This window comes from Gambusia affinis, linkage group LG02 (assembly GCF_019740435.1).
Source record: "Gambusia affinis linkage group LG02, SWU_Gaff_1.0, whole genome shotgun sequence".
Taxonomy (NCBI): Eukaryota; Metazoa; Chordata; class Actinopteri; order Cyprinodontiformes; family Poeciliidae; genus Gambusia; species Gambusia affinis.
The window spans coordinates 13,245,361-13,359,976 of NC_057869.1; the positions used below are offsets into that span (position 1 = coordinate 13,245,361).

The following is a 114,616-nucleotide window of genomic DNA, read 5'->3' on the forward strand; positions in this document are numbered from 1 at the left end:
ATGCCAATTTTACAGGGTAAGTCAAGAGGCTCCCCACACCCGCAGCTGCAGGGATGTTGTCAAAAGAACACAATTTAATAAACCTGGCCATGACACCTGCACATGCTTCTATTCTTTCTTTCGCTCCTTCAATATCTCACAGTGCTTTCTCTCTGTCTCTGTCTCCCACACCTGCCAAAGTGAAGGATTTGCGTGTATTACACATAGCACATTGAACATGCCAATCACCTCGCAGCGCAGGTGTCTGTGTGTCGTCTGCATTCCTTTGGCAATTAACCATGCGCCAAAAATACTCTCAGACTTGCAGCTTCCGGATGCTAAAGTGGGGACAAACGTCATGATGGGCTGTTCCATCATTTACATGCCAGAATCACTTAGTTTTCAATTAACATGAGCAAATGACTAATGCAAGGCCTTTTAAAAATCATTTAAAATTTATACCTCAATGATTCATCATTCAGAGCAGATGAACGCAGAGCGCCTTACCTTCCACAAATTAATTCCAAGAAGAACAATGAGATGTCATACTTTATGAGCTAAAACACACAGTGACAAACAGTCGATGTGATCTCTGTTTCAAAATGTTCACGCTGCAAGGCTGTGAACCTGTAAAGCTAAGGCAAAGTCAAACATTCTTTCACTCAAAATGATTTAGACTGAAAGTGCAGAAAGAGGGAGAACGACCAAGGTAGAGAGAGGTGTTGACATGAAGTCTGTTTCCTTCTTGGTGTCCCATCTGTAAAGATTCTGTCCACGGAGACCTCATACAGGGTGAGGGGACCCCTATTCATCTCCTCCCAAATGGGATAGCATCCTCCAGGGGAGAGGGGTGACGCAGTTGCTGCCAAGCCGATGGGGAAGTCCTTTTGCTGATAATAGCAGTCGACGGGGGGAACAACCTCAGCAGGCACGGGGCCAGACAACTGTCAATCACAGTACCTCTCTTCTCTTTTTTTCACTTTTTAGTCACCGCTGCTCCTCCTCTGTAGCCCTCTCTCTCCCTGTCTTCCAACTCTTTCCCCCCAGTCACAGTGTGCTCACTGAAAAAATAATTCTGGACCAAATCAGCAGCCTGGAGATCCTCACAGTGAACATAATAGGCTCAATGTTCTGGCACGGGCTCGTCAAACAAACCGAAGACGAGCATCACTTCCAGATGTGGAGAGGTGAACAATAGGAGGGTGTTTACAGGGTAATCGTATTGTGCATCAGTATGGACAACAAAGAATAAACCTAAATAATAATTTGAAATTCTTCTTTGAAAGTGTGCACTTGACAGAAAAAATTAACAATTGCTGATCCAGGTTTAATTACTTGAGCAGTAATTAGCATGCTGATAATTACTCAAATGTGGAATAGCATGAAACATTGCTATGAGCATCTCTCCCTTTTCAGTTTGTTTAATTTGTACCCATTGTTCAGCTGCAAATGGCAAAAATATAACAAACAAAACGGTGTGGAGGAAATAAATCGACAGTGTAAGCGCTCAAGTGAACCATGTTTTTTTAACAAGTTGAAAAAAGGTACTAAGAAGAACCTCACACTGTGTGAAAATATAATTACTGATTGTGCTAACTCACCTACGCTGGAGCATTTTCAAACATGATTTGGCCATTTAGGTCATGCTACAGACTCTCAGTTGGATTTAGGTCTGGACATTGACTAGGCCACTTCAAAACTTAAAATTCTTTTGTTTGTTGGAGCATTGGATCACCGTGATCCAATTCTCCACTTCTGTAAAGATCTTCATGATCTTTACAGATCATCAAGTAAAGATTGAACATATTTTTTTTTTTTAAAGAAGTTGGTATGTGTACGCTGACCTTAATTCTTAAAGCATCTTGCTGCTTCCCTCACCACTGTCTGCTGGTCAGTCAATTAGCCTGTGAGTCAGTGTGCTACTGAGTCAGTGAGATTAAGGTACAGTGTGTGTGTTATTTTTCACTGTGAGCTTTCCTGTCTGCATATGTGGCCCCCCTGGCATGTCCTGGATCCCCGTAGCGGGATGCGCAGCCATTTCTGCCTGGTTAGCTGATGGGGGCTGTTCTGCTTCCAGACAATTTAGCAAAGAAAACTCCTGCAACAAACATAAACAGACAGAGACTGATCCAGGGAATAACAGCCAGTACGTACACAAAGAAATCCCATAAACACAGACAGGAGTGGCAAATGTGTGGAATGAAAAGCTTGTCTACAATTCCGGGGAGATTATTCACAAGTTTTTTGTTTTGTTGAGTCTTCCTCCATTAAAGTCGCTCTTTGTGACTCTAGACATTTACCAAAGTCTGGAAACCATCTGCAAACAGAAGGTTCCTACGGCTGGATTAGGGCTTGCAGTCTCTTTCTCTCTGTTTCTGTGACAAGAAGTCCATTTGCCCCAAAGGTAAAGGATAGAAGGGTCAAATAAAAGGAGGACAGAAGCGGAGAAAAAAAGACAGCCAGAATGGATAACAACTTAGATCCTTGGAGCGAGGCATGGACCCGAGTGGAGATGGAGAACTGGCATGGGGAATCAGAGCATTGCGTGCGTGTGTGTTTGTGTTCCTCTTTGGTCAGTCTAGTTCAAAAGCTGAACTGCGTCCAAGCCGTGGTAATGATGCAGGCAGCCACATCAGACCACAATAACCAACAGTCTATCGCTGGCCAATTACTGTCTGCCACAATTATATTTCCAATTCAGAGGTAACAAGGGAAAGTGGCCCAACTCAACTAATCATTTCAAGCAATTACTTTTAAAACTAATTAGAATGTCAGGTTTGGCTGTGCGTGCTGTAGCTTGGGGGGGAGCTTTTTGTTTGTGTTTTTGTTGCTGTTTTCACTTTGTCAAATGGATGGACTTGAAAGGAGAGACCAAAGGGACGGTGCAATATCAGCGAAAGTGCAAGCCAAACATCGTTCACAGCCACAGTCTGAGCGACTTGGTCATTATGGGAGTTTTAGTTGGTTTGGGGGAATCTATTGTACAGAAGAAAAATGGTGTGTTGGTTTTGTTGATGCAAGGCACTTTGTAAAATGAGTTCTTGGTAGTGTCAGCTGAAGTGCTGTGAGAAAGCAAACTGACCACATTTCTCTTGGGCCCCTGAACTGATTAAAGAAGACTACAACAGAGACCGAACAAAAGGCAATTCAGGAGGGTTGCAGCAAAAGTAATTTACACTTTATATACAAAGAATGATAATGCAATGTTTTTGCCTACGTATTTCAGTTTGTTTAAAAAATATTTGGGGCTGCAAATAATTGTACAAAATTAATGGGATGCACAAATTTTATGACATTTAAAGCAACATTACCAATGAAGCTGTGGTGTAAGACTGTGATTCTTATTGTAATTAGTTTTTCATTTCAAAAAGGCGCAGAGTGTATTTGCATGCTTTGTAGCTTCCAACTATATGTGTAGAAGCTTGTCGTTCTCTCATTCAGCAAGCATAAAATATAAAACTGAGAGAGAAATAAGAGGTTTTAAAAACCATAAGGGAGATGTTCCTTAGGTAGATGGAGACGCTGATGGTGTCTACCAGTGATAGGATATTTGAACAGTCCCGGTGCACATCATAAGTTCAATGTTTCAGAATTAGTCAGTTGAGAAAGCAGCAACAAATTTAACCACTGTCTTGTGAAACTAATCCTAAACATAATCTGACATTTAATCTGTAAATACAACATTTCTGGTGTAATCCATGGCAGTGCTGTCCAGGTCATGCTGCAGCAAAACATAGCAATGACAATTTCACCTTCTTGCATAACTTTTGGGAGATGGTCCTTTTTCCGGAATTTCCCCAAAGATGTCCACTGTTCTGGTGTGAATCTAATTACATTTTGCACTCAGAACACCATTCCAGAAATTCTGGCCTTTGTCTACAATTGTCTGGCAACATTTAGCCCAGCCGTGGTGTTTTTGTTAGAAATCAGAGTGAACACTGTTTTTATAGAGTTGATGGTTTACCTTGGTGAAGAGATTTATTCAATCATGCATTGAAATTATGGCAAAATGATCTATCTTTAAAAATCGAGGAGCTCAGATGCTTATCCTGTGGGATGTACACAGTTTTCTTGGGGTTTGTGTAAGCCGTCACTTCATAATGCAGTAATTATTCTTCTCTACTTCTTGCCGTTAATATTTCCATGTCCATCACATCAATTGCACTTTAGGCTAAACAATTAAAACATATCTTACAAATTTGCATGTTTCAGAGTTGGCTTTGGGTCACAAGTACTCAGACACTCACTCACACACAAACACACAGGAAGATGGCACAGGAATAAACAAAAACACACTAAAACGCCTCTAGTAGTTGTCATAACCGAACGCCCCTGATGGAGTGATGCCTCATTAATAGACAGCTTGCAGCAACAGCATGGCGTTACCTCTCCCACTTTTACAGAACAATTGTGACAGCTCAGATTTTATCAACAAACTCAGTGGACATAAAATAAGTCAGTAAGTTTATGGAAAGTATCAGGACATAAAATATGCTTGTAACATTTTTCTAAATCTCTCTGAGTAAGTAAGTACTCGTTTACTCTTTTTGTGAAAAGCTTTAGTGATCTGAAAAATGCAAAAATATAAATTCAAGTATGCTGTTTTTTAACCCTTGTCTCTGAATCTGCTTAGTTAATATTCCTGAAGGCATGATGTTGACAATCAACATTTGTTAAACCGCTCCAGAAATGAGAGCAATATCTATCTACTGGCCTGAAATAAGCATGTTTCTGAACTACAACCTAAATAAAAATAAATATTGATCTCTTATTTAACACAGTTCAGTCCATTTATATCGATCTATTTACTTTCCACCAAGAAGAGAATCTATTTGGAGCGGGACCTTAAAAACAGTCTACAAGATAGTAATAGAAATAGGGATATTAAAAGCCCTGAAACAACAGAATTCACCCTATTATTACATTGCTGTGAAGATGTATTTGTCCACTTCCAGATTTCTTGTGTTTTGATGCTGCAGATCATCAAGTAAATTTTTGGACCAAACTGAAGTAACCTGACTAAACACAAAATCTAGTTTTCAATTGATGAATTTATATATTAAAACACATAAAAACACCTGACAACAATGATTAGGTGCAAAGATACGAAACAGCAATTCATCATGCCTCAATCTAAAGCACATTAGAAGCAAATAAGTCATTTCTAAGGTTTTAGGACTCCACGCTATAGTGAATTGTTCTATGAATGGCCAGGCTTCCAAAATTATTCGAGTTTGTCAACAGCTCATCCTAGAGGTCGCAGGAGATCCCAGCAGAACACTGAAAACAATTCAGGCCTCACTTGTTTTATTAAATTCAGCAACAAAGAGAACAAAAACTTTGCATTGACAAGACAAAAGTAGACATTTTAAAAGGTTTGCAACCTATTCCACTTGGCATTAAGCTAAAACAAAATTTCAAATTAAGAAAATCCTACTAACAATCAAATACTGTGATAATAGCGGGATGGTCAGTTAGCCTTCAGGACCTGGAAGGCTAACTGTAAATGATGAACTGTGCTCTCTGCCAGAAAATCTTTACAGACAACATTACACTCAAACAGACTTGGATTATGCAGCAGGACATTGACATTGAGTGTATATTATTTACATTACTATATTATTAATATTAAACTGAGACAGCAGAATGTAAGAAGTAGAGAGATACAATAGATACAGCTGAAGGCTATAAAATTATTTCCTGTAGCGAAACAACATCTTCATGTGCAATGAAGGTGGAGATAATAACAGATTTTTTTTTAATTTTTTTACCCCTCCATGGGGTCTTTTGTGGGCTCTAGTGTCCCTTATATGAAAGTAGGCTGACAGGAAAGGGGGAAAGACATGAGGCAATTATCGCTGGGTCCGGGAATCAAACCCGCGACAGCCGTGTCGAGGACTCAAGGCCTCCAAACGTGAGTCGCGCTATCCCCTACGCCACCACAGCACGCCCAAGGACAGCTTTTAAGAGTCCACCCAGCTGCAATTTATAATTTTTTGTGACTTTTGCATTTTAATATTTCTGTCTTTATTTATTAAGAAAAAAGCTATACTTTCTACTTTACCACTCTATACAGATATTGTCTTTTCCATAAATGATAAGAAACAAGCAGCTAATTGCATAAGAAAAAATGCACAATATTTCTGTCTGTCTAGTTCTGCTTTTTCATAACTACCAAATATTTCAGATCATCAAGCACATTTCAATATTGGACAAGGATAACCTCAGTATATACAAATAAACTATGAATTTATTAAGAAAAAGCAGATATTCAAACTTGTATGAGAAAATGTCATGAATGGTTCTTGTTAAATTGTGATTTAACCATATTTCTTGATTGAACTTCTCCAGGCACCAAAATCGGATTTCTGCAAAACCAATAAAAAGCCACTTAGATTGAACCTTTCTAGGAACATATGAGGTTCCCAGAAATATCACAAATAGTACCATCTAGATCTAAAGATATCTAGAATATTTTCCCTACCTCTACATTTTTACCAAATACTTTTTTACTCTTACTTTGCTATTTTTTGCTTCTAATTAAGTAGAAATATATTGCAGTGATGCTACTCTTAGTTGAGATTTTGTAAAGTATTCTATCACTAACAGTGCTTTTTGTGTCCCCTTCTTTCAACATTGTTTTTCGCCTGAGGACAGAGTTCCCAAAGCTTTCCTTCTAAATTCACAGTAAGTGTACTGTAAGCACAGAGAAGCCATCTTTACCATACCAACTCAGATCCTGCTGAGCCTTAATATTGAGGACTGTGGTAGCAAACCAAAGCCAAAGATAGCCTAATGTTGAACCTTCAGTCCTGGCATAAGCAAGGCAAAAACAACAGTGTAACTTTTACTGTTTTGAAGTTTGGAGTCTCACTTCCTAAATGAAAACCTGCCAAGTTTACGTTTCTAAAGAGTCTTTGTGTTCTGTTTTTTTTTTTACTCTTTGATTAGTAGACTGTGAGTATCGACAGCCTGGTGTGTGTGATCATCAGAACAAACTGACAGTAGGGAGCTCGATAGCCATCCCACCCAGCCTCCAATACCATCTGTCTGGTATGGATCTCTGGAGGTTGACGCCTGTTGGTTTGGGAAAAGTACACACCGCAAGCCTCAAGGGCTGGCAGAGAAAAGTCGGAGGAGGTGTATCTGCTACAATTGAAGCTGTTCAGTCATCTTCACACACAGAAATCTGCGACCGGTAGGGTATATGGGCTCCTTTTCATGATCTCTTTCACTGTCTTTCTCCCTCCCTCCTCTCAGAGAGGAGCGCGAGTGATCAAACACGACTGTGATGTCTTAATTAAGAAGTACTAACAGGCTTGATTAAAAGGGGAGAATGAAAGGATCCATCAGTGAAAGGAGCAATTCCCCATTGGCCACAGGCAACATAAGTGGATGGGAGACGAGAGCCTGTAAAGATGAAGTGATGGAAGAAAGCTGAGCGCAACATCAGAACAGAAATAAGGAAAGAGTCCATGTAGAAAAGTGACATGACTTTAGCTAAATAAATAATTTTACAAGTCACAGTTGTTGCCATAAAAGTGAAACAGTTTGCCATTAGTACCCTCTATATGATGGCATATATTTAGATTTGAGATATTTTTGATTTGGAGGTAGCACAAGAAAGATTAGGATGTCAGAACAATGCTGCTGCATCTGACCAAAGTTTGCTTTTGGGTCACATTCTCCAACAAAGATATAAAAACAAACAAACCTGCCTATTACTAGTGACAGCCCTCTCTTTGCCCTTACCTCCTGTTCTTATTTTTTTGTGTGTCTTTGCGCTATTAAAGCATCCAGTTAACCTGAAATAAACACATGCTGTCTGTCTACACACTGTTCTTCACAGTCCTTATTTCTTGTCCTGTTTGCCCACTTTGTACAATCTTTACTATTCCGTCTCTTATTGGGCCCGCAGTTTGAAAATATGTTAAACAGTGAAAATTGAGGGGAAAAAAATATGAAAATCCAAATTTGGGATTTTTAAAAAATATTAAAAGTGCTAAACAGATAACAATTTAGAACCATTTCTAATTAGCTTTCACTCACAAAAGCACTGATTCTTGTCCTGAAAAAAAAAAAATCCTTCAGCAGCAAATCTTTGTTATACTGTAAACAGTTGATGCTCTCTATGAAATTGTCCCTGGGTCTGAGTTTTTCTGCGTTGCCTCATAATGGACTGGTGACTTGTCCAGGGTGTGTTTATGTATTGTGAAATGGAGCATCTATTTGTAGAAAGAGGAGATTTAAAGCTAAAGGAAAAACTTCTAAAACACAACAAAGACAAGCTTCCTGTTTGAATTTGTAGCTTTGTAAAGTGCAAACATGCAATTCGTCAGACAAACATTGTAGCACCGAAAAATTCTGAAGACGGCAAAATCAGTTTTTGAATATTATTCTGTTTGCATTACAAACACCTAAAAAGTTTATTAGTGAACTTCAGGCTCTTGTTTAATTTTTTAAATATCCCCTGATTGTAGGTAAATTAAGGCCCTACCAGATGAAGTTGACAGGTCAGATATATCAGGTTCTTATCCTGGGACTTGATCAAACAAAACCAAGCAGTACGTTTTGAATTAAACGTACCGCTTGTATTGTTTTGCCACCACTTAAATATACCCACAGGACGTAGGAATGCACCACTTCCACTGTTAAATTACGTAACTCACCTTCTAATTGAGTGCTGTCATAAGAAAACTAAGAATTTGTAGCAGAATTTAATTAACTAGACTGTATTATTGTATAGCAAAAAAAATCAGCATGATGTTTTCCCTTTGCTGATCACTCCAAAAATGAGTTATGGAACTTTGGACAAATAAAAACAAAACAAAACAAAACATAATTTGCACAGTTGATGAAAAGGATGAAACAGTCAACATTTTTGAGCCAAAAAACACAAAACAAAACAAAAAAAACAGGGCTACTGGTCTGATTGAAGTTGGCTACAGTAAGTAAGTGAATGCCAAAAATCCACAACCAAACATGCACAGGCACATTAAAACACACTGGGACCACCGCCGATCAACCCTGGCCTCACCAAACATTCCTGACCACCACTGTCAAAATAGGAAAAAACAAAGATAACCACATGTAAAATAAAAATACGCACACTATTGTCTGGAAGGCAATAGATCTTAATTAATGAGTGGTAACTGGTGTGATCTTGCTATCTTGCAATTTTAGTGATTAAATGATTAAGTAGTCTTTATTTTCTGTGGATATACTTGTTAGGTAAAAGAAAACAAAAAGACTATAAAAACTAAAAGTGAATACTACCATCATGTATGATATACAGGAATGTCCTTTTAATCTCTTTTTTTTTTGTTTTGTTTTTACTGTAAACAAAGTAAAAACCTTTGTAAAGTACCTTTACTTGTATTTACAGGGCATATCCATAATGTGAAATGACACGGGTTTGGTACACCTTTCTTCTGTCCCTGTTGTCTCCTATGTAGGGAGCAGACACACCTCAGCCTCACTGACAGCCCACAGCCTGACTGTGCAGTGCTGCATAGCTCAGCACAGCTGTCTGTTGTCTGGTTCTTTCGATGTCTACCTCCTCCAGCCTCACTCCCTGCTTGGTGCCCACTCAGCATCAGAGTGATCTGCACCTCTGTCATTTCCTTGGAACTTTGGTTCAACTCATAGTATTGTGACGTTATAACGCAAAATATATGTGGCTTTGATTACAACTTAACAGTTTACATTATTATTCTTCACTCTAATACAGTCAAACTCTCCCCAGGGTAAGGCTCTGTCCCGGGGGAAAGAATGACAAACATATCCTATTCGACCAATGGTGGTCTGAATCCCCAGCCTTATCTTTCCTTGAACTCCACTAGGAGTTACAACAGTAAACAGCCATCGCTCCCTCCCTCTATAGGGAAGTATATTTAAGGGGCACATGCTGAGATTGCTTGTGTCAGCATTTCAGCTAAACAGCAGAACAGTGTTGACACGCAACAGATGAATGTAAAACCTTGAGAACGAAGATGTGCTGGAAGCAAATCCCTGAAAAAAATGTTTTTTTATAAGCACACACTCATATTATCTTGAGTGTCTCTCCCAGCAGGCACAATCACACTCGGGCAGATAATTCAGTGTCACAGAGAGCCTTGTCTGTGACCCTCTGGTCCCCTCCAGACAGATGAAGCAGCTGGACAGGGACCCACGGCTGCCCAGAACTCACTTCCCTCGGGGAGCTCAAAGAGAAGAGTCCCCTCTCTGCCTCGGAGGATGACCAGCTGAGCTCAGTATGTGAAAGCTCTGTGTCCCCATGCCCAGGAAGGTCTGAGCAGGCGAAGCAAGACTTGCAAGTGTGCAGTAGTGAAGTTATTTTTTTCTCTCTCTCTCTCAACCAGGATTGTTTTCAAAGTTGATATTTAATGTCTTAGGATATTAAAAAGCATAGAATTTAATGGTGGTGGTCACTTTAAGATTTTAAGGGATAAAGTCAACATATTTATTTACAAAAATGCTTCATGTAAACGTTTTTAGAAAATTACTGTCCCTTAATGAGGATGTAATTATGCCTTTTTAAATCTATGGCCTGCATATTCAGTGAAAAATCCCATAAATATGAACAATTTCAAAAGTGGCTTTGTCTTGGCTATGCCTTCAACAAATAGGCAACGAGGAATTACATCTATAAAGCTACATATCTCCAGACATATAAAAAAGGTCTGGAGATATTTTACTAAGTTCAACACTAAATTTATTCAATAACAAGACAGGATTTACTAAGTACATATTAATATTGCATAGTTAAATTTTCCAACTGCTTTTTCTGCCTTAATGAAATATTAAGGCAGATCTGTGGGTTTCATCATAATGCCAAGACAGGATAAGCATGATAGCATGACATTAATTTTTTGACTGACATTGTTTTTTGAAACTTTTAGATTTGTGGTGTAGTTCTCTATTTGTGAGGCATATCGATTGCGTGACTCAGGTTTACCTGTGTAAATTCTCGCATATGTTATTCCACAGGAACTCAGTTACACACATTGCTCACACGCTCATAAGTACACTGAAAGCCCCAGATGACAAAGGGCTCTGGCACTTCTAAAGCATAACTATTCAAGTATGTATGAACACTTAAGTGTTTTGCCATTTGCCAAAAAGAAAAGAAAACTTGAGTTTAAAATATGTCTGACCATAATAAAGCAACTATCACAACAAGAAAATTGGCTACGTAACCATTTTATTAAAAAGAGGTTTTAAACTAAGCACAGAAAAATAAACAATTGAGTGTGTCAATCCGAGTTTGAGTCTCTCTGAGCTTTAATGATGCGTTTCATCGGGCTTTCACTCAGAGTGCCAAAACTATGCAGCGGCCAGAGCTGTGAAGGGGAAAAAAAGGAGAATAACAAGGAGTTAAAGGAGAAATAAAATTTGATTAATACAAAAAATAAAGCCATTATAGGGGAAAAAAACACTTTATTTCACATCTTGGACACACGCCCTAACGCAGCTTTTAATGACGCATTTGACCTCATTAAAAATCCTGTTATTTCATCAGCTGTCGTAGCAGGGCCTCCAGTGGAGTGCTGCCATCCAATCAGATGGACAGAAGGTTGCCTGACCTATTTCCAGGGTTATGGTTGCGATGACATCCGGTGACATGACAACATAGCAGAATGGAAAGCTAGACAATATGCTGTCCAGGCTTTGGCCAATCAGACACACTTGTTTCAAACTTCCAACTGACTATAATCTCTGATTAGTACTCGGCCATAATGGAGGGATTTATTGGAGAACAATAAGTGCAAAGTGACTCAACTCCAAACACTTTGCTAATTTTCAACCCAAGATAAGAAAATGGACCATCAAGGCTTTATGCATGTTTTACAAACCACGATAATTTTAAAGTTGAATTTGTGTGTTACCTTCCAGCAAACACGACCTCGGATCAGGGCATATGGAATTGGGCCATAGTTCCTTGAGTCAGTGGAATTCCTAAGGTTATCCCCTTCCAGCCATACATGGCCCATTGGAACCTAAAATCATTGTTACACACACAATATTGACAAAATGATTAACATGTACACTTGTCCAAAGTAAAACATGATTTAAATCCCCCCCCACCCAGCTACAAGACTGCATAAACGTAAATTATTCTTACGATGTAGTGCAACTCTGTGTAAACCTCACCCCGTTCACCACACAGTCCCCTCAGCTGTCCCTCCCTCCTCACGTATCTTAACGTCAACTTGCCGCTCCCTCTTTATCACCGCACTGTCGTAGGAGAGGGGTCATGGGTAACAAACTCGGTTGGGAGATGGAGACTTAGGAGAACTTCAAACAGGGTCATTAGGCTGTTGGCTGAGATCTACGCCCCTCGTACCCAGGGAGGGCAAAGCCAGAGAGGGGCCTGAGATAGCTGGACAGAGGGAGAAAGAGGGAGCGAACTAAGCTGCGGCTAGCAGCAGCGTCCAAGGGTCTCCACCGCGGTCCGACCTGCCAGTGGGGCAGTCATCCAAGCAGGCTCTAACTCACAGTGACACCAATTATGATTAATCTCATCACTTTAGGAGAGTAGGCTTGTCAAGGCCCTAATTAAGTGTGCTGTCCCCCTATATGTGCAGACAGGATCAACAACACATTATATTGTCATAATGGGCATCACAATCCACGAGTCTATTTTTGTGTTGCCCAACTTTTTTAACGGCAAAAGTCCTCTGGAAGAAAGAGAACAACGTGAAGAAGGAAACGGGAAACTAGCAGTGGAGTGATGTCATGCCTTTTCCTGCTCTCAAGCTCCTTCCTCCTATCACTCTGGTCTCTGATTGCTCCCCAGTCATAATGCGGGACGCTGCATTTCATTTCATATTTGATAATTGAGACAGATGATGTGACATAATCACAAGCCAGTGACACGTTGACCTAACATGAGGTAAACAACTCGCTGACTAACAACGACACAAATGAATATCATTAAAGGAGTCATCTGAGAACCATATGTCAACATGCTGGATTCTCACCATTACACCTCATTAACATGGTAACATATGCTGGCTCCCAAGCACAGAAAAAAGAAACACTACTGTTTGTCATCTGCCAAACCATCATCTGCCAAATCATAACTTGGCTTTTTTATTTATTTATTTTTTAGAAAACTCTCTCTTGATTCTGTTCATCTATAAAAACATAGCTTTTTTAGTCAACAAATGTCAAGGAGAGCACTTATTTTTTAATTTTTCGGTGCATTTATGTTAAATATAAAGGCTTGCTTGTATCGACAAAGTTAGTGCACAACAATGTGTGAGGTGAATTTGTGAGTTCTCAAGATTTGTTTCCAAAATCAGATACAAAAATATATTTAACAGTAGTGACCAAAGTGTGACCATTTTCAGCCTCAACATAACACCAAGAGCAAATACACATCCGGTGTACCAGCACAGGTCTTTGATGAAGACAGGCATTTTATTTAAATGTTCTATTGTGTTATCGCATTTTAAATTTTCTTTTTACTGTGTAGTTTTTTTTTTTTAAGTTTTCATAACCTTATGTAAGGCTGTGAATACACAAGTATTCACAGGTACTTATGTAGGTATCCAAATCAGCAAAGATAGATACCTTGCTGATCCACCCTTAGAAGCAACTACAGCCTCAAGCTTTTCTTGAATATGATGTCACAAACTTCATTTGTCCATCTTTAGACAGTTTTGCCCATTCTTCTTTGCAGTTCTTCTCATGCTTCTTCAGGTTGGAGGATTTTTGGCCATTTACAAATATCACGAGAAATGTTCAATGATATTCAAATCTGGACTCCCAGACTGGTGCTCAAGTCACTGTTTTTGACCTCTTGGCAGTGTGCTTTGGGTCCTTGTGCTGATGTAAAATGAACCGTCACCTCTGTCTGAGGTCAAGAGTGCGGTGGAGCAGGTTTTCATCCAGGATGTCTTTGTACATTGCTGAATTCATCTTTTTTCTAACCTCACTAGTCCTACTGCTGCAAACCATCCCCATAACATGATGCCGCCACCATCATGCCTCACTGCAAGGATGGTATAGGCCTGATGATGATGTTTTGTTTCTCATGATCTGCAAGTCCATCAATATTTTCACAACATCCATATTGTAATATTCAGTATGAGGAAAGAGATAAATTTAATTCAATTTTGAATAAGGCTGTAGTGTAACAAAATATGGAAAAGGTGAAGCGGTGTGAATAATTGTATCCCATGTGGTTTTCTATTTAATCTAGATAAGTAAGATCAATCATTGTAATTTCTCTCGATTTATTTACTAGCCAATTAGTATTATTTAAACAAAGGATCTCATCTATAAAACTATTAATTACCAACACTTTCCCATCTAAGCAAATATGTATAAACAAGGATACTTGGAAGATGAACCAGGCAGTAATTTAAAAAGTGACTGAACAGAAATCTTTGAAACTTGGCCTTTCAGATCATGGCAAATTGAGACTAAAGCTAGAAACTATCTTCATGCAAGTCACAAAAAAAGAAAAAAGAATGTCAGAGGAAAACTTCCCCATTAAAAACACAGCTGCAGCCAAATTCTTATTTTTGTATTTTCTTTCAGAAATTGATACACAAAACCCTATTATTTGGGAGTTTATCTGAAGACAGATGAGATCAGTAAGTACTTTGTCATCTATCTTCAATGAACATCAATGTCTGTTTTTGACTTAGAACAGATTTCGACAAGCCTTTTTAAATATCACGTTCAACACAGGCTTAAAGTATTTATACATGGAGTTCCTTTAATCCGCCGGTGGACTGCCGGTCAGAATGGATGGGAAAGACAGCAGCAGTCTTGCGGTAGCAGGTTGGGTCCATGCCAGGCATTGTGTGCTTGTCAGAGATGGGTCGAGTAGAGCTGAAGCCATAGCTCTCATCACTGTGGAGGACGGCTGTTTAACAACCTTGCCATTACACTGTTCATTATTTTAACATGATTGGGGTGAGGGATTACTTTTCATTAATACAGTGTGTATGAATATTCAGCTCATCTCCAACCATATCTCTCTGTCTAACTTTACAGCAGGGAACAGAAAGTATGGCCGACGTTTCGTCTCACATGTCTTTCTCTGTCCCCTGGTGTAACATTAGAGATCAACCGGTATTGTTTTGACACAATAGAAATGATTCTGAAAAGGTGAGAGAGCAATTAGTACATTGCTGGATCTCTGGGGGTGGAGGAGACACGTCTGTCTATCTGTCTGAACAAGAAAAGAGGTGATGACAGGGTCTAACACCGTCTTACAAAAATCATCTTTACAGGCCTACATATTATGTTTCACACCATCATAATAACCACACACAGGGACATATATTCTCTGCACTAGAGGGAAAAACTATATTAGGGGACATTTATATGAAAAGGTATTTTCTCAGACTAGATGCTGGCAAACAATATTAATATACTCTTAGGAGTTGAAATACATAATTCATGACACCACATATTTGATGATAAATTACATTAAAATGCTTTAAGTATCTATTATGCTATTACTAAGATGCATAATACATGTAAAAAAGCAGTGAGCTAGGACATGCTTTAACGTGTTTTTTGTCTCCATAGTGAGCTGAGCTTGCATCCTTTTGAAATCAGAGACTATCAACACAGACTTGAACCTCTAAACACAAACAGAGTCTTCCCATACACAGCTGACAGAAGATGCACCAGTCATACCCCTGATAAATTTAAGTATTTTCAAGTTCAGAGTATGGTTTCAGCCCATTAATCCACAATGGAGGAATCAATAGAAAATTTCACCAGGAAACATATAGCTTGTACATAAAGTATTATGTACAAGCTATATTAAATACATACAGCAAAGGAAAATTTTCCATTTATCATACTTGATTTGAATTTATTCATTTAGTGAAACAATTCACTAAGCATTCTTGCAAAGCAGTGATTCCATATTGTTTGCCAGGGGATGTATTTTTAAAATAATTTTTAAGCTAATTTATGTTTTAAAAAAATACAATGCTCTGTTATAGTGTTATAAAACTGAAAGGTAATGAGAGAGAAGCTCATGGCAGACTTCACAAATCAGAGGGAGGATACCTTCTGGCGCTATAGCGTGAACAGAGGCTCCTGCATTTGCTGAATGACCCAGCAGCTTAACTCATCCATACTTTCACATAAGATTCATAAGATACTACCATAAGATTATACACTTAACAATTCTAGCTGTTTGTGCTATATAAAATGACAGGAATAAAAAATATCAGCTAAAACTAACACTTTTGTGGTAGCTTCTCCTGCAGCACAGTTAGTTTCTGAAGGAAGTTAGAAAAGTAGCAGCTTTAAGCCGCCACAAAAACGTTTTAAAAATCACAAATTAATTAGACAGTTTTGGGATGTGAAAAAACATCAGGGTTATAAAAGTGAGTGTGTTCAATAATATGTTGAGGATGTTGGGTTAATTTTGCCCATTATTACCCACAATGACAAAATTTGCTTCACCAACAAATACAGCTTATAGATGTTTGTTTTATTCATACCTACAGACAGTGTTCAAATGAATAATTAGCTACTTCTGTGGTATACGTGTAAATCAATTTTATTGTGGTAGTTCAAGGGGACTTGTCTAGTCTTCAGCTACATATAAGTTTCTAATGAATACATCAGAGTCCCATTTCTGTTTGAAACTGGTCTATCACTTAAAGACTGAATAGAAAGAATGAGATCAGTATCAGAGTGTGTTCAAAGTGTTCAAAGAAGAAAATTACCTGAACCCAAATAAATTACCGGTAGTTCAAAGTTTTAAAATGACTTAAAGTGAAAAAATTTTTCACTGCAATATGATACACCTTTTCAATCGGTTCTATGTGGAGGTAAAGATAGTAGAAGTAAGCATTTACTTTGTCATTTGATGAATGTCACTCGCAGACCTGCCCTTGTGCTATATTTTTCTGAACTTATTCAGGCGTTTGCCCATAGTCTATAAAATACAAAGTAAATTCAAAGAGATGCAACATAAACACAACCTTTGGTTTGTGGACTGTCATACACTCATTCTCACACACATACACACCCACACACACGCCAACACACACACTCAGATAACCCTCCTCCCACCCATCAGTCTGTCCATTCGGCTGGCACTAACTCTAACAGGCTTCAGAGAGATTGCGGGCCTGAGCTGTGGGTGTTGGGGGGGGGAGCAGTAATAGAAAAGCAATGACAGTGGTTTTGGCAGCAGAAACCCTGTTCATTCTCTGGTTTTATCACCATTCTTAGGAAATATAGGTGTTGTCAAAAGCTGATATTTTGACCACTGACATAAAATGGATGTGCATGGTCTAAAATGTAAACAACTCTGAAAGCCTATAGACTGCAATAGTCACACAAAGAACAACTCAGACACAGTTTTGCATTATGCATAAGCATTCATTTTAGGGTGAGAGAAGCTATCAAGTGTTTTGTACTAAACACATTTTTCATTCACTCTCTATTTAACTGTACCTTTTCCTCATTTTTGGGCAACACTCTGAACTGTGGCTGTTTGCGGGAAGACAGTGTCTAAAACATAAATAAAGATACTCACATATGTGTGGGTCTTGAACAAATCTGAGGGAGAACTGGTGCAGATCTTATCACCCTCCAATCCAATAACCCTTTTACAAATGTTCATTTGTGGGTCAAATGGACTTTTTGCAATTACTATGTCACCCCTGAAAACAAATAAATACAAATATTTATGTAATGACACACAATGACTCGAATATTATCAATTATATTTGCAAAACCAGCTGTAGCAGATATGTGCAAATTTCAATGAAACAAACCAGAAACAAAACAATCTCACTAGTTATCAAATTCAAATGAGCAAAATAGCTTATCAATAAAGTTGACTCATCAGAAAATCAATTATTGAGCCATCCAAGGTGTTAGAAACGGCACTCATAGACAAAGAAGAGATAATCTCTTAGAATTTTATAATAAATATGAAAGAGCAAGTATGGAGTATCTAACCAATCAAAGGAAGTCACATTTAATATTAATCCAGCAGTCTGTACTTATCAACAGGCTAAAGAAAGATAACAAATCAAGATTAATTAAGTGTAATTAACTAATAAACAAGGCAAATAAACAAGACAAATAATTAATTGTAAGTTTTACTGTTTGTTGACTAAAGGTTTAATGGACCAGGAGCTTGTTTCTTATAAAATAAAGTGAATTAAAACCCTAAAACTTATCAATTATATGTTTACTTCTCAAAAGTAAAGAGGAAAATCTTATTGAAGGTCTAATTTGGAAATTTAAACGCTCCCACATACTTAACCCGAAGCCAACCAGTCGACGCACAGTCACATGATTGTGGACTGTACACAAATTTCACACGACAATGCGGGACACTTTGAGGACGTCTCTACCGCTTCAGTATACGTCACCCTTCAACCCTCTGGGGTTCCTACAGTCACAGCCACTGTGGACAACGACGGTGCAATTTCCATACAGAGTTTTTATCCATTTAATAATCTTTACTGAAGAACTGTGCAAATGTACCTATTTCCTCCCTGTGTCAGATAAACGTACCTCAAACGTTTATCTGACACAGCAAGATGCAGATGCAAAAGCCATATAGTGGAAGTGGACTATTTGAAAAGAAATATCAACATTGATGTCCAAGAACTGCGAAGGTAATGTCTATCTTGGAGTTTATTAACTTTTTTGGAACCACTTCCTCTCAAGCTTCATGGTTCTGCCACCTCATTTCCTTCCTTTTCTTGGTTAGAGAAATCTAAGAGTCAAATACAGTGGTAGATAGCCTTCAGATAAACAATGGTAACATTATAATATCAAGGTACATAAAACACATTCTTTTGAGAAACTTGCATATTTTTTTAATAAAAAAAATGTTATTTTAGTTAGATCACAAAATTCCACTGGTTAGCTGAAATAGGAACAAGAGCAAACAGTCTTTCGAGATGGGAGGTTAGAGACCCAAACCTTTTAGTGCAGCAAACAGAATCCTACTTACTTTTCTATTTTAAAAAGATGACGACTCATACGTTCAGAGAACACAACATCATGGCTTACAATTGTGGGCTCCATAGAAGGACCAGAACACTGAATGAAGACAACAAAAAAAAAAAAAATGTTATTATTTTGCGTAGAAAAACGTGTGAAAAAGGGGCATCAGTGATGTAATCTTGTAAATACGAACCACCACAAATTCGCCAATGTATTCAAAGGCACAGTGTGCAATGCAACCATACTGGATGGTGTAACCCAAGAGGCCCAGGGTTTTCCCCAACGTATGACGGAACATCTCCACCTAAAGAAGAGAACAGCCAAAAATTATAAAATTTCTTAAAAAAAAAAAATACTAAACCTGTGAGGAGTTTCATTTCTGGAGGTGTGGACAAGGTTGTCACAGTTGGCCTACCGCTAAGATGGCACATTCTTTAGTGTTTCATTCTCAGGGGCTGAGTGGCCAGTTCACACCAGAAAACTGTCCTGCACTTTGACCCTGTGGACGATGGACCTATCAACACCTCGAGTTCAGGTGATGGACAAACACAGAAACTGTGACATATCCAGCCAGGCAGCCTTGCCCCGTCTACAGCTACATCCCTGACTGTGCTGCCATGGTCATTAGAGCTGTTATCAGCTTCTGTCGGCACCATAGAAACACAAAAACACCCGGGCACACTTACAACAGCCCTGTAAACACTGTCATTTAAACACACAAGGAATAGGTCTTCTGAGCAAACATCACAACCACTTTTGGGTTATTGACTTTTACTCAACCTGCGGGATGAACTGAAGAAAGCAAGCCAGTATTTACACACTGTCCAGCAGGTTCTGTATGTAGAAAAGCTCTTGCGCACCTGCACATATACAAACAGCAACTGTATACGGCTGGGCTTAGATGTTAGTACTTGCTCCAGACACTTTCTTTTTTCTCAGGCTGCTGTCCTGCTAGCCCTCCACAGGGTAAAGAAATCTTTTTTTCATCTCTTCTATTCCTTCTGTCTCTTTCCTTCTTTCTCTCGCCATGTCTCCTCTCCCTCCCAGGGTATTATTAACCAAAGCAAGCAGAGCGGAAACCAAAGTCCCAAATCCTCAGAGCTCTGGGAATGACTTCCCAAAGATGGACAAGGATTAGGACCCCCAATTTCTCCCTTACCCCACCACCTCCACCCCCTGTTTCTCCCCAGGTTCCCAACAGACCGGGTGTCAGGTGGCTCTGTGAGTCCTGCCAAAGGTGTTACCCCTAATCCCATTACCCCCGCCACTCTTCTCTCTCACTCTTATACGTGCAGGTCCCTCTCATTCATTCCAACTGCATTTCAACTATTAAACTCTCCATCTTTCCTATCATGTGTTTCTTTGGCCTATTCGCCATCCTTTTTGATCCCAAAAAGATAGACTCCGTCCTCTCACTTCCCCACAACTTCTTCCCTGTGTTCCACAGTCACCCCTGACAACCCCGCGCTTTCCAGAAAACACTGTGTATATATATATATATATATATATATATATATATATATATATATATATATATATATATATACATACACACCCTGCATGGAACCCAAAAGAAAGGCCCCTTTGCAGTTCAAGCATACTCCTATTTCTTCTGCAAACTCAGTACTTCCCCAGCTGGTACAATAACACCTCTGGCCCTCTAATTCCTCTGTTGGCAAGAAAGTGGACTGAAGGTTAATGTGAATCTCTGTTCTGCGCTATAAGGCAGCATGTTCATGCCTCTTCCTCTTACTCTCAGCTTGCTTCACCTGAATTTTCATCTCCATGGTACTGTAATGCACTCTTAGACATGATCTCCAGTGTTCACCTCCTTCTGCTAGACCAGGGATCAGGAATCTTTGTTAGCACTCATTCACAGAGCACAGTGGACAGCCTCCCATACAGCTGCCCTCATATCTCTACTTCATCACATCCCCTCCCCTCCATTCCAGAATGCATTCATCATAGGTAGGGATTAGGAGACTTTGCATAACCAGATCACACGGCCACTGACTGATATCAAGAGTCCATATGCAGCCGCCTGGTTTTCAGAGTCCCCCTCTGTCACTGATAGTGTGTGTTTGTGTGTGTTCATATGCACGGACAAAAGCATCACCTGTATGTTACATAGAAAGCGTAGCATATGAGCTGAAGTTACTCTTGGGACTCAGAATGAGCTGGACCTACACAGAGACTTCTAATTAAATATCTATTAGATTGAATTTCCCTGAGGCAAAGAATCAAGCAACCAATACTATCTTTCAGCTCGAATAACCCCTGCATGTGTATGTGTGCTGCTGGATGGGCAAAGGGTATTAATCCCATGTTGTATTACAGCTGTAAACTAACACAAAATCTCTCTGCTAATCCTGGATTACAGGGCAAACATGTTCATGAGAAAACAACAACAGGAAAAAAAGTCAAAGGACCCTTCCCTGCAGAACCATCTGTGACCGCTGGCCTCCTGCTGACACCTCGCAGTGCTACAGTCAGGATAAGAGGGTCATTTCAAATGAGTAGTTGCAGATGGAATTATATCATTGTGTGTTTGACTTTGTGATTGAGGGAACCCAAATTCATTCATTCAAGCAATCAAAACTAGACGACTCATCAGAATGTTTTTAATGTCCAATGTTATATGCCCATTTTGTGAAAATGCAGGTAAATAATTTGCTCCATTAAGAGGGGTTAAAAACATTTGAGGATAGAAAATAATAGTTTGGTGGAGGGTTTTTTCTGTAATTTGGGTTAAGGTGAGTAAAGAGATATCTATATATAGAAATACAGGAAGGTGAAACAATTGAGCAGTTTGGGAGTTGCTGCCGCTAAGCTTAAATTGTGAGTTAATTGGAAATGTTTGATATCATTATATGAGAGTCCAGTACTCCGATATTTATAAGGAAAATGGCTTCATCTTATGACTGGAATTGGTGAATATTAGATCCACACAAGGAAGTCTTAACAATTTTACTCATTTATCAATTGCTGGTTTTGTTTGAGGTTTGAAATGCCTGTTGTTGAGATTGTTGAGATTTTATCTAACCAACATTACCTACAAAGCAAAAACATGCACTGGAGAGTTAATAGTTTTACATCCAGTGGAATAAAATTGGAAGAAAAATAATGACGGTCAAATTAAATAATTCTAACCCCTGTCTAAGGTTTACTCGTTCTCTTGCATAATGAATGCTAGAGATCGGTTTCCTGAACTTTGTTTGAGGTTCATCAGACTTAATATAACTGATGGGAGGTGGGAACTCAAAAAGTCTGGATGCTGAAATTGAATCAAAAGTTGTTCCAAAACAGTACTATTCTATGGTTGTGCACACACCTGTGCAATCATGTTAATGTACTTTTATTTTTTGGTGTTTTACTTTTCTGACCCAAACTGATATACATTTCTTCAGCTGAATTGTACAGAATAAATGTCACATTACATGTTGAAAATGTTTTGAAATATTGTTGGTCAAATTTTTTACATAAAAACTTGGCATTTAAACAGGATGACTGAAACAAATGAAAACAATAATAAGTTCTTAGCTTTGATTAAATTGATGAACAGGCAACAAAACCTGAATTTTCACTAATGGATTAGCCAATCAAACACCAGAGATGATGAACGGACAATCTACAGGCCAACTGATTGGAGTCAACTGTATTTTCCAGTGCAATTCTTTGTAAAGCTAAAACAAAAACTACTGCAGGAACTTAAAATGAAACATAGTCAGTTACCCACCAAAAGCGATACCTAATTAAATGCACATCATTGATGCCATAAGGAAATAGTCAGAAAGGAATTACCTCTACTGGTCTCAAGAGGTTTGACCCTGCCATGAGTGAGAAGTGTTAATTGATATACATGACCAGTCTATTAGGACCACAAAGCGAATTTCAATCCAAACAGCACACAAGGGCCTTGCAGCGGACTTCTTACACAACTAAATTAGGAAAACATGGGCTGAGAGAGAACTGGGCAACAGGGGGGCTAAGAGGCTTATGAGCCCCTTGTCAGATATTCTTCTTCTCCCCGAGGATCACAGATGGAAGGGAGTCTGGAGAAGCAGCCACACCAGAGTGGGGACGAATCCCACCTCTGATGTCTTTCTCTGGACAGCAGAAGGCAGAGGAGGGTGGGGAGTGAGTCCTGTTGCGCATGGCTTGATTTCATCTTGATGCGAGATATAAAAAGGAGGAGCTTTGGCAATAAGGGGTGTGTGGGGGGTGAAGGGGAGTTGTTTCAACTATCAGTGCATTCACAGTTAATCTTGAAGATTTAAACACAGACACCTGGCTGGATGGGGAGTGACAGATGTAAAAGTCCCAGGACGGTGTCTGTACAAAATCCCTATCCCTCCGGATCCTGCCTTCTATCAAAGGTTTAATTGAAAAGACTGATCTCCATATTGCTCTTTGTATTGTTGCTAACAGCAACGCAGCCGTGAAACAGCTGAGCGAGGTTGCTATTTGAGGAGCTCAGGGTTTATACCTACAATCAAAGGGTCAGTCAGAGCAAATAATAGCCAAGTGATATGAATACAACTGCTGCGAAGTGAAAGGAAGTGCGGGCTGACACAGTCCCCAGCCAATTACATTCAGTGGAAAGTCAGTCACTAAGCCTTATTGTATTGACCACAAGAGATTGTGTGGTGCTGGCTCTGTGTTGAAAGAATTCAGAGATCTTATCTGTGCTTGTATCAGATTTACAAAGGCGTTTGGGTTATCCGTGGCCCCGAGCTCAACACAAGCTGCTATTTTTTAATACTGACTAGTGAAAGACATCTTAGCTCACCCCCAATTTTTAGACTGCAATTTTTTTCAATTCTACAAGAGAACATGTTTTGTATTTTGATTGTTTCTGAATGTGTTTGAATATGTCAAAACATCATATGACTCAAACAAAAACATCTGAGAAAACCACAATGAAGGAATTCAAACTATGGGACCCAGAATAAGTGAAAAAAGGGGAAAAATCGTTTGATAAAATTAACTGCAAACAAAACCTGCCCTGTGCTTATTGTGCCAGCCCTTTTAGACTATTGCTTTTCTTTCAGTGTTAACAAAACAAATTTGGTGCATGCTGATAATAATCTGGCATCCTCTGGACGCAAAAAGTTAGGACTCCTTACAGCAATTCCATACTGATGGCAGAGGAACATTGCAGAAAGCAAAACAGTCAAACCAGGAAAAGGTCTGACATGTTATGACTGCTGCTATTATTTAGCTCAATCAGATACAGCAGCTGACATAATAAGAGTAGAAAACACACCTCCCCGCTAGATCCTGATTTGAAAAGGTGTGTTATTTTTGTACAATTACTCAAACCTGTTGTAGAGACACTAAAAATATTTCTGCACAGTAAAAGTCCAGCAGAGATTTGTTAATCAATCTCAATGCTATGCAGATTAGCAGAAATCCCCGCACTTATTGTTCTGTTGAAGCCAAATCTCCTTTTCAAAAATACAGGTCGGTTAGAGCACCTTATTGACTCGTATAGTCTCTCCACAATGCCCGGCATTGTCAGTCATGATATATTCCCTTGGCCTCCTGTCAACATGCATAAGTCTCAACAGTGCTGTCAAAACAGCAGGACTGTCTCTGCTGAGAGCGTTTGTAAAGTGAGCAGTTGGGCGTTTGCTTCCTCGGGAGAATCACAGCATCCTGCGATCCTACATGGCCTCTGGCCTCTCTGCTACACAAAGCTTTTTACAGCTGTCTTAAGGATGTCACTGATCAGTCTTGACTCCAAAAGAAATGTTAGTGGACTATGTAATGTTCAAATTAAACTGTGGTTGTCCTAAATAGTATATTTTGAAGGTCTAAGAATAAATAAAAGTAATTTTATGCATAATAATCTTTGTGGCTTTTTGTTTTTGGGTACTACTGTACAAATAGATCCAAGATCTGTTCATTGTCTTACACTAAGTAATACCTACATTGAATTTCAAAGACATTAAGCCATTATCTTTAGCTCGCTGATTGGATCATGATGGTAACAGGTCCAACATGCAATTAAATACTCTCCATCTCAGCTTGAGCATGTCCAGGCCAGAAGAGATACGTAGCCTCTCCAGTGAGTTCTGCCCCTACCAATTTTTAGCTCAGGTGCCTTAAAAGACCTCCAAAGTGAATCACCCAACAGACATCTTGACTGGATGCCTAAACAACCTCTGCGGACTCCTTTTGATGCAAAAGAACAGCAGCTCTATTCCAAGCTCTCCCCCAGAAGACAGAGCTGCTCACCCCATCTCTAAGGGTGAGCCCAGCCACCCAACGGAGAAAGCTTATTTCAGCTGCTTGTATCCGGGACTTTGTTCTCTTTCTCAAGATCCATTTTACCATCTGTGAGGTCAAGGACAGAGATGAACCAGTAAATTGGGAGCTTTGCATGTTGCTCAGCAGACTGGAACAGCACCCACCTTACCGCAGACGAGGTCTCAGTCTGTCTTCCCATTTTCTTATTTCCTTTTTCATTCTACCATCACTCAAGGATAAGACACCAAGATACTCTCATCTCAGGCACTTTGCACTCGGCTGAAAACTACTCCAGAGAACAGTAAAGACAGTCACAATCTAAACATGCCAACAGAACCACATCATCTGCCAAAATCAAAGATGAGACCCTGAAGTTCCAAAACCTGAGGCCCTCCTCTCCAAAACTATGTCCTTGGAATCTGTCTAAGAAAACCAAAAACACAAGTGGAATATTAGAAGTGTTCTAATATATTTCACCAAGAGGTTGATGAGTGAAGTTTTGATGCTTAACATAAATGCATACCTCATTATCAGCTCAGTAGCTCAGTAGTTGTCTTCTGTTTTTGCTTGTTACACTTAAATGTTTCAGCTCCTCAAACTAAATTTCCTATCAAACAGGGTATAAATACAAAAAAAGACTGTCACTTGTGTAAAACATAAACTGAATGTGATTAAATATGTTTTTGAGGACTTAAGTTAGGCCTGTTGACTGTCAGATCTGGGGAAACAAAAATTCTCTTTAAAAAACTGTTCAACAACATTAAATAGACTAATAGATCTAAAAAAAATGTGATACTGCTCTTTTCTTAACAAATTAAAGAACAAATGAGAAACTATAATTGACAAGCTCCTTGAATGACAGCAAACCACAGTATCAGCTGTGATCCACAGGAGACTAAAATCTATTTTTTGTCCATTGATGTGAAAGAGGGGTGCAGATTTTATGGAAGACGTGAGTCGCAGTACATTTGGGGTACAACTAATTACATTTCAGAAAAAGAACATCATTCTGACTGTAAAATATGGAGGTGTCAAGTGTGTTGGTGATTACTTTAGGACCTGAGTGACATGCCTAAGCGGATGACTCATACATTCTGTTCTTTACAAGGACATTACGGACAACAATGTCTGGACATGACCTGACCTTGGCCTCAAGCTCAAAGAAACTTGGGCTACTCCTAATGATCCAAAGCACACCATAAAGTCTACCTGTGAATCTCTCCATATTTAATATTTTCTTGTTTTCTAAAAATTCCTGTTTTAAAATAGGCATATTTTAGTTTAAAACCAAGGTATTTGGTATCAATATTTATTTATTTTTTTCAGTGCCTACTTTACCGACTTCATTAAAAATAATTTACTACAAACAACAACAATAATAAAACATTTTCTGGGCAAATATCCCAAATCAAAACGGTTTTTTCTTAAATCGAATTGTTCTGAAATCCTCTAAAACATTTTTTGAATTTTCCGTTTCTTTTACCTATTAATGAACTCTTTATAAAATAAAAACAGATTACAGAAATGTTTTAAGCACTAACCGAAAAATGACTATTTTCTGTACAAAACCTGAAGTGAGAAGCCGCTTTTAAGCCTTGATTAGTTTCCAGGAATTGCCTCGAACGCATAAACTCAACATTATTTAAAGCAAATATCGATAAACTTACAGCAGCAGCTGTTAACTTACATATATCTGTGGATCTTTTCTGATTACAGCTCAACGCTTAGTGTGTCCATGCACTCACAATAACAAGTCCAGCCTCCCATTGACAGCTTCCTGAAACAGCAAAGTAACAAACAAGATTGTCATTGGTCGACCTGCCCCGGACTTTTCTTTGATTGGATAATACGCTCCACAACATTGACGTCATCAGTAGCAAGATGGCAGCTCCCGTGAACAGTGTGGGTAAAACCTCAGCTGACCGTTTACAGGCTAATTGTACGAGCTTTCAGAAGAAAACAAGGAGTAAATTAATCTCCATACCCGGGACGAGACCTTCGGTCCAAAACGGACAACTCTTAGTTTCAACCGGTGTCACTTCGCTGGACTACCTGCTCGGTCAGTGTCCGGCTGCTGCACAGGCTAAGAGCCATTTTAATGTAACGTTGAACAGAGTGGATATAGTCAGCTGTAAACAAACCCACACCTTCACATTTTCAACACATCACCAGTTAAAAGGATTAAGATGGAGATTTGCCAGAACCAAAAGTGCTCGCATTGCATTATCATTATCTATTGCAGGTCTTTTTTTTATTTTATAAAAAAAGGTTTAATTGAAGTGTTCCTCTCGCCATACTAGTGTCAAGAAATATCCTTTAAAACCCTTGCATATGGAAGTCTGTATACTGTTGAATATTATAATCAAGACGCCGTCCAGTTCCTTACTTTTGTTTAAATATGATTTTTTTGCGACAATAATATTCGTACAAATCAGAATTTAATGTGATGTGATTTTTCTGATTATGTCTGTATATATATAAAGAAAGAAATTAATAATTATAATATATTTTACTTCCCTACAGGTGGTGGATTAGCAGTAGGTACAGTGCTTCTGATTGGTGAGTCTTTCTCTTTACATTTTTCAAATAGACAATTTGTTGTCTACAATCTACCATTGTTTCTTCTTCCTTTTTTGTAGAATCAAACCTGAAAACAATGTGTATTTTTTAACCTGTTGTAGAGTTAAAAAAAAAAACATTTTCGCTTTATTCAAGGCATTTAAAAGGAAAAAAACCTTCTCTTAGCCCTTCAAATAAACATGAGCTATAAATGTGTTTGTCTTTAGACTGTTAAGTGTTTGCAATAATTTGTATGAATTTTTTATACAAAAAAAAAATCCATAGAAGGAACAAAGTAGAAATAATAATATCCTTTATTGTCCAATAGTTGGGAAATTTGTTCTCTTTCCTCCCATCAAATGTTAAAAATGACATGTATATGCTTTAATTTATATCTTAATTAATTTTATATGGTAGACCAACACAGTAAAGGACATAATTAAAAGTAAAGTGGGGAAATATACATGGTTTTAATTTTTTAACCAGGGGAACGTAGAAAGTACTGCTTGCATTTGTTTTGAAGTCCACTGAATAAACGTTTTGTAGAACTTAATCTCACCGTAGTGTAAATTGTAAGACTTTTGTATCTACAGACTGAAATTTTTAATGTCAACTCTCCAGTTTGCAGGTATTAACACATATTTTAGTATTAATATCAAAGGAAATTAGGTCTGGGCCTTGGGCTATTCTAAATTTTGGAATTAGTTGAATGAATGTGTTATCATTGCAAAGAATGCCATTTCACTGCTTACACATTATTCAAGTAAACCAGTTCTCAGGTGACAATATCCTCCATGTTTTTGTTCTTTTTCTGTTTCCAATCAAATGGTGGTTCACTAGCAGAACCTCTACAGAATTTTAAAATGTTGAGGAGAGGGTTAGACCATTTGACTCAGGTGTGTTTGTGCAGAGACACACCAGCAAGTCCACCTCTTTGTTTCTCAAAAAAAGATAATAGGATAAAAAATAGGTTTTGGAATGATTTAGTCAAAAATATCATGACGATGCTCTTGGATCCTCTTAAACAGAATGTTCAGGCCCAAAACCCTCCATTGTCATCGACAATACCAAAAAACGGGCCAAAACATTTCCACCTGTTATTGCAAATGCTTGATGGCAGATGTTGATCCAAGAGTGGCACAACATGCTATAAGGGTTAGGGGTCAATTACTTTTTTCATATTGTTTGAATTGGTTTCTACTCTCTTTTTTGTAGTCCCTTATAGCTTTCTATGCGATGATACTTTGATAAAGATTCATTTTCACAAAAGTCTTTAAAACCTCAGCAGCACATTGGCTCAATTCCTACAACCTAAATTGGCAACTATTCAGAAATCATCCACAGGCTCTGCGGTAAGTGTGTTGCTCTCAAGCAGACTGAGAAAATGGACTAATAAGCTGAAGGTCTCCTGTTAGAATCCCAGGTGTTCACACTTTCCGGTTGCTTCTTCATTAATATGCTCCTCTGCAGATGTTTTATAGAAGTTTTCAGAATAACATAAATCGCAAGTGGGTTTTCTAGAGGCTTAAATGTCTTCCACTGTGTTATTATTATTATTATTATCATCATTCATTGTAGGCTAGGCTATATGCACTGGTGGACAGTGAGGTTAAGGTAGTCATGTTTCCCCTTGAAGCTGTAATTTGTGTGTAGCCAAGGCCTATACCAACTGATGATATTGCTTTGCCCTTTAATTCATCCCCCCAATCGATGCAGGAGTCAGTGATTACACACTAATGCGTTCTTCCCTTCCATTTTGTGAATCAATGTACGGTTGGTTTCATCTGGTAATGAGAGACACAGTAAAGGTGAAATGCGTGTGTGTGTTGAGCACTCTCTTGTGTTTGTCTCTGAAAGAGTGGCATATGTGCACGATGTGTGTGATTTTTTTTTTTTTTTTTTCCTGGGTGGAGTGGGGCAGAGTGTGGGGAGTTTGGAGTGTGCGTTTGTTTGTGTTGTGTCGTCTGCTGCAGTCTGCCCCTTTAGCCGTGACGGCCTGTTTGTGAGACGCAGACATAAAATTATCAGACTGGTCATTGTCTGCCTTTGAAGTGTCTTGAGCTGTCTGTCCTGATTTGTCACCCAGAGGGGGGATCTCTTCAGTATGGCTACTGTCTAAGGATCTCTTGTGTTTCTGCAAGCAGAGAAACAAAGCTGCAGAGTCTGTATTATGTTGACCATTTATGGTTTTGTTCCTTTGTTAGATTAATGCTTCTTATTCAGTGACTTCAAGGTGTTTTACATTATTTTATTTCAGTACTATGAGCAACACAGAGATGGCTTACAGGTTGTTTAGCAGTGTACGAACATAAACAAAATAATTTGCAATTGTTTTTTAAAAGAAATTAAATGTTAGTTTTAATCAGAAATTCACCAATCAGGTGTTTTCTAATCTAATTTTCCGATTCTGATTTAGACATATTGCTATTTTTTCCTAAGGGTTAAAATGCATAAAAAAAAGAAGAAATTCAGAATATTTGGTAGAACCAGTAGCTTTGAATCCCTCAATAAATGAAGGAATTATAGCATTAGATGCATATATGCACCAAAGCATATTTCTCAAATATTTGACTTAATTTGCAAAGGGCATCAAAATTACTCTTTTGTTCTTTTGATGCAGTTTTTTGATGCCTTTGTGATTTTATGTTTTGATGCATTTATTTGAAAAGAAAAATAGAAATTCAGTTTTCTGTAACCTGTTGATTTCCAAACACATCTGATCCTGGGAATCTGTCAAATCTTTGTTTAATGCTGTAACTGCGATTGATGTCTCAATATGAAAACAACATAATTTTACAGGGATGTGACAGTGAGCGCAGGTAGAGGGTGTAGTAACTAAAGGAACTGCTCAGAATTGCAGTCAGCGTATAAAATATTGGTTCATCTCAAAACATCTTTATTTTTGCTTTACAGAAGAGTAGTCCATAGCAAGCTGCTGTTATTAAGTATTGGGAGGTCCAATTTGAATAATTGACTTCCACTTTATGAAATCCCTCATTTGTATTGAGATGGTTTGTATATTGTACTAAACTGAACCATCTGGGTGACTTTTGTTGAGAATTAAGTCTATTGAAATAAACATTACTGAATTGAAACTAAATTAGCAGACTTTATAGTTGGAACATGTTGTAGACTTTATTTCTAATTGTTTTTTATTCACTTCACCTTTTTATACTGTAATTTAAAGACAACATTTCAAGGGCCTAAGACATATAAGAGGAAAACATCTGACCTAGATCTTTTGTCTCTTTGCCCTGCAGCTGTAGCAGATATGATTCATGAGATTTGCACTCCCACTTCCTTAACTGAAGGCAAATGAAGCACAGACATCCTGCTTTTATGCAACCTTAGTCAGAAAAGAGCAAAAAAAGAAGCAAAAAAGTGAAGGGAATCATCCTATGACTGTCCAGAGTGACCGATCTACCTCAAAGACACAACTGCCCCCCACCCCCTGTTGCTCCTACACCCCACCACCTCCAGCCCCCTCCTCATACCCCCTGCCTCAACAGCCTAATGACTCCTGGAGGTTTCATTTGTAAGGCTCCCATAGAAACACAACCACAATAGGCCCCATCTTGAGAGGGCCCATCTGGGAGTCTTTGTGGGGCCTGCTGAAAGCCACAAAGGCCTGCTGACCTAAAAACCCATCAATAAGAGAACAGGGAGCCCCGCCGACAACAAATTGAAGAGCCGTGGAATTTCCTGGGCCATCCGAAGTCCGTAGGTGAGGACGCGGATCGGGGAACGTGGGAGGGAGGTTGGAGAAATTCTCCAAATGTCCGAGGATGACACATCAGGATGTCATTCCCAAGCTGTCAGCTGTATGCCCATTACCTCAGCTGTCACTGCTGTCTTTGTCCGTGTGCCCACTGTTTACCATTGTGAGGAAAGGCCTATGGAATCTTAACAAACTAGTGACGGTGACAGGAAACAGCAGTGGCATACTGGGTAGAGCTATGTGCCCTCTGTTGACTATAATAATGATGATGCTGACGAGGGGGTAGGGAGATTGTCATGTTGAAAGCCTGCAATATACAAAGACTACCTTTGTGTGGGCAGTTTTTACATTTAGAGGATTTTACCTCTCCTTTTAATGGCTCAGACACACTTCTTTCATGTTGTCATGTGATTTCTTCTGGGATTTGCCTTCTAAAAATATAACTTTCTCTGCAGTTCAAAACAAGTTTATGCGAATGGCCCTCATAGTACAGAGGGGAAAAGGATGCCACTGCCATTAGAGTCCAACCAAAAATGGAGAGAATCAAAGCAACCAGGTGTCAGGAACTGTTTTGATGACAACTACCATCTTCCTCACACTCTTTCTCTTCTTGGCAGTTGTCTTGACCACCAAGGTATCTTTCTGTTGTGTGGGTATAGCCAGGTAAATGCTTAAGGCAGGTGTCTTCCACTTGCCTTTACTCCTGTGCTACCAGTTTGGGACATGATTGGTGAAAGTGGACAGGAATACTGTAATATGTTGGCATAAGGGGTGAATATGTGAATTTTTACATTGACAGTAAAATCTCAGTGTAAAAACTACACCCGTGTGCCATGTTGATTGCTACGTCATGTGTTGCCTGCAGAAGGCAGGTAGAAGGTGTCCTTACATCGATTACAGTTAGGAGGGGTGATGTGGGCATGAACTGCTGGACTTAGGGTGAGGTGTTCAAAATAATAAAGAGGAAGACTATGTGACCCGATTAAGCTATTTATGTTTTTCTTTGACTTTGTTTGCTTTGTCATTCTCGTGTGATAATCTGATGGTTCTCGTCTTTGTTTCTGTCAGAGGAGGACCGATTTGACAGCTACTCCCGCATGATCTTGAAGTACTTTCTGGCAGAGGGAGTGGTGTGTCGGCATGAACTCTTTGTGGCAACAGCTCAAGATAACCCTGATGAAATCCTACAGGTAGGAGATGAGACACCATGCTTTTAAAATGAGGAAGTTTCTGACCCTGCAAAGTTTTTCTGTAAGATGCAAGAGTAGCTGTTTTTTTAATAATAGTACAACTTGCAAAATCTGCATTGTTTAACGTTTACTCAAGTAAAGATCTTGGAATCTACTTCTTGAGTATTTTCTTTCAGAGCTGCGGCTCTTTCCAACATGTGTCAGGGTCAGCAGGGGTATCCGAGAGGTCGAGAGTGGCATGGTTCTGGCATTGTTGAAATGTTTCCCGGCATATCAATCCATGAACAGGACCATAGTTCGCAGAAGCTGCCTGCCAAACAGCAAAGAGGAGGAGTGCTTCTCTCCCTCTGATTGATAGTGGGAGGGTTCATCGGCTCACCCTCTCTTTGTATATCAAAGACTTATTAAGAGAGGGGTAGTCCCACTGGGGACATATCAAATTATTTTGTATTTTCCACTGTTGTATTTGTGGCATAGTAATCTCCAGATGCTATACTTGCACTATGTGTTACATTAGCATGAACAAAGATGTAAAGTTGCAGAAAGAAAAGCACTGTGGCAGTTTCGTGTGGCATTTGCTCAAAGACCAGATTTTCTGTAAATTTCTTAAGAGCTTTTATGTTTTCAACTTTATTTTGTTTATTATACAGACAAGGGAAACATTATTTACTCATCCTCTCAACAGATTTACGTAAAGTTTTAGGAGAAAAGAAACATACACACCATACACTTTAAACATACACTTTAAAGAAGTAAATGTGTACTTCTTTTAGAGAAGTAAGTGTATATATAATTCCTAACAAATTCAACTTGTTTTGGGTTAGAAATATTTGATCCACTTTGTGTGTAGTTTTCATGTCCTTCAGTACAACAGTACACATTTTATAGTTGAAGTGGAAATCTAGGCTAAGTCTTTTAGAAATGTGGTTTAAAAATGGAATTTCTTTTTTTTTTACTAGATTGTAGATCTGATTGTAGATCTGACTTTGTAATTTAACTCCTTGAAATTTGGCCTTTGTCTCTTTAAAGGGGACGTATTAAGTGTTTTCCTGACACATAGTGCCATTGAATGTAATTGAACCATTCAATCTGATCCAGTTCTCTATTTACAGAACTATTCATTGGAATGTGTCTCTGTGCTTGGATAATATATAAATCCAGGATTGTACAAGTGTGTATTTCATGTTTTATTATTGTTTCAAAGCCATTTTTTACCATTCTTTTGATGCAAAATAACTCGGTTTTTCACCTGTGCAATCAAAATTCTAAACAAAAATAGCAAGATTTAAAAAAATTATATGGAGTAAATTAAATAGCAAAATGTTTTTTGTGACCTAGAGTTGCTGTCTTTATCATGCAACTGTCAAAACAGTTTGTTTTTTGGGTCCGTCTGTTGTTTAAAAAGTTTAAATTAAACTTTCAAACTGTTTTATGTTTGCCAATGTTGTATTCTGATTAGACATCATTTTTCATGTACATAATTTGTTTAGGAGCTTCCAGCCCCTATCTTGGATGATGTTGCTGTTCCCAAACCTGTGGAGCAGCCCAGACTGACTGGTGAACCTCAGGACACTTTGGATGCCATGAAGATTGCCTGGCGCTATCAGAATCTGCCTAAAGTGCAGGTGATCGATCAGTGTGTCCTCTTTAATACAAATATTTTTCCCCATACAGTCGATCAGAGGCAATTTTTAAATTTTTATTTAGTGAAAGTTCACCATGTGTCTCTTTTAATGATAGGATGAGATTACCCAGTACTGGATCGCTGCTTTTAGTCCTTTGACAATGGTCTCGACCACTAAATCCATCCACCTCTAAACTCCTTTGTGAAGTGAATGAGGCCTCGGCCTCTCTTTTCAGAGCCGCAGCAGATTACTCACACTTAGCTGGCAATAGGTAGGCTTTTCACTGTTCCCCCTGCTAACATATACACACACATACACACCCGCTTGCACCCCTGCTTAGCCTGGGAAACAAGAGTACTATGCAGGCAGTGCATTGACATGTCTGCTCGCTCAACTCTACGACCCAGACCTGCGCCTCCGTCTTCCCCCAAATCCTTGCCATTCCCCCTGCTAGGGTCGGCAGCTCTACACTCTTTCTTCCGCTTTAAGGAGAGGAGACCCTCCCCTTCTTCTTCTTCTCTGCAGTCCACCCCCGTCGGTCTATAATCCATATCGCTATGTGGATTAGCAGAACACAGTGTGTCCCTAGGGATCCTCTCCCTCTTTCTCTCTCCCTGGAAACTTCTTTATATCTGTGTCCTTTCCTCACCTCTCCCCCCCTTCCCCTGTAAAATTGTCTTTACAAACCGCTAGTAAGCCCCACCAGAGGATTTGCATCCCAAATTCACCCCTAGAGTCAACGCTTACTTTCCCCTTACACACACCTCTCCTGGCACGGCCCACTGTGTCGTTCTCTTGATGAAGACATCAGATCAAAGGTGAGGCCGTCAGGGCGGGGATGGAACGCTAAGCGGGTTGCCTGGTTCACAAAGAGAAGATGAGCCCCTGACCCCCCCCACTGGCCCTTCTGACCCCCTCGTTCTGACGGGAGAGGAACACACCGGGGGCCCTAATCCAGATTAGGAGTAGATTAAGGGCCCCTCTCACAATGGAGTCCATGGTTTTACTGAGAAAGAAGAGCTAAAACTCTCTCTTTCAGCTGCAGGAAAACATCCGCCTTCCCCTGCTTCCCTGACATGTTCGCTTTCACAGCCAGAAGTGGACATTTATGTGAAGAAATGATTAAGAGGCTGGTCATAGTGCTTATTTAACTTCTTCGCTGTAGAAAAGTTGAGGAATGACCCATAAACAATGCAATTGCATTGCCATAGTATTGCATTTTTAGAAAAACAAATAAGGTTGTTATGCTATATGTATTGTTAGTTTTAAATATTAAAGTCATACATGCTGTTTAAAAGAATTTGAGCAAGCAGTGATGTTAGAAAAAAAATTACAATCCTTATCTTTGTATATTACAGAGTGCTTTGGCATCTTCCTCTCGATTCGGACACTACTATGATGTCTCAAAGACGATGGAGGCAGAGATTCGCCAAGCAGCCAAGTGCCACCGCTTCTACCTTCCAGATCACATCACCCCGTCATCAGCAGCACACAGGTAGAACAGCAAGACATCGTCCTCAAAATGCAGGCAAAACCAATGAGACACGACCCAACGAACACAGGCACATAAACACGACATCATCCACATAACAGGGCTGTACAAATACGACTTCCTCCGCAGAACGCATGTGAGTAAACATGGCAATGTTCGTGGAGGAACAGGTGAACCAATAATGCAGCGAGACAGCTGCAGAACTTAAAAAGCACATCTTGTATAAATAATCCCAGTAAACAACATGACCAGGCTGAGAAGACTAGGCTTCATTAGATGAGATTGTTTTATTCTAGTTGAATTCGTTCAAGTTCCTTGTTCACATTATGATGGGGAAATGTTTCAAAATTGAACAGAAACTAAAATCCATTTGAATTGTGTCTGAGACATGGATATTGAATAGATGCTAAAATTATAGATGCTTGAATAAGTTGATATTTGTTTTGCCTGAAATTAAATGTATCAGTTAAATTTATGATGTAGATGCCACTAATCATTATTCTGGAAATCATCAAACTAATCAAACAATTGTTTCAGCTCCAATAAAATGTTTTTTCTTTGACTTCAGAAAACAAAGCAACATAACTGACTCTGTTCTATCATAATAACATTCACTTAGTTGATTCAAAGTAGGAACTAATGTCATAACAATTTGCATGATCACGCATCATTAATTATTTTTTTCTTCTATTCATTTTCTTTAAACATTTAATTAATTACAGTTTTTTTATTGAGTTCAAATAAAACAGTTATTCAAAAATGCTTCATTTATGAATAAATAATAATTACAATCAAGAACAACACTATAATCACTATTTTTGCAACTCATACAAATCAGCTAAATATCAGCCTGCTTCGTCTCCTGTTTTGCGTTGTTTGCCACTGGCCGGGTCATTCAGCCTCTTGGAAAAAGGTTGCATATGTCTATTCAAATAAGGGTCTTGTTTGCTCAGCATCTGTTTGATTTCTCCTGCCTTGAGTGTACTTAGGGTTCAGAGGTCGCACAGGCTCTTTACCCAGAGAGTGCTGCTGAACACACACGGGCACACGCAGACACACTCGGTTGAACTGGGTAAATACAGCAATCTGGAGTGCAGTGGATGCTGGAGGAGGCTGTAGAGAATCCCTCATTCTTTCTGCCAGCAAACAGAAATGGTAAACATGCTGCCCGTACAAACACATTAAATGTTGCAGGTATTCAGGTTAAAATGTACATTTTTCACGAGTGAGGTGCTTTGAGGTAGAAAGAGTATAGTTAGATATCATTTCACAACATAATGATGATTAATGTGAAGAATGTAGGAGGAAAAATCTCCCTGGTTTGTGCAGTTTTGAGTGAAGGTGACATAGTGGTGCTGTTGTAGAGTGTGAATGGGTTATAGATCCTACAGGCATTTTGACAGCTGGAAGCTACACCTGCACAGCACCATTGTGCCACAAGGCCCGCCCAAGTACTGACAAGAATACAGGCACACACACTCGGTGCATATCTTGCACGCTCATATAACACACAAACTCGAAAGCAAGCTACACCCCCTTGCACGTGTCCGCTGCCCCATGTTGATACCCTAGCTGTTAAATTGCTCCGTTTCACTTGAAGGCATAATTGGCACAAATTGCTCTCTAGGTGATACAGATCCTGTTGTTTAAGACCAAGCATCCCCCTTCGCTCACTCTTTCTTCCCTTGCTGAAAGAGGAACGCTGAGATAAAGACGCTTCCTGGTGCATGATCCTAATTAGCTGACGTGCTAGCCCCTGTAGCTACGCACCTAGACCTCTTTGGGTACCTGAATGAGCCGTGCTCAGTAGGGGTAGCTAAAGCACAATGCTGGTCTCCACAATGGCTGCCAACCAGTGGCAACCTCCTGCATGCAACTGAGCGTCAGACCGTCCCAGCCCCCCACCACCTCAGAGCTGGGGCATGGGCAGAGAGGCCGTGGAGGGTAGGTGTCCCTCTTTCACCAGTGCGGCTCTATCATTAGCCACAGCAGGGTCAGGAGGCACCATTGTTGAGCTGACTAACTGAAATAGAGTTCATTGATATACTTGGCCAAGTGTAATCAACACAAGTGTGTGCTTCTCTTCTTTATGTGGGGGTTTGGCGTGTGACCAACCTATGTGTATCAGCTTTTGTGGCTCTCAGGTTGAACTGACAGCTGACGTAGCAGCCTACTGTGAGCTGCCACAGAGTGGTCATTACAATAGTGAGGTGTTTCTAAGTGGAGGGTCCTGTGTTAAAAGATGGGGTTAACATTATTATTGGTGAGCCATAAACTCATAAAGGGCTCAGCAGTGATCCATCCCTTGACTGTTGCTGAATGTTGCTCGATGGTACTGCATGGCCCCTGTCAGTGGTGCACATCTTACCCTTGATTAAACACCAAAATGCTGTTCTCTGTTAGTTTTAGCCATCAGCCCATTAATCCCTCATCTCTTCTCCGTTGTGCGCACGTTTGTGCATATGTGCACCTCATCTGTCTGTCTGTCTCGGCACAATCAGATCCTCGGGGAGCTGACAGTGAACCAGTCATGTTGTAATTTAATCAACCAAATAAATTAATTGGATCTCTTGATATGGATCATCTGTCTGCTTCGGTGGCTCCAGAAAAGCACAGTCAGGAGTAGCAGACTGCAGTCATTGAGGATTAGGCTTCTGTAGTGATCAGCTTGGCCCCGATTTATCAAGACACTATTGGCGATGGATTGCACATTTTAGGTATCCCCTTGTGTGTTCTGATGCAAGTTCTCTGCTGTACTGTGTCAAATGTGTCTCATTCTTTCTCCAATGCCAGGGTTGAGTCCTACTCTGCCTTACTGAAGTCACTGCAAGAGGTCATACACAGAGAGGGCTTTGATTTGGCGACCCCCATGGTAAGAACCAAACAACTGTTCTGGTTTTTGTTTCATTCAAATTATAACACTTTATTTTTTCTCAAAAATGTTATTCACCACAAACCAATTCACATTTTGTTAGAAGGCATTAAAAGTCACTCTGGAGCTCGGAGCACAATAATCTTATTTCTTAGTCACATAGACACACATCTGTTGCTTAACAGCAAGAAATAGTGAGGCGCAGTTTGGAATCAGGTCATTTTCTGGTTATTGAATCAAATCATGCAAAATACTTTTTATAGTCAAATACATCAATGCAAAGAACATCTGCAATTTTCAATCTATAAACACATCAGTCAACAGTGCCTTAATGCACTATTTTGAGTTCAAATAGGGGTTATGGGTACATTCTATTTAACTTTGAATTTAAACTTACTACTGCTACTAAAAACATGCAGAATTTTCTTTTCTTTTACACATTATTGTCCTCAGTTTGGTTGCTAGCATTAAAATTTCCCATTTTATTCTGATACTTAAAAGGCTCAATAAATAAAAAAGAGGCACTAGATTTTTATTAAAGTGTGTGAAACATATATAGTGAGTAATTTGGAGTCTTGTCACTTATCTCTTCATTATCCTGTGCCTTACTAATTTTGGTCTTGTTCTTCCCCTTACAGTCATCTCTGACCTTGCATTGATTCATGGCTATAGGAGAATAGAGCAGTAATGGGCCTACTAGCAAGTTGCTAACATTTAAACTGATAATAAGAGGTTGTTCTGTCCAGCATATAAAATAATTTGCCATTGCAGATGCATCAATGTTGATAATCAAGATTGCATAAAAATGTTTATTCTTTTATCAATCTTAGTTTTTTGAAAACACTGAAATGCCAGTCAGATGTCAAAGAAAACATCAAATGAAAAGGAAGGTCATCAGTTTCTTCAAGCTAAATTTGATCATCTTTTAATATATTTACATAGACAGAGTTTACATGACTGTTTTCAAATCTCAAAACTGGCATATGTCTAGCTTTTTGAGGCCAGCCATCACAATGCAGTTACAAAATACAGTTTTTGCATAATGATTTGACAAATAAAAGACTGTAAAATAAATGTTTTTTGTTTTTTTTGTGGTTCTCTGCATAAACAGTATCTATGCCTTGTTCACCTACTTTCTGTGAACCCTGTGCCCGTCACCTGGAGCCACCTCTCCTCCTGTCACTCACACATGGGATTTTCTCCCCCCAGAGCTGTCATTCAAACACCAGATTAACTGCTGACATCATTAAAGCAGCAGGACCACCTGACACACTGTTGGCACAGTCCAGGAATGCAAACCGGCACAGAGCGACATGGGCGCTGGCACAGAATATGCCCAGTATGGACAACAGTGTGGATTGGATGATTTGCTTCTTCTTGTTGTTTTCTCAGACATTGTCAAGTATTTCAAGATTGAAAGTTATTAATAATAGGAAAGATTTTTTTCTGAAGAATGAGTCTGGAGTCTTTCAGAGTTTCATTAGACTCCTCTCTGATTGGGTTGTGATCCCAGACTAGTTGTAGTCTATATGGCTGGCCTCTGGTCTTTGGCTGGACCTTACTGGCAATGTTCCCTGATTTTTCTATAGGCTAAGCTATAGGAGTTAAGTTTGTCGTTGCATCCTGATGTTGCCACAGCAACAGTCGTGTTACCGCAGTGACCTCCTGTGGGGCGTCAGACACAGAAACAGATTTCTGATTCTGCTGCTCTCAAAACCTGTGTAGGAAAACATCACTAAACAAAGGAAGGGCATGTCTTATTGTGGCTACACCACTCTTGCAGAATGCTAATTCTACAGCAGGCTGAGATACAGACTGAGAGTATGCTGTGGAGAGAAAAGAGTCTTATTGGAAACTATGAGGCAGCTTTGAAAAACCATTTTAGACAATGGCGTTTATTTTTCTTAGATCTGTTCAATGCTGATCCTGATCCGTAAAAAAGTTTAGGTCATGCAGTTGGGTGAAGAAGTCACGAGAAATTGGGCTGAGGAGATCTTAGAAGAGTTGGAGGAGGTTTAAATTATGAAAAAGATTGAATAAAAAGTGAGACGATTTTAAAGCAGGCCTTTGTTTGTTGATGTTGGGTCTCACCTCAATAATCCTGAACCGTCCTATAAGAAAGGCCCAGTGAAAGGCAGTTGTATGTAAGAGTAAAACTCCCTCACAGTTTGGACAGGTTTCTCCGTTTTCTGTGGTGCAGTGATATATATTCTACCACAGTTTGGCCCACTTTTTTTTTTTTAACAAAGTTGGTTTCAGTTGATCCCTTGGGGTGGGCTGGGATGGGATGGAGTTGGGAGGGTGGGAGGTGTGGGGGTTTAAGGCAAGGCACTCCACCCTTACCCAGGCCCCCCTTGGCTGCGGAGCATCACCGCTGTGCCAAGAATGTGCTGGGGTTTCCTGGGTGGCGGCCATATTGGAAGCCTGTCTGACAGGTCCATTGTGCATGTGTCAGATGGCTTCTGTGATTGGGCGGTTGTGTCCAGTCACGTTTGGGCTCCGTGTTCCAATCGTCTGTGCTGCTGAGCAGTCTGTCCAGTTACTCTCACCCAACGTTTGGAAGCATGGCCCACAACAGCAGCACCCAAGTTTTCAGATTAAACTGAGATTCGTGCCCTCCACTGACTTTCTGTAGTTTACATTTTCTTCTGCAACATTTGATACATTTTCATGTTTTTTTTTTTATGTTTACATAACTGCATTCCTCACCCTCTTTGCATTTTTCAGTCAAAATCACGTAACATCCTGCGTGTGGGGCTTCATTCTCTGGGTTCAGCTCTGTGGGGGGACGACCTGTGTTGCCATGACAAACCTAGGCACAGCCACGCCCTGACTACCTTTCTGTATGGACTCCGTGCGTTGTTGAGGTCATCACTTTTGGTTGCTGTAGTAACCTTACCTTCACATCTCATCCAGGTAATATGGTGTTTGACACATACTGTCTTGTTTGTGTTACGTGCTTCTGAACTTTCACTCAGTGTTGGTGTCTTAAACCATTTGGGATTTCAGCCAGATTAAACTGTTGGGGTTAATATTGAAGTTCAATCAATGTGCTCCTTCTTTATTGCTTATGATTGACTCAGGTGCAATGAAGGTTGATTTTTTTTATATGAGCAATTTTGCTCCCCTCCACATTGCTCATATATGGAGGGGATAGGGTGTTATTCTATCAGGAGTGACAAGAGCAATGAAAAACCAAAGTTATTAGCCACCTTCGCTCCAAAGCTGTTTATTCTCTTAGAAACGGAGCTCCAAATTCCTTTGTCCTGCAACTTTTTTATTTATGAGAGGTTCATCACACCTGAATCAAATGGCTGGATTGCTCTCTTTACCTGGAGTCAAGTTTCTACAGAGTCCTGCTAATGACATGATTATTTGATTCTGGTATATTAAACAGGGATATATATGACACTGGCCCTCAAAGACCTGAGTTTCTGATTGCGGTCTAAGGTTGTTAATAGGAATGGAGTAAGAAAAAATGACAGCATGCCATCTCTCACTGATGAAGTTTATATATATATATATATATATATATATATATATATATATATATCTATATATATATATATATATATATATATATATATATATATATATATATATATATATATATATATATATATATATTTTAACAAAGTTGGTTTCAGTTGCAAAACTTGCATTTCAAATTGTATTTCAGATTCCTGTGGTTCAAAATCTTAAAAGTCTAGCTTGGCCAATCATTAACTTAATAATTCTGAGTTGAAAAAAGATTATTTTAAACACAGCATGGGATTTTTAAACCTGTGCTTTATTTATGAAATCAACATAATATTTTTGGGCCAATTTGTGGCAATCTTTAATTGAGACAAACCCAAAAACTGAGATTTTTCAATGATTACTTAAACTACTGTTTGAATTTGTGAATTATTTGAAAACATGGTATTCTTGCATTTCTTTTGTTTAAGCTTCTGGTTTTATTCTTATTAAGCTAATATTGTGCATTGTGCACCAGGCGATAAAAGGGTGGGATCACCCACTGCAGTGTTCATACAATCATCTCTACTGATTGTATGAACTTCGGCCCTCTCCCTATTTATATCAGTCTGTTGTCAACCTGTGGTTCAGAATTCATTCAGTCTTCAAACTTTTCGATTTGCTATTATGAAATTCAACTTACTTTAAAGTGAATAACATCAAATATTTGTAGAGAAATGTATTCCCCTTTTCAATCCAATCTCACAAAAAAAATTCCACTTAAAGTTACACAAAGAGTTTAAACCTCTTCATGGCCTTATATGCAATGCTTGTTAAAGTTGTATATTGGTGGGGCGGGGGCTGCATGGTGGGCTATGAGTCTGTGTCCAGTCTGGCCTCTCAGTGTGAAGGTGGAGTCATCTGCTGAGGCATATGGCAAACCACCACCCTTCTCTAGACCATCAACCATAGAGGGACACTTGCCTCCAAAACCATCTTTATACCAAAGTAGCCTGACCACTCTTGAGTCTCTCTAGAAGAGACTCATCCTGAAGAGCACTGACTCTGTGTTGTTTGTGATCTCCTTATTCAAAGATATAGGTCAGGGCCTAGCTCAGAGAACAGCTGTGTTGTCACAACACGCTCTGGCTCCAGGCCTGTACGCACTGTGCAAGGCGGCTTGGCCTAGTCAAAAAAAGGTAGAGTGGCTAACTAGCAGATGTCAGCTGTGGTGGGAGCGGTCCTCCTGTCCCACTCTGGCCAGGCTTCGCAACCCTTAATCTGTCCCCTCCCCCTTCTCCACCCTGGGGAGAGAAGTGAATGAGTTGGAAAAGAGGAGAGAGGGGGAAATTTTGGACTGAATCAGGTGTTTGGTGATGAAGCCAACATGGAGGTAATTAGCGGCTGTTATGTTATGACCATGTGATTAACTTACCATTTCAAATCTCACTTTGCGCTGTGGTCTTAAGAATATAAGTGTCATCAAAGTGTGAAGACTGTTCTCACTGAAACAGTTAATAGACCTAATTTCTGCCATTGCGTTGCGTAGATGGATAGTTTAGATGAGAGAGCACGGCCTTTCGAAGACAGTCTAGACTAACATCAGTGGTTTTACTGACTGAAACATTGTGGTCTCAGACAGTTAGCCTACTGTTTCTAGTCTACAATACTTAATCTATTATTGAGCAGCTTAGGAAGCTGAGCAACTCACTGAAAGCCTCCCCACAGCAGCCCAGTGCGACAGTCCATCTGAAACATTAATTAGACTCCCCTCCATCATACAATATCCTGAAACCACACCCAGTCCTCACACATACAAAATATAGGTCCCCAAAAATGCCTGTGTACATTTTAAATTTAAATATAAATCCCTACATATATGTTTTTTTCTTTAAAACCCTCTTAAGTCCAAATTATTTAAGAACCCATGTGGTTATACTTACAAATAATTACAAAGGACAGAATATCTGTGTTTAAAACACACAGATAAGATTTTTTAAATAATTCAATAATTACAATCCTTCTGAAAGTTTATGTTGTGCACAACAAGAAATAGTTGAATAGGATTAGACTAGGAATGTCAATCCACAGCTGTTCTCAGATCTTTCCAGAGGTCTATTTAATTATCAGATAAATGGACCTTTTTTCTAAGTTGAAAAAAGATTATTTTAATCTTTTATTGGGACTTCCCAATGAACATTTTCTGTGTTCTTGAGCATTAATATTTGGGAAGACGACTTTTCTCAGCTTCGCTATATATTTCTCTGTTCTCATTTTTCTGTGTCCTAATTGCTTTCCCTGTTTGCTTGATGAACACATTTCTCCATTTGACAATGTTGAATCTTTCGATATTATTATATATTCTGTTACTGGGTGCAAGACATCTTAATAGTTTGGCATTTCTGCTATTGAAATAAAGGCAAGATGGTTAGGAACGTAATTGCTTTGGGGTTTTTAAAGAAAAGTCAATATTGATCTTAATAATTTTTTTTATCTTATTGGAAAACAAAATCAATACAAAATAAAACCACCAATAGCTAAAACTTAGTGGTGTTTCAAAATATGAAAAATATTTTGGCTCGGTTTTACACTGAAATGTTTATTTTAGCTTATAAAAATGCTCCATAGAGTTTTATTAGACTCTTGGTTTTTCATTTTTTACTTTTTCTTAATGGTAGTTATACACCATGTGAAATCAAATATTTTTATAGCATAACTCGTCTCTAAGCTTATTCAGCAGTTATAAACAGTAATGAAGAGCCATATAAATCATTGTTGGAGCTATTTGTTGTATTTGAATAAGGTTTAAAAATTTATATGCATTTGAGATGACTTGACCGCCTTTATAAAAACCAAGAGCTGTTGACTTCCCTCCCTTCTTAGTGACCTCATTCTGCCCTGTTGCGACTGTACTGAGCTGCTTCCAGTGAACACTGTCATTACTCTGACATTAAAATATTTAAATCAGGTGAAGTTGCTCAATTTCAATCACTTACATTCGCTTTCCAGGGAAAGAATATACAGTATTTTATCTGCTATTGTTAGTTGCTCTGTATCTTTTAATTTTTAGAACAATTGGTTTCATCCAGACTGTTAAGATCCCAACCACTACTGCACATAAAGCCAACTAAGGTACTTCCATTGTGCAGCAGTGGTGCCGACTGGTCGGATATGCATACTTTAAAAGTAGGACAAAAACGAAAAGGAGGAAGAAAGAGCGGGGAAAAGACATGAAGGCATGAAAACTGCATTAGGCGGTGGCAGCCAACACAGAGAGAAGGATGTGAATGATTCAGGAGGGAAAGGGATTAATAATGCAGGACTCCCCCTCTCCCTGTGTCCCAATGTCCCTCTCTTTCTCTCCCTCTGTTCCTTTCTCCATCTAACCTTCTGGATATTTTTTCCCTGCATTCCCTTTACCGTCTTCTGTCTTCACCTCTTATCTGTCACTGTCCTAACCAGTAGGGGGAGCTCTCCTCATCAAACCTGCCTAACAATTTTTTTTCTACCCTGCCCTGCTTTTCACAGCTTTTGGTTTATGCAGCAGCCATTACCTTGTTTCTCAAGCATATTTTATGAATTGAAATAGTGACAAATTGTTGCTTGTTTGAACTTCATCCCATTTTATATATGTGGATAGATGACTGATGTCAGGTGCCTGCCCTCGGGTCAACCGTGTGACTCCAATCAACACTTTTACCCTCTCCAGCTCATTGCACCGAGATAAGTCATGGTCAGAGAGGGGCTGGTCACAGGCAGGAAATGACGACCTAATTTAATTGCAACTCGGTGACATCCCGTCAGGAGGCTTTTAATTACCTACTTGTGTTGTTCTTCACTCTGGATCCCTTTCCATCCTACAGGACAGAGCTCTAATGGGCAACATAACCCGGCTGTGCGACAATGCCATCGCCCTGGAATCCTTCAAAGGCTCTGAGAGAGAGACCAACCCTCTCTACAAAGACTACCACGGTACAAACACACACTCGCTTATCTTTCAGTCTCTTTTCTATCGGATACACACACATGTACAGAGGCAGTGCATTAAAGCCGGAGTTAGGCTGTGGATGGAGGCAGGGCAGCCCCCTTGCAGGCCAGGCTGTCAGTGTGCGTTAGCGTGCTGCTGCTCAATCAGACGTGCTCCTCAGTAGACAGGCCGGGGGGGATTCAGCTGCCACGCCGTACCCCCTCTCTCTCTCGCACCCTCACCTCCCTCCATTCCTGCCTCACCGCCTCCCTCTTCCCCCCCTCCACCTCCAGCAGAGGCTCTCTCCCTCTCGCCTCGCCCATTCTCCATCCCCGGTCCCATACCCCTGAGGCTGTGGAGCAGCACAGACCGACACTGGGGAATCGATATTCTCACCATCACTCTCTCTTCCTCTCTGCCTGCATCTCTCCATCCCTCGCTCAATGTCTCCGTGGCCAGCATGCTCTGCTAATAAATGGAGGGCAAAGCTTTCAGTGGAGAGACAGGACACCGGTAAGGAGACGTGTGGAGAGAAAGAAACCAAGGCAGGGGAGGGGAGGGCAGAGCAGAGTTTGTTTCTGCTCTCCCGGTCCTCACCATCACTTTTTTTTTCAGCACAGTTTTATCATTTCTCTCCTTCTCTTCTTCGCTTTTCTCTTTTCTATCACTCTCCACACATAAAGGTCAGTATAAGTGAGGCCGGTATTTTTAGCAGTTCTTCCAAACTCTCCCACTCACTCTTTTGCTTTTCCTCACATTTGGCCACCATCCCTCAACACTTTAGATTGTGGCACATAAAAACATTCAGTTTTAGATTTTACATCCTTCTCCAGAACATTTCCTAGATCCTTTACCGTTTTTAAACGGTACCGTTTTTGATCCTAGCCGTTTTTAAGTGCATTGTGCAGTGGTAAACAAGTTTTAGAAATCCAGAACTTGTTTTTGTGAGTTTTGCATTGCATCACTTTCTTAACTGCCTTTGAGTTGCGAAAGTGTCTGTTGGAGTTGATATTGTTTGAAATCCTTTTTAAAATCCTATACTTTTCCTACTTAACTAATTCAGGTGCGGGCTTCTAAAACACATTTATGTGTATGATTGTTTTGATGTGTGTTGATGAGTGCCAACGCATCTGGTGCGAGTAGGAGAGTGCGTGTAGCTGTTGCGTGCATGCGTGTGTATGCGTGTTTGCAGCAGCAGTTCAGGGCTGCTCAAAGCATGCTGGGAAGCCTGTCACTGCAAATCAGGCAGAGGGAAATCACCCAAGTGCACAGAGGAGAGAACCCACCATCCCCCACTTTCTCTGTCTGCCTTTCTTTCTCCATTACTCCCTCGATCTTTTGCTTTTCTGTGTCACGCTTGTTTGTACCATCCCACTTCTACAGTGCTGTACAGTTTTATGGAAATGTCACTGTGCTGGAATGAAATAAAAAGGGGAGTTCAAAGTATGAAAAAAATCCCACACTTCTTCCTCATGTTATTACATGAGCCTGTCTTTAAATTACTACAGTAATCGTTGGAGAAAATCCCAACTCTTTTAAAGAAACAAGAGGAGAAAAGCAATGGGAACAATTTGATGTGAATGACTTATTTCATCCATCCATCCATTTTCTGTTCACCTTTGTCCATAATGGGGTTGGGAGGGTTGCTGGTGTCTATCTCCGGCTACGTTCCCGGCGAGAGGCGGGGTTCACCCTGGACAGGTCGCCAGTCTGTCGCAGGACAACACAGAAACAGACAGGACAAACAACCATTCACACCTAGGGAGAATTTAGAGAGCCCAATTAACCTGACAGTCATGTTTTTGGACTGTGGGAGGAAGCTGGAGAACCCAGAGAGAACCCATGCATGCACAGGGAGAACATGCAAACTCCATGCAGAAAGACCCCGGGCCAGGAATCGAACCCAGGACCTTCTTGCTGCAAGGCAACAGTGCTACCAACTGCGCCACTGTGCAGCCGAATGACTTATTTCAATAGTACATTTTCTTGTTCATCACAATCACGTTTGAGCAAGTTCTGTTAATTTCATGTTTCTACTATGCTTTGTGCATTTGTGTAAAAGTCCTCATTTTTGTTTATGGAACTGCCAGTTAAATAACATTAAAATAAAACTAATAAAGAATTTTTTTATTTTCACTTATTGTTCACTTAAAATCATCATTAATATTCTGCTAAAAGACCAATTTTGTAACATGTTAATTTAAAGCGAATTTTGGATATTCCATGTATTTGTGTAAAACAAATTCAGATTTTAATAATCAAAGTGGAGCAAACTTGTTTATTGCAGATATGTTATTTTACATATATGCCAGGAGCAACTTCTTTAAACTTTGCTTGCTATTTATATGTATTATTCTGTTTCACAAAATTGAGTTCACACCTAATGTACTGTACACCTCCAGTACATGCTGCAGCATGGTCGCTGCTTAATTTTCAGTGATTTAGATAAATGATGGTAAACTTTTTCTGTTTGTTTTTATTTTGTTTTTATCAGGGATACATAGTAGAATCAATTTAGGGATTAATTTACACTTTATAACAAGTGTACAACAATTAAACACAAATAAATGTAATTTTTGTTGAGGAGTGTGCTTTTGATTATTTATTCATTTCTTTTGACTTTTTGTCACATTTAGTCTGGTTCTCCTGTCCTTCATAGGCCTGCTGTACGTGCGCCAGGTTCCTCACCTGAACTCTCTGGCGAGGCAACTCCCTGACCACAAGGATCTGGCCTTTAAGCTCAAGAGAAAACAGTTTACAATTGAGGTATGTTTCCAGCTTTAATCTTTGGCTCTCTTATTTATTTTATTAAGTATATCTATCAGTTGATATTTGTTTGTACTTTATGACTTAGCTTTAACCCGACTGTAATGCAAAGTATCCATACAGCTTGATGTTTTTCATAGCTTGCCATGTTAAAGCTACAAACTTCAGTGGCTTATATTGGAATTTCAACAAAAAGTAATGCTGAATAGTCAAGTTGAAGGAAGAAATATATGTGTATCTTGTCATTTCACCACAAAAATCTGAAAATCTTACCATGCATATCTTTTTAGCCCCCTTCACTCAATATTTTTGTAGATGCACATTTTAATAAAATTGCAGCTGAAACTCTTGGGGTTAGGGTCTGACGTTTGGCCCACTGACTTTTCAAAACAGATCAAGTTCAGTCTAGATGAAATGTCTTCCCAAAAAAATATACATTTGATTTAGGTCTGGATTTTGACTGAACCTTTCTAGCACATAATTATCCTCAAAGCATTCCAAGGAAAATTTTGGTTTCCTGCCACACATGCATTTGCATGAAAGCCAGAAAGTTCAGTTTTGATTTGATCTCACCAGAACTCAAACGATTCCAGTGTCCCCTGCACATCCTGTGGCAAACTTTAAGATGTGAAGCTCTGCAGCACTGACTGACCAACCAACCATTGCCACTGGATGATATTTAGGGTTATTGGAGTAAAGGTGACTTTTCATCACTTAATTTTCCAATTTTTATTTAAAAAAATAAATCAAATAAATTTTCCTCCTGTTGACCATGATGGACTTCAGTTTCTGGTAGTAATGTGTCAAAACCTGAAAATTCCCAGAATTTTTTTTTTTTAATGCACTCTAATGTGCAAATGTATCTTTTTTTTTATCAGTATTTTTTATGGTGGCATTTGTTTTCCTGTATTGAAACAGTAAGTAAAGAGATGTTTCACCTATGAGCAAAACTCCACCAAGCTCTGTTTACTGTGCTTTTCTATTGGGTGACTGAAGGATGGTGAAACTATTGATCATGCACACTTCCTGGCACAGTTTCTTCAGTGTTAAGTCAAGAGGCAACAGAGTGAGAAAAATATCTATTTCCATAAATATGACAGTTGAAACACAGATAGAAGTTCAGGTAAGTGGTGTGTCTCACATCTTGATGCGTGTGATTCTTATTAAGTCTCCAGGTGCCCTTATATATTCTTCCGTGTAGTTACTTGTCAAATGTTGAGTCACTTGGACTGTGAAGTGGTACAACAAAAAACAAGCTGTGATAGCTTTGATGGAAGTAAGTAATGTAATGTTAGTGTGGCTTCACCTTAAACTGCGCACTGTAAGCATTCACCAGTGGAAATCCAGTTTCATTGCCAGACACAGAGGAGTGATATGGAAACAAAAAGTTAGTAAACATCATCCTTCTTATAAGCTTAGCATTTTCTATATTTTTTGAAAAGTTATTTTAGAAATTCAAATATAGTTTAACTTATGTGCACTTCGGATGCCTATTTTGGACTCACCTTTTCAACATACATTTAGATTTTTGATTTCTCATCCTCATTCACACTGTTCCTCTCTCCAAAAGATACAAATCTGACTCTCAACTGCTACTCTGGAGACAAATTAGGAGGCCCTGCACTTAGCTCAGGCTCATGATTGGTCCTCATTACATTATCATTACCTTATCACACCCTCTGCTCCTCGGCTCTTTAGTGAGTCCTATTGTCTCAGCCAGGATTTTAAGGGGAGGAGCGGAATGCCATCCCTACCCCCAAATTTCCACGGTCACTGTCTTCTCATTTTGTGCCACCTTTGATGATATTTCTAATCCTTTCTTCTGTCTTAATTAACCCTCTCTCTTCATTTCATTGAATCCCCTAATGTGCTTCTATTGCACAGATTATGAGGTCTGTAAAAGTCAATGATTTTGTTTATTTCTTTATTTTTAGACCAGAGCTTATCTTTCAAGACAAATGTCAAGATCAGTTTAATCTTGGATCTTCTCTTCACCAAATGTTGCATTTTTTAGTAGCTTTGTGTTTTTGATGAGACAGTTATTGATGGGTATGCTTGAAAGAAACAAGGAACAACATTCTCGGAGTAGGCAGAAATCTGCATGTTGCAAGAAAATCTTTGCTGTATGCTTTGTGAATTCCTATTATTACACAGTGGAATTTTTAAGGAACAATTCACTGACTGTCCTCCGTGCAATGAATAATCCAAAATACAAAATCAGTATAACAATGTTTTAATGTTCGTGAATGGTAGAATTTTAAATGGCTGGATAAATTTAAATATTATTAGCTTTAAGGACCCTAGGGAGACAGTGTTTAGGAAGCCAATTACCAGTATATATGTTTAAGCAATATTTTATCCAATGCTGAAAGATTGGACTTTCCTTTCCATTCCCTTTCTCAACATTTCTCAAGACAAATTATTCAAGGCTCAGAGTTGGATTATCAAGATTGGTAATGATAATAAAGTTTTTGAGTTTTCCTTTTTCTGTCAGAAAGTAGAATTACATTGATATTGAATTATGCTATTTACAGTACAGACCAAAAGTTTGGACACACCTTCTAATTGAGTTCAGTTAGAAGGTGTGTCCAAACTATTGGTCTGTACTGTATATATTAACAAGTTTGGTAAGTCTAATGTAAAGATCATATTCTTGCCAATGAATCAATCAGTTGGTTCATTGATCTTTAAACATAAAGCCCCCTTAATAACAGTCATATACATAGAATGAAAAACCTATGAGGAAAATAAGGCTACACATGGAAAATAAAATACATTTTCAGCCAAAAAATGTGATATTGATTTAAGACTAAAGAAATGTGATTGTGCTATTGATTATCAGTAGCCACAAAAATCTTACAAAGCACGAGTCTTGAAAATATGTTAAAACTAAGATCACAAAAAGAAGAATAAATGAATAAAATGCTGTTTGAGGGCCTTAGCATTAGATGGCTTTATGGCAGCATGCCACTCACTGTTCCTAATGTACAATATATTTCACGTGTACTGGATTTTTTTCATATTTCTGTGATATTGATTTCTTAAGTCAATACTGAAGCCTGTAAGCTCCAATATCCACCAGCACTTAAACTTCAATTCATATTGTTTCCATCCGCTTGTACAGATGTAATACTTTTTACCTAGAGTGTCCCTTACAAAAAAATCCCATGAAAATCACATGTGACTTTCACATGTGATCATATGTGGTTCACACAAATTTTTAAATGTGAATGATGTGAATCACATGTGAATCACACATTTCCACGTGATCACATGAAAATCACTTGTGAAAACGTGTTTATTTGGTGGATTATGTGATCACATGAAAATCACATGTAAATACATGTGATTTTCATGGGATTTTTTTTGTAAGGGGTCTAAATCCCGACTGCAGTTTAAATGGTCATATCTGGATATGATGTCGTACATCTCTACATTGAGACCTTTACTAACAAAAATATTTGATCATTCTTTAAGGATATATTTATTGACTAAGTGAGAATCATATTCTGGCTCTGCTTTGACAAAGAAAATTAGTTCTACCAACATGAGACGACAACCCCAAAATAGTTGCCATTGTTGACTCTGCACGCCGCACTTAATCAAACCTGTCAATCATAATCCCTGGCTATGACACATTCTTACCTGTCTGGGAATTTCCCACAGAGTGTTGTATCCATAGTCACGCATCAAATTAGCTATAACATAGGTTTATCATTGTGATATCCTATCATGTTCTTCCGTGTTGGTTGTTGCTATTGATTTGTGCATCAACTGGGAAATAAACATTAAAAGGTTACAGAGTCATATGTGACTGTTAGATCACAGGCTGGACTTAACAGCCATATTGCTGGTCATCTCACTATGTGGACAGCTGATTGACATATGAGATGACAGTTGAATTTGTTTGACAAGTCACTGCAGTGGTCATCATCTCATTTACTCAGGCTATAAGACTCTTTTCCCCTGAAGCCACAAGAGCCAGCATTCCCTCCACTGTGCTTCATGTCCTGCTGAGATGGATGTAGGTTCAACTTTTTGTAGATTTGTTCTGTTTTAATATTAGCAAATCTGATAGCTCTCAACATTTGTTCTATGAGGAATAATATGTGGGTGGTGGTGGTGCTGAGTGACAGCTGATTGACAGGAACAGTTTCTTACCAGCTGGTTCAGGCAGCTGCATGCCATCCTAGCTACGTGTGGTTTTGTGCAAGTAACTAATATCTTAACTGCTGCTTGACTCATCCTTCGATTGTCAAGCACTTCAGGAATGAAGAGACAGAACATAGGATTTATTTGATTTAAATTAAACTATCTACTTTTTTAAAAGGTTATTAGGACTTGCTGCAATCCCACACTTGGCTCATCAATGCTTTACTTTCTTGGTGTAGAGGTTGCCCCAGCAACACTTGACTTACTGAGAGTTCAAGCTACGGTTGATGAGCAGTTATTAGCCATGACGCCTGAGGCCAGAATTAACCCATGGCCCTGTCTGAGCAGGTAGGGGAGTGTTAGGTGTTTGGACAGGATTAACACACAGTCATTCATATATGCAAACATTTCTTGCTCCCACACATCGATATATTGACATTGATGCAACAACACATCCAAATTGCTTATGTGAAAACAATTCTGTGTAACTCACTCTGTGCGTGAGAGTTGTTCTAGTCACTCATTTTGCGCCACCCAAGCTCTTGTCACACGTTTCACAAAGCAAGATGCTTGAGGATGAAGCGCTGAAGAATGCAGATGGTACGCAATTACATTCTCCTTACCTTTGCTTGACCCTTTAAACTGACAGGCAATGTGCCTTTGGGGTACCGGGGTGCCAGAAGCAGGTCAAAAGGTCAACTACAGTGTAAGAAAGGGATTTGTGTCAAATTAGTCCTCTAATAAAGAACCTATTTGGAGGTGTTTTTAGTTGTACATGTAGGACATGTCACTGAAGCTGTGTATGCTGTACATAGGAATTGTTCAGCTCCCTCTAATTATAGGCTGGTCCCAGTGTCAAGGTATACCAAGTTTAAATTTTTTTATGGTTTTAAAACCTTTACAATTCATTCATACCTTTTTATTGAGATGCTGATGAAAGTGCTAGAGACCTGCACACAGTATTCAGCTGGCTGAAAGAAGTTCCATACTCTTGACTTCAGCCAACAACAAAGACAAAATTTCTATCTGGAGACCAAACCGAAAGTTTGACAAATTATCCAGCCAATATTTGCTTGATTTATTCCCAGTGTTACTGAACTGGAGAGCTCCTCCAGTGTCAGACTGCTGCACCAAGTGCCCAAAGGAGAATTATCAATAGTCCTGCTGCTATTATCACATCCCTGTTATTTGCACAGTTTTATTTTCATTTGTGGTAAATTGTCTGTTGTTATTGTTAAGCACAATTTGTACATTTTTAAAAATTCCCCTGCTCTGATGCATATTTGTGGGATCCCCTGAAGCTATTTTTGTTAATGAATAGTAATTTTTTTCTTATGAAACAAATTTGCCTATACTTAACAGTTTGTTATTCTTGCTGCTTTCATATCTGTCATATATACTTGCCTGTCACTTCACTGCTGAACACCTGAATTTCCCCGCTGACGAACATTAAAAGTTATTTCTATTCTTCTAAAACAGGCATGAGCAAGGTTTCCCCCAGAAAACTTGCTAAGCTCGGTGGTTGGGTGCTAGTACAGTCATTCATCCAGCGGCCCGTCATGTTTTTGAGTTAAAAAATGTTTAAATTTGACAGAAAATTTGAAATATCACTTGATAACTATGTGTTATTGAAATATTGGAAAATTAATACCTGAACACCAACTATAAAGTCTTAAAAAATGCAAACATAAAAAATAAAAAAAACTTAAATAAATAAGTAATGCTAGCCTGGTGGGGGCACAAGTAAAGCCTGGTGGCCCGCCAGGGTTGTAATATACTAAGGGAAATTCTGCATAAGACAGAAATAGGGTATGGACTTGAGCCTTGAGATTTTTATGTACATTAATCTTAACTTTAAATACAAAATGCAATAAATACTTATATCACAGTCTTAAATTTTAACCCAATATCAGCTGAGAAACTAATATACTTAGTCATTTGTATTTCGATACGTAACATGCACGAGCAGTAACATTAAATAAACACCAAGTGTAGTCATATAGTAGACATGTTTAAATTCTTCTTTCACAGATTATTCTCCCTATTTTGGCATTCTACCTTAAATAAAACTACACAGTTATAGCAAGATGATATTTGCTGGTTAATTTGTGTGGTTAATTGGCTTGATTAATCAGCCTACCGTTTTTTAATTGTGTACCGTTGGATGTTTAATAAACATGCTTCTCTCAGATTGTCTCATAAAAAGGTGCTACCTTTATATAAATGATATTCAGATGTGTCATCTGCAGTGATGTCTGGCTCTCCATTAGTATTTAGCTGACTAACAGTGTGCAGCAACAAATGGGGAGGGGCAACCTTACCGATACTGATGACAAGTCTATACCCTAATGGTGTACTAATGCTTGCTTTACAAAAGTTTATTTGAAAACTACATCAAACATGATCTTCAGTCATGTGCAAAATATGCATGCAGCAAAATGTGTCATCTGAATTTTGCTCTAGTAGTTGAACTTTATATTGAACTGGATTCTATTGGTGTAATGTTTACTCTGAAGATTATCTGGAACGATTGTGAACAAATGTAAGCATTCGATCCAATGTTAAGGCTAAATGTGCAGAGTTAGGTATTGAAGTTTTAATATACTCTTAAATTTGAGGATTTGGTACATTAAGCTGAATCTTTGAAACAAAACAATGGCTGAGCATTTCAATGCAGTATCTTTGGTCTGGGTGATCACCTATAAATGGTTCTTAAACAGGCTCATTCTAATGTGTCTGGAAGTGTGATTTTAAAGAAAAGGCACCTGTAACCAAGAACATGTTGGTGTTTCAGATCCAACAACCAGATTTTCACTCCTACAAACATCTCAAGTTGTTCCTCTCACTTCTACATGAGTCTAATAGTTGAGTAGTTTTGTACCAATGTGAGTAAAGGTGAAACAAATATGAAACACAAATACAGATGGAGATGCTGAAGAGAAGAGGACTCAAGAGAAAGAGGAAACTAACTGAAAGAGTCCGAAGGAGGTGTATAGAGTAGTTTAATGTTTCTTGGCATGTCCTCAAAACGTCTTTAAGACAACGCCTGTGTCTGCCCCCTGTTGAAGCCTGTGGGTGCCAAGGGAAGGGTGTTAATGGACCTATGTGAGGAACAGAGCGAGAGGCTTGGAGAGGAGGGAGGGGGTGGAATAAGCGGAGAGGAGCAGTTAAGTGATTCTCAGGTCAGGTCTAATTAAAATGAGGGCTTCTCCTCAGAGGCACCAAACCGTCTTATTGAGAGAGAAATGAAAAGGGGAGGAAGGAGGAGTTGCAAAATGCAGAACGAGTCAGACAGGGACAGACTCCTAAGGGCTTGTTTTTTTGCATTTGTTTTAATGTTTGTTTGCTTTACATGCCTGTTTCTCTCTCTTTCTCTCTGCATCCAATAATGTTTGGCACAGAAGATCAGGGAGAGGCGAATGCTGAAAAGAACTCATTTGAAGAAAGTTGCTGACTATTTGAATTCATTTAGAGATAATGGCAACTATTTTCTGGGAAATGAAATACATTTAAGATTATGCCTTTGTTTGACTGTCCTGAATTGAGGAAGTCATTTAGCCTTTTACAAAACCTTACTTTGATTTGTACTTTGCCAATAAAGTCACAATCAGTTGGGAATGGACCTTTTGGCATAATATTCTAATTAAATAATTCATGCTTCCTCCCTGGGTGCACAGCAACCTCGGTTGCAGTTTGTGTTCAGGTGTGCATATGGTTTGTGTGTGCATGGCAAAAGAGAGTGAGAGAGGGTTCTGTTCAGGCCAGTCCATGGGACTCTATCAAACTTTTCAGCTAAACAATTCTCTACATATATCAGGTTTGCATCCATTATTGAACAGGCATTTTATCTACTCTGGAAATGTGCATGTGTATTTTTTAAGACGAGCGTGCATGCTTTGGTGCTGACTCCTGAACATGTTGGGTGATGTCTGCATCTGCTGGGGTACTTGCAAGATCCTTAAGTGATTCAGGTCAAAAGCAGAAATGCATGTTTTTAATTCTTCTGAATTGTCCTAAAGCAGATACAGTCTAAGATATCCAGAACAGAAAATGCAACCATAACCTTCCATAATGGCACAAGTCACTAATTTAAGCTCAGGGTTGGCTGGTTCAAGTTAATGTTCACCAAATAACGACGCCAGTTTTTAAAAATCAATGTAAACATTGACCACAGTTTTAAGAATGTCCATTTACTTACTAATATTCTGGATGGAGAAGCAGTGTGGCTTTGTTTGTGGTAGTTGAGTCAAAGTTGGGCAAAAGAATGTTTGTGGCAACCAAATGCACTGCCGTCCGCGCTATATGAACAAAACGCCCAAATGTTTGTTTCAAGCAGACAGTCTTAAAGCTAAACAAAACAGGGCATATTTGCTCCTCCTGCCAGACTGTGTAACAGCGTGGTTTGCCTGAACTCACCCTGAAAGTGAAACTGTTTCATCAGTGAGCAGTGAACCCTTAACGCAGCCCATGCACCACTCAGCTCCCATCAGACTAGACTGGCCACATTGGACTCAGACCTGATTAAAGTAGCCCCAGTTGTCTTCAGCTCCCATTAGGGAAAAGAAAAGAGGCAATAACGTGCAAGCCATCCTACATCTGTGGGGTCTTGTGGCACTAAAGGGTACGTGTAATTCTGCTCAGAGAAGGCGTCTATTAGCATATTGATAGTGACTGGAGAACCATAGGTCCCCTGGTACTTATAAATTGTGCCTCAGATGTATTTCTCTTGATATTTACTAGATTTTTGTAAAAGTTGTGTATAATTTTGCCTTGGGTTTATGCAGTCTCTGTTCATGTGTTACAAACTGTGAGTGACACTGTAAACCTTGGGCAGAACTTCTTTTGCTTAGAGGTTGAGATATACAATTGAAAACAGATATTTACATACACAGTATACAAAGACAGAACCACTTTAAGCATGTCTTGTTTTTTCTGCAGTCAGGAGTACCAGAAGATTCAACTTGTAAGAGAAAGTCATTTGACTTTTGACTCTACTTTCTGTAGAGTCAAAAGTTTATATTGGTTTATATAACTGTGCCTTTAAACAATTTGCAGAAGCCTGGGTGATGATTCACGCATGTGGATGTTACAGCACACATCAAACACTGTAGTCACTGTGTGACATCATGGGGAAATCAGAGACTCGTGGACGTTCACAACCTGGCTTCATCCATGGGTGCAATTTCCAGATTCCTGAATGTTTTATATTCATATTTTTAAATGTGAATATAATGTACTCCAATAATATACGTCATTATCATTGGAGTATAAACTTTATTGGACTCCATTTAGGGAGGCCATAATTTTAGTGCATTAAAAAACTATTAGCAGAGCTAAAAGATGTGCACCTACACACCTGACTCCATGTAAGCTATGTTAGGAGGAATGGGCAAAAATTCCAGCAAGCGACTGTGAAAAACCCTGTGAAATAGTGGCTTAAAAAATCACCACAGTTCTAAATTTTAAAGAACATTTTGTTCAAATATGTTTTGTTGTGTTTGACGTTTTATCGATTCTTCAAAATTTTAAATGTTCAACTCTTATCTGCAATAAATGTCAACAGTGTAACAATTTTGTCATTGCTGTTGACTCACAACAAAAGTAAAAATTGCCATCCTCGGCACAAACAGCTCCGCGGTCGGAGCGCTTCAAAGGTGGAATGTTGATCCCGAACAGGAGCATCCAACTCAGGAAGGCTCTCTGCATGGTTCCTAAAAATAACTTTCCCACACTCTCTCTGCTCAGTGTCCTAAGGGGGGGTCAGGAAGAGGAGTATGTGTTTGTATTTTTTGTCTTGTTTTTCATTGTTCCAATGTGTTGTATTATTGTTGTGAATATAAATGTTCATTTCGGCTACAAAGATTTAGTTAGTTTACCTGAGGTTTAGATTCCCATTGCAAAAATAATCTTTAGATAATTGCTTGTTTTATTGAGGGAAAATTATATACCATATATTTTTTCTCAGATTCTCTTTGTGACATTCAGCCCTCTCTTGCATACTCAGTGATTTGACTGCATTACCTCAGCTGCTTGTTCAAAGACTCAACAACATTGCTCCATCTTTCATCTGTATGCTTCACAGAGCAGTGTTCCTGAATAGAGTCACTGCAGTCTGTCTTTGACTGGACTCTCTAAAACGTGAGAATCGTAAAAGCAGAAAGATAGCTTCTCATTCATCTCTCTGTAAATATTAACATTTAAACATCAACATCTTCAAATAGGGTTCCTTCACAAGTATTGATTTAGGTATTTTCCTGTTTTGGATAAGTATTGCATAAAAATCAAAAGGTGCAGTGTTATTATTTTTTATTTCCATGCTTTATTCCCTGCTCCTTTTTATATTCATTGGATGTGATTGTTGGATCATCTATCCATCATCTATCCATCTTCTGCAAATACTTTTCATTCCTCCTTTCTCCCAGGAAGGAATGCAGATTGTCTCTTTCATTCCTCTCACAACGTAAAGACACTTGTTTCATGGGCTATTGAAACCTGACATCAGTCTACATAGCTGCATTTAAGGATTCACCCAACTGTTAACACACAGTTGTTTAAAGCGGAGTTGGCCATTGAGGGAAGTTAGCCAGCAACTGAATGATTTGGTGGTCATGAATTTTATGGGGGTTGCGGTACATGTGTCCCTTCCCTTCACAGTTCACAGGTGGCTATTGAAAGGCCCGGCCAGATGATGATGATGGAGGATAGCGAGGACACATATAGAGCTCTGAATAGGCTTTAATTACACACAGTTGATGAACCAAAAGGCCATTCACAGGCCAAGCTTGCACTTCAAAAAAAAAAAGTTAGAGGGCAAGGTGATGCAAAGTTTGCGACCCCATGTCTGAGTCAAGAAGCACCTCTGACTCATCGGTTTGTGTTTATGCGGCAAAGATTTATAATGCATGTCTGCACTGTCCGTACGGAAATGTGTGAAGGTAGAGGGTAGTGGCCGTGGGGGTGACCAGGGTGGGAGAATTCTTCACTGTGTAGCTTAACCAAACTTTGCTTTTGTCCCTAACAATGATGAGTGATGATGAGTGACAGGGGTGTTAGCGGTGGGATCTGCTGAACAGAATGTGCCTAAGCAGTGCTCACCAGACTTACACAAAAGCCAGCAAAAGGTCAAATCTGAGGCAAGCTCCTTATCTGCCAGCGAACTCTATTTCACTCTGAAACATATCACATAATATACTACAATATTTTGTTTGTCTTTGGGTTCACAGTATCATGATGGTATGTTTTTTTTAATTCATAATTTATTGTCTAAAAACACCTCTACCTGAACCCTGAAAACATAGAACTCAGGAATAAGACAATTAGAACCTTAATAACAGCGGCTGTGTTTTTTGCAAATGAGATCTGGATCTCAGTGGGTTTTACCTGGTTAAATAAAGAAAGCTGCCTTAAGTATTGATTTGTCTGAATTGCTTTTGAATTGCTACTTAAATATCAGCTTTCTGGCTAATACTGAATCGAGGAGAGCATGTGCCATTCCCCCTTTGTTGCCCAAATCCATAGATAATGCTCACACACCCAAAGTTAAGCCACAACACCCTCCGTCTACCCCTTCACACTTATGTCCTACTTCTAACCAGGGACTAGGGGTTGCATGCAAGTGTTTCCCAGGGGGCAATCTTAGAGGGTTTTGTGGCCTGGAGATGGATCTACATGGCAGTTAGTCAGGAACCAGTATTTTTCTATTTTTATTTGGAATTTTTTTGTTCCCAGCTCTTCTGCCCCTTCCCCCTTTTCTGAAGTCTGGCGGTGATCGTAATGGGGGGTGACAGCTCACCTCTCCCTAGCGTGCCTACTGTCCTTGGAGCGTTAGACTCCCCCCGCAAATTTGTCGAACCGCCCCCAAGTCCCGGAAGGCCACAAAGGTTACTCCATATGTTAGTCTGAGGATTCTTATGAGTCTGTTTTATTTTATTTAATTTATTTATTTTTAATTCAGATGACTGTAGTCTCTGTTAACTCTGAAGGGATTGTCTGAATGAAACAAAATCAAAATATAATGCATATCTTCTTCATCATTATAAATACATTTACTCTTTCTGTTGAATTCATTTTATTGTCTTTTTTTTTTGCACTGTCACCATTTGCTTTCTGTTTATCTGTGTGGGTTGTGACCCACTGGTGTGAAAAGAATCAGGGCCTGCAGTTTCACATCTATTAAAGGCTTCGTGTTTGGAGAGGGAAGTGATCTGATAGCCTGATGATGTACGCTCACTTACACAGACTGTTTGAATGGGGATGTCATGTATGCCTGCTTCATCGGTCTCTGTGAATGGGCATCAGTGCGCCTGCTTTTGTATGCTCCTGTACTTGCATTTAGGATATTGATATCCTCAAATTAAACCCATAGCCCACATCGATGGTGGTTTTATAACTGGCAGTTTTGTTTCTGCAGCTGCTTTCACGGTTCCTGGCTCTTCTAGAAAAGTCATGCAAACACCATCAAAATAGATTCGTGTTTTAATGAGGTTGCCTAATTTCATACTGAAATATTTAGGTTCTCCCCTTCAGCTGACTTCTTTTCTAAAAGGCTTAAGCCTGAGAACGGAGGAAACATTTTGTGCTTGGTGAAGCATTGCTGTGTTGATTTGGCAATGTTTTTGGATTATTTCCCAATGAAAACCAACTCTGGGACCAGCTCAGTATTTTTGGTAGAATCCTCAGATTTTATTTAAAATGTGCTGGTATTTCAATTGATTTATGATGTCAGGGACTTTAATGAGGGCCCCATGGCCTTTGGACAATAGAAAAAACCTACCATACTTAATGATAGAGATGAGATATTCTTCCACATCACAGTGTACTTTACTCCAGATCCTACTAGCGTATTTGCTGCTGAAAAAGTCAGTTCCATTTGACCAAAGCTTGCAGTGCCGGTTAAAGTCTCAGTAGTGTGTACCGAACTACAGCTCTGTATTTGTAGAAGAAGCTTTTTTCTCATATCCATTTCAGACCACTAGTCAATACCCTCTGGTTGTTATGGGGACTTGGAAATCACAAAAATCCACCCTTATCTTTGGAAATTTCTTTTTCACTTCCCTTACTGTGTGTTAGAAAGAAATACTTTTGCTTTTTCTTTATCGCCATTTTGAAACAGAAAGTATTATCATACATTTACTTGATGCCTTAGAACTTACAAGTAATCCAAACAAAGCAGGCCATTCATGCTGCAGCTAAAGCAAATTATAGCTTTTGGACTGTTGAAGTCTCATTTCAGGGAAAATGAGGTTTTAACACCAAATGTCTAGTAAGGTTCAGCTTATCTTTTTAATTGGCATTTTCTTTCTCTTTCATGCCGCTATGTTACATGAATACGGAGGTTCTACAAACACAGCCAGTTCATGCTGGTGTTGTCAGTCGCAGTGATCCGCTGATGCTTGTAAACAATATTTTTTGTTTAAACAGAAAAACGCTGGATTTTTTCTGTTCATCTTACACATGTATAGCATTTTGCTCTTCAAATAACGGCAATGCTGGATGTAAGTCGTCTTCTATTATTTTAAAACTGAAGCATGTATCAGATATGCCTTCATAAACAATATTTGAGAATGAACTATTTAGCTATTTTCTTGATAATCGAGTAGTGTCTCGACTAGTTTTATTCTAAGTTACTAATTTGATCAACAATTGCCCTAAGCAAGTATTTATAGTTATTCATAACCAAATCTAGACAAGCTATTATTGTACAACACATGTATGGATTTTTTCTGTTTCTAATAATATTTTGCCACTGAATAAATCAAACTAAATTGAAGGAAGGATTTATTTTTTTTCAGTAAATTATTGGTTAATTTAAAGGGGTTTTTTTAGACATATTTACTAAGGATACAAGTGATGGGTGTTGGAGATCGATTTTGTTTGTGTACTTTAAATAAAGTAGCTATTACACAAACTTAATCAGTGTTCCATCTGTATTTGATGTATTATTTATTTCTAAAATAGAATGAAAATATTTGAGATACAAAGTGGCAGAATTTTGTATAGTACATTATTTTTTAGTCGGTTGAAAGAAAAGACTAAGAGATGTTGGTTTTTCTTCTCACTGTTCATGAAATCGTTTATTATAATAATTTTTTCCCCTAAGGTCCAGCAGTCACTACTTGTCTTTTACGTGGCTCTATTGAAGTTCTGCAGAGACCTATACACTCAGCTTAATGCAAATAACCACATTAGATGTATTGTACTTTACAATAGGAAGCAAGAAATATGTATTTATACCAAGTATTTCAAAATAAAATGTGTAGCAGTGAGTCTCACAAACATTACTTTGTGAGCATGGTCCCATCTCAACTCTCACCTCTGTTTTTCTTTCACTCACTGTTGCTTTCTTCCCTCCATTCCTCTTTTTAATTACATTCATCTTTTTAGAAGCACTGCTCTTTCAACATTCAGGAACTCAACTGAAATGTGCTCCTCTACTTCTACCTCATTTGCTTGCAGACGCAAATTCACCCTGGCAACTTATTGGCTGCTCCCTGTTTTAAGAACTTGTAATCGTGGTGAACATTAGAGCTGCACACACACCCTGTGCTGTGCTCAAACAAAAAGGCGAGCAGCCTGTTTGGATGTTCATATGGAAGTGTAAAGTAGATGCTTTGGGAATTAATCTGAAATGTCGGAATATGCAAGACGAGGGCCAGAGGGACTATGTTTAGCTTTCTGACATCCTTTCTGAAAAACCCTGCGGCCGACAGTGGAATCTGAGCCCCGCCCTGCAAATGACCCCATGGAATGTTTGGGGACACATTCTCTGATTACCCTGCACATGAAATGTTTTTTTTTTTTTTTTTCTCACTGCAGCATTCAAATGTTTTACCTCTTCAGGACTTAATGGCTGCCTACATATCAGAGAAGATGCTTTGCCGTGGTGTAATCTGACTTGTCTTAATTACAGGCAGTATCCAGTAATAGGCTGCTCCCGTAGATATCGGCCATTAGTGCGGTGTCTCTGGCAAGAGGGGTCTGATTGGCTTTGAGGTAGCTGATAAAGAAGCCATGCCTCATTTCCCTCCAATTTTTTTGTTCACATATCTCTGTATTAAAGTGAAGCATGAAGATGGCGAAGGACTGTGTTAAAATGATTTATGCGCTCTTCTGTTTGGTTTTCAGCTAATCTGCTCTTCCTGATTGCATTGTCAGCAATCAGCACTTCCATTTGAGTAACTGATTTCACTCAATTGAAGTTATTTCAAGCAAGTTTGAAAACTAACGTTAAAATTTAAAGGGCTCTCTTTGTGGCTTGTTTCAATTACAGTCAGTATACAAGATTTTTTTTCTTTCTTTCTTTTTCTTGAGCGTGTTTAAAAAAGATTATTTTTCCCGGCCTTAGGCTTGTTTTTATGGTTTTGATTTCAAAACCTCAAACCAGCCTCTCTTGTCTGCTAATTGAGTAAAAAACCACAACAAGTGTCAGCAAACAGACTTTAAGACCTTTACTGAGAACTTCTTACAGCAGGTTTTACTCTTTGTTTTCAACCGTTCCTGCAGGCCTACTTTCTTGTTTCCCCCACAAGTTCACGCACGCTGTATTGAGTCATTGAGTTCTTCCTTTTAGAGTTGGGCTTTAGGATTTATGTTGTTGAAAACTGCATTGTTGATACTGTCACATGCTCAATCCACTCATCTCACTGTAGAATTATTAAGCTTCATCAAATGCTGTTTCAGAAACCAATAGATTTCACAACCAATCCAATATTGGCCAGTCACATTGCTTCAGGATCAGTCTGAAGAATAACTTATTTTAAGTAGCTATTTAGCTGTTTGTTGTTACTAAGATAAGAAGAAGAGCTTTTGATGTATTTCAGTCATCTTTGAGCAGGGAGGCAAACTGGTAAGAATTAATTACTTTAGTCTGAAATCAGGCTAATGTAATGCAAAAAAAAAAAAAATTGCATTTTTGTTCAGGCTGCTAAGTCACTTAATTTTCTTTCTCGGCTGGAGAAATAGTCTGCTTAAGTTCCAACAGGAGCTCTGTCTTCCATGGGTTTCATTTGACACTGTAAAAGAATATTACAAAGTGATCCTGAGCACAAGTTTATAGTGTGAATGAAAAACAAAATAAAATCTTGCAGGAACTTTACACAAAAGTAGACAAATATAGCAAAGTGTGTGATAATAACAAATAATAGCAAATAAAAACATGTAGTGCGATCAAATCTTACCATGTAATCAATCCTGGCTCTAAGCCATCAACATGTTATTTCACAAGTTATTTTGGCTACATCTAAAGGTCTGCTACGGACACTTAGAGGTACCTAGAAAAAAAAAAAACATTCAAATTAGGTGGCAAGTCAAATCTAAGGTGTTTGACTGCACTACATCACACATTCAGATTGTCTTTGCTAGCAGCATCTGATCTTGTTACATGATATGTTTAAGTTATTCTGCACACTCCTTCATGATCCATTTCAAATGCCATAAAACAAAGTCAAGCCATTAAAGATAATATACCTATTATTAGTATGGAAATGAGAAATGTAATACCGTAGAATACTGAAAGCTTGTCACTTGAGTGACAGTTAAAGACACTCCTGGTTCAGTGCGCTGTATTTAAGATATGTTTGATGTTTTTCAAACTCCATATTTGGCACGTTATCCTCGGGTGGCGTCCCACACCTTGTTGGTATTTAAGACAGATTTCAATGAATATTACCGTATTGCGGTGGCGCTTGCATTTAAGAGTACAGCTTCCTCATAACAGGGAGGTGTCGTCTGCTGACAGATCGCTGTCTGGATGAGAGAGCACAGCGGCATCCCACCTCATTACCGTAGCAGCACACTAACCGGGGGACCAACACACTGCTCGCTGTGATTAAGATGTAAATTTCCTCTAATTGGAATGTAAATTCATACATTTATATGAAGACGTCAGCTGTCAGATTGCAATATTGTTTCCTTTTTTCTTGCTCTCCCTTGCTCCCCATCGGGGACTAGGTGCCTGTAATCTGTATCATACTCCCGCAGCCTGTCGTGGGATTTGCCGTTTGTTTAATGCCGGGCCCATTGTCCTGCTTCCAGCCCGTCATTGTAGTGCTTCCCATTCATGTTTTTGTGTTTTGTTGCAGTCAGACTTGCTCGCGCTACCTGTGTTTGTTCCTGCACGCATGGCTGAGCCGTCAGGGCTTTGGGGATGGGGAGGAGACTTTGAGATGGGGCCGGGGTCATTTTGGTGGCCGTATTTTGTCTGTGCATCGATTACTTCTGCTGAATGTTCCTCAATGCAAATAAGTCTGCCACTTTGAGAGGAAGCACATGTATCTGAAGTAATTAATTTTACCCTTGAATGCCAGCTGTGGTGTTGGTGTGATGTGTTCCAAATTGAGCCTTCTTACTGAAAAAGGTGTTAATTTAGGGATTTGGCCGATGAAGTAAGTGTGTTCGCCAATGGATGCAGCTAGTATAAAATGAAATATGTAATTCATAGTGTTGCTTATTGAAGATTGTGCTATTATGTGATGTTATTTTAATACGCAACACTGTTCAAAATATTCAAAAATGTGTTTAAATAGAGCAGTCAAAAATGTTTGATAGACCTGTGGAATGTTAATGAAATTAACCAGTCTGGCTTCTGGGAAGCAAAACATTTAAAAACTGATGGTTTAAAACTTTTGCCGCCTTTGTATATTGTCCTCTCACCGAAGCAAGTTTTGTAATAAGCATTGTAATTTTCTAATTATACAATTCAGGTAACATATGTCAAAATTTATATGAGTCAAGAAATGTAGGAAAGAATCCATCTGCCCAAACGTGTCCATGTCTCCAACCCGAGCAAAGATTTATACATTTAAATCATCTAGAATTATGACAAATAAAATTCGACAAGGACCCAGGTTTATCTTTGTCTCACTGATTGTTGGTAACTAAAAAAACCTCTAAAGTTAACCGTTGTAAAACCTGCATGAAAGGGGAGGCATCATTAACTTTCTAGCAACAATATATTTTTGGGTTTGTACAAATCTTGATCAGGGGTTGCCAATAATTGTAGAGAACAATGTATTCAGTGAATAAATTAACCATTGCAACATTTGCAAGTTGCATTTCTGTTTGTATGCTTTCTATGTAAAAGCTATAAACTTGGGCTTTTCCACTCAAACATAAATCTAAAACATTTTTATTTGTATATAAAAATATCTAGGCTGTTTGATGTATATCTGGGTTGACATTTAGCTTTTTAGAATCTAACTACGCTCTTAGAACAATAATCTGAATAGCCCATTCTTCTAAATGTTCAAAAACAAAAGGCAAACTATTATATCTGTCACACGCAAGGATGTAAATTAAACTTTTTTATGCATTGATTTTTGCATAAAAAATTTTAAGAAATCAAAAATTCTTTCTTATTTTGTTTAAGACTTTCCAGTCTTGCAAAATTCTTGGATGAATGCAAGTTGTTAATTAAATTTAAAATTTTGTATTGGGTTAAATTCTGTTTTTTATGATGATTGACAATTTACTATCTGCCTTTACAATTGTACAGTGGCCAAGCAGAAAATCGTGTATCCATTATTAAACTTCACTCTTCCTCTAAATCTAAAAATTCACAACATTTAAGGTTTTATGTTTATTTCTAGCTTAGAGGCTTTTTATTTTTAAAAAGAATGTAATTGGATGCATGCTTATCCAATCTTGAGAAAAATGTGAAGTTTTCAGTTTAAATCTTATCTTAAATATATCATTTATTGTATATTTTTGAAGATTTTTAGAATTAGCAAATGTACATTAACTTTTTCTAGGACTGACACCAAAGTTGTTACTGGAACAGGAGATGAATTTCATAAGTTGTACAGAAAAAAAAAAAAAAAAGATATGGTTTGACCAGTGCAGAGCAACACAATAGACAAAAACATGTTTCTGTTTCCAGCACCTCCACAAAGGTTTGTCTGATTACTTTTTAAAGCACAGGAGTTGGAGAGTTTCCATGATTTCTTCCCATACAGTTCTAGGAGGATATTACCTGGAGTTGTAAATCCTGCACACTTAGCATGTTTTAACAATTTCAAACAAAAGCTAGATGATGCCTTATGTACGATTACGGTATGTTTTCCATGGGTACAGATAGGGAAGTATTAGTGGATGTATTATTGCATTCCTCAAAGTGTGTGAAATCTAGCAAGTCACGCAAGCTTTATCTTTGAGTTTTAATGAGGAAATCACTTGAAAATTAGCAACAAAAAAAAATTATCACATATTACTGTACACAAACAATAGCAGAATTCAAAATCTTCATAGAAAATAATTGTAGCGTGGTTTAGTGTGTGGTGTTGTATGGTTAAGCAAACTGAAAAATACAGGACCTTTGTTGTGTGAATACCAGGAACAGGAAAAAAAATATATATATACAAAAGACAAAGTAATTAGTAGAAAGTCTTCACAGGCGTTACCTGTTTTGTTGTGTGTGACAGAACCTAAGTTTCCCATGCAGTTTGCTTCCAGTGAAGGGCTGAGGAATCCTGACTATGCTGCCACGGCATGTCAGTGCTACTCCACCCACCTGTGGCACCCGACCTGTGCAGAGTTCTCTATCAATTAGACTTCCAAAAGGAAGGAATCCTAATAAACCTGCTCCCTTCACTTCCATTCAATCCATCAAGTTCTGTTCATCACATCGAATCAACAGGGTGGAAAACTGACACGTTCCCAGCCGTTGTTTCAGTTAATCAGGAATCTGCCTCTGGTCTGGTAAACCAGCCCTACTTTGGTCATGTGGGTTATGTTCAAGTTGAGGATGTGCTCTGGCATTCTGCTGAAGGGAAATCAGCCTATCAGGAAGTGCATATTGAGACACGCACCCATCACACCACACCAGATTTATACAGTCCCACCCATCACCCGACTTCTCAGGTGTTTTATGAAGAAGTTTTTCATATCTTTACCAGATACCCCTGCATCCATCCATTCATCTATCCATCCATTCTTCCATCCTCTTATGCTTATTAAGCAGTCAGGTCCATTGGTAACAGCTCTTACAGGAAAACCCAGATATCTCCTGGGAAAGGAAGGCACCCAGGAAGTGCAGCTATGGTGGAGTCCAGTAAATACAGCGAACAAGCTCGACTTTGTGGCAGCTAGTTTTTTTTGTTTTTTATTGTATATTTTGTATATTTTTTGTATAGAGAGCATCTTAAAGTCTTGTCTCTGGATTATTTTCCACATGGCGGCAGACATAAAAACCAGGCTTGGCTTACAAAAGTCACAGCACTGATAGGGGAGAGGAAGGGTAGAACTGGGGCAGAGATGGAGACAAGCAGAAAAAGAGAAAGAGAGAGAGAGAGACCATTTTGTCCCCCAGGTATGACTGAGTCACTCATGCAGAAGGAACCCACATGGAGGGAGGTGTAGGGGCTATGAAGGATCTCTTGGCTTCCTCTCCTCATTTGTACCTCCCTTCCTAGAAAACACATCTGTCTTCCTTTCTCTGCCACAAACCTTTACAGAAACATCATCTTTGCACTCTGGCACTAGAAATTGCTCCCCATTTTTTCAACATAAAGTTTTCTTATTTGGTGTGCAACTGTTTGTATTTTTGTTTCAGAGCACCTGCCATGGCCTCCTAAATAGCCTTCGTTTAGGAGGCCGAAAGAATTTGCATTCTTTTTAACCTGGGTTATTCGGACAAATCACACTTTCCATTACCCCAAGCGGTTTGTCTTGCATGTAAATATGTGTAAATATGCTCTAAGAGCGATCACCACTTTAGTCTGCAGCAGAGCTATCTCATGGCTGCGTGCATTAAAACAATTCAACTTTGCTCCTCCCCCACCACAACAATAATTTGCGGATGTGTTGGGTGAAATTTAGCAAGAAATTATCATTTTCTGAATCACTTCACTCTGCTTGCTCTGTGTTTGTTTCATTCTTTCTCCTTCTCCTTTTCATCTTTGAGCTCTTCAAAAGACTCAGAGCCCCCCCTGCATGTTCTTCCTTTTGCTTCCTTTCTCTCTACTTCTTTTCTTCATCGTTATCCAGCAGCACTTTTCTGTGCGTGCAAATGCTTTCTGAACAGCATCCTTTCTTCTCTTTCAGGCTAGATGTCATTGTTGCTGCCTGTGGGCTGGGTGTATTTATTTAGGGGTAATTGGTGTGTGGATGAGTGAGGTAATGAGGTGCATCCACACTTGGCTGCTCCCTTCCCTGAGAGGCCTGAGACAGACGTAGCCTTGCTGGGCTCCGGCTTGAGAGGTACCACACTACTGCCTCCTCAATGCCAGCCAGAATGGCTCTTTCATACTCAGGTGGACAAACACAATCGCTGGGGCCGATACCTCAATGAGGCGTCTGCGGTTTGAAGTGCTGTGTACATGCGTGCACGTCTGCGTGTGCTGATGTGCTTGTGTTTGTGGGCGGGGAGTGAAAACAGTGCTCAGTCGTTTTCTTGTCTCCACCTCGAGTCCTTGTTTGTCTTGCAGCCAGTGTTTGCAGAAGTGATTCTCCCTGCGTGTTTGTGAGTGCATGTATATCAGACCCAGTGGCTGTTCAAAGGAGCTCAAGGAGGACCTTTGGTTCCCATAGCCTCCTGCCAGCCCTAGACTGCCCCCGATATCCTGCAGTGTTACCTAATGATGTCACTTACACCTCCCTTATCCGTCTGCGTGTGTGTGTGGCAGGAACCGTCTGATGCCTCAGCCTTCACATGCCATTTGCTGCCTTATACCCTGTGAAATTCAATTGCACAGCTCTGCTGTAGCCAAAGAAGGGGGAACTCCGCGTCTCTGTCTCTCCACGTGCTCTTTCTCCCTCACTTCTTAATTTCTCATATTTTCTGACTGTGTCATTTTGGTTCTTTGAACACTCAGTAGCCACTTCTTTATGCCAGACTTTGAATGAAGCTTAAAAGTTTTAAACAGGAAGACTTGCATGTGTGTGGTTGCCTACAGGTGTTCTGTAGATAATATGACGCGTACATTGTCTTGTTGTTATTATCAGGGGTAATTGGTGTGGACCTGCCAGCCTTTGATAGACACACAATTACTGTATGTGATGCATAAGTGGACTCATTTTGGGCCAGGATTTGGAGTTGCTAATGGTGCATTATTCAGCTTTTGGTCTGTCCCCAAATGTGCCGGGCCAAATCAAACACGCCGCTGCAGGGTAATTGAGGCCCACTCCGAACCCCCTGCAGTGAGCAAGGCAGAACTGTAATCCCCTGACAACTCTGACTTGGCCCCAATCTGGCAGGCCGCCCATTTCCCAGCAAAATGCCCAACTTGAAGGAAGAAGCTGATGGTAACATTTGAACTGCTTTCTAGTTTTGTTCTGTACATATCATCAATGTTCTGTATCCATCTCTGTTCATACACTTTGTTTTACTCCTCCACTTTACAGTTAAGTACTAAATATAGAAAAAAGCTGTCATACATTTTAGTTTTTCTCCTTCATTTAACCATCAGTTTATTTAATATATTGCATTTTTAATTTGCTCTACACATTGGAAATGTGTTGCAAATTGCATTACAAATACAAATATTTGCCAAATCTTTGCAACTAAATAAAGCAGTGACTAGGGATTACTTTTTTATAATTTCTTCAATTAATATTGTTTTAAAAAAATAAACTTTTGCCACCTCTAGGAGATTTTTAATAAAAAAATATCTCTAATTCAGAATCTACAGTCTTTATACTAAAATTACAAAAACTTTTCTGTGCATCAAATCAGTTTACTATGTCTCACCCAACATTGGTGATATAGAAGCCATTTTAAAACACACGGACTGTGAAAATCATAAATATTCTTGCTGATTCTTGATTTTTATACATTTGTAAGTAGATTGAATGCTTAGACTTTTTCTATTCATTTTTTCCCACATTTGCAAATGAAAACTTATTGTTATGGGATACCTCTTTGCTATTCACAATAGGCTTGTACTATTCAAAGGTGAATTATTACCATGTTTGTGTGATTCCTGTTTATTTAAGCATTCTCCACTGTTTTACCTCTGAAAGGGGTCACAATCAAGGTACACTATGCATTTAGTGCTGGCTCTCTGATTTTTGACATTAGCGTGCATTCTCCCCAGGCCCTGGCTCACTGTTTTAATAGCTTTCGTAATGCTTCACAATTAACACTCAGCCAGCGCTCTGGGTTAAGTAATGGCTGGTGTGTTTCAGGCTAAATTAGAAAACACAAAACAAGAATTCCCCCATCACCCCCGATTGCTCCGAGGACCTAGGGGTTATGCAGGAAATGGAAGGTGGTGAATTTTTTGACAGGGCAGCCGAGGTGATGTCTCATTCCCTCTGACATGTTGAACACCCTAAAGGTGGCTTTGCCAACAGTCTGCCCAGGAAGCACCTCACCTAGCTGTGGCTAAATTTACACAACCACCTGCCCACAGGGATTGTACTGGAGAGCAACACAGAGGTGGAGGTGGTGGAGAGTGGAGGGAGGGTAAATGTGGTGGAGAGAGAGAAATATATTTACACAGTGACTTTGAATGCTCTTTGCTATTTGTGTACAGAATACAAAACTAGTGCTTGACTTTTACAGGAAAAGTTTAGCGCGTATTGGTTTATTTTTGCTTTACAATGCTGGTTTTTTTTTTCTGTTTGCACATTTCCTCCATAATCACATACATTTGCATCATAATGTGCCATTTATTTTTCTTGTAATGCTAATTTTTAAAATTCCTTTTCAAATGTTACTTTGCAATGTTAAAATGTTGAATCTCATTTTGAAAGGTTTCTCATGTTTTCTATGCTTGCATACACAAACGTACACGCACACATGCTTGCATTAATACTATATTTGACTCAAAAGTACCTCCGCATTCAACATTTGCACATATTTACACATACTGCAAAATTCTCAAGTTCAGGAAGTGAACCCTCAGCGCCTGCCTCAAAGATCGCTCTGTCAACTTGTCCTGCACTGCACCTGGTTCCCATTTCTTTGGCAACACCTTTTCAGACCATTTGCTGTAACAGAGATTCAACACTGGTTCTTAACCAGGATAGAAACAGATTAGTGACTGAAAGTTTCAGTATTTAATATCTTTTTTTTTTCTTCTGTAACTGACTCTAGTCTGTTCTTGGAAACTAAACACAGACTCATCAGCGTTTTGCCATGTTTTCTGGTATTCTGATGTAATTACCAAATACACCTCAAGTTTATCACAAAACCTGGAACCTTATGCTTTTTGAATTCGACTATGCTTTTTAGTTATTTGGTATTATTATTTTGCAATTTTTTTGTTTAACCAAATACAATTTTTAAATATTTTTTGGCATTAACTGAAAAGGACACAAAGTTATGATGTTTGTATCTTGACAATTCAATCTAAACCTCTGTTCAAAAAGTCATTAAAAAATTACCTATTGAATTTTTGAAGGTCAAATAAAAATCAATGTAAAAAACTGTCTTTGGTTAATTTAAGGATCACCATCATGTTTTTGCTTAAATGTGCTTATTTAAGGTATTTTTAAAATTAAAGTTTATTTCATCTGGTTTATGAAAAATCTACATAAGGCATTATTTTGCATCTTAATTTTACCTAAAAAAAAAAAAAAAAAAAAAAAAAAAGATGACTTCAGTTGCAATGGAAAAATAAAACCAGGTTCAATTAAAAAATAGTTGAAGTGTTTGGTTGTGCAAGACAAGAAGGCAATAGACAGAAAACAAGAATAGAAATAAAGTAAATAGAAAACAACTTTCTGAAAACTGGAAGAAAATTAGGAAATAAAAGGTGGAAAACATTTTGTTCAGAACTATAAAAGAACAGAACTATAATCCAGTCAGTTGAGTGTTTTTATGTGTCCAAGAACCAAGGAGAATACAGAAATATGAAGACAAGAACAAAAGCTAATCTTGAAAATACATTTGGGTTAGATTAGATTGTAAGTAAATCATTGTGTTTGATCTAATAAAAGATTTACAATTTATAAAATTTAGATGCTGTTTGAATTCAGACATTTTCCTGTAAAGTTAAAGCTCTAAGATTTTGAAAATGGGTGGATTCTTGTGTTGACTTTTAAGAATGAGTTCAGGTCTCAGACCTTGAGTCCAACACTCCAGTATCATATTCTTGTCATTGGTTCTTTGAAATGGTGAACACGGGTCAGTGTGCACCAGAGACGTGAAGGGATGGCAGAGAAGTCTACCCATCTGTCCTTCTATATACATACCTAATTTAACTATTTAAACATGACATATATGTATATTCCCATGAAACCTACACATATTGAATTCTCTAAGATGCATGTCTCTCAGACAGACACCCGGATAGGTCAGTAACAATTCCTGATGCTCCTCAGTGGCAGAGTTCAGGCCGTTTGCCTGTGGGCTGATGAGAAGTGAATGGCCTTTGAGGCTTTAGGCTGGTCTATGTGTGGCCCGGCTGGTCCAAGTCAGCAGTAATGACTGGCTTTGGCCAGCATGCCTGTTAATGTGAATGAGGTTACTCTGGGCAACACCTTTTCAGCTGGGTCCTATGAAGTCCCAAGTATGGTGGTCTTTGTCCGCACAAGGGCCTTCCTTTTAGCAAAAGGGCTTCTTTTTTTGTGAGGACTATCAACTAGTGATGGATTATTCCCAACCCCTTTTATTCATCCTTGCAGACTAAGAGACACTGACGCACAAAAGTAGACCCACACCTTCTGTGACAGCAAAACTATTGCGACATCAGTTAAATTTTAGCGAGGAAGATGCAAGTCTTATGAATTTATAACCTCACCTACCTTGAAATATTTTATTGCCACTTTATGTAAATTTGGATATCTGCTTAGAAATGTACCTAATTTCTTCTATATATATATTTTTTTATTTTATGCCATCTCTTTTGTATGAAGCTTTTGCAAGACTACATTTGAGCCAATACCAATGCAGTCCTGACTCATGTGAATAATTACTTTTTTCTCATCTTACTCTACATTTCACGTTGTCAGACATATAAAGAAGAACGTTGGTTTTCGTCTTTGGCATGGGAACAATCTGGAATTCAGTCGTGTTTTTCTTGTTGCTTTCAGTGCAGTACTACCTTGTGCAACATGGAAGTTAAAGAAGGTATTATTTGAAACATACTTGTGGTGACAGTTTTAAAATTGTCATTGAGGACACTGGACGCCTTTTACACGGCGCACGTTGTGCTGCCGTCTTATTCCTGCCTCATCTCATTCTGTGCTGGTCTCCTACTAGCACAGCAGACTTCCTCTGTGAGAGTCGCTCCATCCTCCCACCCTTCCCAAGCGGTCAGCCACTTACCCGGCCCGACACGATAACCTCCAGACGACCTTTCGCTTTGCCAAATGTTATGCCTGTAAACTGCGTGAACTCTATCACAGGACAAATGATGGGTGAAAAAAGGGACTTTCTACTGGAGCTAAAGCTGGGTTTAGGAAATCCTCAATGTACAAGAAGGCATTGTGCACTCATGTTGTAAATACCTCTCTGTGTGACACACGCATTGGAGAGTGGCAATGGGTGTGCGTCTGTTCTTTTTTTTTTTTTCTACAAGAGTGTGCACTGTAGACTGAATACAGAAGAAAAGTTGAATAATGCATGAAAAAGGTATTCTTGGGAATGTTCTTGCTTTTTTGTGACTGTAGTAGTGGCAGAACACGTCAGCAGAAGGTATCTCAAGGGAATATTTTAACTTTTAGGGTAACAGTTCTGAAAATAATGCACTATGAAACCGCAGCATGTATTAATATGCTTTTTGTGTAGAATGTAATTATTATTTTGCCATGTCGTTCCCATCTTTTTAGGTTTGAAAGAGGGCTGTCTTCCAAGTAATTCTTCCAAGGCAGCAGTTTCATAGTCACTTCGGAGACAATTTATTAACAACCAATGATTTGAAGATGTTTTCCTCCATCTATATAGAGAAATATACTATCTATACGTAAATATCTTTCTGCAGGCTACTCTGTAGTTGTGGTATAATCTGAGGTCATAATTTGTCATATTTTGCTGGAATAATCTCATCTGTAGGAGAATAAGAATAACAAGAAATGGAAATAGGCTATATTGAAAACTTTAAAAAAAATAGTACAAATAGATTAATATGTGTATGAGATTTAAGATTTTTTTATGAAATGCTTTTATATGAAAAGAGGAAAGCATGTAATTGTTAGGTACATTGGTGCAAGACAGTTTGTTAAGGCTACAGAATGGAACAAAGGATGAACCAAATGGCAATGCATGGCAATAAAATGGCGTTACAAATTGGCAAAGTGAGATTTCACCCAAAACCTAAGCTAGCAGCTCTAGGTTTAAATTGAAACCAAGCAAAATTTCAATTAACCCTGCAAAGCTGCAAATCAGTTTGTTTATTTTACAAATAACCCCTAGGCTGTAGATTAGCTAAAAGTGTGATTTTTTGTACCACAGCATCAGCAAAACTGTAAAAAATCTTTTACAAAGTGTCAGCGGTGCCTTAACCTGAGGACGTTTGTAACAGAGTCATGGTCTGAGGGGCGAAATGTGTTTGAGGGGTGGAGGGCACAAAAGGTCCCCCAGACATGCTGTCATAACCCGTGCGGCCGTGCTCTATGCTATGGGCCTATCTCTAGTGAAGGCAGCACTTAGATATGTTTGTACTCTTCGCCCTCTACCCCACTCCCTTTTCTCCCCAGGCGCCATGTCACCCCAGGGGGGCAAACCAGCACTCCATGGTTGTGCCCACATCCAAAATGCCAACTAACCGCCCTCCTATTACTATCCTTTGCTATGAGGGTCAGCGTGCCCCCCACCCTTCAACGCCCACGGTCTGTACCAACACCGCCCTGCAAAAAGAAACAAAACTGAACTGAAAAGAGACAAAATGGCCCCACGCTGCATTTTCCTGTCAAGGCGCTTGACAGGACCAAGCCGAGGACCCCAGAGGAGTGTTTAGTTGAAGACACTGATGGCTGAGATAACAAGTCAAGTTGTTGTATTACAGTGCAGTTACACTTTGGCCCTCGTTTGTCCATTTGTTATTCAGAAACAACCCAGAGCTTGCCTGTTCCCATGCGTGTCATGTTTAGTAACGTGACAGATAATATCAAATGCTGCATTTTATCAGCCTGTGGAGCGTGAAGGGTAAGTGAGGAGCTACCTAATAAAGGCAACACGAACAGGCATTCCATTAGGTATTAAAAAAAACAACTTTGAAATATTGTCAGCTAATCAATTTCCTGTTTGGACATGCTCACTTCTAATGAAATTCAGCCACTTATTAGTCCCTTCCCCTCCGTTCTCTGTTTGGGAATATAATTACACCCAAAATGCTTACTCATCCCTCTGCCTGCCTGCTGCCTACTCTGTCAGATTCATTAGGCCGTGAAGCGGAAGAGATGAGGAGCCTGTGTCTGTATCTGTCTATCTGTCAGTCCGCCTGACTGTCTGTGTGCCCTGCCTCTCAGATTATCCTGGATCAGGCGGCAGGTGACCTGGTGGGCAGGTGACTATCACCACATTACCGAAGAGAAATATTAGAAGAGCTGCAGCGCAGTTTTGGGCAATTCTTCCTTCAACTCAAACAGCACAAGATTTAAAGTGCTTCTACTGTAAGTGTGTGCAGTAGGCTTGTCAACATCAAATTGTGGAGGTGAAAATATAGTAATATGCAAGTTTAAACCATCATTTCTGTGAGGATAATTAGGTGTTTAAAACCCCGATTTCACTATATGGAGCCTTATGCATTGTATGGTAAAATACAACTACGATTTTAGTGGAACAGTAAGTGCATTGATTTTGCAAAAAGAAAAAAAAACTAACCAATAAATAGGATAAAAATCATATTAGGACAGATATGACATTTGCCAAAGTTTGATGATGAGGTGGAGTTGTGGCCTCGGTGAAAATACTGGAATAGATGGATTTAAGTCCATTTTATTTTGACTAAAACTAAGCAATGAAAGACCATATAGAACTTGAATAAGTCAATTAAAAATCTAATAATATTGTGACTCCACTGAATATGAAGAAAACAAAGTTTTCTCTGTCAAAATCACTGGTAGTGCATGCATTTGTATGATCATTGTACCCTTTGCATCTTTTGCACTAACAGTCCAGATTTTGGGAACTGAATTCTATAAAACAGAATATTTGAGGTTTTTTTCTGTTGGTCAATGCTGATTCTTATTTTTCCCTTGGTCCATCCTGGCTCAGTTTTGGAGCAAGTTGTTGCTCCTCAGTGTGTCGCACCTGCCTGCACCAACAGGACAGAGATACTGTTGTCTAACATAATGCTAGACTTGGCATGTTGGGTCTGTTGGCACTTTTCTTGGAGAAATCATAATCGCTCCAAAGTATGGACTCAAAGTATTCCCTGGTTGTTGTTTTACAAAGCTGTCAATTTAACGTATTATTAGGGGTAGGGGACAAACAGTGCTCCTGCGCAAATGTTAAAAATAACTTAATGAATAAAACTTAAATAAATGATAAGAGATGAATGGCAGAAAGAACGTTTAAACTGAAGTGTGAATTAGAAAGACCTTTCTTATGAACAGGTTTTTCTCTGGCTGCAGCTGAGGGTCGTGTTTCACTCTTTGTTGCCACAAAGAGGTTTTCTGAGTCTTTGTTCAGTGCAGGTGGGTTAGAATTACTACAGAGAAGTGATGGGATTTGTCCCAAGTTTTTTTGTTTTTTTTCTTTTTCAGGCAGGGCAGCGGAAGTATCTTCTGAAATTGCCATCGTAAATTTAATGATAGTTTGTGTCTTAAATAAACAATCACATTACCTCATTATGTTGTGTGTCATAGTCAGTGAGACGTCATTGTGCGTCTCTGTAGATTCAGCAAATGATTTCCCACACAGTAAGGTGTAACTTTAGAGGTGTGAGGAGATTATGGTTCTGTGGAGGTGATTTAGCTGGTTTAGCGGATGAACGGGGAGGCAAGTCTGGGAAATATCTACCCAGTTTTTAGCCATGAAACGTTCTGCTGCTGTTTTGACCCTTAGCTGGTTGTAGAAATGGGGCTTGAAATAGAGGACGCTGACCCAACGTCAGGGTCAGACATATTAGTTTACAGTAGCTGCGCTGCAGCTGTGTCGCTTAGGGAAGCAGAAATGGCCAAATCAAGCTGCTTAGGATTCTGTACTTTGTGTTGCTCTGCATCAGGACAGCATCAGGCGTTTCTCTTTTTATTTATTACACTATGGAGTCAAACTGCTTGCTCACAATTTCTAGTGTAAATCTACCAACTTTTATGTCGCTCACTCAGTGGAGCTTATGAAAATAGTGACTGCATCTCAGCAGGGATTGTGTTGTAGTGGCATTGAAGGTAAATGTGTCACTTCCATGTGCATGTTCCACCCACGGCTAATCTGATTGGAATAGCCACGGCGGTGGTCATGTGTTCCAACAAGGTGTTGGGTTTCCCATACTTCTAAGCTGTACAGTGACACGGGCCATTTGAAAGTGTGGCCAAAACTCTATGGAAGAAATGACTCATTAAATTAGCACCTAATACTCCATTCATTAGCAACCTGTTAGCATCAGAGGAATGCCTTTGATGGTGTTGAGTTTTATTCTCCTTTGTAGCTCCATGTTGGAAAAATAGCTTAATATTATACCTTTGCTGCCCCATAAGTCATGCATAGTTACAAACGAAGCTATGTTAGAAACCAGTAGCATAATGATTTGTTGTATTCAACAAATCATTATGTTTGATGCTCTTAAAGTATTGCATGTTGTAGATATCAGTAACCCTCTTAGGCTAAGCTAGTCTGTGGGCCGGCCCTCGAGGCTCATATGAAGTGCTTAGCGCTCGTTTGGAGCTTTGTCGCCCCTCGCCCTGTTGCCAGCATGGCTCGAACCCCTCTGGCTGGGAGCAGAGCTGAAATACCCCTGACCACCACCGGTGAGGCAGCAGTGACATTATATACACAATCCCACTTAGATTGTGGCACACATCCATTTTCACATTCTCTTCCCCCATGCTTTTAATCAATGCAGCTCAACCAGTGGTCCTTTTTCCCGCCGTCCACTCCCATCTGACACCCACCACCGCCCCGCCACCACCCCCAACTCGTTTTTTTTCTCTCCCTTCTTTCTCCACCCTCACTAAGGTTGCCAGGCAGCAGAGAAAAGATCTCACACAAACATCCACCCCGCTATGCCTCTGAGGGTTTTCCGGATGTCCTTGTTTACATCATGGAGTGTGCAAGTCACAGGAAAGCCGACTCAGAGCCTCTAACCAAAGTCTTTCTGAGCCTTTTGCTAAGCCCCATTCATCTATATCTATTGGATCTATATCTGTGGGAATGTGTACTTCTGTTAAAAATGCTTCCTGGTTTTGGTATTAACATCTTAACACGATCATGCTAATTTGTTCATGTTCCCTGGTGTTGAAATTCATGCACTTGGATTGGAAGGTAGTGTAAAATAAGTTTTCATATCTCGGCTGCCAGTGATGTATGTGATGGTTTTTGACTGTTGCAAGGCTCCCTGTTCCCTCAGTGTGCCAAACCGATCGATTGGTTTTGTCTGCTCCTCCCTCCAACTTTGATGTTGCCATTGATTGTTCCCCTCTGCCCCTGAACTCAAAGGTTAGAGGAGCGGAGCTTCACTTCTGGATTGCTTTGACCTTCGCTCTGCACATGCTCAGTGGGTTCTCAAAGCCCAGAGCCAAAGAGAGGCAGGCCCGTGGCAGAGAGACAGCAGTTATTTTTCTTTATTTATTTTTTAACTCACCCAGTGAGGGTGATGTATATGTGATTGATTTTTTTTTTTCTCCCCCATTCCTCTCTGTGCCATGTTTCTGCTGCAGTGCACTAAGCAGGACTGAGTCCAGGCTTGATCAATGCATTGTTTTTCTTTTTCAATCACACTCGAGTGAGCTGAAGACACGAAAGGTTACCCAGGTGAGGGTTGGCAGGGATAGAAGCAAAGCAGGGCTTCCAGATGACTCCATAGACGTTTGTGTGCATTTGGAATGAAGTTGGTGGGAAGATCATAGACAAACTTTGTCTTTCTAAGATCTTCATGTTTTTTGCCTTACACTTGTTACCTTTTTCTTGAGATAAATTACAGGTTCTCTCCAAATCTCTAAGCTTCTTTGGCAAAAACATACATTATCTTACTCCATCTGCTAACCCCGCAAAGCGTTACTCAAAAAACAAAACCCAAAATAAATCCCTCTCTTTGCATACAGAGCTCTGGAAAAAAAACAGGCGATCACTTAAAATGATCAGTTTCTCTGATTTTACTTTTTATAGGTAAATGTTTGAGTGAAATTAACATTGTTCTTTTATTCTATGAACTACTGACAGCATGTCTCCAAAATACAAAGCAAAAATTTTGTATTTATGTGCAGAAAATCAAAAATGGTCAAAATAACAAAAGAATGCAGAGCTTTCAGACCTCAAATAATGCAAAGAAAACAAATTCATATTTGTTTACAGACAACAATGCTAATGTTTTAACTCAGGAAGAGTTCAGAAATCAATATTTGGTGGAATAACCTGGAGGTTTTCGGTGGGGTTTCATTGCAGTGCGCTGGTCTCTAGAGAGTTTTAATTTCAAGTTCAAATGAACTTTCATTATTAAACAGAAAAGTAAATAATATTTTTAGGAAATTTTTCTAACGTAAACATACCAAATTTTCCAAACTGTGTCTTGAAGAATCTGCATTTATTCTTAGAAACTCAATTTTAGTTTCAAGAGTTCAAGGTTTTTCATGGAGACCTGATCCAAATTTGTCCCTGATGCTACAAAACCAGTTAAATGGCCCCACACTTAAAATAATTAAGGCTAATTTCAGCATTTTATAATTATTAGTGGTAATAATAAGATGCAAACAAAATCATGATAATTATATTTTAATCAAATCTCCAGAAAAACTTATAAAAGCTAAAGAAAAATGTCTAGAAATTTGAGTATGGAAGCGATGTGTTGGAGCCCCGTACTGAAGGAATTACCCATGGCTGAACTCCAAGGATATGTTTGGCCTTTGTATACTAGCTGCCCATTGCTCAGTGTGTTTTTTTTCCTCCATCCGTCTGTCATAGCTTCATCAGATCCTCAAGCTGCAAGGATTGTTACTCTTTATATAAAATTACCTTTTTAGAGTCCAACTACCTTTCTGGACAACTCAGTTAAGTTCGCACCAAATCGCACAAAAATCACAGCTTGTCTTTTTTTTTCCAAAACATGCTATAATTTAAGAAAAGCACCATTTGAGCATCTCTAAGTTGTTTAATGTCATCACTAGGAACTCAAGCCTTTATATCAGACAATAGTATCAGTGATAGTACAACAAAGTCAGGTGTTTCCAAAAACAAAATTGAATAGTGGCTGGAAGTTGCATACCCTTAAGGGGTGAAGAACATTACGTGGTTGCGGTTTATCTCTTAGTAAAACTCTTCTACACCCCGTACCCAAACACCTAGTCATTTAGAATAAAGATAAGTATCTTTGGGGAGTGGAAGGGCTCTCCTGTAAAGCTGGATGTCTGGAGGGGATGCGGATGTGGCGGGCAGGGAAGCTTTAGCTGGTTGGGATCGGGTGGGAGAGAGCGCAGGCTTTGACCAGAGGGTTTCAGATGTCATAGCAGATTCTTTCAGGGCAAATTACAGGGTTTAACCTCTCTTGTCCCAAAGAATGGCAGCGTTCTGATTTAACTTCCTTGACAGACACTCGAGCAACGTGCTACTCAACACCATTGCCGGGGGAGGGGAGGCGGGAGAGGGGCACACTTGACTTGGAAGATACTTCACCTCCTTTCAGGCATTCGAGGGCCCTTCAGGGCTCTGTTCGCTGTGGTCCGTTGACGGCCTTTCTACTTCATTCTGGTGAGAGCTTGGAAGTGTGGCCCTTCCACTGTATGCTTTAAACAAGTGTACCTCCTCGACCTCTTAATGTTATTGTGCGTTAAGTAAAGAAGAGCTCCGCTGCAAAATGGCTAAAGCACCTGATTGCAACTTTGGCATGAACTCAACAGAATTATCAGTTTTAAAGACAAAGCAAACATTACCAGCACAAAACAGTCATCTGGGTTCTTATTACCCTTTAATGCCAGATCACACATTTTCTCCCCTCTCTCCTGTTTTTTACTATTTATCTTTTTTTTGTTCTATAAAATCTGACACACTGGTACACATCCAGTTTTTTGGCTGTGAGGTGTAACAGACCTGAAGCTCTCTGAAGCATTTAGCAGCAAGGTAGCAGATTTCCTCGATGCTGCCAGTGTTAAAGGGAGTGCTGAAGCATCTAATGCAATTTCAACCCAACATGGCTCTCTGTGAATAAGCACCACTGGAGTGTACCACCTACTGTATGCTGATCTACTGTACTGCTACTGTTTGTGCTCTAACGCTCCGTTTCTCTCTGTGCCTCTCTCCTAGCGACTGCATTTGCCTCCGGACTTATCCGAGACGGTGAGCCGTGTCAGCAGGGGGGAGCCTGTCGGAGTGGCTTCTGCCTGTGGCTCCCGCGCTTCCGGCACCAAAAACCTGGATTTCTGACAGGAAACCAAAGACTGAATCACCGTGGCCGTTGCCCTCTTTGCCGCGGCAACCGGGCTGTTGCCTCGTTCAGGTGATGTCAACGGCGATGAAGCAGCCAGCCGTTACCACCTGCCAACCAGGGCAGCCAGAGGTGAAGATCTAAACATCCACAACACCTCTGCTCATAGCAAACACATTTATCGTTTCCGTTTAATGTTTTTACGCAAATATATTAAGTTGTCATGATTTTGTTCGCTTGTTAAATAGTAATCATCTTGAATGTCATAAAAAGTTCAATTACAAGACAAAGTTTGTTTCTTTTTACTTTTGTTGCCCACAAAAGCTTGCCTCTGCCGCCAGTGTAATCATGAAATATTTTACAGCCTTTACAGATTCTCCATCTTGGGAAACATTGAATAATTTATCTTTGTTCTTGGCTTTCTTTACAAACAAGAGGCATCTGCTGTGCTGTTCCACCATTTAAATCGGTCTGCAAATACAATCTATGTTCTGGGACAGTGCAATGTGCTCTTGTGAAATTAATTAAAGAAGAGAACAAGTGTACAAAACCCAACATGGTCTCTCTGTTGAATTTTGGTTCAACTCTGAGGAGCGTCCTGAATGGCGGCGCTCTGGTCTGCCTGACTGGGTTCAGGTTTATATAGAAATGCTCCAGTCTAATCCACAGAGACATTGCTGGTGAGCGGCATCTACATCGTCTCAGCAGAGCTGAAACAATAGGAATGTGGGCAGAGTGGGTGCAGGCGTCACACCTCATGTGCTGTGTTTGATGGATGAGCTTTAAAGATCAAATTAGGTCAAACAGTTACATACAAATTAAATGTTTTATGTTTGTTTTCTGTTTTGTTGGAAGCTGACACCACTTTGAATCTTTTTGCCTGTTGAAACTTGGCAGAATGGGTGACAGTTTGCAACGTGTGTTCAGAGCAGCTTGTGGGACACACTGGTCATTTTTATGGTACTTCTGTTTAATACTTTGTAATGACATATGAAGGACTGGGTTGGACTGGCGAGCTGTCCAGAACGTATCCCACCTCTCGCCTGTTGAACCCTGGCGACCCCACCAGGGACAGATGGATGAACATATAATGGATACACATTAAAAGTGAATTGCAGGAGAATAGATTAATTAATTAATAGTTTTGTAATGTTTTAATGTTTGCGTCTTTGTGCTCCACTGTTTGACCTGAAAACATTCTGTGCTGGTTTGCTGTTCTTTGATTTTCAGATTATCAACAAACATCTTTTGGTTTTTATCCATGAATACAAAAAAAAAAATACATAAACCGTCTAATATGATGAAGATTTGGCATCACGTTTAAGTGGTTGCAATTCAACTTCACTGACAAAGTCGTCATAATGTTTCATGTGTCTTGTTTCGTTTTTTTTTTCTTTTGCATTTTCCCCCAACCCTAAGCGAGCCGTTGGCTAATTTGAACTTTTTACGAATTAGTTTATGGCAGTTTGCACTCCAGTTTCACAGCGACATTGCCTCAATTTTCAACCGGCTATTCAAAGAGTAATTCACCCTGCAATGAATAAATGTGGCATTCAGTTTGTGTACGTTCCTCTCAGATTGAGTTTGCTTGTTTCCACATTCTCAGTCTAAATGTGTTTTTAAACGAAGTCATGGTTTCAATTATGCGGTGTTGGATTTATGGCCACACTATTGATGATAAAGGGTAAAGTTGATTTCAATTTTTTGGGGGTAAAACTTCAAGGTTTTCCTGATTGGTTCTTCCAGGATTTAGCAGTGGGTTAAACAAGATCACCACATGTAGCTTTTGGTTTGTAACATATTTTCTGTTATCAATAACCACAAAATATTTTAGGTCTAGTTATACAACTTAGTAACCGTCTCATTTTACAGACATTTTCCTTTTTCTTGAAGCTTGTCTGATTTCTATTCAACAACAAACTTCCTGGTTGAGTGAGTGAAAGCAATTTAGAAACTAAATCTTCTTGAAGCACGATTCATCTTGGGCTCAGCTGTAATTGTGCTTTAAGTTTTGTGAAGAAAAATAATTACACAAATTACATTTGAGTTGTAGAATTGTTCACGTCTATAAAAAAAAAAAAAACTTTTGAAATGCAACTGCAACAAAAGTGTCAAATAGGTAATATAGGACTGAGTGTATGAATGTGTCCTTACAGCAGCTGTTCATGTCCTTTTGACTCCTATCAAATCTGTTTTCCAGAAGTTGCTTTATGTTAGAGCTCACTTTCCTTTGGGTTAAGCTGCACTACGCCGCAGTTCCGTTTGAAAGCCCAACATTTATAAACCAAGCTAAGTTTTTCTGAAAACTTTGCGTTGATGCACCACATGTATTGGTCCAGGTTTTCGCTACAACCTACGTGCTTGTAATATTTAACAAGAACACGTTATCACGTAGACTCTGGCTGTTGTGCTCGCTTCCACAGACCGCGGAGAATTTAAGTGCCGCCTTCTGTTCTCTGCGGTTTGAACTCGCGTTAAGATCTCTCGAAATGAACCCACCTCAATAAAGAATGGATCTGAAAGCACAAAGAGCCCAAGAACTTTGTTTTAAAGAAACTCGCTGACTTCACAATGAGTGAGAATTACATTTAAACCATTTCATCCCAAAGATGTGTATTATTTAGATTCCCACTAATTGCAGACCTTGCATTTTGAATCCATCTTCCATTTCTTTCTCTGTAATTATTAATGTTCCTGCTATTCTGCTCTGCCTTCTCTCACTCCCTCCACCTTGAACAAACCGCTCCTCCATTTTTGAGATAAAGTGGATTTAATGAATAAAGAAATAGCATTCTGAGGGTGGGGTGGGGGAGGGGATCATCTAAGAAATCTGATTAACCTCCAATCCTCCAACTTCTGATTGGACTATTAAATACTGGGTGAGACGTGTAAATTCAATGAATCACTTTAGTGGGACATTTGGCGCTCCAGATTGCTGTGTGTTACCTGACCCCGCTCCTCTCCAGAGTATCTTTGCCTTATAGAGATGGACTCTCCACACACCCGTTTAAACCCGCATACACACACATAACCCCCCCTGCTGAGGCAGCAAGTGAAGCAAAATAACTCACTCTGCCACACAATCGCTCCTCTTCCTCGCTCTAGGCTCTGACTGCTTTATTTCCCAACTTTTTTTTTTCCCTCCCCCTCTCTCTCTCTCTCTCTCTCTCACTCTACCTCTCTTTCTCTCCCCTCTGCCTCCTCCTCTGTATTTTTTCCATACCACCGCCACTCCACTAAAACAAGAGCCAGCGATGGTGAATTGCTTGACCTTTCTCATTGTGTGGTGGTGTTTTGTTGTGTGGTCTGTGTCGACTCGGCTCAGCCCCATACATCAGGAGAGGTTTGTTATTCTGGACACCTTTGTTTTGGTGAGAGTTTGAAATGTTGCGGTGTGTATAACAAGCTGCCTCGCTAGGAATTATTTACAAATGCAGGAATGATTCATGCTTCAAAATGCACGCAAAAAAAGAAAAAAATGTTTTAAGAAAAGGCTTTCTTTAAGACACATTGTTTTTTTTACTGTACAAAATGTTTTATAGTTTTCACAAAATACATTTAGAAAGCTCCATTTTAAATAAAATTAAATTGAAATATTTAAGAGACAGCGTGTTTTATCTCAGAAGCAAAGCTCAGACGTAAACCCCGGTATGTGTCCATGTTCTACGTACACACTGAAACAAAAACGCAAAACTCAAAAAAAGAGCATGGTGACAGATGATGCTAGAAAAGAAAACAAAAATAAAACCCATCCCATGGTCTTTAATTATAAATAAGGACTGTTCGACTGCAGTCTTCGAAGCCAATGTAGTTGAACAAAATGTGCTTACAAAATTTTCCAACACAAAACTAATATCTTAAAAAAAAAAAAAAAAAAAAAAAAACAGAATGAAAGAAACATTGTGTTCCAGATGAAATACAAAGGCTTTGGTCTGTTTTACAATCAACAATGATTAGATCTGATATGTACTTGTAAACAACTGCCAAACACTTAAGTTTAAAACTCTGTCAAGCAATGTTTAATCATAATTATAGGAATTAAATATTTCTAGTTGCACATTTTTTTTATGACCATAGGACACTATATTACAACTATACCTAAGAGACAAATTGTACCTGACCCTAAAGAAATGTATTTCATGATGCATGGAACATTTATAGAATATTCTTGGGAATGTAAAACTGAAATTGACTTTTATTGGAGAAATCTTTCTGGAAGATTTCCGAAAAAAAGGGAAGACAAGTACTTTACATTTGGACATTAACAAACTGGATTATATCGAAGACGCAGTCAACCATTTACAGAATACAGGTGTTTGGGGTGGGGGGGGAAGGAGGCGTGGAGGGGGCAGAGGGGGGTCTCGCTGCACCTGTTTTCCACGCGTAATGTTCTCGGTGGTAATCTAAAGAATCAATCCAACCACAGAAGCAGGAGGTCCAAACTTGTGTTGCAAGCTGTGCCGTCTTTGCACGCTTGGAGCTGCTGATAGGATTCCCAGTCTAATAAATGCAAGGCCTTGTATCAGAGGCCGAGACCGCCGCGGCCTCAGTGGGTGGATCGACTTGGAGTTTTCCTCCACCGAATATCCATTCGCAACAAATAGGACCAATAAATAGTTTTCTCTTTTTTCTTTTTTTTCTGTCACAGTAAGAATCTTCCTTCCAGCTTTTTTCGTCTTTAATGATATGCGTCCAGAGACCATGCAAAAGGCTGGTAGAAAGTCTCGATATAAGCAGATTAAAAGATAGTCATGGCAGATTCTCTCAGCTTCTCCTTTAGCAAAAAAAAAAAAAGAAGAAAAAAAGAAAGAAAAACCAACATGGTTTTGTAGCAATCCTTCTATCAGTACTTGATCTTGTTTTTTCTTTTTTTCATATTAACATACAAATGGCCATTTACAAACACATCAGAGAAAAAAAAGGGAAACAATGACTGAAGTTGGAAATAGAAAAAGAACAGATAAGTTTTTGTTCCATAAAAATTTAACACCGGGCACTTTACAGAGGTCCATATTTTCTTTCTGCCTCTCTCCACTGTTGGTCTCTCTCTTCCAAGTCCTCGTTTGAATGTGCCTAGAGCTACACAACAGCACACTGTCCCAGCGGGGGGAAACAAAGCCCAGACGTCCCAAGGCTCTCCCAGAGTCCCTCTCGTTCTTTCCTCTCCTGTCTGCTGCCTCTTCCTCAACCCTCTCGCGCCTTTTTCTTTCCCCCTTTCTCTCCTGTGCCATGTATTTGTGAGGAGCACTGCCGGAGGGCGATGGTGGAGTGGGTGCTTACAGGGTGAAGTAGCTCTTCTCTCTACTGTAGTCTTGACCAGTACTGAGACATGTCAGGCTCGCTCCCTGGGACTTGGACAGGGACAGACACTCCAGGAGAGATGAGTCCTGCAGAGACGAAAAAGAAATGAAGAAACATAATACAGAAATCCATCAGCAAAGAGGTGAAGTGTCTTCAAAGGTCGTAAGTAGCTGAGTGGATGCACCGTTTGCAGTCAGAGGTGACACCGGGACAGAGTGTTGTACTTTAAAAGCTTGTAAAAATGAGCGGAGGGTGGGGGGCTGCGGTGAGTCACAATGCTCTGCACACGGCCGCTCTCTGAAACGCTCGCAAGCTCGATAAATTGAGGCCGTGGCAATGGCATTTAAACAGAGAGAGTACAACAGCAAATGAATCAAATTAATTAGCAATTTAGCACAGAGGAAATGTGGTTATGCATGATTAACTCTTCATGACTATAACCGGTATGTATGGCCCTCTGAAACAGCACCCTAATGGGGTGGAACTAAACTATGTGCCGGAGTCGTGGGGCTGACATGATGGCCTAGAGTGGCAATGAAATGAGCAGGGCTCACACTGCTGCAGGAGAGAAAATGATTTGATATTGACCCCGGGACGTTTAAACGATGGAAGTCTCTCAAACAGACAGGATGGGAAGGTAAAGCTGCAGCGACAGATCATGAATCAGAGATGGCTATGAAGTACCCCCTAATTACAGGAGAGGTGGCAGATATTTCACAGTGCTGCGATTAGCTCCCATACGAATGTTGTTGGTAAACAATAAACTTTCTGCCTACCTGTTGAGGTGGTACCAGAAGTGGTCATTGATTGGCTGTTCATATGTGCCTGCATATGAGGGGGCGTGTATGTTTCGTAGCTCCGCCCGTTCACAGGCGGACTGGTAGGCAGCATGCAGGAGTAAGAGGAGGTCTGGCTGGGCTATAAAAACGAGGAGAAAATTATTTATTAGCTTAGCCAACCATATTTTCAGCTCAGCAGTCTGTAACAGCTTTTATGCTGCAGTTTGTTATATTTCCCTGTCATGAAAGCCATTCTTTCTTGCTCTTGTTTTTTTATTTTTTATTATTATTTTTAATGTTTCTTATGAAGACTTTTAGGGTGTCTGTTTGGACTTACTTCAGGTGTGTTTGTTTTCAGACTTACAATAAACCTGCATCATCCTAAAACCTGAACTGAAAGTTCCTATGCACTTACTTGCATAGGTAGATTGTTGGCCATGGTGAAGCTGGGCATGGGGGGCAGCGCGCTGTAGGTGTTTGTTAGTGCAGAATCAGGCCTGCCAAGCATTGACCCCGAGGTGAAAGACACTGTAAGGAGATGGAGAGAGAGAAAAAAAAGGTTAAAAACAACAGAAACTGTGCTCATATGCACACATTGGTCAACAGAGCTCGTCTCATTCGTGGTCTCGTTCAACATGCTGATGGGCCCAGAGAAATACTGTACAATACTTCTCAGGTGACTGACTTTTGAGCACGAGCTTCAGCTCTGCTGGTGTGCTCTCCTGCCTGATTCTGCAATTACACAGACAGTCTGTGAACTTTTACTCAGTCATCCATTAAAAGAGAAGCACAGCTTTTCTTCAAGTGTACAACCCCCCTTTACTATATCACTCCACTCAAACTATGACTCGTTTACTGTTTAGTGATATTTCAGACAGATTTTGTCTGGATTCTACCAGTAAGTGATAGAGTGTGTCACTGTATAAGTTTTGGACATTTATTTGATTAGTGTGTATGTGTTTTGGAAGTAGCCCCAACATTTTGGAGTGATCTTGTCAGTTCTACATGAACGTCTTGGAAAACTATAATTTCACTTTAGCTTAAAGAGTCGGTTTACTGTTTGTCAGCCAGTTAGGACATGCACGCGCAACCCAGTCTCAAATGTGTTGGCATGTGACAGTCCTCGTTCTCAACTTTTATAGTCTATTTTTAATCAAAAACTAGCTTCATGGTGCAATTTTGCATGTGGAAACAGCTACCATATGCAATTACAAATGTAAATGTAGTCTTTCCTTTATAGTTTCCTTCAGGCCAGATAGACTTTTTGGTTTTTCTTTGTAATTTTAAAAAGTGGATCTTCAGGAACATTTTTTGTGGTAAGTTGATCCCAGAATTTTAACCACAGCGCAAAATACAAGGTATAAGAAAAAGAAAAAAAAATATTCCACCTGGGAAATATTAAAATATTTATCAAACTGAAGAGTTTGAAGTTGTGTGTGTGGTGGGCCTACCCGGTGTGGTGGGCTGAGGGATGGCTTGGTAGACGCTGGTGCTGAAGCTGCTGCTGATGGGAATGTGACTGGAGGAGTTATTGGCCTGTCGACGCTGGTTCCGCAGCTTCTCCTCTCGCCTCCACTTTGCTCTTCTGTTTGAGAACCATACCTTCGATAAAAAAAAAAAGAAGAAAAAGTAAATAAATAAATTACTACATATATGGGGGTTTTTTCCCAAAAGACAGAAACCCCAAAGAAGAATCTTATCTGCAAGCTTTCACAAGTGAACAAAAACAAGTTGTTGTGAGCCGTACTTGTATTCTTGCTTCGGGCAGGTCGATTTTCGCCGCTAGTCTTTCCCGTGCGAAAACATCTGGATAATGCGTTCTCTCAAATTCTGTAGTAGAACAAATCAATCAAACGAAAACATGAGTAAAGGCTAGGTTATTTGTCTTCCCCTCAGAATAAATTCACATGGTCACCACGAACATATCGGCTGCTATTATTTCATATGATACGAGTTTGACAAAATAATTTGCTGATATTTTGGACCTTTTTCCAGCGCCTCGATTTGCTCCTGCGTAAAAGACGTGCGGTTCCTCTGCAGTTTTCTCTTGAGCTGCAGACGCATCTGCGTCTCCTCCGAGTCTTCGCCGTTCGAGCTGATGGAGTTCGTGTTTTCTCCTGCGCCGTCCTGCTGTTGGCAGCCATCTGAGAGCAGAGGAGGAAAGAAGGAGGAGGGAAAAAAAATCGTTAATGGAAATATACATTCATTTAATCTAATTGAATAATTAATTATCTTGTTGCATGAGCCTACAGCTAATTGTACAGAGCGCTGTGCTACATCATTAATTAAGCCCCCCTTTCCCTCCACATCATGGTTAATTTAATTCCGAATTGGAGGAATTATTGCAATTTCTTCCTAGTGTTGCCAGATTATTGACGAGTGCCGACGTGAATGAGGCTAGCGTAAAAAAAAAAAAATCTGTTTATAATGTGTTTATAAAATATTGTGGGAAAAACAAGATGGCCCTGCGCACTTATCGTCTCCCAACAATGGTTTGTGTTCTCAAAAGGTTAAGAGAAATGTGTCAAGAAGTGGCGAGCCTCCTTTCAGAGCCTATGAAATGTATTAAAACCACAAAACTCTGCGCCTCCCCCCTCCCCAACCCCAACCCATCCCCTCTGTTTTCTAGGACAGAGCAGCGCTTCAATGGTCGCTCCCATATGGGCGTTGGTAGAGCCATTGAGGTGACCACCAACTTTTGAATAGGAGAAGACGCTTTTCAGAATGATACAATGCCTCCAGGAGTAAGGGGAACCATTAAACTATGGACACAGCCAGGGACGACCAGCGAGCCCTCGGTGGGTGTAATATATGGGAGGAGGATGGGGGGAGGGGGGTGACAAAAGGATCCTCTCTCTGTGGAGGCGCGCAGGCTATAGTGCTCCGGCATTGTGCGTACGAGGATCCTAGTCAACAGAGCTTTGAGTCCAGTGTGTTAACCCTTATCCACTACCATCATTAATCACGTCCCCCGGCCAGCTACACGCCAGTCAGGATTTCTGTCTTCAATTGGAAACAAATGAGTGAGGAGAGAGCATGCAACCCCCTGAACAACCCGAAATAGGGCCAATCTATTCACTGCCCCTGCTTGTCCGCGGTGGGCCCAAAGGCCCCTTCAGATGCAGGGCGAGGCTTATCGACTAATGTCTGTCTTGTTGTTGGACATCATTATCACACCGAGAAGTTAATGCGAAATTAAGCAGCGGGTGAGCCATTGGAGGGAGGTTTATGTAATATCTCAACGATGGCGTCAAAACGTGCCTCCTTTTTTCTTTTTCTTTTTTTCTTTTTTTGCACTGACGTTGGAACAAGCGCAGATCCATCCCTGCACGCCACAAGCCACATCAAGTAAAATGTGTCTATTTGGTGATAAATTCGAAATTATCTGTAAGCAAATATTGACGTGTTCACTTGGGCCGAAACATATAGCAAATGTTTCAATACGTGAGTCAGTGGAGGACATCTGATGTTACTTGACAATTTCCCCTGCTGCATAATGGACAAGGTATTCATCTATAGACCAACAGTTTGTGTCCGCGCTATTTGTTTCTTCGCTCCGGATAATCCACAAAAAAGAGCGAATGTGCAGCTATTATCCGTCTGCCAGACCCACTGACGCTCGGATGGGATTTTGTTTTCTTTATAAAAGCGCTGGGAAATAAACTCATTCTTTAGTATCGCGGTGTCTCAACCAGTCAGGCGGAAAAGCAGCAGCAGCAGAAGAAGAATAAAAAAAAGGGAGATACCGAACCAATTGCGGCACCTTTCAGCTGCTGAGGCTGGATCAAAACACTCTTGAGAAACCGCTTAATACTGAAAGAGAAAGTGAGAGACTAAATCCTATAGACGGGATTTGGAGCCATATAGGCAGCGAAGGAGAAGGAGAAAGGGATGAAAGAGGGCGATCGGCACCGAGGTTTTTATTCGTCAGTCTTTGGGATATAGAGCTGTCTTCTGTTTGGGGCCCCTGTCACTCTCAATGTAACCTTTCTATGTGTTCAGTCCGCTTGACTGATGGAAAACATATTTTAGATCCCCTGAGACAAATACTTGAAGGGTCGGTGATAATATTAACAACATAGATTATTATTATTATTATTATTATTATTATTATTATTATTATTATTATTATTATTATTATTATTATTATTATTATTATTATTATTATTAATAATAATAATGAGGTTAATTAGGATACTGTCATATTTTAGATCGAATGTAATAATGATAAAACTAACTTTTATTCTTATTATTATTATTATTATTATTATTATTATTATTATTATTATTATTATTATTATTATTATTATTATTATTATTATTATTACATTACTGGGCATATAATGCTCGTAATTCTATGATAATATGCAATTTATAAGTACATACTATATATTTGTATGCGTACATTTAATATAAAGAGCCATTTTCAATATTATATAATAATATAATAAATAAAATTATTATTTATACTAATAAATAATAATAATAATAATAATAATAATACTTATTATTATTATTATTATTATTATTATTATTATTATGTAACAATAATAATTATTTTTATTATTGTCATTATTATTATGATTATTGTTATAATCATAATAATGTTTAATAAATTGTTTTACTGCGTGGTGACAAGCCCACATATTGAAATTGTCATTATATAAATTCTAATTTCCTCTGCATTTCTGAAATCCCCACTTGCATTTCCGCCTTGAGGTGCGTGTAAATCAAACACAAATAAAATACTTCCTTGTTTAATTTGTTCGATTTTTTTTTTTAAACACACATTATCTGTTACGTCCGATCTTTTCTGCACAAAGTTAGGCCTGTAATGCGCAGGCCCAACACCACCGAAGCCCTCTGAAGTGGAGCGTTTCCACAGCAGCCCCACCATCCATCTCCACGCTCCTGCGTGTTGCCATAATGAGACACAAAGCCCCCCTCTAATGAGCAATTACACATAGTGCGGGCCGTTCCCATAACCAATCATTGCGTGTGAAGGAAAACATTCCTTTGTACTGATATCCGCGCACACCGCTCCGAGCGCTGCCTCCGCCTCCTCATCAGTGGAAAGGGGGAGGAAGTGCAGGGCTGTTGGATGGACACCTCTGCTGAAAGGACAAGCCGTTGTCACGCACATCCATGTCTGGGACAGTGGAGGCATTCAGTCTGCATGTATGGCCTTCAGCTTCCTCTAATAGAAAACCCTTAATTGATGGACTTGTTAGGGAGGGTGGAGGCTTACAGTACCTGCTCGCAGACAAAGTGGCATGGCAGCTCTTTCTAAATCTAATCTGCAAATCAAATATATTAGCGACTTGACCACATCGATAAGAGCTGGAGTGTCCGGTTTTATCATTGTAATTATCAGAAGGAGACTGGAAGTCGCGTGCGTCAAGGTGTCTCTATCGCCACTGCGTGATGATAATGAGGCTCACCTTGGTTGGGCTGCCCTGGCACTGATGTTCCGGGGTACCAGCCTGGCCGGGTCCCCCAAGTTCCTGTCTGACCGTTGAGCATTCTCAGCTTGTCATACATGCCATCTGCGCCCATCTGTTGCTTTTCACTCGCCAGGTTGCGGAGGACTCTGTTTATTGATGACACCTGAATGACAAATTACATATGATCAAACTGAGGATCCGAGTCAGAGGAGGAACTGCAAAAAAATAAAAAAATTAATAAAATAAAAAAGGTGTTCACTGTGTTCTCAACATGAGAGCGTGAAAGATTTATAATCTTTAAATTTGGGGAGTTTTAAATGCGCACAAATGGTTCCTGCTCGGTTGGCGCATGTCAGGGGGGATTTCATACTGTACTGCCCCTCCACTTTGAAACGCGGTGCATTTAATAAGACTGAATGGTTGGATGCCCATCTCTTTTTCCTCCACTGCATGGGAAAAAAAGTCACTTCATGTGGCAAATTAAATCATGCACACAACTTCCAGTCAGTGCACTTACGCTGGGTATGTTGTCGTTGGTGCAGATCCCCTCCGACAGCAGCCGGTCGCGGATCTCCCAGGCAAAGATCGACGGACACTCCCGCTTGTACTGCGCGATTTTGGCGACCACCTCCGGAGTGGCGACGCGGGGCTTGCTGCCGCCTATCGCTCTCGGTCTTATGGAGCCAGTTTCATAATATCTGCCCAGGATCTTGCTCACGCAGCCGTTGGACACCTGGACGGGGAACAAAAGACACAATTCACATACATTATTTATGACTATTAATGGAATGTCTATGATGGCTCAAATAATTTTCACCTTTTCACTGTCCAGCACTTGGACTTCATCATGGGTCTACAAACACAGAAAATATGCCTTCAATTGTACATTAGGCATTTTTCTATATAATAGCAGGCAGAGTACTTTTCTCTTTGTTGTTGTTGTTGTTGTCGTCGTTGTTCGCGGTCTTAATTAAATTTGCAGTGAGCAAATTATATTACTTTATTGCCTTGAAAGGGACAGAAAATCCGCGTTTTACATGATCTTTTAGGATCATTTCCATTCTGCTCCAAGAGATCATTTTCAGACTGCGGACAGAGTCTGCATAAAGATTTGATACATTTTTACTTAGGAAATAAAAAAAAATAAAAAAAATCAGCAACACAAGAAAAACTAAAATCTCACCTGCAGTATCCTGGAGATGTCGCAGGGTCGAGCGCCGCTATGAGCAAGTTCAACTATTTTCTGCCTGGTGGAATCCGGCAGCGGTCTGCCATTAACAAACACACCACCAAGCTGGTTTACGCCACTGTGACCTACATGGAGACAAAAGCGTCGGAGTCATCACATCACAGCGCAGCGTGGCAACAGAAGCAGATTTAAAAAACAAAAAAACAAAAAAAAACAACAACAACAACAACTGTGTGATAAAGAAGCACAGTGATTTTCATGTAATGGTGAGCAGGGTGGCTTAAAGCGTACAGGGTAACCGAGGTAAAGATGCAACATAAAGGCAGCATACGGTCAAACTGAAAGAAAACCTTTCCCCACAAGAGGTGTTCCAGGGCTGCTCTCCTCTGATAGCAAACAGAGCACAGTTATACAGCGGCTGACACATGCAGAACAGGAGTCAGAGGACAGCAGCGTCACACAAACCAAGCCGAAACATCATAATTGGGGAACAGAAATCAAATTTGCACGATCAGCTGCCTGCAGACAAATGCGACCAACCTTTTATCAAACCAGCAAACTTCTCCATCCTGCCACAAAGACCAGCACTTCACCCAATATCAAGCTTCTAAAATGATAATCGACATCCCTCGCAATGTCGTTTTAAAATGACGGAATGGCTGCAATTCAGTTAAAACGCAGCATTTCTTTTCAAACGAGAGGCGATAAATCCGAAATCTTTGCTGTAGAAAAAATGCGCAAATAAGGTGATAAGCATTGAAATGCAAACTTCCAAATAACATTTTTGTTGCAATGTCTTAAAAAAACTAATAGCTTATTTAAAAATAAAATAAAATGAAATAAAAATTCCTTAAGCTTATTTTATTGCACTGCTGTAAAGCAAAGAATAAACCCGCAAACCTGAAGCCAAATGGGAAAGCTGACTCCCCGGAGTGCCTGCGCTGCGCTCTGATTCTCCGCTCCCTTCCCCTGCGCTGCCGCCCGGTGCATTGACTCCGGGAGCAGAGGCTCCTTAGCAATAAATAAGCTCCAAATATAGAAGAGGGGGAAAATATGATGAGCCTGCCTGACATTTGTCTTTAAAATAAAGCTAGCTGCACGTCAAGTTTGAGCTTAATTTCTGGAAATGGGCGGAAGTCGCCTCGGATCATGCATGGGAGGCTAATTGAAAAGATCAGTTGGAGCACTTGTGGCAGGCATGTCACTTTATGACACCGCTCCGCTTTTGAAAATCGCATCGTCACGACAAATAGTAGCATGATAAAACGACCCTTTCTGTCTGCATTTGGATATCACTCAGACAAAATTGGACGCTACTCGTTTACCCTCCGAGGCAGACTTCGTTTTAAGGTGGCCAGGGGCTACGCGCGGTCACAGAAACGAGGGCGCGCCTGGATTCTTAACATATTAAAAGTGACATGCAGTTTTTTTTTCCTCCCCCTTGTTTGTATTTGACAACAAATGCTCACAGCCACTGCAGTCCTGTTGTGTGCAGTCGGTGGGTGTCTTTACTCTGCGCTGTGCAACATCCACTCGACAATGAGTGCAGACTTTATTTATGCTATGAGACGAAAAAAAAAAAAAACACATATCCCTTTCATACTTGACTGGATGCAAACCTGTTTAACTGAGCAACATATCCCTTTTGGCCGCAACGTGTAATAATCTCCCAGCGTGGATCTGATTGATGGTAAATCCATTATCATCCCTCTTGCTCTTTTGGTAATTCCAGGATTAAGTGGAATTAATGGACTTCTTATGATGAAATTGGCCCATTCCAACATTAAGCTGCGCTGCTTCTCCTCCGCCGCTCCATCACCTCTGATTTATGCCTATCATATAAATCCTCCTGATCAATAAAACCGTCAGATAAGGACGACACATAAAAACCAAACTCTCTCCGTGGTTCTGAGGTTAAGTCTTAATCATGGCGGCAATTCCCTCAAGTGGCCGCAGTCGATCTCGCCCGCTGGCGCTGATTACGCGCCCTTGTATTCTATTGCAAGTCGACTAATAGGAAAACATATGGTGTCAATTTGGACGCTCCCCACCATATACACCCAGGAGTTATTAGCACAAAAGCCGGCGAGGCCGCCGCGACCTTTAGACAACCCAAAGGGCCGGGCCGAGTGATATCTCCTCGGCAATTCGCAGCAGACATCACACGCCAAGCCAGGGGAGCATCCCATTAACATCAATCCGCAGCAAAGCAGGAGCGCAGGGGTGTTTGTACACAGCTTTGATAAGGCCGCCCCCCCATCATCTCTTGTAAGTGACAAACAAGAAAAAAAAATAAATAAATCATAATAATAATAAAAAAATCCCACCACTTCAGCTATCCAATATGTTTGGATTAAAATGCGCACAGATTACAGCACAGACATCGAGGTATATGGAGAATAATGTAATAAAATTATTCCACACACCTTCATCACAGATGTCATACACCTCTTGTCCAGCAGCAAGAGAGAAAATGTTTCATGTTTATCCTTCTTATGTTTCAACACACACACACATACTCACACACGCACACCAGGAATAAAACTTTAAACAGCTTCATCTTTTGCTTTTTCTCCCCCCACTACCCAGGACAATATTCTTATTTATTATTTATCCCCGCTCTGAGCCTACACCGGTTAGAATATGAACATTTCTACTTCCTTTTTTCTTCTTCTTCTTTTTCTAGTTCATGCTGTCTGTGCTGCAGAAATATATGGACTAATCTACATAAGACATTATTGCCATTCCCCGTGTTTCATGCGGGGCTCTTTTCCCTGCGAAGCTCATCTCGTATGCAGCCCTGGCAGCCAGCTCTAACGCTAATGCAGACGGCTGTGCAATTATTTAATACCAACTCAAGCATAAACAAAAAAAAAAAAAAAAAAAAAAAAAAAAATCTCCCTCTCGACCCACCCCCTTCTATTCTCTCCTCATTTCTCTCTCTCCCTCTCTCTCTCTAGAGAGACATGGCGTGCGATTAACTTGTTCAATAATAACTTTGCCTATACATATCATTGCAAAATAGGTGTAACAAAATAATAAATTAGCTGCAATGAAACGAGCATCACATGGCAAACATTTCTTCCCTCATGCAAATTTCTGCAAGCACACATAATTTTATTTTATTTTATTTTATTTTTTTGAGAGTGCAAACATGTCAGCGGTTGTTGCTTCCATGCAACCACGTTAAGAAGCTGCGGCTGTAATGAGGACTGTCACAATAAAATGGAGATATATGAAAACAACTTACTGTTCTGCATCATTGAGGCTACGCCAGACTCCCACGTGGCTTGGTTGTGGTATTCTAAGCATCACAAGGAGATAACAAATATGGTTAGCATCAAATTTAGGACTTTCCTATAAAAATGTTCATTTCACTTGCTTTTTATACGTTCTAGATTTTTTTTTTTAAGGATTATTAAAAATTGTTCCCATTTTTTTTTTCGATTTGAATTTGGCAGCTGCCTTTTCTTGTTCTCTTTTATCTGTTTTTCTTTTCTTTTTTAACAAATACAGATGCAAAAGTAATGTATATTTGTTTTACATCCTGAGTGCATGTTTATATTTATATATTCATATATGTGGATTTTAATTAAACTTGCCTGGAAACAGAGTTGACTGTCCACTCTATAACAATTTAGTCAATCATCTGCCGCTTTCACTACTTAATGTCTCCCTATAGGACAGAGCAGAACAACACATTAGCACAGCAGCAGCTACACTGATCTGCTCAAACCTAACAGTCTACATTCCCCCTCGCTCCCCACCTCCCTCCCCAACTTTATTTACAATTAATCTGAATCCGGTTGCCAAGCAAATGACTTATAATTGACGTGAGACAACATGCGTGTCAGCACCTGTCAAAATAAACTCAAACTAACCACCAGTGGGCCTATAACTCTTTTTGCAGCACTTTTCCTTTCAGTGCTTTTATTTTGTGGGGCTTTAAACAAAGAAATCAGCTCTCATCGTCCCAGCAAGAGGCCTTTAAACACTCCCCCCACCCCTTACCCCTACCTCCCTTAAAAAAAAAAAAAAAAAAAAGACTTGATGTAGGAACTGTACAGTGACACACGTTGTCTACCTCGCCTCATTGCTTTGCAAAAGTGCAGAGCAGGAGGGGGTACAGAGCTGGTGTACAAAGCCTGCTGGTCTACCCCAACAATGCTGCGTCCCCTCCTCTCTGCATATACCTCCAACTCCGGGGTGAAAACTCGGCCTTCTCGACTAGAAACACGCAACTAAAACACACCAACAAGTTCAGATTAATACAAAGAGCCGGAGGCATGAATCCACCCCCTCCGGGAGCATTCACACACACACACACACACACACACACGCACACACTCCTCTCCCTCTCTCTCTTTCTCTCTCTCTCTCTCTCTCTCACACACACACACACACACACACGGCCGTGACCCCGCTGCCGCTGGTGCGTCAATGCTGGTTTTGTTTGCCCTGCTCTCATAGATCTGGGTTGGGAGATATAAATGTTTTTTTCTTTTGTTGTTGTTGTTATTTTTCAAAAAGTAATTTCTTGTTCTAAATATTTGGTGGTTGTTCGGTGCTGCTGGTGCGGGTTGTAAAGCGGTTTTTTAACGACACAACAGCGCAGTGGGGCGCTCAATTGGAAAAGACAAATGCCGTAAAGAAGCTATTGAAAAAGAGAGAGGGGGGACACAGATAAAAAAAAAAAAAAAAAAAAAAGGGGGCCAGGCCAGGGAGAAGTCTGAAGTTTTCATTTTCTCCCTCCATGTGGAGCTGTGTTGTGTGCAAAGAGAAAGGAGGAAAAGGGGGAAAAAAGGAGGCTCCACAATCCTTGTCTCTCATAGACATGCGTGTATAGGCCGAGACTAGACTGGGAAGACGCAAGCAGGGGCCACCATTACTTTCAGATTATAACGTGTTTTAACAAATAAGCTGTTCGGTGATTAATCAAATTCAAATTCCTTCACACTGACCCACGTTACTCATCAGTCAGCAGATAAATCTTAAAAATATATATTTATGCATACGCAATTAACAATTCAAGATGTACTCATTTAAACGTAGTGCTTTGCATCTAGACAGTATAAATAAAATGGTTTCATTGAGGTTTTTTTTTTTTTTTATCGCCCTATAAATGCGCTTGCTGTTTAGTCTGTAGCTTTCAGGCTCCATATAAAGGCCCGAGTGGTTAATCATTTATTTAGGGTCGAAAGCTCAAACGTTGTTGTTCCTGGGGGTTAACTAGGACCTAATCTGCATTTCTTTCCCTGTCGTAATCCGGAACAACAATGTCTTAATTCAACATGCGTTATTCTGGCGGCTGGACGCTGCGCTCACAACACAACACTATCATATACAACCGGTCCACGTAAGGCCAAAACTCAGGCCGAACATGCAGAAGAAAATATAGCATTTTATTGGTTGTTGTTGTTAAAATAATTATATCTGCTGCTACAAATGCATTAATTAATATGTTTCTGGTTTTATTTCATGGCTTAATTTATTTCATAATCAAAAATGTATTCATAAATTAAATCAAAGTACTTTAAAAAAAAAAAAAAAAATCAATTCTCATGTTTTAAGAAACTCGCTTGAAAGCAGCAGCAGTTCCACATTTTTTTATTTTTTTTCAAATTATATTTTAAGGATTTATTTAATGGGGATTATTTGGTGAGCTTTTATAAGAGACACTTTATATGTCCTTACTCCTAAAATAATAAAAACCAGATAATATTAGAAAGTTCCAATTGCTTACAGGTCACTAGAAGAGCACGTAAGGATGGGAAGTTTTTTTTTTTTTGGTTTTTTTGTTGTTTTTTTTTAAGTGGAACACAAACAAACCAACCATCTTCCTGAGTACGTGATGTTTTAAATACTTTATTTTATTTTCTTGAATTTATTTTTAATCTGAAAGAAGGCGCTTCTATCACTCGCCTGCATGAATCAATCTGACACCTTTCCTCAACGGGTCATCGCGCTCCATTCCCCAAGATGACCACTGACTGTCCTGGCTCATCGTGGTTTGTTTTGTTTTTTTTTTCCTTCTTCTTCTAATTATTATTAAATAATTATTATTTTTTTTTTAAATTGTACTTATTTTCTTTTCCCGTCTCGTGTGCTGTCATAAATAAGCGGTAAGCTATCCATGGACGTAAACGCAACAAAATAAAGTTATTCCCCACTTTATTTTGACGGAAATAAAGTGGAGCGTAAAATACGACAGAAGCGCTGAAGGCGACTTGGACTTTTTGAAAGAGTCCAAACAGAAGACAGCGCGGTCCACAGCCACAGGTTTACCACTAATCATCAAGCTAAAGCTGAAAATATACTACTTTAATAATAATAATAATAATAATAATAATAATAATAATAATAATAATAATAATAATAATAATAATAATAATAATAATAATAATGGAGAAACTTATAATCAAAATCTCACCTTTTTGGGGCATCCTCCGTCCTTTTTAAACTATAGGCTGTAGAGCCCCGCTCTCCACACCAAAATAATAGGAGGGGGGGAGGAAAAAAAAAAGAGCAAAAAGCCAAAAAGCCGACCAGGATTTGAGTGTCTCGCTCTCCCCCGGAACTTTTGAAGAGGAAAAATTAGTTTCCAATGGTCTTCGGCGGAGACGGAGGGGATATCCCTGCGAAGGAGACAGAGATTGACAGTGAACTCAGATGTCAGAACGCACGGAGTTTGGCGCTGGATGTGCGCTGGCGTGTGAGAGAGCGAATGAGAGAGTCGGGATGAGGGAGAGTGGGGAAGAGAGAGACGAGGGAGGGTGGAAGGGGAGGAGGCGTGGAGGGGGAGAGAGAGAGACAGAGAGAGAGAGGGAGAGAGCGATGGTGGAAAGGAGGTGGGGGTAAAGAGAATGAACACACCTATGCTGATTGGTGATGGAACAAGTGTATTAATGTTATGTGTTCCTGGTCGGCTGTGCGCGCTTCGTCTCTCCTCTCCTTTCCTCTCCTCGCCTCCCTTCGCTGCTCTTCACTGGCCCATTAGCGCGACCCGACCTCTGTCATCATCCCCCATATAAACACTTTCCCCCCTGCACCACAGCCAAAGCGGGAAACAGGACTGAGCCACAGCGACGGAGTAGAAGAAGAAGAAGGAATAGGAGAAGAAGAAGAAAAGCAAAAAGGGGGCAGAGAGAAAATCTCGAGTCTTTCCCAACCCACTAATTTCTGCAGCCCACGAACGCAAATGCACCCGGTGCACACTTGCTGCAAATAAGCAGCTGCAAAGACAAAAAAAAAAAAAAGAAATTAAAAGAAAAGAAAAAAAACGTCTATTCCTCTTCCAGGGAATCTAAGGCATGCTCGGCTCCAACCTGAGGCTTGACGGTGCTGCAAAGAGGTGGGAGGGGAAGAAGTGGACAAATGGGGGAGAAGCTGGCGGAACCCACGGCAGTGGAGCAGCGCACACGTGAATGTTGGAACTCGTAGCACCGAATTAAAACCACAAAGAACAGCAGCGTGACTTTCTTAAAAGAGTCGATGCGATTAAAATCACGGAGATCCATACATATTGTTTTTTTTTGTTTGTTTGTTTTTGTTGTTGTTGTTGTTGTTTTTCCCTTTGCAGATGTTGCTCATGAGCCGCAACAACTAAACTAGTTTAGTTGTTACGGCTTCTGCTTCTAGAACAAAATAAAACGTTATTGTTTCAAAGTTTTAGAGGCGTCACTCACTGGCACGATTTAAGTTTCCCATCTTAAATCGAACTATTGTAAGATAAAACCTCACAGCTTTCACTCTGGAAAAAAAATCCCCACCACGTGCTTTTGTTTATTCTTTTGGAGCATCACCATCTCCCCTCCCGAACAGCCATAGCCCTCCTGTCAACAAGGAGCGCCATGCGTAAAGAGCGCGGCCCTTTAGGCAAGCTCGGCTGCGTTTTATGGGGAGGTGGGGTGGCGGTGTTGAAGTGAGAGGGGGTGGGCTTGGGGAGGAGGGGGGGGGGGGGTTCATTTGCGACGTCACTCCCGCTTCCTGACAGCGAAGAGCACGCGCGTAAATAAAGTAAAGCAAATGACTGCGTAGCCATGGCCACACGCTCCCCGTAACTGCACCGGCTGAATGACTGGACCATTACCGCACACCTCAGCGCACCCAAAAGCAACCCCTCTGCGCCATGTGTCCGAGCGTAAACTCTGAGCTCTCTGGGAGGAAGGAAGGCACCCCAGAAAAAAAAGGACGGGGGCGAGGACAGGGGAGGGGGGGGCGGGGGGGGGGAAGAGAGATGTGAGGTTTGTGTGCTGGCTGAGGTCAAAACTAAAGCAAAAAAAAAATAATAACTGAGGGTGCCTCAGAGAGGGCCAAATGACGAGAGAGGGGAAGAGCATAAACAGGGGGAGGGGGAGGAAATTTTTTTCTACTTTTCTTTTTTTTTTTTTTAGGGATGGGGGCCACGAAATGAAGTCATGGGGGCCTACACTTGACTTTTTTTGACATGTGAAAAAGTAGGAGAAGTCAAAGCTCATCAATAAAACACTTTGGAGGTGAAAGAGGGCTCCCTAACAACCATTGCATTCCTGACTGCGGGTTCAATGAGTAGACAAACGACTCTGCCAGAGAGAGAGAGAGATAGAGAGAGAGAGAAGGGAAGGGAAGGAAAGGGGATGGAAGGGAAGGAGGTGAGGGTTTGCCCGGCTTGAATGGGGCCCTCAGTGGGCCGGCGAGATAATGAGCTGAGAAGACCGGCTCAAACTGTCACCGAGGGTCCCGTGGTGAGGAACAACACTCTGGCCAGTGCTCCCTCATCAAACAACCCGTAAACTAAACGAGCACATTCATCTGTTTCTCCTTGCTGCTTTGTTTCTTCTTACTCAGACTGGTGGTTCAGCCGATGGGCCCGCCGTGAATGCTCGCAGCTTATATCATCTAAAGAGGGGGTGGAAGGGTTGTGTGTGTATGTGTGTGTGTGTGTATGGTGGTGGTGGTAGTGGGGTGGGGGTTCCCTAACATTTTTACGTCAGTGACCCCTCCTATTAGACATGCATTAGACCAAAAACACCCCCTCACACACTTTGTCTCACATACACACACACTACCGTTTCTCCCTCACCTCTTCCTCCTTCTAGTCAGGAGTTTGTGCCATTAGGGGGACCTCGACTTGGTTCCAAATTAAACTGTAGGAGGAGCTAAAGATTCACTCAGCTACACTGCTTTGAATAATTTACACTTTCCAAGAGTTTGGATGTATTAAAGTAAGACATGTTAAAAGGGATAAAGACAATTTTCTATATCCGCAGTGTTATTTTTGAAAGAGAGCTCCAGGAGAACTGTGAGAGGTTGGAAAGTTTTTCTTTTTCTTTTTTTTTCTTTTCTTTTTTTTAAAATCCATGTAGGAACCGTTTTAAAGTCTCCAATTTGATTGTTCAGAGGGTCGCAGAAATGCATGGGGTTTTTTTTTTCTGCAAAACTCAAATGCACACTTTTGTTGTGCTAACTTTAGTGCCACTCACTCGTCACAATCTGCAGCTGTCAAACAAAACAAAACAAAACAAAACAAAATGCACGCCACTAACCTGGCTGTCTTCGCCTGACAGACAGATTCCCCGGTGAGAGTGTCAAGTAGTTTTCTTTGGAAACAATGCCTCCAGTAGGTTATTGGTTTCTTTTTTGGTTAAGCTGTAAATCCGCTCTAAGAGCTAATTCGTTGTCTCTCCACTCTCAAGAGGTTTCTGTAATCTTTTCTTTTCTTTCTTTCTCTAAATCTTCCCAGATACATCAATCTGTGTCAAGCCTAGTGGAAATAAAGCAATTTTTAAAATATTTTAGCTCATATCAGCTTCTTTTTTTATTATTATCATTTCAAGTTTTGTAACTGATAAAGTTCATTTAATTGCTGTAAATGAAATACTGTATAAAATGAACAAATAATTGAAGAAGAGGGTGGGGGTGATGTTGGGAAAAGCAATTAGCCCAATTCGGATTAGCAGCAACTAATGTCACAGGCCTTGAAAGGAAACCCTAAGCTGCTCGCCATTTCCCCCGGAGGCATTGCAGTATTTGTATCCTCTAGAAACTTTTAAATACAAACAAGTGGAAAGAAAGAATAAATGTAAAAAAAAAAGAGAGATCTGAAGTGAAAACATTCCATTTTTTTTTTTGCTGAGGGGAAAGCAGATCTGTTGGAGAGTCAAGTAACCATGCTGGCTGATATGGGAGTTTTCCCAGCTGAACCTCACTGGTGAAGTTTTCAGATGTAAATTAGATCAAATTTAAGAAAACTTAGTTTACTGGATACACTTTTAAATATTTTTTTACTGTTTTAATAGAGTTGTTTGCCTTTTATGAAACTCCATTGGAGGTCACAGCATGTCAGGGGAAGACTGTCAGAAAAAGTGCAATTTTCACATACATATATATATATAAACTTTAATCCAATTAATACATTTCTATGTCTGCCATTTTACAGAAGTCTATCAGCTGAAAAAGCGAAGAGTTAATTTAAGAAAATTATTGCAGAATGAAGAAAACCGTCACATTATCTTCATATTTTAAATACATGTTATTGTTATATTTTTATATTTTTGTATTATCTAGAACTATTGAATCAAAATACCATTTTCAACACAGCGTTACGAGTATTAAAGAATATTCAGGACATCTAGATAAATTATTATTATTGTTATTATTATTATTATTATTATTATTATTATTATTATTATTATTATTATTATTATTATTATTATTATTATTATTATTATTACAGGAGTTGAAGTACTTGTAAAATAAGTCTCTTTTATGCATGTATAAATATGAATAATAAATATTTGCAGAACTTCGGCTGTCCTTCCTGTCACTGTGATTCATCAAACAGCCTCTGACTGACACGTTCACTCACTTCAACAAGACGCACGAGGACACCACGGTGGTTTTATTTGCATATGTCATTGACGCGTTGGATAAGTAGGATTCGGGCTTTATTCGAATAAATTGAACTTACGCTCTAAGATCTCATCAGTCCACATCAGCCAGGTTTTTGTTTTCTCCCTGCTTGGCGGCGCACGTGGAGCGCGACCAGAAACAGAGGAAGCTCCTTTAACTGCGCGCGACTTTTTTTTTTTTTTTTTAAATACTGAATTATAATAAGGAAATATAGCATAAAAAACCCGTTTTCCCGTTGTTTAAATGTTGCTCGTCTTCTCTTTATTGCGTCTTTTGTAGAAATTATGGTACGAGTAATTTTTTAAAAAATGATTTATACTGCGTTATGCTCCTTACATTTATACTATATTCTCTCAATATTAAATTGAATTTAGTTTAGTACGTTCATGTTTCTGCACAGGATGTTTCTGAAAAAGCACAAGGCTGAAAGCTGGGAGAAACTCCGGGACTGACGGAGTCACGGAGCAGCTCAACATGCGAGACAGGAAGAGACACAGGGGCCAGAAGAACCAGGACCTGAGGCGAGTAGTTTTCGAATATTATAGATGCAGATTTAATAAGAAGGTGTAGACCATTTTTCATTTTCCAAAGGCAAAAATATAACTTAACTTACAAATTCGCACAACTCATTCATTTTCGAAGCTCGTGTTGCCCTCACACGACATTCACTGAACCGGTCTAACGTCATTAGGTTCACAAGCACTACTTAGCGCCTCAAAGTATCCAAAAACTCAAACAAGCTGAGGAAGCATCGCTCCAAGACCCGCAGGTGAGAGATTCCGCTGCTGGACAGCGACATGTCCACCGAACTGGTCAACGGAGTCCGAGCAGTTTTCAACTCACCAGAGGTTTTTATGGAAACGTTAACAGCGCTTAAAGCGAGGATTAAATAAAAGCTGCATTAGTGACAACAAAAAGGAAATCCGCTCACTCTGATCAGCTCGTGTGGCTGATTATGGAGCAACATGTTAAGCACTATTTCTTTCTTTTCTTTATTTTTCTTCAAGTTGCGTCAAGGTTGTAAAAAGTTCTCGTCCTATAAAAGGAAAATACACGCATATTCTCCAGCAGCGTTTATGTCGTTCAGCATCAGAACTGATTAAAATATATGTATGGAAAGCTTTTTTTAAAAAACAAATTATTATTATTTATTTTAAAATGTAATTCAGCGAAACTCACCGGAGTGAAGGCAGCAGCGGTGTGTAACCGTGTATCCTATCCGTGTGTGTATATAAGTTCGCCTCGCCCCTCCGCCGGATTTCTCCTCAGAAACGTGTAACTCCCGAATCAAAAATAAAAAATAAAAAAAATCTGTCTACCTTCGGATCCGTCGTGGAGTTGAAATGTCAATGAGAGTGAGGAGGGCTGAGAAAATATGCAGCACTTACCAGCAACTTTCCCCCTTCAGCATCTGCCTGAAGTTGGCAGTGATTGGCTGGAGCGACGGCTCGACGTCACACCTTGGACAGGACGCGGTGGAGCGCAGGACTGGGAAGTGCGCAAGGTGGCCTCCATGTGGAGCTCACCGGCCTGTGAGCGGGGGCTAACAGCTAGCCACTGACTCTGCGGAGACTCTGCTGCATTATAAAGGCTATTGTTTTATTTTAATCGTGTGTATTTTAATTTAATTGTCCGCTCTGCTCTCAAGTTTCTCTAAATACACGCCGAGCGTGCCGCAGGCCAGTGACCCACCCAGGGGAGGCCTACAGAGGGCATCTGGCACCCATATAAATTTACACTCTTAAAAATATTGAACATGTCAAGACAGATCATTTTTGGTTAATGGGTAAATACTTTTATTTATTTATTTACTTACTTACTTACTTACTTACTTATGTCTACCACATAAATAAGTTCTACCACAGCAACAACATACCTAATAAATCACATAAAATTCTGCTCCGAAGCTGAGATTCGCTAAGGTTATTCTGAATCTCAATGGTCTTGATATTACAGTGTGTGTGCATTTTATTAGTTTATTTCGTCTAGCAGCGTTCATAAAAAGTATATATAGGCTATATTAATTTTCTATGATGTTTTGTGTTAAGATAAATTGTGCTGATTTAAATCGTGACAAAGAATATTTGAATTAGCTGCTGAGGTGTTAAGATATTAAAAGCGTTATTTGGGGGTGTTTTCCTGCCTGAGCATGCTCAGTTGCAACAGGTGCGGACAGACCACGTGGAAGCTACTCTCTCAGACCTCCCCTACCACTCTCGGTGGATGTGGGTATATTTTCAACGCTCACATAGAAACTCACGCACACGAAAGGAATAAAACGTTTTCTCCGCCATAAAGCAGAGGTAACCAGACTTCTCCACTGTTTTTTTCCCCCCTTGCCTTTTATTTCTCCGGCCCTATAAAATTGTCATCAGTGACTCATAACTGGGCTTCTGCTCGGCTTTTACCGAGGCAGGCTAAAAGCTTCAAACCCTTTTTTTTTTTTTTTTTTTTTTTTTTTACACAACCGCTGATGTTTATGTCAATTTGAACAAGACGGTGAGTTAATGGGCAACCGAGCCGCCGCTCGTCTCTCAGGAAGAGACGGTGAGGGGAGGAGGGGGGGTGGGTGTGGGGGGGAGGCAGGTACGGGCCAGCCAGGACTGGCTGCGTTCGGGTCGTTATTTGGATGCGCTGCCATTAAGAGGCCTCGATACTGTGCAACGCAGCAGGGTGCTCAACATGGGCGCTGGAAACCGCACGGCTTGGTCCCTGCTTATCAGGCTGTCAATAAAACGAGATGGGATGCAGCGGTCGGGCCAGGTGTTCCCTTTCCCTTCCCACACTGCCCCGCTCTCCAGAAGCAGATCAGGCGTGAAGGCAAATCTGTCCAGCCGGTTTTCCCTCTGCCGTCACCACGCTGCTGCTGCTGCTGCTGCACCACCGCCTCCTTCCCTCCCTGCCCGCTTTTCTGTGTCTCTCTCCCACGCACACACACACACACACACACACACACACACACACACACACACACACACACACACACACACACACACACACACACACACACACACACGCACGCAGTCATTTGTACTCTGAAACACACTGACAGTTGTTTCTGCGTTTTATAGATGTATGGAAACTCTGCAACTCAAATATTCATGATATCAGCCCGTATTTGCATGTGATTCTATTATCTATTCCCATTGCATATTAACCAAGACATCCCAGTCTAAGTTATACATCCGACTTAACTTGTAGATATAAGTTAGACACACTCTGGCCTATATGTGAAAAACAAAAAACAAAACTTGGAGCAAACTACAGGTGCTGCACTTTCGTCTTATTTTTTTCTTTTCTTTCCTTTACTTTTTTTTCTGAGATGTCAATCTCCTGGGCGCCCTGGAAAAAAATAACAATAAAACAAATCATGTAATGATCGACCTCCCCTCTCTAGCCATGCAGAACATTATGCTAGATAGCCCTACGCTTCATGAGCTTGTTGTTTACTGCAGACAGAAAGAAAAATGTCCAGGAGGACCAAGCACTTTGGGTGCACGCAGAGATGATGCAGCTCTCAAATAGAGGAAATCCAAGGCAAGAAGGTGAGTTTCTGAACTTGGAGTTTATTTTGCATAGGACCTCATTCAATGCCTTAAATCACAACTTTTAGCTGCAAAATGCCTATTGTTGTGTGCGCAATGAACGATGAATCAAAGGGGCAACAGTTGTTTGGCTCCTGGATATCTGATGCATGACATGATAGTGTGATTCTGCCTCAAAGCACCAGCAGTGTTCAGGAGGCTCCACCGATCATGTCAGTTTGCTATAGGTCACGAAAGAGTAATCAAACAGAATCCCCACCTCTCGTCACAGGAACGTAAAGACGCACTTTATTGTTTCTTTCATTTCTGCGCGGAATGTTTTAAGAAGTTGCGCGCGCTCTGTGTGCGCAGAGCTTGACTTGTTTTCTCTCCGCGCTCTCCGACTTCGGATCGAGACATTAGCCGAATTCCCCCGGGGTGATTGGATGCAATTTGTCCGGAGCAGACAGGCACGCCCTGGATGTTAGGAGTTCACTTTCGCTCAACGTGACAAGCCGAACTTCGATCTAGAATTCCATCTGAAAGCGCAGAGAGCGGAAAGATCCCGTGCCATTAAGTGTTCTTCTGGCTTTTTCTTCCTTTGGAAACAACATGATCACTTCCCCCCCCAATCTCCTCTTTTATTTTTTTATTTATTTTATTTATTTCTTTGCTGACAAATATCCAAAATAGGTCTACTTGCCAAACATTTGATCCATGTGAGAGGCCTGTGTGAGCAGTGAAATATGTGGAACTGCACACGTCAGAGTCAGGGTGTGTAGAGAAAGTGAGAATGAAGGGATAGTATGCCCCAAATCTATGACCCTTAAATTAAATTAAAGGTTGACAGTTTCATGGATTAAAAAAAAATAAATAAAAAAAACATACTCAAGACTGACACCTGCCATCCAGGCTTCGCCCTGATTGATTCTGATGCTTTGTGCTTGCAACAATAATGCTCCTGCTTTGCGCGGGGCTGAACAGGCGCGTTTATCACTCACTTGCCAGGAGTGGCTAAAGTCAGTGTCCGTGTCGCGCTGTGAGCTGACAGGGGAAAATGGGAGCTAACGAGGTTGTCAGATGTCCTGACAAGACAAATGAGAGCTCGTCACTCCCCGCGCTTTAATAACATTTAATGGAAACGTACTGCACCGTTCAAAAAATAAAGTGCTGCAAATACAGGGCTCTGATGGCGACTCAGTTAATTACGCACGGTGCAGCAAATTACGCATCAACTAAAGGGTGTTGGCCTGGATTCAGCACCATAAAGGAACACTACCTTCATCACAAATGTGATCTAATATAGCAATTGGACCTCCGACTTTCAACAGCTAATTGAGAGGGGGAAAAAAGAGAGACAACTCTGTGATTTGTGTTGTGTGGAAAACTGTTGGAATGTATGTTTTAGAGCCACCATGGCAACGATTTTAAGTTGTCTGTTGAGGTGCCACTCGATCACTCGATCTCTTTCATCCCCACAACCCGGCCTCTAACTGATATCAAGTCAGCTGTAAGAGCAAAAAATATTCTGTGCATCGAGGTTATGCATTTTCTTCTGTGAAATAAGGGGTGTGCGTTTTAGCAAACACACCGCTTTTCATTTGTGATCCTGACTTAAGATCTCAACGCAAGTTTGAACTCGTTTCTCGGTTTAGTTGTCAATTTGTAACTCGATTATTCCAATAAGGCGTGTGAATGTCTGAACTAGATTTAGATTTTAAAAAAAGAAAAAAAAATCTTACACGGGAAGGAGAAGCTGCACATTTTAACCCCTGGCCAAATATGTATATATCAAGACAAATATCAAATCTGCCTTCAAAAACTCAGCGTTCCAAATCAAATCTTGTTCAGCTGAGTATTAGAAGACCCTCTCGCTCGATTCAGCTGGCTCGATGAGTAACGTGTGACGGAATGACATTTGTGAGCTTGTAATTCAGCCCCGCTCTTTTCTCTCCTGGTGGAGGAGGCGGGATGTAAAAATAGACATTAGTTCGCTAATGCCATCACCTGGCCTGTGGCGCTTTACTGCGCAGGGTCAGAGAGGCCAGAGCACCTGCTGCAGAGAGGTAATTACACCACCGGTACCTGCGGATGGATGGATGGATGGATGGATGGATGGATAGATAGATAGATAGATAGATAGATAGATAGATAGATAGATAGAGAGAGAGAGAGAGAGAGAGAGAGAGAGAGAGAGAGAGAGAGAGAGAGAGAGAGAGACAGCACCATACTGCCACCACCATGTTTCACTTGGGGATTGTTTTAGTCAAACATCACGCCAAAATTTGGGAAAAATCTGCAGTGTTTAATTAAATATCTGGCGAGGTGGTAGATTTAAGGCTCTTTAGACACGTCGGAATGCCTGACGCAGAGACCATCATGGCTCCAAGCAACAGAGGAGACGGAACATTAAAGCACCAAATGTGACAAACTCAGCGCAAATCTTTGTGATACGTATAAATGGACGCGGCGGCGCATTGCAGGCTTCGCGAATCCACACAGATAACAGGCCTATGTAAAACAACACACAGCAAATCAGGCAATAACTACGGCAAACCGTCTGGAAAATGGACGCACATAGTGTGGCAAGAAATCACTTCTTCCTCCCCTCCCTCCTTCTCTGCGTCCGGATGACAAAGCCTATCCCGGAGTAAATATTTTGAGGATAATTGAACTGATTGTTATTTGCAAGTTTCTCCGACTTGAATATAAAAGCGGCGGCATGCCTGTGCGCACTCCTAATGACTTTCAGACCATTGGCAAGATATATTCATAAAGGGCCAACTCCTGAATCGTTAATGCGCAGTTCTGCGGAACATGTCAGGATGCATTACTGATTTGGACTCTCCGTCCTTTTCCTGCAAATCGCAAAGGTTATTTTCACTAAGAAATTGTGAATTATTACACCGAGACTCATAAAGTTCACACGCACAAAAAAAAGCTCCAAATGACCTCTTCGGGGGGCTTTTAAGGAAGCTCAGAAGAGCTCACTAAAAACTCTTGTTGCCTCTTTCATCTGGAGAAAGAGGCAACAGAACGAGGAATCTTAGACGAGCGTAAAGCGACAGAAAGGAAAACAGCGAATTTTGTGTTTTGACGACATGTTTGCGACCTATTCTGGATTCACTTTGCTACTCCTTGAGCGTACAGATTATTGAAGACTTCTCCGAGGAGAAATAAAGATGATTTTCGGGTCAGTGCTTCACTATTGATCTTATTCAGTCCATCCCTTGCAGGCCGGTTATTCAGCAGCACCCCGCTGTGGATGCACACTACATTTCAGTCTATGCAGTGTTAAGCCCGCATTCTGGCCACGGAGGGCCTCTGTGTACTCCGTGAAACGTTTCTAAATGTAATCACAAACGAACCGTAATTAGACAAGTAATTACCGGCGTAATTAACAGCCTCTTTCTGCTCGCTGTGCTTTGATATGCTCGGCCGGCGCTCTCTGCGCTTTATGGCTCACAGGCGGCAGCCGTGGCGGAGGATAAAGTCTTTATTATTATTGCTGGAAACCCATCTGGTAATAGTCTTGCCCGAGACCTCCTCCCCCCTAATCAAGGTTTTAATTAAAGACGGTTGAGGGCCATGGAGAACATGAAGGCCAGTAATTAAGACTAACATTGGACCCTAACAGATGCAACCCTCCTCCTGCGTTGACGCAAAAAAAAGAGAGAGAGAGAAAGAAGAGCGCACACAAATCTAGGCGCACTGCAGGGTCGCTGCTGCTTAATATTCAGTAAATAATGATGGATGAACTGTGATTAAAGGTTGCCGCTCATTTTTAATACACCAAGACAACTCAATAAACTCAGCCAAAAAATAAAAAATAAAAAGAAAGAAAAAAATGGAGAAGCAATCTTCGAACTTGTACCAGGTTTAAATCAAACCTTGGTGGGAATGTCAGACTAAACAACGCAACTTGGATGGGTGTTATTTTCCTCTATATGCTACTATATGCAGTATGACTCACCTGACTTGGATTTGCATGGGCTTACTTTCATATCGCTTTGACATGTAATGATTTGAATACAGCTGTAGGGTTTTGTCGCGGGAAAGAGTCTCCGATCAACATGCATTAGAGTGATGTGCGCGCATTAACCAGG

The 114,616-nt window shown here is 39.9% G+C and overlaps 3 protein-coding genes across 17 annotated transcripts; 1 reads left to right on the plus strand and 2 right to left on the minus strand.

Annotated features, from left to right (window-relative positions):
* Positions 1-11,165: 11,165 nt before the first annotated feature.
* On the minus strand, positions 11,166-26,982 carry immp1l (inner mitochondrial membrane peptidase subunit 1). 5 transcript variants are annotated; one of them, XM_044136838.1, is made up of 10 exons: positions 26,879-26,958; positions 25,715-25,798; positions 25,575-25,614; positions 25,356-25,477; positions 25,180-25,278; positions 19,133-19,243; positions 18,947-19,035; positions 17,510-17,636; positions 11,868-11,978; positions 11,166-11,321 (listed from the first exon to the last, which is right to left on the minus strand). In XM_044136838.1, exons 5-10 carry the CDS (start codon positions 25,276-25,278, stop codon positions 11,235-11,237), a joined length of 624 nt encoding a protein of 207 aa, XP_043992773.1. In that variant the 5' UTR covers positions 25,356-25,477; positions 25,575-25,614; positions 25,715-25,798; positions 26,879-26,958; the 3' UTR covers positions 11,166-11,234. The 5 variants fall into 5 exon arrangements, with proteins under 5 accessions (XP_043992773.1, XP_043992790.1, XP_043992799.1 ...); XM_044136855.1 differs by lacking the exon at positions 25,180-25,278 and having other exon boundaries at positions 25,356-25,614; XM_044136864.1 differs by lacking the exons at positions 25,180-25,278; positions 25,356-25,477; positions 25,575-25,614.
* A 39-nt stretch (positions 26,983-27,021) lies between these two features.
* On the plus strand, positions 27,022-84,942 carry elp4 (elongator acetyltransferase complex subunit 4). The gene is made up of 10 exons (XM_044136826.1): positions 27,022-27,250; positions 27,715-27,750; positions 32,537-32,658; positions 34,149-34,283; positions 35,642-35,778; positions 38,569-38,647; positions 41,375-41,563; positions 45,967-46,075; positions 48,730-48,836; positions 83,263-84,942. The coding sequence occupies exons 1-10, from the start codon at positions 27,073-27,075 to the stop codon at positions 83,380-83,382; spliced, it is 1,212 nt and encodes a 403-aa protein (XP_043992761.1). The 5' UTR covers positions 27,022-27,072; the 3' UTR covers positions 83,383-84,942.
* A 1,275-nt stretch (positions 84,943-86,217) lies between these two features.
* Positions 86,218-108,470, minus strand: pax6b (paired box 6b). 11 transcript variants are annotated; one of them, XM_044136739.1, is made up of 14 exons: positions 108,166-108,470; positions 102,527-102,731; positions 99,347-99,400; positions 98,523-98,546; positions 96,091-96,221; positions 95,725-95,760; positions 95,425-95,640; positions 94,905-95,070; positions 91,449-91,607; positions 91,211-91,293; positions 90,915-91,065; positions 89,879-89,991; positions 89,461-89,602; positions 86,218-88,770 (listed from the first exon to the last, which is right to left on the minus strand). In XM_044136739.1, the coding sequence occupies exons 2-14, from the start codon at positions 102,537-102,539 to the stop codon at positions 88,685-88,687; spliced, it is 1,374 nt and encodes a 457-aa protein (XP_043992674.1). In that variant the 5' UTR covers positions 102,540-102,731; positions 108,166-108,470; the 3' UTR covers positions 86,218-88,684. The 11 variants fall into 11 exon arrangements, with proteins under 11 accessions (XP_043992674.1, XP_043992681.1, XP_043992710.1 ...); XM_044136746.1 differs by lacking the exon at positions 108,166-108,470 and adding an exon at positions 102,970-103,970; XM_044136775.1 differs by lacking the exon at positions 108,166-108,470 and adding an exon at positions 99,699-99,772 and having other exon boundaries at positions 102,527-102,805.
* Between the last annotated feature and the right edge of the window lie 6,146 nt (positions 108,471-114,616).

Excerpts from the sequence above, each read along its gene's own strand:
- immp1l (XM_044136838.1), bottom strand. The coding sequence starts at position 25,278 with ATGGTAAAATGGATCTTGAGAAAGAGAACAAAGTCCCGGATACAAGCA. Across the intron at positions 19,244-25,179 it reads GGCTCACCCTTAGAGATGGG|GTGGAGATGTTCCGTCATAC; the intron begins GTGAGCAGCTCT and ends TCTCTTCTTTAG. Across the intron at positions 11,322-11,867 it reads GAGGTCGTGTTTGCTGGAAG|CTCTGGCCGCTGCATAGTTT; the intron begins GTAACACACAAA and ends TCCCCTTCACAG.
- elp4 (XM_044136826.1), top strand. The coding sequence starts at position 27,073 with ATGGCAGCTCCCGTGAACAGTGTGGGTAAAACCTCAGCTGACCGTTTA. Across the intron at positions 35,779-38,568 it reads CCGTCATCAGCAGCACACAG|GGTTGAGTCCTACTCTGCCT; the intron begins GTAGAACAGCAA and ends CTCCAATGCCAG. Across the intron at positions 48,837-83,262 it reads GAAAACAGTTTACAATTGAG|CGACTGCATTTGCCTCCGGA; the intron begins GTATGTTTCCAG and ends CCTCTCTCCTAG.
- pax6b (XM_044136739.1), bottom strand. Across the intron at positions 95,641-95,724 it reads AAGTGCTGGACAGTGAAAAG|GTGTCCAACGGCTGCGTGAG; the intron begins GTGAAAATTATT and ends TTCCCCGTCCAG. Across the intron at positions 89,992-90,914 it reads CCCTCAGCCCACCACACCGG|TGTCTTTCACCTCGGGGTCA; the intron begins GTAGGCCCACCA and ends ATCTCCTTACAG.